This window comes from Mesoplodon mirus, assembly GCF_964341445.2.
Source record: "Mesoplodon mirus genome assembly, chromosome: 3".
Taxonomy (NCBI): Eukaryota; Metazoa; Chordata; class Mammalia; order Artiodactyla; family Ziphiidae; genus Mesoplodon; species Mesoplodon mirus.
In genome coordinates this window covers 18,193,991-18,337,689 of record NC_138978.1, presented here as the reverse complement: position 1 = coordinate 18,337,689, position 143,699 = coordinate 18,193,991, and the positions used below count along the sequence as shown (strand labels likewise).

The window sequence follows — 143,699 nt, the reverse complement described above, 5'->3', positions numbered from 1 at the left end:
GTCTTGTTCAAAGGAGGGTTTGAAAGAGTAACATTAAATCTTTTCTCTTTTTTTAGTTTAATATTTTTTTGAAACAATAAAAACTTTACAAAAAAGTTTGAACGATGCTACAAAGAATGGCATTGCTGATACATGTTCAACAATCAGCTCTCCAGGGTAAAAAAAAAAAAAAAAGACCTGAGTTGTAACATTTACTAATTTCCATGGTGTAAATACTCCCACCACAGCCAATTTCAAGCTACCAACATGATGTTACTGAGTGCAGAGCTGGAAAGATATAAGCATAATGGACTCTAGCATACCACTGACCAAAAAAAAAAAAACATTTTTTCCTGAACCATTTGAGAATAAATTGCCAATCTGATGCATCACCCCCAAATACTATAGTATGTATTTCCCACAAACACAGACATATCCTTATACAACCACATTAAAACTCTAAAAATCAGGAAATGAACACCGTCTAATCCAGAGACCCCATGCAAATGTCACCAATGTCCCAACAACGCCCTTTATACCAAAAAAGATCCAATTCAGAATCACAAGTTGCATTTAGATATCAAGTCTCTTTAGACTCCTTAAATCTGGAACAGTGTCTCAGTTTTTCCTTGACTTTAATGACCTTGACATTTTTAAAGATTACAGGCCATTTAATTTATAGAATGTCCCTCGATATGGATTTGAACTTTATTTCCTCATAATTCTATCTAGGTTTTGCATCATTGGCAGGAATACTAAGGAAGCAGTGCTGAGCTCTCATTGCATCCTATCAGGTGGAGCATCATTTAGTTCTATCCCTTTATTGATGACGTTCACTTTAATCTCTTGATTATGGTGGTATTTGCTAGGCTTTTCCACCATGAGATTATTCTTTTCACTTTTGTAATTGGTAAGTATTGTGTGGAGAGGTACTTTGCAATGATGTCAATATCCTGTTTTTCATGACATCTTCAAGTTATTCCTTTATTGATTTAGATCTATATGGACTCATGGTTTCCTATTTTATTTCATGTGTTTGAATACATTATTATCACTACTTATTTCTATACCAAACTGTCCCTGACTTGGACAATGGGACATTGTTCTTTGAGCACTTCCTTACTTCCTGGCATATGATGTTCCAGGCTCACCTTGTACTGTTCCACCCCAGCCTTGGATTCAGCCATTTCTCCAAGGTGTCCTGTTTCCTTGGACTCCTTAGCAGAGTCCTTAGTGGAAAATGGTATTTAGAAACCAAGATCTGAGTTGGCTAGTTGTGCTCATTGCTATGAGGATGTCACTGCTCCCAGGCCCTTCCAGCAGACAGAGATAAGGGATGCACACACACGCGCATGCACACACACACACACACACTTAAACCTATATTTATTTCTGTATCTAATCATCTATATATACTGAAAGCCATGAGTTCACATGTGACCTCAAATTCCAATTCAAAACCTCAGAGTTTATTCTAATTTTCTCCCTTTCCATACTTGTATCTCCTTCGACAGTGAGAAATTAGGTCCCTTTTTTTTAAAGATATAACTCACATACTATAAAATTCACCAGTTTAAAGTTTACAATTCATTGGTTTTCAGGATATTCACAAGGTTGTGCAACCATCATCATAATCTATACCTACAGTATTTTTGTCACCCCAAAAGAAACTCCAAATCCATTAGCAGTCTCTCCCCAAATCTCTCCTCTCTCTAACCTTTGTCAAACACTAATCTACTGACTCTACATATTTGCTTATTTTGGATCTTATAAATGGAATCAAACAATATGTGACCTTTTCTGTCTGCCTTCTTTAGTTTAGCACAGTGTTTGCAAGGTTTATCCATGTTGCAGCATGTGTCATTACTTCATTTATTGTTATAGCTGAATAATATGTCATTGTATGGATATTCCACATTTTGTCTATCTATTCATCAGTTAATGGACAATTGGGCTGTTTTCACTTTTTTGGCTATTGTGAATAAAATGTTTCATTTACAAGTTTTTAGGTGAACATGTTTTTGTGCAGTTGCTGAGTCATGTGGTAATTCTATGTTTTATTTTTTGAGGAACTGCCAAAATGTTTTCCAAAGTGTCTGCATAATTTTACTTTCTCACCAGCAATGTAGGAGGGTTCCAATTTCTCCACATCTTCCCCCAAACAATTATTGTCTGCTTTTTTAAAAATTATAGTCATTCTAGTGGGTGTTAAGTAATATCTCATTGTCGGTTTGGTTTGCATTTTGCTAATAACTAATGATATTGAACATCTTTTCATGTGCGTATGTATATGTCTTCTTTGGAGAAATATCTATTCAAATTCTTTGCCCATTTTTGACTGTGTTATTTGTCTTTTTACTGTTGCATTATGAGTCTTATATGTTATATGTTCTAAATACTAGACCCTTATCAGATATAGAATTTGCAGATTATTTTCTCAATCTGTGGGTCGTTTTTTCACTTTTGTGATCATGTCTTTGATGCACAGAAGTTTTTCATTTTGATGATTTAATCATCTGTAGATGATTTAATCTATCTTTTTTTCTTTGCTTGCTTGTGCTTTGTGTGTCACATCTAGGAAATTATTGTCCAATCCAAGTTCATGAAGATTTGCATCTATGTGTTCTTCTAAGAGTGTTATAATTTTAGCTTTTACATTTAGGTCTTTGATCCATTTTGAGTTAAGTTTTGTATATGATGTTCAACTTCATTTTTTGCATGTGAATATCCAGTTGCTCCTGCACCATTTGTTGAAAAGACTATTCTTTCCCCATTTAACTGTTTAACACCCTAGTAGAAAATTAAATTATCATAAATGTATGACTCTCAATTCTATTCAGTAGATCTATATGTCTTTCCTCGTGTTAGTACCACATAGTCTTGCTTACTGTAGAATTGTATTTAGTTTTGACATCAGGATGTGTGAGTCTTCCAACTTCATTTTTATTTTCTTAGTGGTTGCCCTAGGAATTACAATTAACATTTTAACTTATCATTATCTAGTTCAGGTAAATGCTAACTTAATTTAAATAATATACAAAAACTTTGCTCTTGTATAGTTCCATTTCCTTCCCTTCCTTTTGTACTGTTGGTGCCATACAAATTATGATTTTTTATGTCCAACATGTATTTATAATTATTTTCATGTAGTTGTCTTTTAAATCAGATTTAAAAAGAGTTACAAACAAATAATACACTTTGTCTCTTATATTTCCCTATGTAATTACCTTTATTGGTGCTCTTTATTTCTTCATGTGGATTTGAGTTACTGTCTAGTAACCTATGTCACTAGACACTAGACAGTGTTTAGTGTCTAGTGTACTTTGATTTCAGCCTAAAGTACTCTCTTTAGTGTTTCTTGTAGGTCTACCAGTGAGGAGTTCTCAGGATTTATTTTTTAATCTGAGACTGTCTTAATTTATTCTTCAGTTTTGAAGGATACTTTCACTGAGTATAGAATTCTTGGTTGACAAATGTTTTTCTTCCATCACTTTGAATGAATATGCCATTCCATTGCCCTCTGGGCACTATGGTTTCTGATGAGAAACCAGCTGGACAGACAGAAGTAAGAGCTTAGGGTCTTCCCAGATTTTTCCTGAGCACGTGCATAACCCTTCACATGCTCACAGCCTTCACATGCATGTGGTTTTCTAGATTCCCAGAAATATGCCAGAGCTTTTTATAGACCCTATGAATATCTCATTCCCTAATTTTTCCTTTCAAGCTTTTTGGTTAGCCTATTGTTTACCCCAACTGTTATTCACTACCTCAGGCAGTCACAATTCACCCTAAATGTTTCTGACAAATACCTTTGGAAAAAAGGCTTTTCAAACTGGATGAGCTGCAAGTTAGGTCAAGTAAAGACAGCCTTGCAAGTGGCGTCTTTCAGTTAACCACCAGACAAGTCAAATAATGACAAGTCTCTGAGAGTAATACTTTGAAGGCTCTCAAACCCTATTGTAACTTCTCCATTGGCTGCCTGGTTGCTGGTTTTCACTGAGACTGTAGGCTGTTAATTTTCATGGCTACCACAGAGCTAGAGAGACTAATGGGGATAGCATACATTAAAATACCATAGGGAATTCTCTGGTGGTCCAGAGGTTAGGATGTGGACTTTCACTGCCATGGGGCTGGGTTCAATCCCTGGTCAGAGAACTAAGATCCCACAAGCCACACAGCAAGTCCAAAAAACTATATATATATACCATAGAGCTTATTATTCTTACCAAGAGTTAGCCATTTTTCTTGAATAAATGCTCCCTGCCCTGCTGCAAGCCTTTGGTTCATTTCTAGAGTTCTGAAAAAATTATTTCTGACAATTTTTGCATATTTCCTTTTTTCCTTTATAAAGGAAAGAAATTTCAGAGGTCTTTACTCTGACATTTTCACTGACGTCACCTTGATCTCATAATTTTTAATATATTTACTTATTTGGGCAATCTTCATTTGTCACAAATCTCCCAAGCATACCAACACCTCAACCTGTGCAGATGTCTCCCTCACCCCACTAGGCTCTGATATCCTATGCTAGAATATCTTACTCACCCTGCTTGGGCTCTGACAACACACACCAGGTCATACCTCACACAAATAGTCTCTTCTCCTTACTGACCTCTGACTCTTTGTACCAGGCTGCATCTGTGTGTGATCACCCTCCCTACCCTACTCCAGGTCATTGCAGCTTCCCATCTCATCTCCTACCAGTGCAGACACCTACCTTGCTCTGCCCTACATAATGATTTTAGAACTAAATTGTTCAGGAAAAGAAGGTGAATGGGGAATTTTTCTTTCTAAAAAAAGAAAACAAGGAATTGGAACAGCTGAGTGACTCGCTCAAGGACACAAAGCAAGTGAGGGCCAGGAACAGACCCAGGTCAAATTACTCTTGGTGACTCAGTTCTTTTTCCATTATAATACCTAAAAACAATGGCTATTATTAGACTGAACACTTTCAAGTTATTCAGATCTCAGCATAATTGTCACTTCCTGACCACCCAATCTAAATAGCCACCCAGTCACTTATGACCATGTCACCCTTTTAATTCTCCTTATTTCCCTCACCACTAATATTTTTCTTTATTTGTTGGCTCCAAGAACAAGGACTGTGTTTTTCTTGTTCACCACTGTGTCCTTAATACCTAACCTGTTGGCTGTTTCGTAGTTGGTGCTCAATATATATTTGCTGGACAAATGAATAAACAATGTGTCTGACACAGAGTAGTTTCTCTTAGAGTTGTCAGAAGAGAGGCTCAAAGAGGTTAAGTAATTTTCTTAAGGTTACATGCAAGTAAAGGCCTTATGAGTTAAATTAGGTTTCTATCAGTGACAGTAGTAAAACTGAAATTTTAACTGGGCCCAAAAAGGCATCTTATACAAAGACACATTCTCCACCCTCTTTCATAGGTAGGTGTGGCCATGTGAGTAAACTCTGGCCAATACAATGTAAGTGGCATTGGTCTGTGCAACTTCTGGGAAGTGTTCTTAGTGGTGGGACCAGTGCTCTCTGCCCTCCCTTTCCTCCTTTCTTCAGGCTGGAATGCAGACCTGAACAGTCATCTTGGAGTACGAGGTGAACTTGGGGATGGGGGCCACTAAAGGTAGAGAAAGATGATAGACATCCTTGACATTGTGAAGCACCACACCAGTCCCAGATCACCAATGAAGGCTTCATGGGGTAGAAAAATAAATTTCTGTTATGAACTAAATTATGTCCCTCACCTCCAAATTCATATGTTGAAGCTGTAATCCCCAATATGAATGTATTTGGAGATAGGGCTTTTAAAGAGGTAATAAGGTTAAATGAGGTCAAAGTGGTGGATCCCTAATCAAACACGATTGGTATCTTTATAAGAAAAAGAAGAGACACCACAGCCCTCTCTCCTTGCATATGCACAGAAGAAAAGCCATCTACAAGCCAGGAAGAGAGGCCTCACCAGAAACCAATTTTGATGACACCTTGATCCTAGCCTTCTAGACTCCAGAATTCTGAGAAAATTAATTTCTGCTGTTTAAGCCACTCTGTCTGTGGTATTCTATATATTATGGCAGTCCTAGCAGATTAATCCAACTTCCATCTTGTTTAATCCCTTGTAATTTAGCATTTTGCAGGCAAGCAAAAAAGACAAGGAGGGTAATGGCTGTTCGACAACCAAGAAAAACATGGTCTGCCACAGAGACACACAGAGCTACAGCTACATGCTCATCAACAAATATTAAGTGCCTACTATGGGCCCAACTCTGTTCTAGGGATTTAGGATACTTGAGCGAACCGAAGAGACAAAGATACCTGCCCTCTGGGAAAGCTGCAGGTAGATTGGGTTCTGTGGCTGGAGTTGAGGAACAGGAGTTTAGTTTTGGACATACTGAGTTTGAGATGCCAATCAGACATTCAAGTAGAATGAGGAATAGACAAACAATAAACATAAATTATATAGTATGTTAAAAAGCGATAACTATGAAACAGGGGTACCTAGAGCAGGATAAATGGAAAAAGGAGTCTGAGGTGGAGGAAAGAGTTTGTTGTAATAAATAGGATAGTTAGGGTAGACTTCATTGAACAGATGACTTTTCAACAAAGACTTGAAAGGCAAGTCAATATCTAGGGGAAGACAAGTCCAGACAGAGGGAACAGGTAAAGCAAAGGCCCTCAATTTGAATTGGGAGTCAGTGTGCAAAGTGTGGTGAGAAGGAAGAGAGCAGTAAGAGAAAGTCAGAGAGATAACAGGGCCACTCATGGAGAGCCTTGTGGGCTATTGTAAGGACTTTGGGGTTTTTTTTTCAGTGTGAGCTGGAAGTCCCTGCGAGGTTTTGAGTAGAGGAGGGACATGAGATTACAATCTTTTTTTTTTTTTTTTTTTTTTTTTGGCTGGGTTGGGTCTTCATTGCTGCGGGCAGGCTTTCTCTAGTTGTGGAGAGCAGGTGCTACTCTTTGTTGCGGTGCACGGGCTTCTCATTGCGGTGCATGGGCTTCTCATTGCTGTGGCTTCTCTTGTTGCAGAGCACAGGCCCTAGGCTCGTGGGCTTCAGTAGTTGCAGCACGCAGGCTCAGTAGTTGTGGCTCACGGGCTCTAGAGCACAGGCTCAGTAGTTGTGGTGCAGGGGCTTAGTTGCTCCGCGGCATGTGGGATCTTCCCAGACCAGGGCTCAAACCCGGGTCCCCTGCATTGGCAGGCAGATTCTCAACGACTGCACCACCAGGGAAGCCTGACAATCATTTTTAAAGGATAACTATGGCGCAGTGGTTAAGAATCCACCTGCCAATGCAGGGGATACAGGTGTGAGCCCTGGTCCAGGAAGATCCCACGTGCCACGGAGCAACTAAGCCAGCAAGCCACAACTACTGAGCCCACGAGCCACAATTACTGAGCCCACAAGCCACAACTACTGAGCCCACGCACCTAGAGCCCATGCTCTGCAACAGAGAAGCCACTGCAATGAGAAGCCCGAGCACCACAACAAAGAGTAGCCCTGCTCACTACAACTAGAGAAAGCCCGTGCACAGCAACGAAGACCTGACGCAGCTAAAAATAAAATATAAGTAAATAAATAAATTTATACATAAAAAAAGATAACTGTGGCTCTTGTGTTAAGAATGTGCAAGGGAGATCAGTTCGGTGCTTTGTGACCACCTAGAAGGGTGGGATAGGGAGGGTGGGAGGGAGGGAGACACAAGAGGGAAGAGATATGGGGATATATGTATATGTATAGCTGATTCACTTTGTTATAAAGCAGAAACTAACACACCATTGTAAAGCAATTATATTCCAATAAAGATGTTAAAAAAAAAAAAAAGAATGTGCAGAACACGGGTGGGAAGAGGAGGACCTATCAGGAAGCTATTGCCAGGAGTCCAGGCAAGAGACAATGGCGGCTCAGACAAGGGGGTGGCAGTGGCAATGGTGAGAAGTGGTTGGATTTAGGATATAGTTTGAAGATGGAGTAAATTAGATTTCTGACCAATTGGCTGTAAGTATGAAAGAAACAAGAACATCAAGGACAGCTCCAAGGTTGGGTTTTTTGTTTGTTTGTTTGTTTTTTGTCTGTGCCATGCAGCATGTGGGATCTTACTTCCCCACCAGGGATCGAACCAGTGGCCCCTGCAGTGAAGGGCGGCGTCTCAACCACTGGACGGCCAGGGAAGTCCCAACTCCAAGGTTTTTTTATCTGAGCATCTTGAATGGAGTTGCCATCAACTGGAAAAAACGTTGAACTGGAGGAAGGTTGCAGGTAGATTGGGTATTTTGGGAGTAGAGGGAGAACAGGAGTTTAGTTTAGGACATGTTGAGTTTGAAATATCAGACATCCAAAGAGAGACATAGGCAATTGGATATGCAAATGTAGAGTTCAAGAGTGAGTTTCAAGGCTGGAGACATAAATTTGGGGGTTGTCAGCATCTAGGTGATATATAAACCATGAAATGAATGAGATTCCCAAGTAAGTGAGTGTAGGTAGAGAAGGGAAGAGAACCAAATCCTCTTGATAAGGAAGATAACAAAGAAGGCTGAGAAGTGATTGGTGAGATAAGAGAAAAAGGTAGGTACTGAGAGCCAAGTAGAGACACGAGGGAGTAATCAACTTGTGTTAGGTAAGTAAATTAAGGACTAAGGATTGCCCATTGGATTTAGAAATATGGAGGTGATTGGTGGGATGGTGGAGATGAAAGTCAGATTCAAGCAGCTTTAAAGGAGTATAGAGCTAAAATATGTGCATTTCATTATATGCAAATTATTTCACAAAAGAAAAAATCTGTAAACAAACATGTCTTAGGTAGTAATATGCATACTAAAGTATTTAGAGGGAAGTATACTTATATCTGCAATTTAGTTTGAAGTGCATAAAAAAAATCAAACGGATTGATGGATGGATAGAGGAATGGATGGATGGTTAGATATATAATAAAGTGAGTACAATAGAATATTGATGGTAGAATCTAGGTGGTGGATATATAGGTGTTCACTGTAAACTTCTTCAACTGTACAGTATTTTTTTTTCATAATAAAATATTGGGGGAAAAGAACAAGGGACAGATACTACAGATGACTTTTTCAGGGAATTGTTCAAAGGAAAACAAAGAAGTAAGATGGCAGCTGACTAGGGAAGTGAAGTCAATATAAGTTTGATTCTTTTTTTTTAAGATGAAAAAAAGAATAGATGTTATTCTGTCACTAGGAATGATCCAGAAAAGAGCAAAAGAAGTGATGTTGTAGAAAAGAGAGGAGTGAATTTCCTATGCAGTGTCCTTGACCAGACCCAAAGGGATGGAATCTCACAAGTGGCGGGACCAGCTTTAGCCAGAGCACAGTAGTTCACGACAGGAGGGGAGGGAAAAATGTGGGGGGGGCAGATCCTGGTGGGTGGGCAGAGGAGGAGAGGGAAACTAGGGAAGTTCTCTTCTGATTGCTTCAGTACCTCAATAATGGGCCACAAGGTCAACAGTTGAGAGTAAGGATGGGGGAGGAGGCGGGGGTTTCAGCAGAAGATGTGAACTAGCCATCCTGGAGAGGGGAGAATGAATGGACCAAGGACATAGCAGGTCCTTGCCTGGAAGCATTAAAGCCCCATTGTAAGATCATGGTCAGCATGGCTGTGCATTTGTCTTCAGCCTTGTTTACCTTCACTGAGACAGGCACAGAACAGGTGAAGAATTGGATTTTATCAAGGAGTCAAGTGATTATAATAACTGACCATGGAATTGGAGCTGGGGAAGGAGAGGGCAAGGACATTAAGAGATGAGGGGCCATGAAATACTGATAAGACCACTGGAGGGTCCAATGTCCAAGGATTGTCAGAGTTTGGATACTAAAGGGAGAGAGCTAGAAAGACAGGAAGTGGTAGGTAGAGAACTGGATGCATGAAATTGAAATTGTGACTTATTGGTAAAAACAAAATATGATCAGGGGAGTGAGAGGCTGAGATTGCATGGAAGTCAAGATCATGGAAGGAGAGGTTGTCGAGGAACCGAGAGGCCTGGGGTTTGGAATGATCATCTACACGTACATTGCCACCATAAGAATTCAGTCTGAGTCAGGGGAACAAGCAACAGTGAGCCAGGAGCCCAGATCGCTGGGAAATGAGGGGCAGTAGAATGGAGAATCTGATGATGTGAGGTCCAAAGTGAAGGAGTTTTAGGATGAGGGGCGGGAGAAGAGTCTGTACATGACAGTCAGGAACAGGAGGACAGCTGCCCACCTCCACACCCAGCGGCACAAGGGCAATGGGAGGAAAAACTGCCACAGCTCCAGAGACAGCAGGGTCCTGAGGGGGAGCCAGGGTCCTGTTAGAGCACATGAGTGATGGGAACTTCCAAGGAAGAAGTCAGGATACGGCAACTTTTGCTGATAACCAACTGTGGACTCCAGAGAGCACAGTGGGAGGTTTTGGGGAGTCGGGGAGGGGCAGAGAGGGGACAGAATAGGGCATGATAGAGCCTTTTGGAAATTAGCAAGCCCAAGATGGGGGGTGACCTGGGAGTCTGGAGTCCCAGTGGTTGTTGATAAACACCAGGATAAAGGGCCACATGAGACAAGTCCGGGGGCTCAAGGCAGATCTCGGAGGCCAGGTGAGAGTGTCAGAAGAGGGGAGGGCTGGGTGTTTGGGACTTCCTCTCTACATGAGGGTGCAGATGTTCAGTCTCATGCTCTGCCAGCAAAAGAGAAATCTAGCTCAGCATGGTGTAATGGGGTAGAGTCAGACTTCCTTGACTGCATTCTGGCTGCCACTTGCCAGCCATGTAATGCCACTTCACCACTCTGTGACCTAGTTTTCCCACCCACAATGTAGAAATAATATTTCTGTCCTACATGCGTTGTGAGTAATAAATAACTAATCCGTGCAAGCCTTCAGCAAATGGTAGCTCTTGTGAGAGCCACACGGTCTAACTCACCTAAAGCCAGACCACCTCTGGACTTCTCAGTCACATGAGCCAAGATATGCCCTTTCTTTGTGGACTATGCTAGCTTGAGTTGAGTTTTTTGACTCTTATGACCAAAAGATATCTGGTGCAGACACTATTTTTGTAACAGGGATGAACAAATCTGACTCCATATTGGATTTGTTTCTTTTACTTTACAAGTTAATCACTAAAGGCTTGTTGCCTATAAGCTTAAATTATACATAATGGTCCATCTCTGGGAACCCTGCTTCCCATGTAATGAGTGTTAAGCTAAAATACCTTTGTTTGGCTCACAGTAAACATCTTGACCACACCTACATGTGAATGGCTGCAGGAAGGAAGAAATTAACACATCCCCTCCAGAGTCTGACCAGAAACAGGAAATGTTTGACTTTACCCTCTTCCCTTTTAATATAAAAGAAGCCTGAATTCTAATTCAGGGAAGATGGTTCTTTGGGACACTAGTCCACCACCTTCTTGGTCTGCTGGCTTTCTGAATAAAGTCCTTGCCCCAACAACTCGTCTCTCAATTTATTGGCCTGTTGTGCTGTGAGCAGTACAAGCTTGGACTCGGTAACATTTGGATCTCCATTAGGCAGATGAGGAAACTAAGAATCAGAGAGGTTAAGTTGGTTGCTCAGAGACACACAGCTAAGATTTGAACACAGGTCCATCTGACCTGCCAGTCTGCTCAAAAACAGCCATACTACCACCAACTCAAAGTCCAAGTGCCCAGGATCCTTTCTTATTTCTAGTCAAGTGTCTTCCTCCCAGGGGAACTCTGCAAAGGCCAGGACTGGACATTTTGAGAAAAAAGGGGAGCTGGTTTGACAGCTTCCCAACCTTGGGCAGGTCACCCTGGAGGGTAGTTTAATGAGTCACAGGCCATGCTTGTGAGGATTAATTTTCACATAGTTCAGTGGTACAGATCGCAGGTCCACACTTCTGTGGCGAGCAGAGGACAAGTGGAGAGGTATTCTGATAGGTACACATCGTATCCAGGACAGCATGAGTCAAAGGAGGCAAGAGCCCAAGGGTTTAATCTCAAGAAAGGGATGCCAGGTTACACACCCACACTCTCCCTGCCACCTCCACCTCCCACCTTATACAGGCATACCTTATTTTATTGCATTTTATTGTACTTCACAGATAATTCATTTCTTACAAAATTGAAGGTTTGGGGGCTTCCCTGGTGGCACAGTGGTTAAGAATCCGCCTGCCAATGCAGGCGACATGGGTTCGTGCCCTGGTCCAGGAAGATCCCACATGCTGTGGAGCAACTAAGCCCGTGCACCACAGCTACTGAGCCTGCACTCTAGAGCCAGTGAGCCACAACTACCGAGCCCATGTGCCACAACTACTGAAGCCCGCGTACGTAGAGCCCGTGCTCCGCAACAAGAGAAGCCACTGCAATGAGAAGCCCGCGCACCGCAACAAAGAGTAGCCCCCACTCGCCGCAACTAGAGAAAGCCCGCGCAGCAATGACGACACAACGCAGCCCAAAATAAATATATAAGTTAAATAATTTTTTTAATTGAACGTTTGTGGCAACCCTGTGTCGAGCAAATCTATCAGCACCGTTTTTCCAACAGTATTATTTTTTTAATTAAGATATGTACATCGTTTTCTTTAGATGTATGCCATTGCACACTTAATAGACTACAGTATAGTGTAAATGTAACTTTTATATGCACTGGGAAACCAAAAAGTTCATGTGACTTGCTTTATTGCCATATTTGTCTTATTGCAGTAATCTAGAACTGAACCCTCAATATCTCCAAGGTCTGCCTGTATTTTCCAATTCTTCCTTATTATTCTATCATCATTTCTTTTCTTCTTCTTTTCCTACCTCTCCTCTTTCCACAAACATTTTCGAATCATTAGAAAAAATATATAAAAGTGAAATCTAAATACAAAGATAAAGCATCAGACTTCAGGACTAGGTAAACCATTAACTAGACTTAGGGAATGGGAATGGACTCTAGCACCACATGCCAAATGTGATATTCCAGAGTTGCTATGGTTGAGCTTCCTGGTGGCCAAAGCAAAATGGGAAACTACAATTATGTAGTTCAGAATAGCTGAACTACAGCTAGTCGTGTGAACAGACACAAACTGCCCTCAGAGGAAACAAAGCTTTTCCTAGCACTTAGCCCAAAAATAAAATTTTCACACATGTATACATATGACATTGAATAGTGTCATGCACAGGTGTCCCTGGCCACATCCCTGAATGCACATGCAGTAATGGGTTTCCTAAGCCTATTTTTTGGAGTATCCTTTGAAGAAGCCAGTGAAACAGCTCTAAAATACAATTCAGTGAGAGCCTTTAGAAAACAGAGTCAAATGCAACTTTCTAATGGCTTAGCTTGATCCAAGAGCATTTCCCAAACTGTGTTCCTCAGAAGCTCAGATTTGCCCACAGCGTTAATAAGTGTTCTGTAAGAAAAGGGTTCCACGGGAAATGAATTGGAGATAAAATCAGGATTAAACAAAATCAAGCAAGTTCTTTAACTGCAGGATTTCTACAAGTGTTTCATACTTGAGTGTCCATGTGAATCTCCAAGGTCAGGTGAAGGATGAATTATTTTCTGTTTTCATGGAACCTTCCTCTCCACCCATCCCCAATTTTTTCAGGAGTTCCTTTTAGAAGCTTACAGAAAGCTAGAGATGCGAGGACCACAATTTGAGAGATGCTGATATGGAGGAATGGATGAGCTAAACTCCTCCAAATCAAATTTCTCTCAGCCAGGCATTTGACAGAGTTAGCCATCTGATGGTTTAAGGCAGGGGTCCCCAACCTCCAGGCCACAGACTGGTACTGGTCCACGGCCTCTTAGGAACTGGGTCGCACAGCAGGAGGTGAGCGGCGGGCAAGTGAGCAAAGCTTCATTTGTATTTACTGCTGCTCCGCATCACTCACATTATCACCTGAGCTCCGCCTCCTGTCAAATTAGCGACGGCATTAGATTCTCATAGGAGCGCGAACCCTACTGTGAACTGCGCATGCGAGGGACCTAGGTTGCGCGCTCCTTATGAGAATCTAATGCCTGATGATCTGAGGTGGAGCTGATGCAGTGATGCTAGCGCTGGGGAGCGGCTGCAAATACAGATTATCGTTAGCAGAGAGGTTTGACTGCACAGAGACCATAATAAATCAGTGGCTTGCAGACTTATATCAAAACCCTATCAGTGGGCTTCCCTGGTGGTGCAGTGGTTGGGAGTCCGTCTGCCGATGCAGGGGACGTGGGTTCGTGCCCCGGTCCGGGAGGATCCCACGTGTCGCGGAGCGGCTGGGCCTGTGGGCTGTGGCCGCTGGGCCTGCGCGTCCGGAGCCTGTGCTCCATGGCGGGAGAGGCCACGGCAGTGGGAGGTCCGCGTACCGCAAAAAAAAAAAAAAACCTATCAGTGAGTGGCGAGTGACAATTAAGCTGCATCTGGTGGCAGGCTTTACAGTGGCAAGTGAGTTGATGTACTTCAGTTGTACAGCTGCAGCTGGTGGCAGGCTTTAAGTCAGAATCCGATACTTATTTGAGTCCACCCATGGCCCACCCATTATTTTATTTACCACTTCCATCCGCGCCTCTTTCCCTCCCTGCGCACTTGTCTCAGTCACAGTTTGGGTAAGCCCACAAGCTAACCTAGCCAAAATGAGTGAAAAAACAAACTTCACTGGAGAACTTCTTTGTAAAGGGGGAAAGACCCAATGATGAAATGGCAGACTCTAAGTCTGCCAGCAAAAAGAAAGCTGCATTTAAAAGAAAATACCGAGTCCTACTTAAATTCCGGATTCATTGCAACAGGTGATTCACATTCTCCAAGCCCGCTTTGTATCATATGAGGCAACTGGCTATCCAAGAAGCCATGAAAACTTCAAACTGCTTTGCCACTTGGAGACCAAGCACCCTGCATTAAAAGACAAGCCTTTGGAGTTTTTCAAAAGAAAAGAAAATGTGAACACAAAGAACAGGAGCCATTATTGAAGGCCACCACTTCATCAAATGTGTCTGCACTAAGAGCTTCATTCTTAGTGGCTTAACTGCATTGCTAAAGCTAAGAAGCCCTTTACTACTGGTGAAGGGTTGGCCCTGCCTGCTGCTAAGGACATCTGTCGTGAACTTTTAGGAGAGGATGCAGCTCAAAATGTGGCACGTGTTCCTCTCTCGGCCGGCACCATAACTAGACGAATTGATGAAAGAGCTGAAGATATTGAGGCACAACTGGTAGAGAAGATTAATGAGTCACCATGGCACGCAATCCGGGTTGACGAGTCTACTGATGTTGACAGCAAGGCAACAATGCTTGTTTTTATATGATCCATTTTTCGGGAGGATGTGCACGAGGCTATGTTATGTGCACTTTTGTTGCCAACCAGCACCACAGCTGCAGAACCATTCAAGTCTTTGAATGATTATGTATCAGGAAAACTGAACGGGCCATTTTGTGTCAGTATATGCATGGACAGAGAGGCTGCCGTGACTGGACGGCTTTCTGGTTTCACTACCCGGTTCAAAGGGGTCGCTTCTGAACGTGAGTCTCTGCACTGTGTCATCCACAGAGAAGTGCTGGCTAGCCGGAAAATGTCACCTGAACTTGACAATGTTTTGCAGGATGTGATTAAAATTATCAGCCACATTAAAGTACATGCCCTTAACTCACGTCTGCTCACGCAGCTCTGTGAGGAGATGGACACAGAACACACACGTCTTCTCTGATACACAGAAGTGAGATGGCTTCTAAAGGGAGATCACTGGCCAGAGTTTTTGAGTTACGAGAGCTGCTCCAGAGATTTCTTTTAGAAAAACAGTCACCCCTGGTTGCATATTTCAGTGACACAGAATGGGGTTGCAAAACTTTCTTACTTGTGTGACATTCAACCTGTTCAACGAACTCAATCTGTCACTTCAGGGGAGAATGACAACTGAGTTCAAGTCGGCAGATAAAGTGGCTGCATTCAAAGCCAAACTGGAATTATGGGGGCGACGAGTGAACATTGGGATTCTTGACATGTTTCAAACATTAGCAGAGATTTTGAAAGAGACTGAGCCAGGGCCCTCTTTCTCCCAGCTGGCGCATGATCACCTATCTCAGCTTTCAAAAGAGTTTGAGCATTACTTCCCAACCACAAAAGACCCCCGAACTGGGAAGGAATGGATCCTCAACCCATTTGTGGATAAGCCAGGTGAATCGACTTTGTCTGTTCTAGAAGAGGATCAACTGCTTGAGATCGCAAATGACGGTGGCCTTAAAAGTATGTTTGAGACAACTTCAGATCTCCATATGTTCTGGATTAAAGTCAAGGCAGAATATCCTGAGATTGCCACAAAAACACTGAAAAGCCTGCTTCCATTTCCAACATCCTATCTTTATGAAGCAGGGTCTTCTGCAGTGACAGCAACCAAAGTGCGATTATGGAGTAGACTGGACATAAGCAACACACATCAGGTGTCACTGTCTCCCACCAACCCCAGATGGGACCATCTAGTTGCAGGAAAAGGAGCTCAGGGCTCCCACTGATTCTGCATCATGGTGAGTTGTATAATTATTTCATTATATATTACACATAATAATAATAGAAATAAAGTGCACAACAAATGTAATACGCTTGAATCATCCCGAAACCATCTCCCACCCACCCTGGTCTGTGGAAAAATTGGCTTCCAGGAAACTGGTCCCTGGTGCCAGAAAAGGTTAGGGAGCACTGGCTTAAGGCAATGGAGTCTGACAGGGGCCAGACTTGAGGTCTCCTGATACTCTCATGGTGAGATAAAAATGCCTCTTCCACCAGCTCCTCTTCCAGGACTCACATGCTTAGTCCAAACAACTAGAGAACGTGCAAAAGAGGTTAAGAGGGTGAGGATGAACATTTCTCACAACCTGTGAGATGCTCTGTCTCCACTAAGGAGGCCAGGTGCGCTCCCTGGGGCCTGGGCCAGCAGCAAAGGTGGGGGGTCCCTATGCTTAGCTGCATGGAATTGAGGGGGCAGTTAAGGGAATGCAGACTCAAAGACATGCCAGATGTTTCCAAGGAGATATTCAGAAGGGGGTCAAGGGAGAATTCCAAGTTGAAGGGCTAACTAGAGCTAGCCAGAGAGAGGGGGAGGGAGGGACAGGAAAGGAAGTTTAGAGGTGGCGGTGAGAAACGGGTCTAGACTGTAGAATCATTCCAAATTCGAAGGAAATGTGCTCTTAGGGGCTCACTATCTGATTTCTGTAATCCAGGCGCAGACGCATTTTGATAATTCTGAGTCAGGCGGAAGTGGTCTTACCTATGGCTCATCAGCTGAAAGTTCCAACCTTCATGGCTTAAATCAGCTTCATAAACAACTCAGCATAGATCCAAGTTTAGGACCTGAACCAGCAGATGCTCCTGGGCCAAAAGGGCAGATCAAGAAGATATCGTACATATTGGCAACTTTGAAAGGGCCAGATATAAAAAAAAAAGATGCTTGTCATAGGACAGTCAATATTGGTGGGAGGGCTTCCCTGGTAGCGCAGTGGTTGAGAGTCCGCCTGCCGATGCAGGGGACACGGGTTCGTGCCCCGGTCCGGGAAGATCCCACATGCCGCGGAGCGGCTGGGCCTGTGAGCCATGGCCGCTGAGCCTGCGCATCCGGAGCCTGTGCTCCGCAACGGGAGAGGCCGCAACAGTGAGAGGCCCGCGTACCGCAAAAAAAAAAAAAAAAATCAGAGGGGGAAAGCGCTATTTCCAACCTCCCGCAGGTGATACCTGAAGCCCTCACTTTCTTGCATGGTCTCTCCCTCTCCATCCTTATCTTCACTATCCTGTTATTGTCATTTTGGTTCCAAATCCTGCCCCTCCATCTCCCCCACCCATCCACCCTCAGACACACTGACGCTTTGAGAGGGGTGGAGGCAAAACCGGCTAGGTTCCAAGGAGCACAGAGGCAGGAATTCTGGAAGAAGAGTGTGAGCTAAGACACCAGCCAGCCTGGGGTGGGGAGGGAGTGGGGCTGATGGGGTGTTTGCTGGGACATGGCTCGCTGGGGCCACTGGAGTGTGGAGCGAGGGTGGGCTGGTCAAGATCAGAGGCCAGGCAAGGATCAGGCAGTGTGACTCATGACAACACCGCTCTCTCGCGCCTTTGCCAGTGAACTTGATACAGGGCCTAAAGCTCACATCAGAAATGTCTTTGTAGGGTGAGGGTCTGTGACTACCTGCAAAGTGGGGTTTCCAAGGTGGTCCATCAGGAGACCTGAGTCTGGTTTCCCCACTCACAGGAGGCTATGAAATTCTAACCTCACTGAGGCTGTGCTTCTCAGATTCCTTACAACCCAGGGGCTGTGTGAAGCCACAGGATGGAAGAAACTGCATTTCAAAGGGGAAAAAAAGAAGTTTTACTGAGAATTAGTGAATTCACATTTGTATAGCAATTTAAAAATTATGTTTTATTTGAAGATTTGGAAGGACTCAATTTTCTAATTGTAATATTACTGCAAGCACACATGTAACACGAAGTAGAATAAAAAACCTAGATGAATTGAACATTCTGAAGCCTCCAGAGACATTTTTTCCTTCCCCTGGGATAGATCTGCTTCAGATCCTGCCCACTTTTACTTCTCTTTAAGAAGCACTGGCTGGGAACTTCCCTGGTGACGCAGTGGTTAAGAATCCGCCTGCCAATGCAGGGAACACAGGTTTGATCCCTGGTCCGGGGAGATCCCACACGCCGCAGAGCAACTAAGCCAGTACGCCACAGCTACTGAAGCCTGTGTGCCACAACTACTGAAGCCCGTGCGCCTAGAGCCCGTGCTCCGCGACAAGAGAAGCCACCGCAATGAGAAGCCCGCACACTGCAACGAAGAGTAGCCCCAGCTCACCGCAACCAGAGAAAGCCCGCACGCAGCGAAGAAGACCCAACACAGTCAAAAATAAATAAAATTAAATTAATTAATTTTAAAAAAAGAAGAAGAAGCACCGGCTAAACAGATCACCAAAGTGTCTTACCTCTGTGTCCCTGGGTGCGGTCAATTACACTGAAGTCAGTTAGATGGCAAGGTGTATAAAATTACTGTCTCCCCTGAGCAGGGTTTGATGGAGGCGGGGGGGTGCTTAAGTAATCTCCCACAATTTCCTACAGTGTTACTGTCTCCATTTTATCAAAATGAGAAACTGAGCTTCGGTGAAGTTGAAAAGACTTGCCGAAGGCCACGCAGCTAGCAAAGTGACAGAGCTGGCTGTCTAACTATGAAGCCCACGCAAATGATGGTTAAGCCAAGGCACCTTTGAGAAACAAAGTAGCTCCCAAGCCAAGATGGTAGGATGGGGGCAATGTGAAGGAACATGCTATTAAATGCCATCATTTCTCAGAAAATAGAAGTTTTTCAAAGGACCTTTCACGTTCTCCTTTATTTATTTCTGTAATATTTGGGTTGTTATAACCAATATGTTTTCTTCATGGTGGTTGCCCAACAACATCAAAAGGTTATTTAGACACTAACCCCAAATAACGTCCCTTGGTCTGATTACAACCTCAGCCAGCTACCTTCCTAATTATTTGGCCTCCAGTAGAGCTGGCTAGCAGAGAGGGGGGCAATGGCCAAGCTGACCAAACTGTGTTGCCCACCTGATTTTCTATTTCTCATTATAAATGAATGCAGCTCAACAAATTTTTTCTTCTCCTATCTCAACCCTTCCTAGGGTCTAGCAAACAGAAAGGAGCATTACATAATGCAGGTCAAAGCAGAAAAGAGACACAAAGTCTCTTTCAGCATAGTAACCCACAGGTGTTAGTTCTCTCTTGGCCATGTACAGCTTGATTGTCTTGCATCAGGTAGCGATTAAAGGCTTCTTTTCTTCATCTATTTCTGCATTACTCAGATGTCTTTCCCTTGCAAGGGACAGAAATCCAACTCAAGCTGACTTAAGAATAAAAATCAGAGTGGATCTTACTGGTTATTATAACTAAAAAAAAATCCAAAGAGCTCTGACTTCAGGTATGGCTGGATCAAGGTATTCAATGTCATCGGGCCTTTTTCTGACTCTTTTCTCATCTTTCTTTTGTGTCACACAGTGTGTTCCTGGCGCTTCCAGGATTCCATCCTCTAGCTTGGAAACCCAGCAGTAAGAGAAACTTGTGAGTCGTTCCAACAGAATTCCCAGAATTGAATCTCATTGGTTTGGCTTAGATCACATACCCATGTCTGAACCAATTCTTTTAGCCAGCGGAGTGGAATATGCTGATTGGTCTGCCCTGAATTACATCGCCTCTCTCCTCCCACAGAGCTTCGAACTACACAGAATGACAGTGGAGAGCAGTGGTTGCCCAAAAGGAAAACAGGCCACTGTAGAAGGAGAAAGGATGCTGGGCTTGGGGAGAAAACAGATGCCCAGTGCTAGACCTGAGGCACCTTTCAGCTTGATCTGGGGGAGAACAGAATAGAAAGAAATAAGTGATTGTCAGGCTGATGGCTGAGGAGGAGAAGAGATGTGATGGCGAGGGGAGAGGGTGGAGAATTCGATTTTAGAGACAGGGGACCCAGGGGGAGGGTGGAGCAAGAGAGCAGAGCCTGACCCTTAGGGTGGAGGAAAGCACTGGGTCAGAAGAGCTGGACTCTGTGGACCTCAGCTGGTGACAGAAGCAGCAAAGGATGGTGCAGCTTGTCCTTCTGGATTCGGCGTGGCGTAGGTGAGGCATTACTTTGAGGAGGTGGATTGCACCACCACCCCCTCTGACGTTCAGAGCAAAGTGAGGAAATCGCATTTTCGTTTTAAATTTTAAATTTGTTATTAAAGTATAGTTGATTTACAATGTCTTGTTAGTCTCTGGTGTACAGCAAAGTGATTCAGTTATACACATATATTTTTTTCCTTTTTCATATTCTTTTCCATTATGGGAATCACGTTTTCTTAACTGCCATGCTATGTATGTCTTTCAGTCCCACATGAGTCCTGTTAGCTTGAGGCAGCTGCCTGAAGGCCAACTGCCTCTACACCAAAGGACGAGATTGAGTTCCTGGACCCAAGAGGCTGGGAACCAGACCTTGGACGCTGGTAGATTCCACGGGGTCCTGGCCCCATGAAAGGCCCCTTGACAGAGAGCTGGCAGGCCTGCCCTGACCACACCCTGCCTTTGCTTCCAGACCTCAGCAGCGCCTTCCTTACAGGGCTGTGCCAGGATGCAGGGAGATCGCAGGTGAAGATTCTGTCTCGAGGCTCGGCTCCAAGCAGGCCCAAACTAACAGCAGCTGTTTTTATTACTACTGGCTCTGCAGTGTGCCTGGCACACAACAAATTGTACCTATTATTAGGTGTGTGAAGTGCACAGCTGGATAGAGATGAGATGCTTTGGAGCCAGTAACGGTTAATACAATTATTGTGACTGTAAAGGAACAGACGGCAGTAGCAGGTGATAGATACCTATGGACTGTTTCGGTTTTACTGTTTGGCTGGACTTTTCCCCCCCTGCTATTCAGAATACTTTTCCCAACACTTCTTTCTTCTTCACAGGGCCACCTGCTTGCAAACATTCTCAAAGCACAAATAAACTTTTTCCCGCTGATCCTGACATCCAAAACCTTTTGAGAAACACCCATGGTGGTGCTTCTCAAAGTGGGGTCCCCCTGGTCCAGCTGGGTTAGAATCATCATGATGTTTGTTAACTGAGCAAATTCTAAGATTCCCATCCACACCTTGCTGAATCTCAATCTCTGGGTTTGGGACCTAGAAACCTGCATTTTAAAAGGCTCCTGGGGTGGGGGGCGGTGATTCTAATGTATCCTGAAGCTCACAAGTCATAATCTCGCGGGCACTCATGAGGCACCAGCCACAACAGGAAAATCCTGATTCACGCACTGGCCCTGCCCCCTCGGCCCTTCTATCAGGCAATTCAAAGATTCCAGGCCCTCAAGTTACTGATTAACCCCAGGTTTCAAGGAAAGAAATAATAATAACTGAAGGGACAACGTGAGTCAAGAAACAAGCTGAGCAGCCCTGGGAGAGCGGTGCTAGATGGCTGGTGACCAGAAGGAAATAGAGGCTTGAGAAGCGCAGCCTGAGGTCAGACCACATCCAGGTCCCAGTGACACCGACTGACACTTCCCTGTCGATGCCCAGGTCCTGAGCTGCCACGTCCCAGTGGCTCCTGTGCCCAGAATGGCCTGCACTGAGCTCCTGCAGCAGCCCCAGCTTATGTCCAAAGAAGCCACCGCCTCTAACACCGCGGGCCCTGCTGGGGGTCATCGCGGCTCCACGGATGGCAACCTGGAGTGCCTGGTGTGCCGGGAGCCCTATAGCACTGCCCGGCTGCCCAAGCTGCTGGGCTGCCAGCACACCTTCTGTGCCGTCTGCCTGAAGCTGCTGCTGTGCGTGCAGGACGACACCTGGTCCATCATCTGCCCACTGTGCCGCAGGGTCACTGCCGTCCCCGGGGGCCTCATCTGCAGCCTGCGTGACCAGGAGGCCGTGCTGAGACAGCTGGCCTGGCCGGGCGCGGAGGTGCGGCTCTGTCCTCAGGGGCTGGTGAATCCTGTTACCTTGATAGCAGGGCATCCCAGCTTAGCAGGAGAGGATGAACAGGACATGGAGAGTGCCAACTGCGTGGCAGCCCGGCGCCTGGCGGCACACCTGTTCCTACTGGTCTTGCTCATCGTCCTCATCCTGCCCTTCATCTACCCAGGCATCATCTGGTGGATGCTCAGCTTCATCGTCGCACTGGTCCTGCTGTTGTCCATGCTTTTCTGCTGTCACCGCAGCAGCCAGGGCAGCTGCTGGTCCTCCCCTAGGACTGTCTTCTGCAGAGAGCAGAAACCCAGCGAGATCTCTTCCATTGCCTGAAAGTGATCCGACCAGGCAGTGTCTGGGGACTTCTGTCTCTGCGGTCCGTTTACTGTCACAGTGAACAGGGTAAGGGGCTCTGCATCAGACTGGCTCCCTTGGGAGAGTAAACGCCAGCTGGACCTGCAAGCCAAAGCCAGAATGGCAGTCTTGGGTCAAGAACTGTGTGTTTGGACAATAGACTTACACCTGCTCAGGGAATAGCATAGCTAAACTGTTTGGGAGTGGGGAAGAGGCACAGACTACTTGAATGCTACAGGGGCGGGGCGACCTTCTGTTCCACTTATTCCCATGCTCCCGTTTTTCTTTCTATACCTTGATAAAAGTATTGCAAATATTGACATTATTGCCCAGCAAATAGAACCGGAACTCCTGTTTCTGCAATTTATGTATCTGGCTGTTGCTTGCTTTCTTTTGGTTTGGTTTGGTGTGTTTGGGGTTGTTTGCTTCTATTTCTGGCTGTGACACATTTTCCCTCCGGGGAAGTCAGAGGCCACAGGAAGTCCTCCTGTGCTCCCCCTGATGTTGTCCATCTCGTGCCCATCCCACCTCGCCAAAGGTCCTGGGGGTTCGGGTCTCCCATTGAGCTGCCCCCAGGAATGGAGAGGGAGAACTTGTGCAGAGGAGTGGGTCTTCTGCTGCTGCCAGGGGATGCCCACATTTGGTTGGCAGAGTTGGGGAGGGTTGGAGAGGACACAGGTGGGTCTGGGAATTGCTCTCAGCAGCTCCACCAGGATTTCTCAGCTCCATGTCCTCAGGCCCTAACTTAACAGAGAATCCCAGTGTTACAAGAACTACCCCCATTCCCCCCAGCGGGTCCAGCTGTCCATCGGATGCACATGATCCCACGCTCTAGAACGAGATCTTTATGGGCGTTGTTTCTTTCTTATTGCCTCCCGATGCCCATTTGAGCTTTTGTCATAAAGATAAGAGGCCCCGTAAATGCAAGAGTCCTCTCCAATAACCCCCCATTTCCTGCCTCTCCCTGAGAGCCACAGCCTTTTGAAAGGCTTTTGTGTTTTCTCTCCACCGTTTCTGCTCCATAACAGAGAAGAGACTTCTGCCAGAGTCAGGCATCAGCCAGGGGTGACCCATCAGGGTGCAGGGGAGTAAAAGACAGGAGATGTCACATTATTTCCTTCCAAAGACCCCATAACTGGGAAGCAGACTCGAAACCTCAGAGGGGTTCGCTGAGTACAATCCATTGTCCCTCCTTGCCCGCCTTTCCTCCTGATAGGATGACAGTTGCAGGCTGGACGTGAAGTTCGCGGTGACGGTCCCTTTGTCAGGGAGGGAAGAGAGAACACCGCCACTGCAGCACGTGGAGGGGGCGGGGGCGGGGGGGAGGGCGGGGAGCGGGTTGGCCCCGGCCCAGCGGTTGCGTGTGTGTTGTTGAACAGGGCCTTCTGGCTCTCTGAGCTTCATTTCCCCAAAATAAGCCAGTAGCACTGGATTATTCCTAAGTCCCCTGAAGCCCAGAAGCTGAGGATGCTGCTGGGCTCCCAGATAATGAACGTGGGGTCACATCCCCTGTGGAGTCACACCCAGAAAAGTCAAAGTATAAGTCTGTATGCAATTAGCTGTTCTTGCAATCTGCACATACACAAAAAATCTTCCTTTTTCTTATAAGGTACCTTCAGGGCACACTGTGACACCCGTGCTATTGGTCTTATTAGCTCCTGGTGCTGGGAGAGAGTGTGGGTGAGTGCGTGTGGGTGTACATGTGCCCATGCTTTTAAGTCAAGGCCAAGCGGGCCTAGAGGACACCCTGTCTCCCCAGGATGGATAAATGACAAGAATTGTTTGGCATTTCCAGGGCTGGCCTCGGGTATGTGCAGTTTGGGATGGTTGCCAGTAGGAGAGGGGAAGAACCTTCTTTCCTCACTCACCTCCACTCCCATTCCATCTCATTCTTGGACCCTCCACCAAGAAGAAAACCTCCACCAAGTTTTCAGTTGCTAATGACAACATCATTTCTACCAAAGTAACAGTGGGCTCATGTTTACGGAGTGCTTACTGTGCACCCGGCACTGCATTAACAGCTTTATGTCCATTATCTAGCCGAATCTTCAAAGCAGCTTTATGAAGAAGAGACCATCTTGCCGATGAGGATACTGAGGATCAGAGAGGTCAATTCATCTGCCTGAGATTGCACAGCCAGCCACTGCCAGAGCCCCCTAGGAAATTAACCCATTGTTCTTTCTGCTCCCACATGTTTCCTCCTTTGTGTGCAGTTTCAAAACAACCAGGAAGCTGGTCACTGCTTGTGGGCTTGCTAGGGAGAATAGGAAACTAACCACAGGAGCCTCCAAATTCCAGTAGTCAGGTGCTCAGAGAAGCCCGAGAATTCTGGAATCTATTGTCTATGCTAAAGAGAAAGAAAAGAGAATGATAAAAGTGGGATGGCTTTCCTGACTTTTACCACCCCGTGCCAGCCTCCCCTGAAGGGAGCTGTGTCAGCACATGACCAACGTGCCCTCCGTCCCCATGGGCAAAGATGTCTCGACACTTCTGTCCCATTGTCCTGAAGCCCAGCTGGTCCCCGAGTACTATTGGCCCCTGGCAGTGTTGGGGCAGAGAGCACCAGAGGCTAATTTCAGCCCAGGCTGCCCTGGAGAGGAACAGAGGAAACAGGCAGTGCTGCAAAAGGATGTAAGTGGAAGAAATCGGAGGGGCCGGGCAAGGCTCAAAGGCAGGCTCTGACCCAGTGTGTGGCCAATAGGAATCACAGAACTTCTCTGAGCCATGGTGTGCCCACCTGGAACACAGCAGAGGAAGCCACACGCCTCCCAGGGCCTCCATGGGGATACAAAGTGCTGCCGAACAAGAATCCCGTGTCCTAACAGTCTGCCTTTATCATCAGACATTGACCCCTGGGGGTGAACAGGTTCCACGGGGCCTGTCCGGTATGATACAGCAGGGCGCCAGCCTTGGTGATGGGGTGGAGAAGCCAGTCTGGAGTAGGAGTGCTGTCCAGGACAGGCCGATCTGGTGGAGAACCTTGTGTTTAGGTCCTAAGGATGGAGAGGAATTGCAGGGGGAGGCCACATTTCATCCCCATCAGCCCCATCACCCTATTCTGTGACCTGGAGGTCAGACATACCTGGCTTGAATTCTAGCTTCACCGCTTAGAAGTCACCTTGCCTCTCTGAGTCTCAGATTCCTTATCCATGAAACAGGTTATATGCATATTTCACAGGGTTGTGAGGGAATTAGCAAAATAATCCATGGTTGAGCATTGAGGACTGCAAGGAAGTAAAGAAGGAAGGGAGAAGACAAGGAGAGATGGGCTGAGTTCTAGAAAGCCCCAACAGGAATGATGAGAACAGACTCGTCTTATTTTATTCAGTCTTATTAATAAGGAAATATATTAAAACCCAGGCACTAGAATTTACCTCCCCCATTAACCAGCCTCAACATCAGCAACATCTTCATTAATATAAGAAAACAATCATCGCTAACATGGTTTGAATGAACCATGCAAAGTGTATTACATATGTTATTACATCTGCTAGAATGTAGTTGCTATTATCGATTACCCTCAAATTACCAACAGGGATGCTGAGGCACAGAGAGGTTAAGTAACTTGCTCAAGATCACACAGTGAGGTGATGGTGAGGTCAAGACCAGGTCCAACTCCAGAGTTTAGGCTTTGAGTCACTTTGCTGTATCAGATGAAACATTCCCAGCACACTGTAAGCACTCAAGGTATGTGGGCCCCTGGCCCAAAGGGTGAAAAACTGAGAAGAGACGGCATCCCCTCTTTGGATGGGGGACTCAGGGGTAGAAGTTTGTGGAGGTCACCTGTCCCGTTACCCACAGCCATGTTCTCATCTCACCCTAAAGCACCTGTTCATCATTGGAAGCCCTTTCCAAATGACTGGAGGAAGTCTTGCAGTCTTTGCTGGAACAATGAATTATCTGTGGCAATGGAAAACGTTTCCGAGAATGAAGGACATTCCCACAATCTCTCAGGCTATGGGAACAGCATAGAGCACAGTCAAAGAGAAATGAGATCCAAGCTCTTGAATCTGCCTGGAGCTATTCATATGAACTTTATATTCTTGTCCAAGAACCTCGAAGTTACTTTTTTTAAGGCAGAATATTTCCTGGGGCAGTAGAGAACTCTCCGAAGAATTCAGGACACCATGGAGGCTAAGATCCATCTGTGCATTTATTCAACAAGTATTTATTCAAGGTCTTCTCTGTGCCAGGTACTGAGCAAGATATTTAATCTTATTTGATAAGGAATTTTGATGAAAAAGGAAAATTAATAAGTGCAAAGTTGAATTGTGTCCCCCTCCCCCAAAAATATCTGTTGAAGTCCTAACCCCCACTACCTCAGAATGTGACCTTATTTGGAAATAGGGTTTTTACAGAGATAATCAAGTTAAAATGAGGTCACTGATGGGCTTCCCTGGTGGCACAGTGGTTGAGAGTCTGCCTGCCGATGCAGGGGACACGGGTTCGTGCCCCGGTCTGGGAAGATCCCACATGCCGCGGAGCGGCTGGGCCCGTGAGCCATGGCCACTGAGCCTGCGCATCCGGAGCCTGTGCTCCGCAACGGGAGAGGCCACAACAGTGAGAGGCCCGCGTACCGCAAAAAAAAAAAAAAATGAGGTCACTGGGGTGGGTCCCAATCCAGTATGACTGGTATCCTTTAAAAAGGGGGAAATTGGACATAGAGACAGACATACAAAGAAGAAAGACAATATGAAGATACACAGGAAGAAGATGGCCATGTGAAGGTGAAGGCAGAGACCAGGGTTATGTTTCTATAAGCCAAGGAATGCCAAAGATGACCAGAAAGTGACCAGAAGCCAGGAGAGAGGCCCAGAAGAGATTCTGTCTCAGAGCTCTCATCAGGAACCAATCCTACCGATGCCTTGATCTTGGACTTGTAGCCTGCAGAACTGTGTGAGACAATAAGTTTCTATTGTTTAAGCAACCAGGTATTGTGGCACCTTGGTATGGCAGCCCTAGGAACCAATACAGCATCTATCCTGTGCCTGTGATTGCAACAGGCCCCTTAGCTGGGCTGCTTCAAGTTCAGGTAAATAACTTGCCCAGAGTCTTATGGCACATACATAGAAATGTCAGGCTCAAAATCAAGTCTGATTGATTCCCAAGATTAATTCCTCAGCCCCATTTTGTAGATAGGAAATCGAGACTCAGAGAAGCCCTGTGATTCCCCCCCAGACAGAGCCCAATACGTCAGAGATGGAGCTGGAATCAGAGTCCACAGTTCCTAAGTTATCCTTAATCTTAGCAACAGCCATATGAGAATTACTGAATTATTATCCCCAGTTCACAGATTAAAGAGTTAAAATCCGAGTCATTAAGATACCTGACCTTCAGGTCACAAGCGAGTAAGTGAGATACTAGAACTTGAACCTACTGTTTGACTCTAAAGCTATGTCTGCACTTCCCACTGCCCCACACTGCCTCTTAGCACCCTGTCTGCATTGAGAAGCAGGAAAGCGTATCTTTCAGGATGCTTGAGGAACCCACCATAAGAGCCTGTATGCTCAGAGAGGGCAGGACTAAAGTGGACCTTTGTCTTGTTTCCTTTGACTGTCTTATATTCAGCTGGGCCCCCCTCGTTCCCCCACCTCCCTTACTGAGGAAACTGCCCTGTAGCTCATCTTGTTCAAGGGAGAGTTCCACCAGCAACCACTACACCAGTTGGGGCGCTTGGTCCTTCCTCTACCCACCTCCCTTTTCACCGGAAGCAGTCACGTGATATATGTCATATGATCTTTTCCAGAACTGGAACCTGGAGCTAGTGGTGAAGGAGAGAAGAGTGTTTAAAGTGGCAGCAACATGGGACTTCCCTGGTGGTCTAGTGGCTAAGACTCCGTGCTCCCAATGCAGGGGGCCCAGGTTCGACCCCTGGTCAGGGAACTAGATCCCACATGCCTCAACTAAAAGATCCCGCATGCCACAATGAAGATCCCAGCCTGCATGCTGCAACCAAGAACCGACGCAGCCAAATAAATAAATACATACATATTTTTTACATTTAGAATAAATAAATAAATAAAGTGACAGCAACAGAGCAGGTGGTCCCCATAGCTCTGGTCCTTGAGCCACTGGTTGATTCAGTAAACCCTCAGGTTCCTTCCCCACAATTATTATTTTTTTCTTTAGATAGCCAGAATCAGTTTCTGTTGCTTGCAACCCACATTCGTGACCTAATACAGGAGCTGTCCACGCTCCTGCTTGCTGAAAAATCCCACCATGAACTTCAGCCCCTCCAAAGCCTGGGAAAGGAAAGCTGCAATGCCACAGGCCAGGTAGCGGAAGCCCTCTGGTACCCCCACCCGCAGCCCTCCTGAGAGCCAGCCTGACCTCGTGGCGAGGCTGCCCTGATATCAGGCCCAGGAGAATGGTGCCCAGGTCAGCTCTGCTCAGATGTGGGGTCAGATGGGAAAACACGGCCTTGGATCTCAGGCCAGCCACCTTTGGAGGAGGTTGGTCTCTGGTCTATTGGCCTCAGAATCCCCAGAAGAAACAAGCTCTAGTAGACAGTCAATCAGAGGTCCTTCACTGGAGTCAGTTTGCAAAAGAAAACAGCCTGCAAAGTAGCTGTGGGTGCAGCAGTTCCAAAACAACTGCAGCAATCATCCTGGCTGATGTTTATCAAGGGCTTACTACATTCAGGCTACTGTTCTCAGAGCTTCCTTAACCCTTTTGCTCTTCACAACAACCCTGTTATTCTTTATGCTAGACATTTGACATGTCATCTCAGTGAATTGACACAGAGCTCCTATTTAGGTAGGCAGCTGAGGCAGAGAGAAGGTAAGGAACTCGCAGAAGTAGCAGAGCTCGGGTTTGAAAGCAGGCGGTCTAATCCAGCTCTGCCTTATTCAGTCACTGCATTTACCATCCCCCTCCTGCTCTCACCTCTCTCCCTTGCTTCCTCACCTTCCCCGCCCCAATCAAAACGAACCAAAAGAAAAGAAGGGCCCTCAGTAACAGACACACCTGGGTTCAAAACCAAGCCCCTCCATTTATCCTCTGTGTGAACTTGGGTGTGATACATGCCTTGCCTGAACCTTAGTTTCCTTGTTTGGAAATGCAGGCTAATCAAACCTACCTGAGGGAAGTTCTGTGACAATTCAGTGAGATAATGCGTAAAACACCTGGCACAGTTCCCAGCATAGAGTAGGTGCTCACCCATCCCAGTCAACCTGTCAACAAATGTGTGTGAGCATTTATTACTCACCTGGCAAGTGGGGGAAGCAAAAAAATACAGGGGAAGTGATGGTCCTTACCAGCATCACCCCTGGCAGCCTCTCCCTAGGGAAAGGCTAGGGAACGAAGATATGCACATAGGTGCTAAAATCAGACCCCAGCGTGAGATCTGGACAGTCTAAGACAAAGGGTAGCTCTCGAGGAGGAGGTTCTCCCTGGGAAGAGGCAGCCAGGGGGGCTTCTGGAATGCTGCTCATGTTCTATTTCTTGACTTAGGCGATAGTTACACAGATGAGACTTATTTTCTAATTATTTATAAACAGTGCCTACATCTTGGATGTGCTTTCCTGTACATACTTCATAGTGAAAAAATAAAACTTTAAACCTAACTTAACAATGCTATAGAGTCTAAGCAGCTTGAGGGCAAAGGCTGGGCCTGAGGCTGGTACCCAGTGCTAATCCCGCATTCGGATGCCTGCCCCATCCACAACCAATTCACCCAGGGTTTTAGAGCTTTGTGGGTTGCTCTGTAGATGGTTTGTCTGGTTTGAATCCTGACTCTGCTACTTACTGGCTGTATGAATGAGTCTCTCAAACTCCCTAATCTTTGTTCTCACACCTATAAAATGGGGAAATAATGATGGAGTGATGAGCATCAAACGAGACCACCTATAGAGACCATTTAGCACAGTGTACGGCACACAGGATGTGCCCGAGAAACACTAGCTGCCCAAGTTAGGCAAAAAGACCAATGTATTGGCTCATTTAACCAAATGGTGGCAAAGGCAGTTTCCTGTTGGGTCTTGGCAACGATGAAACTAAGGTATGGGCCTTCATTCAGACTGTTTCTCTCCATTTCCATCTCCTGTTCTCTCTGCATTTGAGTCTTGTTCTCACCGACCAGCTTTGTCCATGAGATTGGAAACTTGGCCAGCTCCTACTCATGTCTTCCTAGCTTCACCTCCAGAAAGAAAGGAGCAGACGTTCTTCCTTTGGTTAAATGATGAAAAATCCCAAGGAAGGAGTCTGATTGGTCATCTTGGGTCACACGCCCCTCCTCTGTGACCAGCAGGGCTGTGACTAGCAGCCCCAAGAGAATCTTGTGATTAGGAAGGAGAAGGACCTCAAACAAAGGAGAATGCTATTTGCAGAAGAACGAGAGGTGTTGAGTAGAGAGAGCAGCAGGTGTGAGTCAGTCCCCACCCCATCACAGCTAATTAGAGATGAACTCCAACTTGATTGGGTCTCTCTTTGAGAGGCCTGCCTCCTCCCCACCCAATCTCAGTCCAAGTGGGTTCTGATAGTAACAATACCATATTCGTCTTTTATGGGTAGAACATGTGTCCCAAACCTGCCAATCAAAGCATCATGTCCCCTGGCCACAAGGTCTGGTTCAAAGCTAAGCCAATGTCAGCTCTACCCAGGAATATTACTGGAGCTACCTGGAGGAAGTATTTTCTCTGCCAGAGTTGCTAGGCTGGTAGAATGTTTGGACTTTCTGGTTACCATCTTGCCCCACCAAGGGAAGGATTTTTCTATGGGTGAAGCCAACCCAGAGCAAAGTTGAGCCCAGTGATAGAGAGAGGTTCCTAACCATATTATTTGAGTATCTAGACCTGGCCACACCTGAAACCTGACTTTCCTCTGAACTTCTCAATAGTTACATGGGTCAGCAAATTCTTTTTCTTTGCTTAAACCCTTTGACCATGTTGTTTTGCTTCCAGGCAAAGGAGCACTGAATCACTCGTGGGTGCTTGAGTTATGAGGTCATATAGAGGGAAAGCTAAGATAGCCAGTCCAGAGCCAGATTTATGTCACAATACAATAGAGAGTTGGATGTGAGTCATGAATGAAGCTGATACAGAGGCAGACAAGAGGGGGCACATGTCCTCTGAGAGGCAAAGAGAAAAGCCTCAGGTCCTGATATCCCAAATCGCCAGTCTCAGTGAGGCCTGGCTATTTGCCAGTCTTGTCCTGCCTGTCCTCAAGACCACCTGTCATATCCTTCAATATCCCTCTTTTAAATAAGCTAGCTAGGGCTTCCCTGATGGCGTCATGGTTAAGAATCCACCTGCCAATGCAGGGTACATGGGTTCAAGCCCTGGTCCAGGAAGATCCCACATGCCATGGAGCAACCAGGCCTGTTCGCCACAACTACTGAGCCTACACTCTAGAGCCCGTGCACCACAACTACTGAGCCCACGTGTCACAGCTACTGAAGCCCGTGCATCTAGAGCCCATGCTCCGCAGCAAGGGAAGCCACCGCAATGAGGAGCCTGCGCACGGCAACGAAGAGTAGGCCCCACTTGCAGCAACTATAGAGAGCCCGTGCACAGCAACAAAGACCCAACGCAGCCAAACATATACAAATAAAATAAATTTTAATAAATAAATAAATAAATAAGATAGCTACCCAGAGGATTCCGGTACCTCCTCATCCCCTCCCCTAAGACCCAGTGCTCTGTGAGGTCTACAACCTCTGTTGAATGTTAAATGGAAGAGTGCCCCAGGGCAGGACATGGCATATGTGAACTCCTAGGGAAGACATAAGGAAGGGGGTTTTGGTGGCCAGGGAAAGCCTCAGGAAGGATGTGGGAACTGGCTGGGTCTTGAAGGAAAGGTTTGATTTGAACAGACAGAAAGAATGGGGTGAATGAGGGTATTGCAGGAAGAGTGTGAATAAAGTATGGAAGTTGGAAAATACAGAGTATATTCAGAGACAGAGAGTGGGCCTGTCTAGGTCAGGAATTTGTCAGGAACAGGGAAGAAAGCTGGGCCTGGCGGCAGAGGGTCCAGAGTACCAGGCTATGGGGTCCAGTACGGCACATGAAAGGCTTAGCATGGAAGTGCTCAGAGTTATCCAGCAGCACTGAAACCTTGAAATAGCAACAGCAGACTCTTGCTGGCAGACCCTGCGGCTGTCCACCGGAGGTGAGCATGGTAGTGAGTCGGGGTGCAGCGGGAACGGTGTCCAGAGTGCTGGGTTTGCTCTGCTACACACCCCAGATAAACTTCCTTGGGACTTGGCCTCCAACAGCATCCATCCCTGTGGGAGGGGATGCAGGACAATTGCAAGTGGTACTAACACAGATATTCATTCATTCACTCACTTATTCAATCAGTAAGCATGTATTAAACACCTACCATACACTAGGCATTAGGTTAGGTCCTAGCGAGATGAGGGTCAATAAAACATAAGACCCCTGGCCCCACTGAGCTCATGCTGGGGCACTAAGGGCCGCCTGCTCAATAGCCATTCCACCTTCTCCTTCAGAGAAACCTGATTTTGTCTGTGCAGCAATGTGCCCCATCAATACCGGCAAGAGCAGTCTCTGCTCTGAGCCCCATCCTTTAGAGGGCCCCCCTCTGGCCTCTTCCATCCTGATGGACAGTGGAGCCTACAAGGCCAAGAGGATGTGCCCACCTAAGCCCACACTCTGGGTAGCTGGTATCCCGATATTCCCTGTCCAAACTGCCCCAAATCCACTTTCAGACTGCAGGAGTGAACCTCTCCCCTGACCCATTCTCCTAAGGGTGCAGCCACTACACACATTCCTAGGTTTGAGGAGTGGCCAAGTGGCAGCTGTTTGCAGGAGGGGTATTCAGAGCTTGGATGCATGGGCTGGAGTGTCCACACACTTGTGTGGGAGACCTCGTGTGGTACGGGATGGAATTGGGGCTGGGAAGAGAAGGAAGATGGGCAGTTATCCAGGAGCCACATCATGGCGTGGAACTCTGAGGGGCTGAAGGATTTCTAAATTCACACCTGATATTCCATGTGGTTTGAAGGTGTGTCTGTCTGGTTGGAAGGTTAGGACATGTTTTTTTTTTATCACTTTGTGTTCTTGCCCTGAGCTCTGCAAAATGTTAGGACTGGCCTGAGTCAATCCCCTTTGCCAGATTCCTTGCTTTCCCAGACTCCCTTGCATCCACAGGTGATCATGTGATCCAGACATGTGATCCCAGCAAAGGGGCTTCTGAGAAATCGTTTCCACCTTGACCATGGGAGAGAAACCATGAGGGAAGGCTCATGAGGAGAGCTCCCTTTTTCTCTTTTCTGCTTTGGAACACAAATGCTTAAAAATGCTTGACACTGAGGGAGCCATTTGGGCCACAGCATGACACAGTGAAGGGCATGAGCCAACATGCTGAGGATGGTGAAAGATGGAAAGAGCTTAGGTCTTTGAGCTTTGGGGCCAACTCTGGAACCATCGACCTCTGGATTTTATGTTCCATAAATCATCAGTGTCATTATGATTTTGGCCACACATTGGGAAGTGTTGGATACAACAGTGGCCAGACATCCTAACGGAAACATGCATTCTTTTTTTTTTTGGCCACTCTGCATGGCTTGCAGGATCTTAGTTCCCCGACCAGGAATCAAACCCAGGCCCCTGGCAGTGGAAGCGCAGAGTCTAACCACTGGCCCACCAGGGAATTCCCAGAAACATACATTCTAATGACTAGTGAGAGAAACCAATCTGGCCATCTTGCCAGCCTATGGGGAGGTTTTTCCCATGGGTGAAGTCAACCCAGAGGAAACTGAGAAATTTTTGCTCCATCTGCATGTTACTTTTACTATTACTGTCTTTTAAAAATAATCTCATTTTGCTTAGTGTTTTAAAATGATGTCTCTATCATAAATAAAAAGCCAAGGTCATTTGCTGTTGCAGAAAGTAATAAAAAGATTTTTGGGGACTTCCCTGGTGGTGCAGTGGTTAAGAAACCGCCCGCCAATGCAGGGAACACAGGTTCGAGCCCTGGTCTGGGAAGATCCCACATGCCGCGGAGCAACTAAGCCCGTGAGCCACAACTACTGAGCCCACGTGCCACAACTACTGAAGCCTGCATGCCTAGAGCCCATGCTACTCAATAGGAGAAGCAATGAGAAGCCCGCACACCACAGCAAAGAGTAGCTCCCGCTCGTCACAACTAGAGAAATCCCACATGCAGCAACAAAGACCCAACGCAGCCAAAAGTAAATTAAATTTTTTAAAAAAGATTTTTTAAGTGAAATCAATGCTGAAAACAAAAAATTTTTTTAAAAAACCACTAAGTGCATTGTGGTATCCCAGATGGGATTCTGGGACTGTAAAAGGACACTAGTAGAAAAACCAATGAATAAAGTCTATACTTTAGTTAACAGTAATGTACCAATGTTGTTACCAAGTCCAAGTTCATCCTGCTCACAGCACAACAGGCCAATAAATTGAGAGACAAGTTGTTGGGGCAGGGAATAGTGACCTTATTTGGAAAGCCAGCAAACCGAGAAGATGGTGGACTCGTGTCCCAAAGAACCATTTACCGGAGGTAGAATTCAGGCTTTTTTATACTAAAAGGGTAGGGGGTGTGTCTGGTTGCTGCAAACTTCTTGGTGTCAGAATCCTTTATTCTTGCAGCTGTCCACATAGGATAGATCACCATGTTTCTGTAAACCTCCAACAAGGCAAATGTTATTCTCTGCTCTGCAACTTTTCATCTCTATATGAATGGAAAAGCATTAGACCTTTAACGGTCAGAGCCTCCAGAATGGGCTATCCTGTGTATTTCAAGCTATAGGCAACATTCTTAACTTGTAGCAAAAGCAATAGAATATGAAGCTTAAAGTAAAAGAAACAGATCCAATACAGAGTCAGATTTGTTCTTCCCTATTACAACATTGGTTTCTCAGTCTTGAAACATGTACCATGGTTATGTAAGATGTTAACATTGGGGAAACAAGGTGAAGCATTATATGATTCTTAGGTAAGAATTCTGTACTGTCACCTACCTAAGGAGACAAAAGACCTGTATGCAGAAAATTATAAGACACTGATGAAAGAAATTAAAGGTGATACTAATAGATGGAGAGATATACCATGCTCCTGGATTAGAAGAATCAATATTGTGAAAATGACTCTACTACCAAAAGCAATCTACAGATTCAATGCAATCCCTATCAAACTACCACTGGCATTTTTCACAGAACTAGAACAAAAAATTTCAAAATTTGTTTGGGAAAACAGAAGACCCCGAATAGCCAAAGCAATCTTGAGAACGAAAAATGGAGCTGGAGGAATCAGGCTCCCTGACTTCAGACTATACTACAAAGCTACAGTCATCAAGACAGTGTGGTACTGGCACAAAAACAGAAAGATAGATCGATGGAACAGGATAGAAAGCCCAGAGATAAACCCACGCACATATGGTCAACTTATCTTTGATAAAGGAGGCAGGAATGTACAGTGGAGAAAGGACAGCCTCTTCAATAAGTGGTGCTGGGAAAACTGGACAGGGACATGTAAAAGTATGAAATTAGATCATTCCCTAACACCATACACAAAAATAAGCTCAAAATGGATTAAAGACCTAAATGTGAGGCCAGAAACTATCAAACTCTTAGAGGAAAACATAGGCAGAACACTCTATGACATAAATCACAGCAAGATCCTTCTTGACCCACCTCCTAGAGAAATGGAATTAAAAACAAAAATAAACAAATGGGACCTAATGAAACTTCAAAGCTTTTGCACAGCAAAGGAAACCACAAACAAGACCAAAAGAAAACCCTCAGAATGGGAGAAAATATTTGCAAATGAAGCAACTGACAAAGGATTAATCTCCAAAATTTATAAACAGCTCATGCAGCTCAATAGCAAAAAAACAAACAACCCAATCCAAAAATGGGCAGAAGACTTAAATAGGCATTTCTCCAAAGAAGATATACAGACTGCCAACAAACACATGAAAGAATGCTCAACATCATTAATCATTAGAGAAATGCAAATCAAAACTATAATGAGATGTCATCTCACACCAGTCAGAATGGCCATCATCAAGAAATCTAGAAACAGTAAATGCTGGAGAGGGTGTGGAGAAAAGGGAACACTCTTGCACTGCTTGCTGGTGGGAATGTGAATTGGTACAGCCACTATGGAGAACAGTATGGAGGTTCCTTAAAAAACTAAAAATAGAACTACCATATGACCCAGCAATCCCACTACTAGGCATATACCCTGAGAAAACCATAATTCAAAAAGAGACATGTACCAAAATGTTCATTGCAGCTCTATTCACAATAGCCCAGAGCTGGAAACAACCTAAGTGTCTATCATCAGATGAATGGATAAAGAAGATGTGGCACATATATACAATGGAATATTACTCAGCCATAAAAAGAAACGAAACTGAGCTATTTGTAATGAGGTGGATAGACCTAGAGTCTGTCATACAGAGTGAAGTAAGTCAGAAAGAGAAAGACAAATACCGTATGCTAACACATATATATGGAATTAAAAAAAAATGTCATGAAGAACCTAGGGGTAAAACAGGAATAAAGACACAGACCTACTTGAGAATGGACTTGAGGATATGGGGAGGGGGAAGGGTAAACTGTGACAAAGCGAAAGAGAGGCATGGACATATATACACTACCAAACGTAAGGAAGTTAGATAGTGGGAAGCAGCCGCAGAGCACAGGGAGATCAGCTCGGTGCTTTGTGACCGCCTGGAGGGGTGGGATGGGGAGGGTGGGAGGGAGGGAGATGCATGAGGGAAGGGATATGGGAACAGATGTATATGTATGACTGATTCACTTTGTTATAAAGCAGAAACTAATAAATAAATAAATAAATAAAAAGAATCCTGTACTGTCTTTGGAACTTTTCTGTCAATCTAAAATTCTTCCAAAATAAAAAGGTTATTAAATAAATAAATAACACGATGTTTAAATCTTAACTCAATATTTTGGAGAGTCGAAGACTCTGAGCTGAGGCCCATTCTCCCTTCGTTAAAAAGGAAGATTAGCAAATGTTATAGGAGTACAATGGCATACTATTCAGCCTTTAAAAAAGAAGGAAATTGCCTCACTTGCAACAACGTGGATGAACCTGGAGGACCTTGTGCTCAGTGAAATACGCCAGACACAGAAAGACAAATACTGTATGATCTCACTTATGTGTGTAATCTAAAACAGTCAAACTCATAGAGGCAGAGCGTAGAATGGTAGTTGCCAGGGTTTGGGTGGAGGGAGAAGGGTGATATGAGGACATGTTGGTTAAAGGGTACAAAGTCTCAGTTATACAAGATGAATGATTATGAGTTCTGGAAATCTGATATACAGCATGGTGACCATAGGTAACAATACTATATTGTATACTTGAAATTCGCTAAGAGGATAGATCTTAAAGCAAATCTCAACACATGCACGCGTGCATGCACACACACACACACACACAAATGGTAACTACGTACACGTGATGGATTAAGTTATTTAGCTTGACTGGAATGATCTTTTACAAGGTATACATATACTATCAAAAGTTCAAATTGTATACCTCAAATATATATAATTTTGTAAGTCAAAGATATCTCAATAAAGTTGTTTTTTAAAAAAGAAATATATATACTTTTTGTGTGTTTGTGGACCTGTAAGTCACAAAGAAAAATGGTGTAAATATGAGTTTAATTAATGACCTTGATTATTAGTTTATCAGAAACAAATAAAAATTGTACCGTAACAACAAAAAAAAGATTCCAAAGCATCAAACTGTGTCCTCAATAGAATAGGATTAAAGGGAATAACTTTCTCATGCATGATTCAAGGTGATTTAATGCAAGTTCATGTACCAGCTGAAGATATCTTGTGTACCACCAGTGATATGGGTCTCATGCACTGAGATCCATATCAGTGCAGATCAGATCAGGGGTAAGTGCAAAGCATTCTTAGATGAGAAGCAGGTAGAGGGTCATCACTCAAACTTCTGTGTAAGAGATAAGGCAGAAGACTACAAAATTATTACTTAACAGACAAGAACAATGGGGGAAAATACCAACCCAAGTGTCTTTGACCCTAAATGGCTGCCACTTAGATTGGCCAGTTCTAGTTGATAGTCCCATTAACAGACAGATGTTTAGTTCTTTGGGTCAAAGACACCTTAGAACAAACAAGAAACTGCTCAGCAATGTAACAATATCCATAGTAACCAGAAACCATCCACAGAGCCCTCCACCCTGACCTTCCTCTGTGGTTGTGTCCAGTCCCTCCCCATGGTAACCCTGTTTATTTGAGTGTCATTAGGAAAGAAGTGACCATAAACGATCTTCTGTGTCATTCAGTCTCAAGTTCAGCACAACGGCATCATAAGGATATTCTACGGGAAGGGATGTGGGGTTGCTTTCAGTGACGTCACCCCCAGAATTCAGTACCATTCAACAAAGACTCAGGCCAGGCCAGCCCCCACTCACATCCTGGAAGGACAGACATCAATGGAGCATAGCAAAGGAGCCTCCGTCTTTCGGGAAGCCATCATCCAAAACTCATCTAAGTATCTTTGAACCTGTACTGATGTTTGAGCCTATGGGATGGCAGGATAGCAGAATCAACCAGATCTGGGATTAAATCCTGGCTCTGCCATCTTGCAGCTCGGTGACCCTGCCCAAGTTATTTAACCCCGCTGAGCCTCAGTTGTTTCCTCTGTGAAGTGGGGCTAATAATAGCACAAACTGCATAGGATTAAATGATATAAAGTATGTATGGGACATGAAGAACCAGCCACAAGGATAATGGTCCCTGAACAATATTCATGGTTATTTCTGTAATTTCTGGGAGAATCAAATCCAATCAATTGGTTGTTCTAAACCTGACTGAACACCAGAATCACCAGGGGAACTTGTTAAAAATATAAACTTCTAGGCTTCCACACCCCTGAGAAATTCTAAACTGGGTTGGTGAGGGGCAGGACCCAGGAACTTATGCCTCCATGATATACTTTTATTGTGCCTAGCCCATAGTAGGCACTCAACAAATACAGGCCCCTTCCCCGACCTGGACCGTTGAAACAGCTTCCGAAGCAGTCACCCGTGCCCACTCTTATCCATTAGACCACCACCAGGAGCCAGTGAGATCCTTTGAAAAGGTGAAAATATGTCACATTGCTGCCCCAAACCCTATACAACTCTCCATTTCATACAGAATAAAATCCATAAACAAGGCCCTACATCAGTGGCTCCTGGGCACACGTTAGAAATACCTGGTGAGCTTGTGAACAATAACTAGGCCTGGCCTGACCCCAGACCAACAGAATCAGAATCTCCAGGGGTGGGGCCCAAGTAGGGTTGCCAGATAAAACAGAGGACACCCAGTTACATTGAAATTTCAGATACCCAATGCATAACTTTTTAGTATAAGTATGTCCTGGGAAATAGTGGGACATACTTGTACTAAATAAGTATTTATTTCTTGTGTATCTGAAATTCCAATGTCACTGGGTATCCTGTATTTTCATTTGCTAAGCCTCGCAACCCTAGGCCCAAGCCTCAGCCTTTTTATAAAGCTCACAGTGACATGGCCCTCATTGCCTCTCTAAGCTCATCTATTCCTCTCCCCCAGCTCTCTCCACTCCAGCCTTTTCCTTGAAGGGGTCAACCACCTTCCTTCTCTCCAAAGCTTTGCAGGTGCTGGCTGCCTGTGAGACAGGCTGGGAACTGGGACCCTTTGCTGCAGTGCCTGCACCTGGACAAACAGTCTCCTCAAGGAACAAAAATACAAAGAAACTACAAGGGACTAAAAATAACTGCATGCATGTGCAGTTGGGGCAAATTCTGGACAACAAGATACAAAAAGACCAAAAAGCCTAACCGCCACTTCTGAAGAGCTGGGAGCAAAAGCAGGGTACTGTGCATGCCCCACCCTGAATACAACACCACCAAAGGGGGTGGGCAGACCACCTAAGCCACCCATCTGGCCTGACCCCTGGACCCGCCCCTACATTTACCCCACGAAAGGAACCAGCTTGCCCCCCCTCAGGGATCGAGCAAGGGAACCTGTTGCTTGTTCTTGCTCCCCCCTGTTGCAGCAGGGACCCCAGTAAAGCCTTGCCTGAATTTCTTGTCTGGCCTCTTATCAATTTCTATTGATTAAGGAGGCTGAGAACCCTGGTCTACTGAACACCTGGGATGCTCTGTCTATGCCAGATACCAGCAAGCCTCCCTGACCACTGCACCCTCTCCCCCAGGTTCCCCTCACCTTGCTTTACTTTGTCTTTATAACACTTACACTGATGGATTATCTATCTGTCTGGTTATTGTCCATCTCCCCTCCCTCACAAACTAGACTGCAAGCTCCGTGACTTTGCTGGAAACACTTTGGTTCTTTCCTTGCTGTATTTGCAATGCCTAGAACCTCACCAGCTACTCAGTAAATTCTGGTTGAATTCGTTAATGGTGATGAAAAGGCTTTTCCTTCCAGCACAAACCCCTAACCATTCCTTCCGGAGGAGCTGATAGAAGACCTCTTAGCAGAAGTATCTTTTACCAAGAATGAGAGCAGCTAATTTTTACTGAGCGTGTCCTGTGTGCCAGACACCATTCAAAGCACTTTACCTGCATGTCCCCATTCCATCCTCAAGACAGCACTTGAAGGGGTCATAATTATCCTCATTTTACAGAGGAGGAGAGTAAATTCTTCAGTGTCCAACACCAAACCTCAAAAATCTCAAAGGCATACACTAGAGAGGTAAATGTACTTTCTCCACCTTTCCTTCCTGTAGCCTTGATTCTGGATTAGCTCCCGTGTGCTGTTCAGTGGCAGGGACTGGGGTGAGGGATGGGCACTGGGCAGGGCTGTAACAGATCCAAAGTCTGGAGTCAAGAGTGTTTAACACAGGACTTCTCTCGAACTAGAGACGGGGCAAGGCTGTTGTGCAAAGTGGTGCCTGGTCCCACAAAGCCAATCTGGCTAGAAGGGGCCACCAGACACTGAGCGAAGGAGGGATGGCTGGAGGTTTTCTGCTGGCGTCCACTTCCATGTGGTTATTAATACTGCAATTGATAAGGCCCATGTGCTCAGATATACCGCCTATGCCCCTGAAGGGTGCACGCTATTAACCCATTTGACCCTCACAATGGCCTTGTAGGTAGGTAGAGCTGCTGTTCTTGGTCCTGAGTGGCCAGTGGAGAGACGAGGAGACAGAGGCCTAGAGCATTCCACAAGAAGCATGAGTCACAGATTTTGCATTGGAAGCTGGTCTCTGACCCTGGCCAGTACCTTTTCTGTTTACGGTACTGGGCTGTCTTCACCTGGAGAAAGAGTAACAACCTGTAGCCACAATGATTCACACTCCAGCTCTGGCACTCATCATTAGTTCTGTGGCTTCTGCACAGCCTCGACCTGAGCCTCGGTTTCCTTTCATGTAGAACAGGTGTGATGAGATTCACAGGATTGCTAGAGGAATGAGATCCATTCATGCATTCATTATATGATTCTGAGCACCTATCAAGTGCCAGGCACAGTCCCTGGGGCTGGGCACACAGCAGAGGACTCTCCAGGCTTTTAAATTCTAGTGGGGATGGCAGGCAATAAACTGCCAACAGGAAGATAAACCAAACAATTCTACAGAGTGAGAAGTACTGCGATTGACACAGAACAGGACTGGGAGCCTGGAGTGGGATTCCCCAGAACTTAGAACAGTACCTGGCACATAGTAGGTGCTCAGGAAGTATTTGTTCTCTGGCTAAACGTGCTGGGTGGTCAGGGAAGACTCATAGATGCCACCCTGAGTGGACACCGGAGTAGAGAGCTGGGGCCACAGGGCTAGGCACGGCAACCTCAAACGCAAAGGCCCTGAGACCAGACCAAACTTGGCGTTAAAGAAACTGCAAGAAAACTCAGGGAGCGCATGGATATCTCATCACTCAGTAAACTTCCAAGTGCTGTATACACATGTGGGAAGACTGTTTCTGTGCCTGGTTCTTTGATTGCACCTGATTTACTTTTGACGACCGAGCCCCTGGCAAGCAGCTTCCGCAGAGCCGAACCCCACGGCCCTGTGGCTTCCCCGAAGGCGAACAGACCCACAAACCGAGTTTCGCGCCGGGCTGGCCCGTCATTTCCTGAAGCCGGCACCCTCTGACGGGGTGGCGGCGGGGCGAGCGGCTTGGGACACGCATTTCGGAGCCCGGAGCCCGGAAGGACCGGGCGCGCACGGGGCGGGCGGCGCGGCGGCAGGACCAGTCGGGACCCGCGCGGGGGGAGGGAGGGAGGAAGGGAAGGAGGGGCGGGGCCGGGGCAGCCGGGCCGCCTTCGCCGTCGCCTTCGCCGCCACCTCCAGGTAAGAGGCCCGCTCCCCGCCGCCACCACGCCGGATCCGCGCGGGGAGCCCCTGTCCCGGCTGGCTCGGCCCGTGGACTCTTTGCCCCCGCCCCGCCCCGCCCTGCCCTCCGCGCCGACCTCCCCGGAGTCAAGGCCTCCGTGTGGTTGCTTGTTTTCCTTCCGAGCCGGAAGTGCACGTAGGAACCACACGCCTGGGCAGCAGATGGGGAAACTGAGGCCGGGGACAGCACTCAGGCGTCCCCTGCCTCCCTTGATAAATGAGGACGCTGGTCCGGGCCAGGGAGGGGAAGGGACTTGCCCAAGATCACCCGGGGTCACTGGGCTTCCACTTGGCTCACGCGGCCCCTCCAGCGCCCCTCACCCCCCTCTCCTTGCCCCTCCAGACCTCTGAGCTCACAGGACACACCTAAACTGAGAATTCCCCGGGGGGCGGGGGAGGGGGAGGTTGGGAATAACCTCTGCAGAAAAGCCCCGGCCCCAGTGTCACAGGGAGCCCAGGTCGCCTCATCCTGACCCCTACTGTTAGAGGAGGGTGAATTACTGCTACTAACTTTGGAGCGGATTTTACACCTGGGTGAGCTGAGGCTCAGAGAGTTGAAGGAATGTCCCCAAGACCGCGCCGCTGGGAAGGAGGCCACGATACGAACCTGGGTTCCCCGACTCCACAGCCTAACCCAGTGCCTGGCACAGAGGAGGCCAGCACAGTGCCCCGTCTCTGCCCTGCTCGGCCTGGCACAGGGAGTCGGGACCACAGCTGGGCTAGACTGGGGGCCTTGGTCTAGACACTACTGCCTAACATGGAGTAGGAGTCAGCAGTTAGTTCTCTTTTCCCCTAACTCGGTGTTCATTTCAGGGCAGAAACATGAAGCCTTCTAAGCTTTGGGGGCGTCCAGCAAATATTTATTGAACACCTGCTGTGTGCCAGTGTGTGCACTGTTTGTTTGTTTTTTAACGTGTTTATTGGAGTATAATTGCTTTACAATGGTGTGTTAGTTTCTGCTTTATAACAAAGTGAATCAGCTATACATATACATATGTCCCCATATCTCTTCCATCTTGCGTCTCCCTCCCTCCCACCCTCCCTGTCCCACCCCTCTAGGTGGTCACGCACTGAGGAAACAGCAGTCAACAAGACAAGTGGTGCCCTGGGGTGGGGGGGTGGGGGGGTACATTCCAGAGGGTGGAATAAAACATGGCCCTTCAGCCTGAGGGGCAGGCGGGGAAGGGCTGAACCGAGAGGAGGGACCCTTGGAATCTTCTCTACCATGAAGTCTGAGAAGAGGGCGGAGAGAGATCAAACCTCACAGCCTCAAGCCCTCTGAGCTGTCCAGCCCCCCCCCCCCCGGGCCTGGTTTGAGATGCTCTGTCAGCCTGAGCTACCCCGACCCACCGCCCAGGGATTTGGGGGAGAGGGCCTAGGTGGGTAGAGAGTGGGCCAAAGGGAGCCCTAAACTGATCTCAGAGCCTGGAAACCTAGCTGTGTGATCTTGGATATGTCATTCTACCTCTCTGGGCCTGTTTTCTTATCATAGAATGGGGGTCATAATACTTCATAGCATTGATCATGCTATGCCAAAATGCTTCAGAAATGGTAAAGCAGGGTCCAGAGTGTGGCCCATATCAGAGGCCTTGCCAAATCAGGCATAAGCAAGGAGGTAGTATTTATTTAGAGCATATTTATTTAGAGACCCTAGTGACCCTGTTGATAACCTGTGAGCGCTCTCAGTAAAGAAATACATGAGGCAGAGGGAGGGTGGCTGAGTTCAAGGGGAGGAGCTTGAGGCTCCCTGCTCGGCTCTCTCCGGAAATAGAATGCTTACGTCACTGTCAGCATTTCAACTTTTTATTTTTTTATTTTTTTAACATCTTTATTGGAGTATAATTGCTTTACAATGGTGTGTTAGTTTCTGCTTTATAACAAAGTGAATCAGTTATACATATACATATGTTTCCATATCTCTTCCCTCTTGCATCTCCCTCCCTCCCACCCTCCCTATCCCACCCCTCTAGGTGGTCACAAAGCACTGAGCTGATCTCCCGGTGCTATGCGGCTACTTCCCACTAGCTATCTATTTTACATTTGGTAGTGTATATATGTCTATGCCTCTCTCTCGCTTTGTCACAGCTTACCCTTCCCCCTCCCCACATCCTCAAGTCCATTCTCTAGTAGGTCTACGTCTCCATTCCCGTCTTACCCCAAGGTTCTTCATGACCTTTTTTTTTTTTCTTAGATTCCATATATATGTGTTAGCATACGCTATTTGTTTTTCTCTTTCTGACTTACTTCACTCTGTATCACAGACTCTAGGTCCATCCACCTCACTACAAATAACTCAATTTCGTCTCTTTTTATGGCTGAGTGAGTAATATTCCATTGTATATATGCGCCACATCTTCTTTATCCATTCATCCGATGATGGACACTTACGTTGCTTCCATCTCCTGGCTATTGTAAATAAAGCTGCAATGAACATTTTGGTACATGACTCTTTTTGAATTATGGTTTTCTCAGGGTGTATGCCCAGTAGTGGGATTGCTGGGTCGTATGGTAGTTCTATTTGTAGAACTTCATACTGTTCTCCATAGTGGCTGTATCAATTTACATTCCCACCAGCAGTGCAAGAGTGTTCCCTTTTCTCCACACCCTCTCCAGCATTTATTGTTTCTAGATTTTTGTGTGTGTGTGTGTGGTACGTGGGCCTCTCACTGTGTGGCCTCTCCCGTTGCGGAGCACAGGCTCCGGACGCGCAGACTCAGTGGCCATGGCTCATGGGCCCAGCTGCCCTGCGGCATGTGAGATCCTCCCGGACCAGGGCACGAACCCGCGTCCCCTGCATCGGCAGGCGGACTCTCAACCACTGCGCCACCAGGGAAGCCCTGTTCTAGATTTTTTGATGATGGCCATTCTGACCGGTGTGAGATGATATCTCATTTGTAGTTTTGATTTGCATTTCTCTAATGATTAATGATGTTGAGCATTCTTTCATGTGTTTGTTGACAATCTGTATATCTTCTTTGGAGAAATGTCTATTTAGGTCTTCTGCCCAGTTTTATAGTGTCTGGCCTTAAATTTAGGTCTTTAATCCATTTTGAGCTTATTTTTGTGTATGGTGTTAGGGAGTGTTCTAATCTCATACTTTTACATGTACCTGTCCAGTTTTCCCAGCACCACTTATTGAAGAGGCTGTCTTTTCTCCACTGTATATTCTTGCCTCCTTTATCAAAGATAAGGTGACCATATGTGCGTGGGTTTATCTCTGGGCTTTCTATCCTGTTCCCTTGATCTATCTTTCTGTTTTTGTGCCAGTACCATACTGTCTTGATTACTGTAGCTTTGTAGTATAGTCTGAAGTCAGGGAGCCTGATTCCTCCAGCTCCATTTTTCATTCTCAAGATTGCTTTGGCTATTTGGGGTCTTTTGTGTTTCCATACAAATTGTGAAATTTTTTGTTCGAGAAGAGCTAACACCTATCCTTCTCAAACTCTTCCAAAATATAGCAGAGGGAGGAACACTCCCAAACTCATTCTACGAGGCCACCATCACCCTGATACCAGAACCAGACAAAGATGTCACAAAGAAAGAAAACTACAGGCCAATATCACTGACAAACATAGATGCAAAAATCCTCAACAAAATACTAGCAAACAGAATCCAACAGCACATTAAAAGGATCATACACCATGATCAAGTGGGGTTTATTCCAGGAATGCAAGGATTCTTCAATATACACAAATCAATCAACATGATACACCATATTAACAAATTGAAGAAGAAAAACCATATGATCATCTCAATAGATGCAGAGAAAGCTTTCGACAAAATTCAACACCGATTTATGATAAAAACCCTGCAGAAAGTAGGCATAGAGGGAACTTTCCTCAACATAATAAAGGCCATATATGACAAACCCACAGCCAACATTGTCCTCAATGGTGAAAAGCTGAAACCATTTCCACTAAGATCAGGAACAAGACAAGGTTGCCCACTCTCACCACTCTTATTCAACATAGTTTTGGAAGTTTTAGCCACAGCAATCAGAGAAGAAAAAGAAATAAAAAGAATCCAAATCGGAAAAGAAGAAGTAAAGCTGTCACTGTTTGCAGATGACATGATACTATACATAGAGAATCCTAAAGATGCTACCAGAAAACTACTAGGGCTAATCAGTGAGTTTGGTAGAGTAGCAGGATACAAAATTAATGCACAGAAATCTCTGGCATTCCTGTACACTAATGATGAAAAATCTGAAAGTGAAATTAAGAAAACACTCCCATTTACCATTGCAACAAAAAGAATAAAATATCTAGGAATAAACCTACCTAAGGAGACAAAAGACCTGTATGCAGAAAATTATAAGACACTGATGAAAGAAATTAAAGATGATACAAATAGATGGAGAGATATACCATGTTCTTGGATTGGAAGAATCAACATTGTGAAAATGACTCTACTACCCAAAGCAATCTACAGATTCAATGCAATCCCTATCAAACTACCACTGGCATTTTTCACAGAGCTAGAACATTTCAACTTTTAGAACCCTTGCCATCACATGTACTGCATCAGACAAATGTGGCTAACTTTGCAGCTTCCTGAGTCATCTTGAACAAGCTAAGTGGCCTGTGCCTCAGTTTCCTCATCTGTAAAATACCTGTCCCCAAGGTTGTCATGTGGATGAAAGAGGCCAAAGCCACAAACAGCCCTGTGTAGAGCTGCCACTCTGGGAGCCTTTTCAGTTTTTAAGCCCAAGGCCTAGGAGTGGTTGGATGGGCACAGTTGACTGCATAGGTTGCCATAGCTCAGCATGTACCAGCATGAGCACTGTTTAGATGCTGGAGGTACAAGCGGTCAACAAGACAAGCGTTGGCCTTGTTGGGGTGATGGGGAGGTACATCAGGGTCAGAGCCTGGAGAATTTCTCATGAGCCTGAAACCATCTCTCCCTGCACTGGTACCACGAGGCTACAAGTGGCTGGATCAAGCTCCTGGGCCCACACATGTGGGACCTGAAAAATGTCATTAGGTGGTTTATCATCACTCTGTCCTTTATGATCTGAAGGTTTTGTAAACATTGCCATACATTTTAAACTGGGACTACAGATGAAACAGGGGCCTCGCTGCCATGTGTTACAATGGGCAGAAGGGGACTGGGGAGAGGATACTATCCACTTGCCACTCAGCTGCCCTCCACTTGGCAGCCAGACCCATCTTTGGTACCACCATCTGCTCAAAATCCTTCTGTGGCTTCCCACTTTCTTAGCATAAAGAACAAAAACCTTAACACGGCCCATAAGGCCCTGCAGTCTGGGCCCCACCTACACCTGGCCTCCTCCTCCAGCTGCATCTCTGATCACTTTATCAGCAGCCCTCTGTGCTCAGGCATGCTGCTCCCTCCAGCCTCAGGGCCTTTGCACGTGCTCTTCTAGACCGTTCCTCCTCCTTCATCTCCCTATTCCCAGGTTAACACCTCCTCATCCATCAGATCTGAGCCCAACCTAGACTTGCATTCCAAGTTCCTCAGGCCACAGGACATCCCCAGGTATGTGGGAGGTTTAGCTCAAGGTGGAATTATACACTGTATATTGCTGGGATTAATTTCAGCCTGTACCCTGTCACCCACCCACCCCACCCCCCTCCACACACACACCTTGCAGCTGTAACCCTCATGACTTCCAGGACTGGTCTGAGTTTGCTCAGAGGTGCTCAGTAATGAAGTCTACCTTTGGGAGTAGCTCTTGAGTAAATATGGGGACCTTGCTTTGTATAAAACTATATTGTCCTTCATCAAAAAAAAAACAAAAACGCTGAAGTCACTTCTTAGTTTTGGGGGTAGGTGTTTGTTCATTCATCCTTTCACTTACTCTGTCAGGCACTGTTCTAGGAGCCATCAGAGAATGTGCCACAAAAGCCACTGCCCTCAAGGAGCTTTCTCTAGTGGGGGTGACAGACCACAAACAAATAGACCTGTAACCCATTGTCAGGTGGTGGCAAATTTGATAAAAGTCACGCAGGGTCTGGTGGGAGTAGGCAGTGGTGACACCTGCTGTCTTAGACCTGGATGAATAAGGAGGGAACTCGGCTGGGGAGGTGGGGAAGCACAGATGTCCTGAGTGGCATCCAGTCCCACCCTGAGCCTCCTTGTCGGGGAGACAGGCACAGGGGCAATCAGCCGTTATACCTGAGAGGAGGTGAGGCAGCCCAGAGAAAGCCTGGTGGGAGGTTGGGAGTGGCTTCAGAGGTGGCAGGCTGGACAAATCCAGGAAGCCTCATGGCAGCTCCTGAGACCCTTTACTAAAGTGGAGAAGAACTTGGGTTTGAAGTCACACATGCCTGTGGAGGGTATGTCCTACCTGGTCCTGCCATTTGCCAGCTGTGTGGCCCTCACCTCTGTGAGCCTCAGTTTTCTCATCTGTAAGATGGGGACAGTATTAGTCTCTTCCTTGTAAGGTTGTTGTGAGGCTGAAATGGGATCAGGATGCTTTTGAAGAAGGGCACCATTTGGACATGAGGACCCACATCGAGAAAAAAGCAGCATGAGGTGAAGCCCTAGATGAGAAACCCGGCATGGGCTGGAAGCAGCAGATGGTTCAGTTTGGGGCAAGGCTGGCTGGAAGAAGGGAAGGGAAGTGGAAGAAAACAAAGTTGAAAAGTAGGGTTGTTACTGAACCAAGCTCAGCTCCGCTTACCCACACGTAGTAAAGCCAATCTACTGACACCGGGTTGTGGTGAAGGAAAGCTCAGCATTTATTGTAAGGCTCCAGACAAGGAGTCTGGGGAAGTCAATGCTCAGAAAAACCCAAATTTCCCGTTGGGTTTCAGGGAAACTTTTTTTTTTTTTGATATATAGTTGATTTACAATGTTGTTAGTTTCTGGTGTATAGCAAAGTGATTCAGTTATATATATATATATATATATATATTCTTTTTCATATTTTTTTCCATTATGGTTTATTATAGGATATTGAATATAGTTCCCTGTTATAGTAGTACCTTGTTGTTTATCTATTTTATATATAGTAGTTTGTATCTGCTAATCCCAAACACCTAATTTATCCCTCTCCCATGCCCATTCCCCTTTGGTAACCTTAAGTTTGCTTTCTATGTCTGTGAGTCTGTTTCTGTGTCGTAAATAAGTTCATTTTAATCATATTTTAGATTCCATGTATAAGTGATACCATGTGGTATTTGGCTTTCTCTGTCTGATTTATTTCACTTAGTATGATAATCTCTAGACTATCCATGTTGCTGCAAATGTCATTATTTCATTTTTTATGGCTGAGTAGTATTCCAATGTGTAGATATATCACATCTTCTTTATCCATTCATCTGTCGATGGACATTTAGGTTGCTTCTATGTCTTGGCTATTGTAAATAATGCTGCTATGAACATTGGAGTGCATGTGTCCTTTTTAATTATAGTTTTCTCCAGATATATGCCCATGAATGAGTTTGCTGGATCATATGGCTACTCTGTTTTTAGGTGTTTTTTTTTTTTTTTTTGGCCACACCATGCAGCATGTGGGATCTTAGTTCCCTGACCAGGGATCAAAGCCACACCCCCTACAGTGGGAGTGTGTAGTCTTAACCACTGGACCACCGGAGAGTCCTATTTTTAGTTTTTTAAGGAACCTCCATACTGTGTTCCATAGTGGCTGCATCAATTTACAGAGAACGATTTTTGAAGGCAAGATGAGGAAGGGGAGTCACAGGGTGTGTTATCAGCTCGTGCACAATTCTCTGATTGGTTGATGGTGAGGTAACGGGGTGTCACAGGTGTTAATGTTATCAATCCTCAGGCTCCAGTGGGTCTGGGGGGCTACATGCTCATGGTCATCAAGTAGTTAACTTCTTCCATTTGGTGGGGGTTTTAGCATATGTAAAACAACTCAGGAAACGTGCATCAGATACTGTTATCTAGGTACTTCAGAGAGGAACTAAAGATTCTGTGACTGGGGCTTCCCTGGTGGCGCAGTGGTTGAGAGTCCGCCTGCCGATGCAGGGGACACGGGTTCGTGCCCCGGTCCGGGAAGATCCCACATGCCGCGGAGCGGCTGGGCCCGTGGGCCATGGCCGCTGAGCCTGCGCGTCCGGAGCCTGTGCTCCGCAACGGGAGAGGCCACAGCAGTGAAAGACCCGCGTACTGCAAAAAAAAAAAAAGATTCTGTGACTGCCCTATGGCTGATTTACTGTTTAAATTATTACCAGTTCTCCTGGCACAACTGCTACATTTGTCACTACACAATCCTTTCAATCATTAATTCTTTTTTTTTTTTTTTTTTAATTAATTTTTTTGCAGTACGCGGGCCTCTCACTGTTGTGGCCTCTCCCGTTGCGGAGCACAGGCTCCGGACGTGCAGGCTCAGCAGCCATGGCTCACGGGCCCAGCCGCTCCGCGGCATGTGGGATCTTCCCGGACTGGGGCACGAACCCGTGTCCCCTGCATCGACAGGCGCACTCTCAACCATTGCACCACCAGGGAAGCCCTCAATCATTACTTCTTGAGCCAGGCTTTTGAGACTCAGGGGAGGCCTGGGAGACTACCGCTTTTCCATAAACAAGAGGCAGGCAGAGAACATGGGGGAAGGCGTCTGTCGCAGAAAAGCCCCAGGTGTCCTGGTCGGTTCAGGGTGTTAACCTGTGGACAGATGGAGCTACTGAGATTCTAATTCGGAGGTTTTCAGATTGTGTTTGACATCTTTTGGGCCACCTCAATGTATAAACTAGACCAAAGAGGAGCAGTGTAGCATCGTAGTTAAGATGGCTGCCCTTGGGCTAAGACCCAGGTACAAGTTTAAATCCCACATCACTTATCCAGTGACCTTGACATTCATTTCTCAGGGCCTCTTTCTCCATCTGTAAAACAGAGATAATAGCACCTACCTAGCAGGATTATTGGGAGGAAATGAGATGATGCATGGAAAGGGGTGGCATTTACTAACATTGACCAAGTATTGACTGGTACGATTTTTTTAATGAAAACTTTTTTTAATGGTGATGAAATAGACATAACATAAAATTTGCCATCTTAACCATTTTGAAGCATGCAGTTCGGAAGTGTTAGGTATAATCACATTGTTTTGCAGTCGATCTCCAGACCATTTCAACCTGCAAATCTGAAATTCTGTACCCACTAAACAACAACTCCCCATTCCCCCTCCCCCAGCCCCTGGCAGCCCCCACTTTACTTTCTGTCTCTATGATGTTGCTTACTGAGTACCTCAGATAAGTGGAGTCCTACAGTGTTTGTCTTTCCGGGACTGGTTGATTTCACTTAGCATCATGTCCTCCAGGTTCAGCCATGTTGCATGTGTTAGAATTTCCTTCCTTTTTTAAGGCTGAATAACGTTCCATTGTATATATATCACATTTTGTTTATCCAGCCATCCATGGATGGACACTTGGGTTGCCTCCACCTTTTAGCTATTATGAATAATGCCGCTATGAATATGGGTATACAAATATCTTTTTGAGACCCTGCTTTCAGTGCTTTTGGGTGTTTAGCCAGAAGTGGCATTGCTGGGGCATTCACTGTTGAAATTTGGAGGTGGGCATGGATGGCTCCCCACTGTGTCTCCTCTTGTCCGTCAGAGTAAGAGAGGTCCCCGGGGCCCTGTGGAGCAGTTTGAAAACCAGTAGGTCCAATGAACCATTAGAGGTTTTGCCATTTCTCCCCCTTCCTTCCCAGGAAGACTTCCCTCTTGAATTGTTTTTAATTATCCCTAGTGGAAACCACCCTTCATTCAGCAAATGTTTATGAGTGCCTGCTATGCTTCCACGTGGGCAGAGGGAGAGAGAAACAATAAGCAATACACCTAAACAAGGAAAGGATATAGTGTGTCAGACAATGATGCGTGCTCTGGACCAAGCAGAGCAGCCAGTTAAAAGCGATTGGAATGAGAGGCTGGGGGCAGTGTGGCTTCCCTGAGCTGTGAGATTTGAGCAAAGACTGGAAGGAGATAAGGGAGTTGGCCATGTGGTTATCGGGGGAAGAGCACTTCCGGCAGAGGGAACAGCCAGTGCAAAGACCTTGAGGTGGGAGCATGCACGGTGGGGCCCAGGAGCAGCATGGAGGATGGTGTGTCTGGAGCAGAATGAGTGGAGGGGAGGAGACAGGTGCGCTACCTATGGCCCGGGTGCCTTGATGATGACTGTGGGTGAGAAGGGAGTCACTGAAGGTTTGGAGCAGGGAAGGCACATGATCTGATTCTAGTTTGAGGTGGAACTTTCTGGATGCTGTGGGGTGGATAGTGAGGGGTGAGGGCAGAAAGAGGCGGGAGACTGGTGAGGAGGCTCCTGCCAGAGAGATGATGGCAGCTTGTACGAGGATGGGAGTCAGGGAGGAAGGGTGCGATGATAAATGTGGACAAAACATCCTGCAGCCTGGGTGTCCACCCCGATAGCACGCTGTTACCCTCCCTGCGCCAGCACCCCGCCCTTCCTCCAGGCTGCCGAAGTGAGGTTGGGATGGGAACTTGCCCTCCATGCCAACGTCCCTTTTTTTTCTTCTGGTCTGTAGTGGGATTGTCCAAAACCATCCTCTGGGGTCTTCTATGTTGGAGCTTTTGCCATGGAGACCTCCTGAGATGCTGCAGTTACCACCGACCTCCAGTTTAACTTCCAGATAGAGGTATAGAACGCATGGGTTTGTCTCCTAAAATGCTGAGAGTGGGGAGTAAATTGGGCCTGCGTCGAATCTCCACTTCTAGGACCATGTCAAGACTGTCTTGCTGCGTGTGTGTGTGTGTGTGTGTGTGTGTGTGTTTTAACTTTGGACTACAATCTTCAGAGTTTCTGGCTTAAGAACAGTGCTGTAGCTGTATTTGTTATAAAGGATTTCTTCAGCCAGATGCTTTTCCTTCTCCTTGGCTCCAGAATAATTAGTCCTCAGCCTTCCTGTGACACTGTAGCTCTCTCTCTGGTAATGATTATCTTACTGTACTGCAGACTCATTAAAAAATGCAGCTGTGGCCAGTTAACTCAGAAAAAGAGAAAGAGAGAGAGAAAAAGAACATCACCCCTGACCCCCACTGGGCTCCCCTCCCCTCTCCAACACACACACACACACACACACACACACACACACACACACACATCAAATTTGACCTTGGCCTTTACTGACTGCTCCAAGTTAAAAAAAAAAAAAAGCCACAGCTGACTCACGTGTAAGAAAAACAAAAGAAGCTCATTCTTTTTTTTTTTTTTTTTTTTTTGCTGTACGCGGGCCTCTCACTGTTGTGGCCTCTCCCGTTGCGGAGCACAGGCTCCAGACGCGCAGGCTCAGCGGCCACGGCTCACGGGCCCAGCCGCTCTGCGGCATGTGAGATCTTCCCGGACCGGGGCACGAACCCGTGTCCACTGCATCAGGAGGCGGACCCCCAACCACTGCGCCACCAGAGAAGCCCAAGAAGTTCATTCTTGCATGAGATCTTCTAAAGACCCAGGTCCCGGAGTTTTAAGGATGATTTAAAGGATTTTCAAGGACGATACTGACCACATTTGATTTTCTCCTTGGTGCTGACTTTGGAATTTTTTCTTGTTCCAAGAAGAAATCCCACTGCATCGTTTATGGTGTCCGTCAACAAATGTGGGTTGAGCATCTCCTGTGGGTGCCTGCAGAACCCAGGTCAGATGTTTGGGAATGACCGTCTACCTCCACTACTGACAGAAATAACCCAGTCCGTGTTTTCTTTGGTGACAGATAACGTGACTGGTGAGAGAAAAATCATGATTGTGGTGCATCAAAACGTGGTCCCACTCCAGACTAACCGCTTCCGTCCCACTTCTGGGCCTTGCAGCCTAGCCGTCGACCAGTGTCCTCCCTGGGGTCCTCACCATGTACATGTTGTTTCCCTGAGAGTTGGGGCTCTCCTGGGTCAGGTGTGGACCTTTCTCAGGGTTCCTTCGTGTCTTCACGGCACCTCGGCAGAGACAAGACCCCCAGGAGACCCCAGGGAGTTGGGACTTACTCCATCCATTAGGGATGTCCTGAGCCCAGGGTGCTGCTGGACTGGCCCTGTGCACGTGAGGTGGCCCCAGGCACACAAAGACACTGCTAGCCCTGACCAGCGGGGTCTTTTTCTCACCACAGGAACCCAGCTCACTCTCTCAGAATCAGTCCAGCTTCTCAGACATATTTGAGAATATCAGTTCAGCTTCAGACTGGATCCTGATCCCTAACCAGAGCAAGGGGTGGAGGCCCCTGAGGACCAGCATACACAGTTTAGGTGGCACCCCACACACGGCTGCCACCACACTCCCTCAGCTGGGAGAGTTTGGGGCCCACCCCTTCCGCCTGGACAGTCCATGGCGTTGGAACCCTGGACTCCTCCATCCCACCGTCACGGATGGCTGAGAATTGCCCTTGTCCATCTTGTTGATGACAAGACCTGTTGGTCAGAGGAATGGAACTTAACTGTGACCTCAGCCCCACTGGCTTGGCTGGGCCACATGGGGCCAGGGCTTTCTGAGACTAAGCACTCCCCTCCTAGGGATCAAGAACACAACTGTTTTTAATTCTTCTAAAAAAATGTTTTTATTATAAAGGCTCTAATAAGCTCACGACAGAAAATGTTAAAAATTCAGAAAAATAGAAAGAATAAAAATCGATTACTTCTAGGCCCACAGCCCCACCACCAAGAGACAAGGATGATTAACATTTTGATGTACTGCCTTGTGATCTTTTTGCTCTGTGAAACATTTTTTAAAAACATAACTGGAGGGCTTCCCTGGTGGCGCAGTGGTTAAGAATCCGCCTGCCAGTGCAGGGGACACGGGTTGGAGCCCTGGTCCGGGAAGATCCCACACGCCGCGGAGCAACTAGGCCCGTGTGCCACAGCTACTGAGCCTGCGCTCTAGAGCCCGCGAGCCACAACTACTGAGCCCGCGCGCCACAATACTGAAGCCCATGGGCCTAGAGCCCATGCTCTGCAACAAGAGAAGCCACCGCAAAGAGAAGCCCACGCACCACAACAAAGAGTAGCCCCCACTCGCCGCAACTAGAGAAAGCCCGCGCGCAGCAATGAAGACCCAACACAGCCAAAAATAAAAAATAAAATAAAACATAACTGGAATCGTACCGTATATCCAGTGGTGTACTGTTAACCACCTCCCTGGAAAATAGAATCCCTTCGTTTGTAGCACTTTCCATTTCTGTGGTGGAAATACTCCCTCTGTGGCCCATTTCAGGCTCCCAGCATCACTGAACACAGAGCTGGGAAGAGATGCCAGTATGAACCGGCATCAGTACACCATATTATAATTTAAAATCATATCTATTTGTTCCGATCTTGTAATCAATACACAGTCATTATTGAAAATTCATAAAACTTGAACATATAAAGAAAAAATTAAAAATCATCCAGAATTGGACAACCACCGCTCCACCCCCTCGGCTTAGAGACAGTCACTGTCACCATCCCAGTGTAAGTCCAGCAGTCCCCTCTGTACAGATGGAGATATAAACAAAATAACTGTCTTCAGAGTTGAAAAGCAATACATATCTGTGACAGAATATTGGGGAAATCCAGAAAAGTCTCTGGTATCTCACCTTTCAGAGATCACCATAGAGGCTATTCTTCTCGACATTTTTCTTCTCTGTGTCTTTTTAATATGGGTGGACTTGTGGCTTGAATCTCCTGGTTTGTAGGCATAGTATATATACATTCTCGTGCGTCATAAGAAGGTAACATCCAGGGGAAGGGTGTTATCACTGCTAATTGATTAAAAACCCTACGGAAGCTTGAGAGGCAGAAAATGTTCTGGTTCCTTGAACATGGCAAATGGCCCATTAGGATAAAGCTCAGGTTATTTTGAAGTTTGAGGTAGTCCCTGAGCATCTCTCTGGCTCTTCAGAAGCATCTTCTCTCTTCTCCTGCTGGGCTCTGGGACATCCCTGGGTAATTCCAGATGCTTGGCCCTTGTTGCATTCTCCCTTCCTCATCTGATGCTTGACGGGAGGGTAAGAATAGTAGTGGCTTTCTGGAGGGAATAACCAGGAAAATCTAGCTCTTTCTTAAGCCTGAACGCTAGTTCATTCGTTCTTGTCACAGGCAATTTCTGAGCACTCACCCTGTGGCAGGTAAGAGGTTGGGCACCAGAATACTGATATGAAGTAGATCCGGTGCCTGCCCTCTACTGCCAGGCTAACCAAGGAGCCAGTGCAGCGCCCACGGCTCAGGGTACAAGGACTTAGAACCGACAATCCATGCACAGCGCCAGGGCTGTGCCCAGTGAATGGTAGCTGCCTGCAAACCTGTGGGGGCAAAGGCCCAGAAGAGTGGTAGTGGTGGTAGTGGGGTTAGCCCTGAGCCCCGGGCTCACCGATCCCTCTTTCCCACAGGCCTACTCCAGATCCCACACCCTGTGGACCCATGGGCTTGTTTTTCTGGTTTGCTCCTCCAGGGAAATTTGCATATTTCTCCAAAGAACCTTCAAGAAGCTGGACAGCCTGTTTTCAGACTTAGAGGGGAAGCCCACGGTTGTTTCTTGAAATCTGGGTAAGTATTATTTAAGGTTTCTTTCTCTTCAGAACCCTTGTCATTATTTTAAATGATCTTAATTTAAATGTCGTGAGTTTACATGTTGTCTGTCTCCCCGACTAGAACGTATCTCTATGGTGGAAGGTGGTTGTCTGTTTGTCTTAGTCACCGCTGTGTCCCCAGCATGTAAGACAGCACCTGGTACATATTTATTGTACGTATCTGGTACATATTTGTTTCTTTATTTATGTATTGGTTTTTATGGGGTTTTTTAGCTGTGCTGTGTGGCATGTGGGATCTTAGTTCCCCGACCAGGGATCGAACCTGTGCCCTGGAAGTAGTGGAAGCGTGGAGTCCTAACCACTGGAACGCCAGGGAATTCCCTGGTAGATGTTTATTAAATTAACTGATTGATTTGAGTGGAGGCGAATATCTATTTTGGGTTTACTTAGAACTTAAGGTTTTCATATTCTCTAGTGACATCCCACCTTTCCTTTTTAAATAATTATAGATTCACAGGCAGTTGCAGAAGTCATACCAACGGGTCCCGTGTACCCCCACTTAGCTCCCCGCATGGCCATTGCCTTTGAGGTTAAGTCGGACTCCTTAGCTGGGAGGACTTGGTCCTGCAGGGTGTAGCCCCTGGCAGCTTCCCCTCCAACCTCATTTCTTCCCTCCCAACCTCTACACCCACCCATTGTCCAAGCCCTGGCTACGCTGAGCATCCTTTTGGGTCTTCAAAAGCATCCTCTCTCTTCTCCCTCCGAGACTTGACAGATGCTATCCCCTCTGCCGAGAACATTCTCTTCCCACTGACTCCACCCCTGTCTGATGTCACCTTCTCTGGGAAGCCAGTTCTGGGTTCCCCTCTTTGTATACCTCTATCTGTTTTCTCCAGCACAGCATTTATCCCGCTGGGTTATCATCGTCTGTTTACTTGTCCATCTAGCTCTACCACTGTCCTGTTTCTTCTACGGGAATACCCTGTCCCATCCATCTGCAGGGCTGTCCCCCTTTCTTCCTGCAGGGCCTCTGCTGGAATGGCACCTTCCATCCGATACTGTTGTCACCCCCCGCCGTCCTGATCGCTGCATATCCCCCTCTCCCTAACTGTTCACTGCCCAACTGAAGGTTTACATGTTTATTTATTTACTTACTTATTTAGTGACTGTTACATCCAGATCCTCTGAGTGCGAGTCTGAGTTCCACTTAATAGCTATGTGATCGTGGGCAAGTACTTAAATGATTACGATCATGATGTATTAGTGTATTATTGCCTGTCTCCCACCAGAAGGTAAGCCCCTTGAGAGCAGGGAATTTGTCAGTTTTGCCCCCTGATTTGCCTCAAGGCCCTCTTCATTCATCCAGCAAGTAGTTATTGAATGCCTGCAATACTCCAGGGCCTGTTCAGAAAGCTAGGGTTACAGCAGTGAAAAAACAACCAGGAGCTGCCTCGAGAAGTTTATGTTCTACTTGTTTACACAAGTAAACAATATAATTTTAAAATATATTATTTAAGGGCTTCCCTGGTGGTGTGGTGGTTGAGAGTCCGCCTGCCGATGCAGGGGACACGGGTTCACGCCCCGGTCCGGGAAGATCCCACATGCCGCGGAGCGGCTGGGCCCGTGAGCCACGGCCACTGAGCCTGCATGTCCGGAGCCTGTGCTCCGCAATGGGAGAGGCCACAACAGTGAGAGGCCCGTGTACTGCAAAAAAATTTAAAAAATTAAATAAAAAAAAAAATATATATATATATATATTATTTAAGACAGGAGTAACTCTTATAGAAATAGAACAGGGTGCTAGGATAGAGAGGCAGAGTAGCGTGGCCTGGGGAATCAGGGAAGGCCTCTCAGAGGAGGTGACATTCAGGCTAAGGCCAGAATGATGTGAAGGTCAAATGTAAAGTGTCCCAGGCTGGGGGGAATGGCAGGTGCATAGGCCCAGAGGGAGGACCAGCTTGCGTATTTGAGGAGCAGAAAGACAGCCAGCGTGGCTATAGTGTCGTGAACAAGGCGGGTGTTGGGGGCATGAGCTGGAGTTTAGAGGCAGGCAGGGGCCAGATCAGGACTCTGTAGACTATCATGAAAGGATGGGTATTCATCCTGGGGTGATGGGAGGCCTTTGGAGGCCTTTAAGCAAGTGAGTGACATGACTGGTATATAGGACAGCAAGGCCACTCAGGCTGCTGTGTAGAGAGTGGATTATAGGGCATCAGGAGAGTATTTTGTTGAATGAATGAATGAATGAATTTGGCCTAAGCTGAGCTCTTCGTGCACTCAGCACAACCCCCTCTCCCCTGTGGTTAGAGACAGGCTAGCTCATGCTTCTCTGATTAGAAGGCTGTTTCTTCTTGAGCTGAGAACTAACATGGGGCTCCCCAAACACCAGCCCAATAAAATACCATCTTGGGTTCTTCTGGGTAATAGGGACAGTTACCCCAGCTGCCAAGCGGCACATGAAGTTGTTTAAAGGTAGTAGAAATTGCTAAGCCTGCTGACATCAAGGCCAGGCGCTGCCCCCTGTGATGTCCTTAGTTCTTGGCTTGTTGCTGTCCTCTTTGTCCATCGACATGGTCTGCGCTGATTATCTGAGCCAGGGAAATCTGCTACAAACAGATCTCAAACTTGGGTTCCTGGAGCAACCATTGGAGGCCAGTCTTGCTGGGTGACATTGGGCATGGTCTTAACCTCTCTGGGCCTCAATTTCTCCATCTGAAACAAGGGAAGGAGAATCCCTGTGTGGGTGTAGAGGAGAGAACATGGGGTTTAGAACCAAAGTCTGCTTTGACTTTCATCATATACTTACTGTGTAACTGTGGGGAAATCGCTTGGCCTCTCGGAAGCTTACAGTTAAAGGAGAGAATCATAACGCCTCACGTCCTACTTAACCTTACATGGTAGTTGTAAGAATTAAATGGATTTAAAGTGCTCTGTGAACTGTTATGTGCTGTCCAGATGTTGGTTTGTGGCTTTTAACTATCTCAGAGTTATTTTGAAAACCTGATGCAATATTAGTTGGGGACAGATTTTTAAATAATCCCTCCATGGAGGTGATACTTTGAGAACAAAAGATTTTATTGCTCAGCTGGATGAGAACAAATTTGTGGGCCAAAGTCAGTGTGGAGTATGGGTATTAGACTAGAAATCTCTTGGCGATAAGACGAATGTTCGAAATGGAGATGGTGGCCAAGAGCTCTGGCTTTGGGCTCTGGTCTGCCATTTACTGGCATGTGACCCGGGCCCAGTTCTTCTCTGAGCCTGCTCCCTCCCTGATTTGAAAACTGGATGCTATGGTATCAATAGTACCTGGCTCGTAGAGTTGGCTGGGACCGTGGATGTTAAAAACTGTAGCCCCAGGGCCTGGCATCCAGCAGTGGCTCAATAATGTTGCCTCTTACTATTATTTATACACCTTTGCTGTGTGCCAGGCACTGTGCTGAGCATCTTATTTGTTTGTTTGTTGATTCTTTTTATGCATTTATTTCTTCATGGCCATGTCATTTATTGCTTACACAGCTCTTCCAGACACGTACTGTTATAGTCCATTTTTAGGCAAAAGAATCTCAGTGCAGAGAGGTTGAGTTGCCCAAGGTCCCACATCTATGAGTTGGAGGCACTTAGATCCACACCCTGTCTGTCTGGTCCTGAGCCTGCATTCATATCCACAGTGCCCTGTGGTCACGGCTGGTACCCTTCCCAGGACCCGCTCCCAGGGCCCTTGGATGCCTGACTTGGCTTGGTTTGTCCCTTCCCCAATCCTCCCCACCCATCCCTTCCCTTATTCCCCTTCTGCCCCTGGGAAGGAAAGAGAATAAAGGGAGGGACAGAGGAAGGGGAAGGAGACCTTGCTCCCTCCCTTCCTTCCTTTCACTGAAGTATAACATACATAGAGTACACAAAGCGTAAGTGTACAGCTCAGTGAATTTTTAAAATATATTTATGCCCATGTAATCACCACCTGGGTCAAGATATAGAACATTTCCATCACCCAGAAGCCTTGCTGTCCCCCTTCTAAGCCAATATTCCCTCCCACTGGCAACCTCTCTTCTGACACTTCTCACTATAGATTGGTTTGACCTATTCTTCAAGTTCATATAAACGTAATCCTACAGTATATATTCTCTGGTGAATGACCATCTGCTTACCACTGAGATTCACTCATGTTGTGGTGAGCCAAACTTCATTCTCTTCATTGCTGTGTAATATTCCATGGTATAAATCTGCATAGGTTGTCCATTCTGCTGTGGGTGAACGTGTGGGTTGTTTCCTTTGGGACTATTATGAGTGAAGCTCCTATGAGCATTCATGTCTTTTGGGAGACATAAACCTTCATTTCTCAGGAGTGGAGTTGCTGGGGTGCAGGGAAGACACATGTTTAAGTTTAGTGGATAAAGTCAAACCATTTCTCACATGGTTGTACCAGTTTACACTCCCACCAGCAGTGTATGGAAGTTCTATTTGCTCCTTATTCTCTTCGTATTGTAGGTCTTCTTAATTTTAACCTTTCTGATAGGTGAATGGTAGTATCCCATTGGAGTTTTAACTTCCACGTCTCAGATGGCTAATTTATACTCCCACCAGCAGTGTATGGAAGTTCTATTTGTCCCTTATCTTCGTCAGCACTTGGTATTGTCAGTCTTTTAATTTTAGCCATTCTGATGGGTGAGTAGCCGTGTCTCATTGGGGTTTTAATTTCTGTTTCTCTGATGCCCAGTGATGTTGAACACCTCTGCGTGTGCTTATTGGCCATTGGATATCTTTTGTGAAGTACCTATTCAAGTCTTTTGCCCATCTTAAATTTGCCTTGTTTCTTTTTCTTAGTAACTGGTAGGAGTTGTTTTTACACTATGGATACAAATCCTTTGTGATATACACATTGAAAATATCTCCCCCAGCCCCAGTGTCTTAAAGATGATGAATAGGGCTTCCCTGGTGGCACAGTGGTTGAGAGTCCGCCTGCCGATGTAGGGGACACGGGTTCGTGCCCCGGTGCGGGAAGATCCCACATGCCACGGAGCGGCTGGGCCCGTGAGCCATGGCCGCTGAGCCTGCGCGTCCGGAGCCTGTGCTCCGCAACGGGAGAGGCCACAACAGTGAGAGGCCCGCGTACCGCAAAAAAAAAAAAAAAAAAAAAAGATGATGAATAGAAGTTTTTAATTTGAATGAGGGCTAATTTATCCACCTTTTCTTTTATGATGTGGTAGTTTTTGTCTCCCGTTTAAGGAAGCTTTGCCTACCTGCTGAAAGCATTTTTCACTGGGATTTCTCCCTGCAGGGCTGGAAATGGCCACAGGGGACAGGTCGAGCCGGAGGCTGCCCCAGGCGGCCGAGCCAGATGTGGAAGGGGAGCCGCATCTGCCCACAGGCCGGGAGCTGACCGAGACCAACCGTTTTGCCTATGCCGCCCTCTGTGGTGTCTCCCTGTCCCAGCTCTTTCCAGAACCTGAGCAAAGGTGAGTGCTTTTATCTCACAGAGGGATGGTCATGCTTCTTCAGGGAGATGATTCTTGGCAGCCAAGCAGCCTGCCAGGTGTTACTGGACACTACAAAGAGGAGAAAGCCGTTGTCCTTGCCTTCAAGGAGCTCACAGCGTGGTAGGGGGCTAGGGCATCCCTCATTCAGTACCCACTTATTTATACCTTCATCAAGCATTTAAGGAGCACCTACAAGCATTTCACTAGGCACCGTTTGAAGTACATGGAAAGTGGACATGAGTAAGACAAACAAGGCTGGGGCTTCCCTGGTGGCACAGTGGTTGAGAATCTGCCTGCTAATGCAGGGGACACGGGTTCGAGCCCTGCTCGTGGAAGATCCCACATGCCGTGGAGCAACTAGGCCCGTGAGCCACAACTACAGAGCCTGCGCGTCTGGAGCCTGTGTTCCGCAACAAGAGAGGCCACGATAGTGAGAGGCCCGCGCACCGCGCTGAAGAGTGGCCCCCGCTTGCCACAATTAGAGAAAGCCCTCGCACAGAAACAAAGACCCAACACAGCAAAAATAAATTAATTAATTAATAAACTCCTACCCCCAACATAAAAAAAAAAAAAAAGACAAACAAGGCCGACACTATCCCTGCCCTCAAGTAGGACACACCCTAATAGGGGGATAAGATATCTACATTCAGTGAGCATCTACTATGTGCTGAGTGTAGTACAAGGCCCTGTGGAGAAAACAAGGAAAAGCAAGGCCTGGCTTCTGCCCTCCTGAGGTTTACAATCTGGTGGGGGGGGCACCCAAATGAGTGATTTTAACAGTGGACAAGTGGGCTAAGTGCCACGATGCATATCAGGTTCAGTGATATTCAGTATATGGAGTCGGAATAGTAGAGTGGCTAAGAGCTTGGACGTGGCCTTCAAACCCTTCAAGGATTTTGCGGGGAGAGAGTTTGGAGACCGGAGGAGGGAGTTGTTTGGAGAAACCAGGACAGTGACCCAGAGATGGAGGGACACAGGTGAGATGGAGGGACACACGCAGTTTTTCTCAGGGAGAATGCAGTTGACTTGGGGACAGCTTGGGTGCTGTGGATGGGGCAGAGGGAGGAGCTAAGTTTGGCCCCAAAGGTCTAGGTGGGGAGGGGTCCTGGGAGGACAGAGGTATCATTCCTGAGTCAGGGAGTGATGGGTTGGGGGCAGGACATGGCAAGAAGGTTTTGCATCTGCAGTGTTTTCAAGAACCGTGGCCCCCAACCCCAGCCATGGTCCTCATGAGTAAACTTCCCCATGCCTTGGGTCTTAGCTGGGGTTTTGTTTGTTTTGCTTTTTTTTCTTTGTCCCTCCCACTGGCATTTTCATCTCCTTGGGGGTCACTTCCAGGAAGCCTTCCCAGACCCTCCTCACCCCCCCAGACAGAAAGCTTCTCCACCTGTCTGTCCAGTGACCTGTCACCACAGCCACCATGCTGCACTGTAACTCTTCCCTAGAGGGCAGGAGCTGCCTCGTTCATCTCTGAGTACCCAGTGCCTGGCACACAGCTTGGTGTAACACATACCCACGGTAAAGGTCTGTGAAAAGAAGGGATGGATAAATACTGACTTCCTTAGCACAGGAGACATTCCATGGGATTTGGGCTTAGATCTGGGTTCAAGTCCTACCCCTGCCACTTTCCAGTTACATGTGGCCTTAGGCAGTTTATTTAACTTCCCTATGCATCAGTGTCTTCATCTGTAGAATAGGGCTAGTAATACCCACCTGCTGAGTGATTACAAGAATCAAATGAGATAATATAGTTAAAGCACATAGCATAGTGTTTGGCCCACAGTAGGTGCTCAATTAATGGCGGTGCTTGCTGAGTCTGTGACTTACTTTATTTGTTCAATTTCCTCATCTGTAAAATGAAGACAATCCTGGAACTTACCCCTACCAGTCAGGGTACTTTGGGCTGCAAGTAACAGTACACTGTACTAAAAGAGATTTAAATAATAAAAGTTAGAATGACCATCATCAAAAAATCTAGAAACAATAAATGCTGGAGAGGGTGTGGAGAAAAAGGAACCCTCCTGCACTGTTGGTGGGAATGTAAATTGATACAGCCACTATGGAGAACAGCATGGAGGGTCCTTAAAAAACTAAAAATAGAACTGCCATATGACCCAGCAATCCCACTACTGGGCATATACCCTGAGAAAACCATATCTCAAAAAGATACATGTAGGGACTTTCCTGGTGGTGCAGTGGTTAAGAATCCGACTGCCAATGCAGGGGACAACGGGTTCAAGCCCTGGTCCAGGAGGATCCCACATTCTGCGGAGCAACTAAGCCCATGCACCACAACTACTGAGCCTGTGCTCTAGAGCCCGCGAGCCACAACTACTGAAACCAGCGCGCCTAGGGCCTGTGCTCCACAACAAAGACAAGCTACCACGATGAGAAGCCCGTGCACCACAATGAAAAGTAGCCCCCACTCGCTGCAGCTAGAGAAAGCCTGTGTGCAGCAATGCAGACCCAACACAGCCAAAAATAAAGAAACTTATTTTTAAAAAAAGATACATGTACCACAATATTCATTGCAGCACTATTTACAATAGCCAGGACATGGAAGCAACCTAAATGTCCATCAACAGAGGAATGGATAAAGAAGATGTGGCACATATACACGATGGACTATTACTCAGCCATAAAAAGGAATGAAATTGAGTTATTTGTAGTGAGGTGGATGGACCTAGAATCTGTCACACAGAATAAAGTAAGTCAGAAAGAGAAAAACAAATACCGTATGCTAACGCATATATATGGGATTTTAAAAAGCGGTACTGATGAACCTAGTAGCAGGGCAGGAATAAAGAGGCAGACGTAGAGAACAGACTAGAGGGCACAGGGTGGGAAGGAGAAGCTGGGATGAAGTGAGAGAGTAGCATTGACATATATACACGACCAAATGTATAATGGATGGCTAGCGGGAAGCTGCTGCATAGCACAAGGAGATCAACACAAAGCTTTGTGACGACCTAGAGGGATGGGATAGGGAGGGTGGGAAGGAGGCTCAAGAGGGAAGGGATATGGGGATATATGTATACATATAGCTGATTCACTTTGTTGTACAGTAGAAATTAACAACATTGTAAAGCATTTATATTCCAATAAAGATGTGAAACAAATTTTAAAATTTAAAAATAATAATAAATAAATAAACAATAAGAGATTTGTTTTTCTCACTTAACAAGAAATCAAAAGGAAGAGAGTTCTAGCATTGATACAGCACCTCAGAAAGCCTTTGGGTTGGCTTTTCTGCAGTTCTCTTAGCCTCCCCCTCCTGATCATAAAATGGCTGCTGCAGTGCCATACATCACACCATCAGAGAACAAGACCCAAGGCAAGGAAGAGGAGGACAGGGATTCTCTTCAAGTCTCTCATCAGGGAGGAACTCTTTCCCGGGATACCCTGAGAAGGCTTCCCCTTTTGTGTCATTGGCTAGGTCTAGTCAAATGCCCTCGCCTCACCTGCAAGGGAGGCAGGGAAAAAATAAAGGCACTTGACATTCTGTGTCTCCGTCATGGGAGGGGGCTTCTATTGGTCAGGAAGAAGGGGCTAGGGAATCACTGCTGCTGAGAAACAACCATCCATCAGAGAGGGTGGTCCTGAGGAAGGAGCGTGTTGATGGCCCCTGCAGAGCCTGGCACAGAGCTACTGCCAGACAAATGCTGGATGTTCTCATTATTAATAATGAAACCACATTCTCTATCTAGAGGTTAGAATATATCTCGTTGGATGTTCTGTTCCCAAGCAAGCCAGGGTCCCATCTCCTGCAAGGGTCCAACTCTCTCCCTGCTCTAGCCCATACCTGTGCCATGCATGGGAAGCTCTATCTTTCCAGAAGCTTCTCAGATCTGATAAATCCCTACCTGATAAGCTGGTAGATAGGCGGGGGAAGAGTTTTGCATACTTTGTTCACATAAACAAACATTTATGAACCTGAACTGTGTGCCAGGACTGTGCTGGGCACCGCCTGGGAGGGCACGTGGAGAAGTTATTGTTCTGTGTCCCCCACAAAAATCCAAGTATGGTCTTAAGCACATGTGGCTGAGCCGGAAGCATCTGCCTTGGGGGCAGTTTCCTTCCTGAAAGTTACAATGCAGTATGCCACCTCTTTCCACGTGGTTGGTCTCAGTCTTCTTAAGGCCCAAAACACATTTTAAAACCAACCTCAATCTGGGTTGTAAATCCCAGATATGCTGTAATCTTTAGAAAACAGTAATCTTTAGAAAACATTCTGTGTTAATTTATGTCCACATGGGGCATAAAAGCAAGCCTTTAAAATATTTATCTCTCTTCCGTGCTGTAAGCATCACAGACGCTGTTCCTTACAATGAACTCTGTTTATTAAACATGGAGATTTAATGGTGTAGAGCAGGGGTCAGTAAGCTTTGTCCGTGAAGGTCTAGATATTTTAGGCTTGCAAACCCTGTGGTCTCTGTTGCAGTCACCCAGCTTTGCTGTTGCATGTAGGCTAAAAGCAGCTGGGAGACCGCATGTAAAGGAATGGGCGTGCTGTGTTCCAATAAAACTTAGTTTCAAAACAAAAAGGGGGCTGCAGCCCCCTGGTGTAGTTTTCCAGCCCCTAGTGAATAGGAGGAGCTTTGGACTAGGAGTCGGGAACCTGGATTCCAGGTGAGGCTTTGCCCTTCCCCAGCCAGGAGACCCTTGATACGGTGTTTAACCTCCACAGCCCAGGGGCTCCATCTCAAGCCATGGCAAGGATGAGAGGGGAGATGGATGCACCAGCCTAGCCGGTGCCCAGCACTCGGTGGGTGCCAAGCATGTGATTGCTGGAGAGGGACGATCTCTGTAGTGGTTAAGCATGGCCTCTGGAGTCAGAGAGAACCCTGGGCCCTGGAGCTGTCACTTCACCTCTCTGGGGAATTCCCTGGCTGTCCAGTGGTTAGGACTCCGCGATCTCACTGCTGAGTGACCTAAGATCCCACAAGCCATGTGGCACGGCCAAAAAAAACAAAACAAACTAACAAAAAAAACACCTTTCTGGTTCTGGGTGTCTTTATCTCTAGAATGGGGGTAAAAATAGTACCTCCCTCCCTCATGGGGCTGTAATGAGAAGTAAATGAGTCCGTATGTATGAAGCACTAAGTACAGGCAGGGACTGATGGATAGTTGCTCTGTGATCACCATTTATTATCATTATTGCTATTGATTTTTATGTGCTTCAAATAGATCACCAGTCACGTTAGAAGCATTTACCAAGGCCCGGCCATTCTACAATGCTATTTCTTATTTAATAGATTGCTGTACCGGCACTTTACATATATATTTATTAATCCATTTGTTCCTTTAAAGAAACACCTATATCGGGCTTTATATGTGCCAGGTTTTGCTCTAAGCACATGACAAATGTTAACTTAGCTTTCAACAACCCTATGAAATAGGTTTCATCGTTAGCGCCACTGTTTTACAGATAAAGAGACAGAGGCACAGAGAGGCTAAGTAACTTGTCCAAGATCACACAGCTTGTGGCACAGCTGGGATTTGAACTGGAGTTCGTGCTCTTTACCCCTCCACGCTTGTTATGAGATGCTTCTCTACACCCAGGACTTCCTTCGTGGACACGGGGCCAGGCCGTGCTGCTGCCCTCGGCACTGCGTATATGTTTCACCCAGAAGTAATGCTCAGTTCACTTAGTCATCCCTCCCCGCATATACACTCACACATCATCCCAGGGTAATCCCAGTAGTTGTAGCGGGGTAAGATACAATAACTATTACAGCAGTAGCTAACATTTATTGAGGGTTATCGTGTGCCAGGCACTATTATCATGTCATTTAATCTTTCCAGCCAGTCTATGAGACAGGCCCTATTATCATCCTCATTTTACAACAGAGGAGAATAAAACTAAGAGAGGTGAAGTAGGGCACGAAGCCAGTCACCGAGGGAGCCAGGACTCCCCCCAGGGGTCAGACATTAGAGCCCGACTCAACCCTCTTCTCCACTGCCTCTCTCGGTCACCTTGTAAATAAACTAGTGACGCTAACTAACCTCAGTTGAGTATCTACTGCATGCCAAGCCCTGCTCGGGGTGCTTTGTATGTATCATCTCATTTAATCCTCAGACAAGTTTATGAAGTTGGTTTCTTAGACCCATTTGCAGATATGGAAACTGAGGCACAGAGAGGTCAAGTTACTCGCTCAGGTGTCCTTCAGGAGTGGAGGACTTTCCTGGGACTTCCCTGGCGGTCCAGTGTTTAAGACTCCATGCTTCCACGGCAGGGGGCGCAGGTTTGATCCCTGGTCAGGGAACTAAGATCCCTCATGCCCCGTGGCATGGCCAAAAAAAAAAAAAAGGAGTGAAGGACTTTCCCCCAGCTCCTGAGAGGGCTTTGCAGCACAGCCTGGGCCTGCCTCAGCTGAAGAGAGCCGCTTCACCCAAGGCTCTGCCGCCTTCCTGGGGCAGCCTTTATGCGATGACTGTCTGAAATAAGGGTATAAAGGCCCAGCCCTGTTGCCCTACTGGGGGCAGTTCTCAAGGGTCACCCCATCTTCAGATCTCCCCACGGGGTCAGCTGAGGCTTCTCCTGAGACTGGATCTCCCTGCCCATTCACAGACGTTGACCCCAACAGCATCCCCAATAATGATTTCAGAGCTGCTTCCCGGGGACATGGACCAAAACAGTGGTAGGGCCAGGATTTGAACCCGAGTCCTGCACTGCTCCTGTCACAGGCCCGGCCTGCAGAGATCTCTCTACTTAGGCTTTGGCAGCAGCAACTCTAAAGAATGGGTTGGGTGGGCTGCCTGGGATCCACGGGAACCGGAGCCGGGTGGTGCAAGCGGGGAGCTTCCTGAGGTCACCCTCTCTACCAGGGAGCTCTGCTTGTCTCTGGGAAGCCTTTTCTCTGCACTGGTCTAATCCCCTCTGATCTGATTCCCCTGTTCCGCATCCCAGTGGTGGCTTGGAGTCAAAGCCTTATGTGGACTCTTCTGGGGTCCCCAGAAGAGATGCCATGTGTTTCCTGCAGCTCCTGGGGTCCCTTCTCTCCTGGAGCACCCCATCCATCTCCCACCCAGGGACCCCTGTGGGACTCAAATGACTGCTGTGGGCAGAGCCCCCATGGTGACGGTGGGCACGGCTGGAGGACAGACTTCTCTGCACTTTAACCACTTCTACAGCAGCCAGTGTGCCTCCAGAAAGCATGTCCGTGGCCATTTCCAACAGCAGCCAATCTCCATGTGTGGGAACCTTTTCTGGTCACTGCCTCTCACCTCACAGGTGGATTTGGGGCTCCCTCTCTGGACTCTCTGGACTCATCGGGACTTGATTCCTGCCTCTGTCCTAGCATATCCCACGGCACTGGATCAGTTAGTTCCGTCCAAGTCTCCACCCCGCTGTGAGCTTCTCCTCCAAGGCCCATCTTGCTCATTTTTGATTCCACAGCCCCCAGGGCAGGCCGGCCTCAGGGCGTATGGTCAGGAACTGCTCGTTACCCTCCTTCCTGTGGTTTATCAGCCCTGTGGTCAAAGTTTTGGTGGAGGAAGAAGCTCAAGTCCACACACCTGAAATCAGGTTTTGGCTCTCTTCCATATTCCATGGGCCACAGTCGCCATGGTTTTTTATAAGTGCCAGGTCTTTACATCCCTGCACACACCTCATATCGTGAGATGCACGGTCCAGGATCTCAGCTGTGTCTGTCTTTCAGATCCTTCTGCACAGACTTTGTGACCGGCCTGGTGAAGTGGCTGGACTTGTCCGAAGCTGTCTTGCCAACCATGACTGCTTTTGCCAGCGGCCTGGGAGGCGAAGGAGCAGACACGTTTGCTCAGATTTTATTGAAGGACCCCATCTTGAAGGATGACCCCCTGATGATCACTCAGGTACACCCACCACCCAGGGGGTGGCTGCCAGGGAAAGTAGAACAGATAATTTCCTCTCACAGTCAGCCTGAATATCGCTTCTAGTGGCCTGGGGGGAATTGAAAGATTAAATATTGCATCATAATTTCATATGATGATGACGATCATAGCTAATGTTGAATTATCATTACTGAATATTTACTATCGATTTATTACTTAAACAGTACTTACTATATGCTAATCCCTTACTAATATGAACTCATTTAATTCTCAAAGCAATTTTATTAGGTAGGTAGGATGATAAATGGAGGCACAGAGACGTTAGGTAACTTGTTCAAGGTCACACAGCTGATTTGAACCTTGGCAGTCTTACTCCAGAGCCCGTGCTCCTGACTGCTAAGCTGTGGTGCCTCCTTTTGGAAGCAGCAGCTTTGCTGTGTGCCCTTGGGCATGTCACTCACCTGCTCTGTGTGCATTTGAAGCAGGCAGAAGCTTGACACAGGCTATCGGTGGGTCAAGAGAGCAGATTTAAAACAGCCCTTCCCCTCCTTCATCTGACTCCCTGAAATTCTCACGCATTTATTCAGTTATCTGCTTCCTTGTTGGTCTGGCTTGCCCCTCGAAGGTAGGGCAGAGGTATTTTGTCTGCCTTGTTCTCCCACTTATTAAGGGTCAATGAACATTTGTCAAATGAGCAGGCTGGTTACATATCAACCTATTGCTAATTCCTGTTACTCTTCCCTCAGGACCTTCTGAGCTTCTCACTCAAGGATGGTGAGTTGATTTCATAAGTTGTGGGGCACGTATCTGCACCTCAGCCAGTGAAGCCAGTGGTAGGTGTTGCCCCTGCGGTCCCGTCCCCAGTGGCCTTTGTGGTGCAAGAAAGGAAAGGGGGGCTTCCCTGGTGGCGCCGTGGTTGAGAGTCCGCCTGCCGATGCAGGGGACAAGGGTTCGTGCCCCGGTCCGGGAAGATCCCACATGCCGCGGAGCAGCTGGGCCCGTGAGCCATGGCCGCTGAGCCTGCACGTCCGGAGCCTGTGCTCCGCAGTGGGAGAGGCCGCAACAGTGAGAGGCCCGCATACCGCAAAAAAAAAAAAAAAAAAAAAAAGAAAGGAAAGGGAAGCCAGTAGAGCTGGGGAGCCGGAAGCTCTCCATGCATGCCAAGCGCCGGGTGGTGCTTCTGAGCAGTTTTATTGATTCCGCACAGTGCCCTGTGGTTCCACCTTCTGAGTGGCTCTGGAGTCTGGCTCCTGCCCTCTGAGGTCTGTTCTGCTGGCATACAGAAGGAGCACGGAATTGAAAATGAAATCCCAACCACCTCTACACTGTGTAGGAAGGGAAGTCCCACCCACTCCCCACCGGAATCCTGGCTTACGGAGGACTGGAGGGGTAAGAAGAGGAGGAAGAACAGAATGTCAGGAGCAGAACCAGCGGGTGCAGGAGCACTGGCTGGAAAGGACACTCAGAGGAGGGTCACGGGGGCCGGAGCCTAGCGGGCTGTCCACCTACACAGGATCCCAGGCTGTTCCCGTGGAGTTTACAGTCTGAGAAGTGCAGCTCTAAGGCTCAAACCCCAATATATATTTTTGGCCCTAGTCTAGCCGCACAGAATGCTTTCACTCCATATTTCAGAGCCAAATGGAAGCCCAAGGGTGATCTGGCCCAGTCCCTGCTTTCAGGCAGGCACGACCTGAAGTAACACTTCTCTTTAGCCCGTGAGGCCACGTGGCTGAGTTGTGGTCTGAGGATGTGGTGCAGTTGGTCTGAAAATCCTCAGCTGTATCACTTGTGTTTTTTCCAAACAGAAGTAAGGGAAGAGTAACAATATCCGATCGTCCTGGACGCTGTCGGAGTGAGGGGTGGGTTTGCGCGGAGGTCTGAGGCTCAGGAGAGCAAGGCAGCCCATCAGCACACACACGCTCACGTGATAATCACGGTAACAGCAAAGCACCAGTTCTTGAGCGCTTGCTGGGTGCCCAGCCTGCTGCCAAGGGCTGTACAGGCACGGAGCCCTCTCGGCCCCCTGAGGGGTGCTGGAGGTCGTTGTTCCCATTGTGCAGGTCAAGGTCATCTTGGATGAGACGCCCATATTTCCAGGTGGAGAGGTTGAGGCCAGAGAGGGGAAGGGGCTTTCCCGGAAGCACACGGTGGCAGAGGTGGCCTGGTGGTCAGAACCATGTCTCTGGCCTCCAGGGCCAGCGCTCTGCCCCACGGCCTTGTCACGGGGGAGAAGAAGCTGCCCCAGCACTCCTGTGTCAGCCTCACTCTCTCCCTTTCCTCACCCAGCGAGCCACGTTCATCCTAGCCTGCTTCCTGCCCCCGCCTGCCAATCACAAGCCCTCCTGAGCTCCCAGGAGCACCCAGGACACTTTAACTTACCCCCTTTGCTGTGGGTGACCTTGGCCTGGCTCTCACAGAATAATCGGCGTGGGTTTGAAACAGCCTGTCTAATGTCATCACCTGGTGCTTCATTCCCTCCCAGGGGTGCCCTCATAGGCAGCCTCTAAACCGGCATTGCCTTTGAAATGTCTCTTGAGAATAACCACCACTTATGAAGCACCTGTTAAAGCTGGTCATGGTACCTGACCCTTGTCAAGCATTGTTTCCACATCATCCTCATAGCCATCCTTTCATGTAGACACTCCCACTTTCCAGATGAGCAAACTGAGGCTCAGAGAGGTGACGTAACTGGCCTAAGCTGGTACGTGGCAGAGCTGGACATTCTAAAACAAGTGCTATTAACAAAAACCTTAGCAGATTTTACCCACGGGGGTTGAGGAATGTGGCAGCTTCCCCACGGGAATATAGTAATACCTCGTATCTGAAGGGTACCAGTCTCTGACAACATCTGAGGGGTGCCTTTGGTTTATCTCAAAGCCCCACCAGATGCCGGCATCTACAAAGAGGAGCAGCTTCACTGGCACACCGGGACCCCAATGGGAGTGGGTGCTAGGGCTCAAAATTTCCCCAGAGGTCAGAGGTAGGTGGCCCCTCAAACCATCTAGACGACCCTCTCATCAGACACAGGCAGACCTCGGAGATATTGCGGGTTCCGTTCCAGACCACCGCAGTAAAGCAAGTCACGTGAATATTTTTGGTTTCTCAGTGCATATAAAAGTTATATTTACACTATACTGTAGTCTATTAAGTGTACAGTAACGCTGCGTCTAAAAAAACAATGGACATACCTTAATTTAAAAATGCTGTTGGGGCTTCCCTGGTGGCACAGTGGTTGAGAGTCCACCTGCCGATGCAGGGGACACGGGTTCGTGCCCCGGTCCGGGAAGATCCCACATGCCACGGAGCAGCTGGGCCCGTGAGCCATGGCCGCTGAGCCTGCACATCCGGAGACTGTGCTCCGCAATGGGAGAGGCCACAACAGTGAGAGGCCCGCGTACCGCAAAAAAAAAAATTGCTGTTGGAAAAATGGCACTGGTAGGCTTGCTGGATGCAGGGTTGCCACAGACCTTCAATTTGTTAAAAAATAAAAAAAAAAACGCGATATCTGCGAAGCACAATCAAGGCAAAGAGCAGTAAAACGAGGTCTGCCTGTAGATGAGAAAAGGAGGCCCAGAGTGGGAGTGGCTACAGTTGTCATGTCCAACTCTAGCCTTATTAATGAAGAACCAGGGACCAAGAACTGGGTGCATCTGGGGATCAGGCTGCCTGGTGTTAAGATTCAAGCTCTACTTTGGCAAGGTCCTGAATGTCTCTGTGCCTCGGTTTTCTAAGGTGTTAAATGGGAACAAACAGTACTTTTTACCTTATAGGGCAGTGGTGAGGATTAAATGAAATAACCCAGGTAAAGTGCTCAGAACAGAGCTGGCATGCAGGAAGCAGGCCATGAGTGCCACTGGGGCATGGTGGTGGTGGTGAAATGGGAAAACCCTGGGAACCAGAAAACCTGGACTCTCATCCTGTCTCTCAGACTCTCATTGTGTGACCTTGATCAAGTCACTTAACTTCTCTGAACTTCAAGTTCAAATACAAATGAGAGGCAAGAGCCAGATGTTACTTCAGAGCAAAACAAAACTGTCTTTGGTCCTAAGAACACAGTCAAGGATCTTGTAAGGAAAAGGTCAGTGTCATAGCTGGGCCAGTTGTTCCAAGACCTTTCCCATAAGCTCCATGAGAGTGGGGCCCTTGTCTGGCTTGTTCACCATCATATCCCTTTGTCTGCAACACTGATGGACACGTGGTGGGCATTTAGTACTTGTTGGGTGGATGGATGGTTGGATGAAGGGATGGAGGGACCGATGGATAAATGGATAGAGGTTTGGATGGATAGAAAGAAGGATGGATGTCCTTTCCTTAGAGCACAAGCTTAGATACTAGCAAGGTGGTTTGTCTGAACTTGAGGGTTAAAACATCTTTTTTCTACAGAGACTGATGGGGTAGGACACACAGCACAGAAGAAGGCTCTCTGTGCTACTGCATTTCTCTATGGGTGTGAGACAGGGTGATTAATCATGGAATCAGCCCAAGAAATCAACACAGAAAGCCACCCATCTCTGAACTTCCTGGAAGGTTGACCCTTACTGACAATGTTGGGATCTTAGTCACAGAGCGATGTCATCTTGGCAGCTGGGTGGAATTGTTTATGCACGCTAATCATTTTCTTTTCCTCATCCAGTAACAACCCATGAAGCTTCTTGCCCACACAACTGGAAAAAATAAGCCTTTTATATGTTGAAGGTTAAACTAAATCTGAGCCAACTCTAGACTGGGTTTCACAACTGTGGCACTGTTGACATTTGGGACTGGATAATTCTTTGTTGTGGGACCACCCTGTGCCATGTAGGAGAGTTAGCCGAATCCCTGGCCTCTACTCACTAGATGCCAGTAGCACTTCCTGAGTTGTGATAACCAGAAATGTCTCCGTACTTTGCCAGATATCCTCGGGGAGCAAAAACATCCCTGGTTGAGAACCATGGGTTCAGGACCCCAAATGTGGCCATCTTAGGTGGGGCTGGTTTATTTGTAGTTGGTTATCTTTATAAGTTCCCTAGTTGCTCTCCTAAGTCCTGTACACAGATGGTGAATTATTGCATCGTATATAATCCTCAAATCAACCGCTAGAGTAGATACTGTTATCCCCACTGATAGGAAATTAGGCTCAGGAGGTTAAGTAACCTGAGGTGGCATTTCAAAGTAAGTTTCAAATTCCACTTAGGGCAGTGAGTCTCATGGTGAACGTGCGCAGGAGACTTAAGCTGAAGCATGGTTCTTGCCCTTTGTACTCTGAATCCAAAGATAACATTGACTCCAGGCCATGGAACCCCACGACCTGCAGCCGCGTGAGATATAACAACCTTCACCGCAAACTTGGCTCTACTTTCTGACCTGGTCTTTATTACTGAGTTGCAAACCCTACCTCCCCAATGAATCAGAAAGGTTTGAGAGGTTGGTCGTTGGTCGTGGTGGAACGCGTTGTCAGCTGCTGGCTAGGTTCTTCATCAGGATCCTCAAGATTCATAAAGCTTGCTATCAGTATTGAAACTGGCTGGTTCATCCATTCAGCAAATGAGAACGGAGCCCCCACTGTGTGTGCCAGGCCGTCTGCTAGGTGCTGGGAGTAGTTCTAACCAGGGCTGATGCCCATTGAGTGCCTACTGTGTGCAGGCCCTGAGAAAAATGCTTTACAATTTGTTTAAACCCCTCAACAGCCCTGGGAGGTAGATGCTTTTCCTGTCCCTCATTTTACAAAAGAGGCAGCTGCGGCCCAGAAAGTGAAATCACCTGCCCGAGGTCACACAGCAAGGATTCGAACCCAGGCAGTGTGGTTCCAGAGTCCATGCTTAACTGCTGTTCTGCTTCCTACATGGAGATAAAATGATAAAATCCGCATCCTTACAGCTGACTTTAAGGGGTTTGATGAGGCCAGAATGAAGGGTGGGCGCCCCACGTGGTAGAGGCCGGAGGAGCAGCCAATCTTGATGGCAGCTGAGAGGGTGGAGCTGGACGAGGGCCTCGGATGGGCCCCCTTTGCTCCCATGACCACCAGCCTTGAAGTAAGCTTGTTGCCACGTTGAACGCCCTTAATTGTCCCCCCAAAATGAGCCGTGAAGAGAAAAGGCAGGAGTCATACCCGAAACCATCTGAGTTCAAGTCCTGCCCTGAGACAGGGTGCATCTTAGAAGTCCTGTCCCTTGGGACTTCCCTGGTGGAGCGGTGGTTAAGAATCCAACTGCCATTGCAGGGGACACGGGTTTGATCCCTGGTCCGGGAAGATCCCACAAGCCGCAGAGCGACTAAGCCCGTGCACTACAACTACTGAGCCTGTGCTGTAGAGCCCGCGAGCCACAACTACTGAGCCCACGTGCACAACTACTGAAGCCCGCACGCCTAGAGCCCGTACTCCGAAACAAGAGAAGCCACCGCAATGAGAAGTATGCACATTGCAACAAAGAGTAGCCCCCGCTCACCACAACTAGAGAAAGCCGTGCGCAGCAACGAAGACCCAATGCAGCCAAAATTAATTAATTAATTAAATTTAAAAAGAAAAAGAAAAGTCCCGTGCCTCCAGCCACACTCTGCCCACCAAAGTGAAGACCCTGGGCAGACTTGTAAGTCAGCCCAGTGCCCGGGGGGGAGGGGCGTGGGACTAGAGTAAGGTGTGGTTTCCTTTATATGAAAAAAAAAATTCATTGAGGGCGAAATTGGGTATAAATATTCTAAATGTTACATAAAATGTACAATTAGAAAAGTTGGGGGAATTCCCTTGTTGTTCAGTGGTTAGGACTCGGTGCTTTCGCTGCCAGGTCCCAGGTTCAGTCCCTGGTCGGGGAACTAAAATCCCACAAGGCACGCAGCACGGCCAAAAAAAAAAGTTGGTCCGTCGAGGGATGGCAGTGCAGTAGGCTGGGTAATCAGTTGAATGAATATGGCCTGAGGGTGCCCTCGGACTGCAGGGAAAGGCAAGACGAAGGTTCCCCGTGCTGACACAGCAGCAGCAGCTCACAGCCTCACCCCAGCAGCCCTGGCTTCTTAGCATCTAAGGATAGAGGAAATTTGACAATTTACCATAAAAAGAGTACTATTAGCCACCCCTTCTTGATCACTTACTGCATCCCAGGTGCTGGCCAGTCTCATCACATGCATCTTCTCACTGTATCTCAACAAACGCCAGATTAAAAGGGTATTCTTGCCCCCATTGTACAGATGAGAAAACTGAGGCTCAGAGAGGTCAAGAAACTTGCCTGAAGCCATTTCAGCTAGTAGGTAGTCAGATGAAAATTCAAACCCCAGTCTGTGTCGCAACAAAGGCTGAAGTTTCTGCCTCTGAATTCCTTTCCTTTGGTCTGGAGGGCAGTCCCCAAAGGGAAGGGATTGGCCGTGATCTCTTCCCAAAGGTCTGGGATTCTGCTGCTTTCCGAGGAGAGGCAAGCTCAATCCCAGGCAGGTCATTCTGGCTCCCGAACTCAGATCCATACTGAGAACAGAGGCTGGTTCCGTGCCTGGCAATGGAGGTTGTACTGCTCCCTGAGGAGGTGCATTTGGAAATGTAGGGCAGGTGGTGGTTGTTGTCACAGCGCCTGGGGTGCATCTGGCGTTTAGTGTCAAGCTGCAAGGGCGCTGTTCATCCTTTAACGCACAGCACAGTGTTGGATGGTGAAGTGCAAAGTGCATCAACTTCTCTATTGAGATGCTGGTGAGAAAAGGAGCCCAGAAGTGTTTGTTCTGCCCTCGGGTCTGTCCAAACACACTGGGTGACTTTGGACATGTCCCTTGCTCTTCCTAGGCCAGAAGGACCAGTTGGGCTCCAAGGGTGGAGTCTGGGTGGGTGCTGGGGCTGCCCAGCAGTTGGAGGCTGGCATACTCCTGCCCACTGGGGGCGGAGCCAATATCCCTGAGTCCGCCCCCCACCAAGATTTTCCAAAGAACAGGCTGCCGGGTGATGGGTCCTGTGTGTGCACCTTTGGCCCATGGCCTAGGGCTATGCCTGGGATTGTGGGTGCACCCCACATATCCCATGCACCCAGAAGGTAGGATTCACAGCTGACCACGTGGGATTGACCTGGAATCCCAAAACTTCACTCGAGTAGATTTGCCTTATTCTATTTTTTTTTTTTCTTTCGGCTGCACCGCTCAGCTTGTGGGATTTTAGTTCCCCGACCAGTGATCGAACCTGGGCCCTCCACAATGAGAGCTCGGAGTCCTAACCACTGGACCGCCAGGGAATTCCCTCAAGTAGATTTGCCTTTAAAAGGCAGCCACAGTGAAATGAACAGAAACTTTGGCATCCTGGGTTTTAAGCCAGATTCCATGGCTCTCTCAGCTGTGTGATTTAGGGCAGCAGTCCCCAACCTTTTTGGCACCAGGGACCTGTTTCGTGGAAGACAGTTTTTCCGCAGACTCGGGTTGGGGAGATGGTTCAGGCGGTGATGCTAGCGACGGGGAGCGACGGGGAGCGGCCGATGAAGCTTCGCCCCTCGCCCACCGCTCACCTCCCTGTGCGGCCCGGTTCCTAACAGGCCTCAGACCAGTACCGGTCTGTGGACTGGGGGCTGGGGACCCCTGATTTAGGAAGTTTCTTAGCCTTTCTGCACCGTTCTTCCCTCTTGTGCAAAATGAGGCATCATAATACCAGCTTCCCAGGACCACTGGGAAGATTAGCAATCAGGAATGCAGGCTTCTTGAGTGGTGCCCAGCATTTGTTAGGAGCACCGTGGATACTGGTTTCCTTCCCTGCAGAGGTAGCAGGAGGAGGAGTCATCTTGATGACACCACCTCCTCCAGGCATGAATGCACCCAGACCTTCTCAGATCGGGAGCTTGCTAGTTAGAACAAGTGCAAAGGCCCTGGGGCAGGAATGAGCTTGGCTTCTTGGTGGGACAAATACTGGTGGAAACAGGGACCAGTAGAAAATGAGGTGGTAGAGAGTGGCAGGAAGGGGTTAGAAAATGTATGGTCTTGCAGACCGTGGGAAGAAACGTGGATGTTATTCTAAGTGCATTGGGGAGTTTTAAGTTGGGGAAGAGAACCCCAATCAGATTTATGACTTCATCCTTCAAGCTGCTGTGTGGCAAATAGAGTGTGGGGCAAGAGGAACCAGGGCAATGGCTGGTCCTTGAAGAGCGGTGGCAGTCACAGTGGCCGTGCAGCAGAGATGGGGAGCCGTGGTCAGACTCAGGGTACATTTTGGAGGTGCAGCTGTCAACATTAGCGGGTAGATTGGGTGTCTGAGGAGGGGCAACAAGAAAAATCAAGAACGATGCCCAGGCTTTTGGCCTGAACCCCAAGTTGGGCTTCTTATTGAGACAGGATGGATTGGCCCTTGAGGAGTGAGTTGGCTACCTGGCGAGTTGTCCTGGGTAGCCCAGTACTCCTGCCCCTCCTCCACCACTCACCATCTGCCTTAAATAGAACCTCAGCTCCAAGTCCAGCAGCCTGGCTGTCAAGGTCCTTGAAATGACCCTTACACGAGGCTGACATTCCAGAGTCCCGTGCCCGAGAATACCTTGGGAGGTTTTAATCACCTGTGCGCCTGGCAGTCTATATTCCAGAAACTGAATCACAGCAGCTTTGACCAATGGAGTATGAATTAGTGGCTGATAATAACTGTCATCAGTTAATCACCATGGCCAAGGCTTGTTAATTGCTACAGGTCGATTATGGCCTACGTGCAATAGTCTGTGATCCTAGGAGGGAGGAGGGAGCTCCTTTATGCGTGGAACTTTAGCTGATCAATAACCCCAAGACATGGCCTGTGGTGTCTATTTCCCGACACACAGACAGGTCCTCATCCAGGGAGACGGCCGAGGGCAGCTGGGCAAGTGCTGCCAGACCACGGCTCGCTCTAAGGACCCTAGTTTGAGGAAGGAACTGGTTTATTTTGCAGAAGCTGAGGTCATCGTAGCTACGACGACCTCAGTATAAAATTGCCGTGCAGCATTGCAGACACCCAGCAGAGGAGGCCAGTTCTGCATCATTCATGAAGGACCCGTCATGGACCCAGAGTCCTCTCCTCAAAACTTTGTGAGATGACTGTTTCTATTTCCAGTTCCACCTGAGCGAGGATGAGCTTTGCCCAAGGTTAGACACACAAATAGTATCCATACCCAGGTCTGTCAGGTCATTAATTGAACATTTATTCTGTGCCGAGTGCTCTCCTAAGGACTGGAGATAAAGCAGTGTAGAGTTTATACTTATAAAGTTTATAGTTCAGGGGGAGAGACAAACGAAAGTAAACCGGTATGATGTCAGAGCAGGGCAAGCTCTGTGTGGAATAAAATGCAGGATAAAGGGGTAGGGTAATGGGGACCGGGGGTCAGGAAGGCCTCTCTGAGCAGGAGGCGTCTGAACAGAGACTTGAATGAGGAGGAGGAGCCTCACAAGAAGATCTGGGGAATGAGCCTTCCCGGTGGTGGAAACAGCACAAGTGCAAAGGTTCCGCAGCAGGAACATTCTAGAAGGTGAGGTCATGGAGTTGGCCAGGGGCCTTGTAGGTCATGATGGAGTTGGATTTGCTTCTGATCGTGATACCACGTCCTTAACAGCTTTGGGATGTGAAAATTTGATCTTTGCTAATTTGGTGAAAAACGCCACCTTTCTTCTGATCCATAGGGGTAATAGTTGCACCCTGTTCCGCCCCAGAAGCTGTTTTCTAGTTCAGCTGACTGGTTCTTGGGGCTGTGCACTTAGGATGTATCTGGGGTTTGGGTTTCATCCGTTGCGCTGCTGTTAACATCTCTGTGCTTAGAAGCTGAACTGACCCCGTGCTCTTTCTCTCTTTCCAGGGCGCTATGATGCTCGGGCCCGAGTCCTCATTTGCCACATGACCTCCCTCCTCCAAGTGCCCTTGGAGGAGCTGGACCTCCTCGAAGAGACGTTCCTCGAGAGCCTGAAGGAAACCAAAGAGGAGGAATCTGAGTAAGTGTGCCCTGCGACCCTGACCACCCTGTAGGAATCAAGGACTTCCACCCTTCAGATAACAGCATCCTGTGTGTCCCCTCCCCCCATTAAGAGATGGTGCACTGAGGTGGGAAGAGCACTGGACAGAGAGTCCCAGTGCAGCCCTGACTCGCTGTGTGGCCTTATCAAGTCACTTCCCCTCTCTGGGCCTCCATCCTCATTTGTAGGAAGGGGGGATTGAATGGATGAATGCTAAGGGCCATGAGTTTGTGACTTTTAACATTCTGTGGTCCCAACACCCCACTCCCCCTCAGTTCTTGTGACACCTTGTCTGTGGGCCAGAGTGGCCTGGATTCAAATCCCACCTCTGACACCTATTTGCTTTTTGACCTTGGGCGGGTGCCCCCCGCCCTGTTCTCTAAAGCCATAATATTCTTATCTGTAAAATAGGAATAAGAATAGCATCCTCCTAGGGTCGTTGTGGAAAACAAATGCAACTGTATTATCAAGTGCTTGGCCCAGGGCTGGCATGTAGCAAGGGCTCAGTAAGTATGAGTCCTTCCCTTCCCCCACATGCCCCCATACCTGCCAACTGTCGAGAGGCTTTGCTATCTGTGTACGGTCAGGTGTGTGTTGAGGGAAATTTTCCTGGTAACTTGGCCAGAGCTCAGCTCTTTGAAGAACACCTTACACAGGATCTAATCCCAGGGTAATAAATCAATCCCAGTCACAGCCTAATTGCGGGCTCCTTGCACCAGGCACATCTCCCAGCCTTGGGTTTTGTTCGGCCATGAAGGCTTTCTTTGAGCAGCCAGGCTGTGCCAGTTCAGCCCACCTGGGAATTTAGCTTTGAAGCCAAGTTCAGAACTGGAGCCGCCCTCCCGCCAGGGTTTATAGGGCAAAGGGAGGGGGTTGTTTCCTTGAGAAAGGAGGAAACTTGGTCTGTTGAAATAACCTGAAAATAGACTTGTTTTGACTCCCAGAGCTGTGTCAATAAAGAAACCCCTGGATCCAGGCCAACACCTGGATCCCTCAAGTATTCCTTGAAATGAAGGAAGCTCTTAAGTATTGTCTGGAAATCTATTGTCAGAAAGAAACACATTACCCAGAGGGTCTGTTCTGATAATACCAGTAATGCCAGATGAGGGAATGTGTAAAACAGAGCCCAGCTCTGCCACTTACCAGCCGTGTGATCCTGGGCAAGTTGTTTAACTTCTCTGGGCCTCAGTTTCCCCAGCTGCAAGTGGGGATAATAGCAGCACCCTCTTCATAGGGTTCTTGTGGGGCTCGAATGAGTTCGTACACGTGAAGCGCTTCGAGCAGGACTTGCCCAGGGTTACTAGTTGTTAAGTGTCAACATGTGCCATAGTGTTGACATCATTGCTGTTATTACTGCGTGGGCCATTTCCTCAGAAAAATACTCCACAGGTGTCATTGTTTAACTCAATTTTAGGGACTTTGGCAACCTCTCAGATTCTATCTGTGGTCTCCGGAAAGGTCTGAGACGCAGGGAAAGCATAGGGACTGGTCAGCCAAGGGACCTGGTTCTCTGTTTGATTCTGCCGCTAAGTCCCTGTGTGGCCCTGGGCACGTTGCTTTCCCTCTCCGGGCACCAGCACCAGTGTTTTCACCTGTACAAGTAGAGTATCCAGTTGTATGGAGGTTTCTTTTAACTCTAAGGTTTTGTGTTTCTGCAAGGTGAGCTGCTCACTCAGCACCCCAAGGCGATCCTTTGCAGCTGGAGTCCAGGGTGTGATGTACCACCTTTCTGTTCTTGGGTCCCCATCTGAGCCCTGAGGCCATCCAAGCTTCCCCTACGTGTTTGGTGACTTCACTTCTCTGTGCCTCAGTTTCTTCATCTCTAGCACAGGGACAGTGGTAGTATCTCCATCATAGGGCTGTCGAGAGGGTTAAATTAATTAATACATATCAAAAGCTTGGAACAGCACCTGACACGTAGTATGCGATGCTGGAGGTTGATACTGATCCCACCATAATAGCACGGTCAACATCTAACCTTTATTGAGTGCTCTCTAGATGCAGGTACAAGATACCATCTCATTGGGTTCTCATTACAATCCCCTGAGGCTTTTGCAGAGGAAGAAACAGAATGTCAGAAGGGTGACGTAACTCACCCAAGGCCACCCAGCTGGTCAGTGGCACCATCTGAGTCAACCTCCTTATCCAGTCTGAACATCTGCTTACTGCATCCTTCAAGGCATGGTTGAGAATCCGAGGTTTCATCCTTAATTCTGATGAAGGCAGTGAAGATAATTCTTTTATGGGGCTTACTGAGCTTTTACTAGGAATGTGCCTCTAGACTCCCCAGAGATAAGCACTCCCTCTCTATCTACTGGAGAAGGTGATTTAAAAGAAAAGGATGGTGGTGAGGGCAGTAAAGGTAAGGAGCACCCTCTCATGGGAGATAAGGTGGCAGTGAGGGAAATTTCTTTGTGGACCCATGAGATAAGCAGTGCGGGTGTCTTTGCTGTTGTAAGGTATCTGTGACTTCAGCCTGGGATTTGGCCCAAATCTGCATTTTGGCTTCAGCCTCTGTCTTTGGGAAGCTGACATGGAATGTCAGCTCAAGGTCACTTCTGACATCCCAGGTCATGAGTGTGGCCAGAGGCTATGTGATGACATAGATTGCCATGGTGCCTAGCCAGCAGGCAAAGTCAGTAATAGGAACAGGGCTTCATTTGGATTTAGTGTCGTGCTCTGAATTCTCACTTCCCAATATAGGAAGCATCATAGATGTAACTCAGAGCCAGCCTCTCCTCTTGTGCCTTAGAGGTTGAAATTCAGTCAGACAACCGAAGTCATTGCAGGAGTGAAATGCTGTGATAATTAATGATTAACGGGAAAGCTATTCATTTTATGTACAAAACAGTTACTAAGAGCATTCAAGTACTTAAATAAGGAAATCGATTGGCAGTTCAGGTGTACATTAAGAGAGAGTGCCTTAGCTAAATAACTTTTAGGAAAAATATTATATTCTTTTTGATTCAGCAAGGGTTTATGAACATTCAAGTAATAATACAAAGCAGGGACTTCCTTGGTGGTGCAGTGGTTAAGAATCCGCCTGCCAATGCAGGGGACGTGGGTTCGAGCCCTGGTCCAGGAAGATCCCACATGCTGCAGATCAACTAAGCCCGTGCGCCACAACTACTGAGCCTGTGCTCTAGAGCCCGCGAGCCACAACTACTGAGCCCATGTGCCACAGCTACTGAAGCCCGCGCGCCTAGACCCTGTGCTCCACAACAAGAGAAGCCACCGCAATGAGAAGCCCCCGCTCCGCAACAAAGAGTAGCCCCTGCTCACCACAACTAGAGAAAGCCCGCGTGCAGCAACAAAGACCCAACACAGCCAAAAAAAAATTTTTTTATAATAATAATAATAATACAAAGCAGAATACTAGAGACTAGAGTATATCATCAATCCAATCTTTATAAAATTGATCTGCTATACTAGCATTTATACGTTTAAATAAAACAGCTTCAAGAACGATATTTACTCTTTAGTTATTTTATTCCCTTTAGGCTATGAGTTCCCCCCTCCATAAACTCAGCTAAAAGTGATGACTGTCTAGTATCCCAGATGTGCAGGTGTCACTGCAGGAACAATCTAGAAGCAGACTGTGCTAAGAAATGTCAAGGGCACCCACTCAAGAATTTGACTATGTTCTTAATAATAAATCTGTACTACTCATGAAAATGTTGTAATATCCTAGATTTGTTCTACTATCCCAGAAATTTCATTCTTGATGGTGATTGGCCTACACTCTGGCTAAATATTTTATTTAGCCAAAATGTATGTGCCCTCTGGTTTTCATAGAAGTGGACAGTGAGTGGGAGAAAAGATCACTGCAGCAAGATGTTCACGTCCAATTCTTGCTGGAATGAGTCGGTTCTTTTCAAAAAACATCTTCTGAGCCCCATCCAGGTGCCAATCCCAGGGCCAGCTGCTGAGGGTGGAACGCAGGAAAGGCTTTATCTGTGTCCCGAAGGTTCAGCCCTGCGATTCTCAAACTGGAGATAATTGGAGAGCTTGTTACAGGTGGTTTCCTCACCCAGGAAGTAGTGCTTTTAACAGCTACCCCCTGGGGATTCTGATGCAGTTGATCCAAAGCCCACCCTTTGAAAATCAATGGTCTAGAATTCCAGGCTAATACAGTACAGAGGGTTAGGGAGGTCTGGAGTCGGAGCATGTAGGCAACCTTGAGGCTCAGGCAGGCGAGGAGGTGACTCTGGAACGATGAGTCATGTTTAGCCCGACAAAGGAAGGTGAGAAGGTCCTTGGCAGCCGAGGGCCAGCAGGAACACAGGACTGAGGCGTGGGCAGTGTGCCTGCAGGCAGTTCAGTGTTTCTGGAGGGTAGAGTGTAAGTTAGGAATTGATGAATGATGAGGCTGTGAATAAGGCAGGGACCAGGTCACGGCAGGGAGCCTGAGTGTCCTGCTGGAGAGGTGACTCTATCCTCAAGGCAGAGGGAGGACCGGGATGGAGGGAGAGGCGGGGGCAGACAGTTGTGACTGTACTTTCCTGCTTGACACCGGTCATGTGGTGGTGCTCTCATCATCCTCCCATCTCCAGTCCCTAAGTGAGAAAATTGAGGCTCAGAAAAATCAGGGGAGCCAGCGAGATCATGGCAGAGCTGGCCTCAAAGACCTCACCCCAGATTTGCAGACTATTTCCCAGGCAGTGTTTGTTGAACAAGATGCTGCTGGTTCATGGAGCCAGCTGCTCGTAGCCCCTGTGTGTTCCTCTTGTACGCCCTCAGCAGCTGGAATTTCTCCTCAGGCCTTGAACTCTGCCGAAAGCAACTAATTTCCAGCCTTCCTGTTTGCCCCGATTGTTACTAGCAATTAAGGGCCAAAGTATATGTCCAGCCTGTGGAGGAAATTGTCATAACCATGAAAGGAATCATGATAGCAGTAAACATATTGGACAATTCCAGTACGCCAGTCGCCGTAGGTTTAGCCCTCCTAACACCCCTGGAAACTCAGCGCTATTATTATGCCCACTTCATGGATGAGGAAACTCAGGACAAGTAATTTGTACATAGTCCCAAGGTTAGTAAGTGGCTCTGTCCAGCAGGATAGCCTAGGTTTTGCTGCGGTAACAAATGACCTCCACATCTCGATGGCTTACAGCAACAAAAGTGCATTTCTTGCAAGTTGGCTGTGGCTTTAGTCCACACTTTCTTGGTTCTGGGTCCCAGTTGACAGGGTGACCTCTACTGGGAGTGTTGCTGGTCTCGGGGCAGAGCAAAAGGAGACTTAGCAGGCGCTGCACTGACTCATAAAGATTTTGCCAGAAGTGACTCATATCCCTTCCAGCTACTGGCTAAAGCGGGTCATGGAACCACTCAGCTCAACAGGGCAGAGATGTGTAATTGTTCCATAGGGAGGACCAGTGCAGGAGGGATAACTGAACACCTGGAGGATTGTCATGCGCCACCACAGCAGAGGGAGGATTCAAGCCTCGTTTACAGGATTTGAAACCTGACACCAGAACCCATGCCCTTCATCGCCATCCTGCCTTCCGCTTTGCTAAATGCATGTGGTTTGGCCTCTTCCCGCACATGTGAGGGCGTGAATTTCAATCATGAAAAACCAGCACTTGTGATCACGGAGAATTGGTTTCCGCTCAGTAGTGAAGCAACTGAGAAGTGCTGTGCTGTACCCCCAGGAGGTGCTTAGGGGAAAGTTGGTTGAGGTGAGCGGGCAGACAACCAAAAAGCACAGCGGGTCTCCGAAAGCCCATCTCAAATCCAACTTCTTTTCACTGACCGGAGGATGAACTGTTTCTCGCTATCACGTATGGTTCAGGAGGCAAGAGATGGGAAGGAAACAGTTCCGGCTGGGTACTGCGTTGTTCTGCTCACCGACACACAGAAGTTCCAGACTGCTGTCCATTCTCTGTAAAAGTTTGTTGATCGAAGGGATGAAGAAGGAATTCATTTAAGTTTTACAAACCAACAGCCTTATGAGGGAGATGTTATCATCCCCATTTTTACAAAAGGGGGAACTGAGTTTCAGGGAGATGGAGTTTCATGGCAACAGCCACTGTGTCGGTCCCCGCTCGCAGGGCCAGCTGTCAAGCTCTGCGCTTGACAGACATTGTTTTTGCTGATCCCCACGGCCGCTCAGGAGGAGGGTACTCTTATCTGTGACCTCCTCTGTGATATGCAGACAATAATAAAACTGCTTCTAGGATAAGATAAACCATTCGAAGTGCAAAGCACAGTGGCAGGCATGTTGGAAGTCCTCAATAAATATTAACCCTTCTTTTATCATCATCGTCATCTGCCATCAGCTCTATACGTTGAGTTGTTGTCCAAACTCCAAGTTCAGTTCAGAGTTCCCACTGGTAGTGACCGCACTGCCCCACCCTTGTCTCCCATCCTTCTCATTATTGCCCCAAAGCACCGGGGGCCAGATGTTGGACGGGAAAGTTGCGTTTAGTGACTCTCCTGGGCCATTCTCAGGATTCACCTGACCCCAGTTTACTCTAAATGCTTCCCTTCTGCTACATTTTGTCACTTTCAAATTTCAAGTCTGAACGGTTCTAGCTATTGCCCCAAGGCCAAGGTCTCCAGTATAGACATTTCTCTAACCCCTCTTTGAAAAGATAAATCTGAAGGAAATTGGTTTCCGAATTCCTTCCAGAGGGAGGTGGGCTCAGATGGCGGAGTGGGGGGAGGGGAAGGAAGGAGTGAGGTGATGATGTCTGTGACTCTATCTGGTACTCGTTCTGGGTCCATCTGTATAAAGATATTTTTGTGCTTCTTTTGCCATTATTATTATTATTATTTTGTCTTTTCATTATTCAAATTGCAACCCTGTTAGGATGGATCCGTTGGGTAAGTAGCACATCCCACGTACTAGGATTCCCCAGCTGGGTTTTAGAATGTTTTCAGCTTTTTAAAACCATCGATGGGTCCAAGGTAACCTCGCTGTGCATGACAGAGCACACGGCACTGATCCCAGTTTGGGGGTTGGTGAGGCGGGGAGGTGTCAAGGGATCCCAGACACAGCCAGTCCTAGAGAGCATCCTCTTCCCGCCGCCAGAACGGCCGAGGCATCCCGGAAGAAGAAAGAAAACCGGAGGAAGTGGAAGCGCTATCTCCTGATAGGCCTGGCGACGCTGGGAGGCGGGACAGTGATCGGTAAGATGAGATGGTGGCACTGGCCAGGGCAGCACGGAGTGAGGGATGATGCCAGGCTGGGAGCAAGAGTGGGGAGTGCAGGGGGATCAGCTGGGAGCCCACCCCTCCCCGCGTGCACGTAGTAGGTGTGTTCACTAGCATTGTCCATGAGAGGCAGTGGGAGGCCGGTGGAGGAGGAACGCAGCAGGCCCCGTCCTCACTCCCACCTCTACCCACCACGGGCCACTTTCCTCGCAGGCGTGACTGGGGGTCTGGCTGCCCCCCTTGTTGCTGCCGGAGCCGCGACGATCATTGGCAGTGCCGGGGCAGCGGCTCTGGGCTCAGCGGCCGGCATAGCTGTCATGACCTCGCTGTTCGGTGCAGCTGGAGCTGGCCTGACAGGTAAGGTCCCAAAGGAATGGTGGCCCACCCGCGAGGGCCCCCTGGGAGACGGAGGAAGAGGTCATGGCTTTTCCCGCTCTGAGTCCTAGCGCTGCCAGAACTTACAGCGAGCTTCGCAGAGAACTGGGTGGATGGCTTGGCATGGCTCGGGAGAAGGCTGAGTTTGAGAAACCGCACCTGGTGTAGACTTCTTAGAAAGGGTCTGATTGGACCTGTTTGTCACCACCTAAGAAGTTTCCAGGCAGGCTGCCTCAGAGACGGTTGAGCTTCCTCTTGTAAGAGAACACGTGGCTACCCCTCATTTACCAGCATCCTTTGGGGGAGTGTTTCCAAATCATATGTGTCAGTAGTTCCCCAGTCACACACACAGTTTCCTGTTAAGTGGCATGTTGCTTCCCACACTGAGAATCTTGGTCAGCTCAAACCACTTTCACTGAGAGGAATGTGTTACACTCCTAAGTTCGTGGGCGGGAGAAAGATGTAGTACCCACTGAATCAGGCCAGAGCGGCGGTTATGAACTTGGGCTCTGAGTTTCAACCCCAGCTTTGCCAGCTGGGGGCTAGCCAGCCTTTGGAAACCTGTTACCTTCATCTGTAGTCAGGACGATAAGGGCACCGACCTTCATGAGTTCAAAAACGAGACATTTGTTGAGGGACAGGGCACACGGTTGGCAGTCACTGTGAGTGTGTGAGTACACAGAGCCACTCTAACATTCCCCAGGGTCCCCAGTGACCCCCATTCTCACTTTTGTATCTGGGTCTTTAGGATACAAGATGAAGAAGCGTGTCGGGGCCATTGAAGAGTTCACATTTCTGCCTCTGACAGAAGGCAGGCAGCTACACATCACCATCGCCATCACGGGATGGCTGGCATCTGGCAAATATCGTGAGGACCAGGGGCAGAAAAGGATGCAGAAGGGGGTGGATGTTGGCTGAGCTGGGTCTGTTGCTGTGGGCCAGACCCTGGCCTAGGCTCTTGTCTGTGTATGTCTTTAGGGGGTGGGAAGGGAGGACCTATTTTTCAGAGGAGGAAACAGACTCGGAGAGGTGAGATGACTTTATCCCACATCTGTCTTCCCATCCATCATCTGTTCATCCATCCATCCAACTATCCATCCATGTACCATCTATCCATTATCCATCCATCCATTCACGCATGCATCCACCTATCTATCCATCCATCCATCCATCCATCCATGCACCCGTTTAACCACCCACCTACCCACCCATCAATCCATCCTTTCCACGGAGTTTATAGAGCATGTGCCAGACACTGAGCCAGGTCCTAGGAATTCATCAGTGAGCAGCACAGTCATGGCCTCTGCTCCCATGGAACCTACGGTCCAGGGCAGAAGACAGATCATTGAGCAAGTAACTACAGGGAAGCTTTATGGATGGCACGATAGGGGAAGCACAGAGTGCTTCTGGGGAGTGAGGGAAAAGTTATTGGAGGAAGTGACATTTAGGCTAAGGACTGGCTGGGAAGTCGCCAGAGAAGGAAGGAGAAAGAAGTGAATACCAAGCAAAAGGGCAGCATGTAGAAAGGCCTTGTGGTGCAAGAGAAGCACAGGATGGCTTGAGCAAGGAGCTAGAAGACAGGAGTGTGTGGATGAGGCCAGATCACACAGGAGCATGTGAGCTGTGGCAAGGAGTTTGAATTTATCCTCAGAGCAAGTGGAAGATGGCAAAGGAGTGTCAACACATAAGTGAGAAATCAGTACATCTTGAGGCTGTGGGACCTCAAGCAATTTACTTCACCTCTCTGTGCCTTGGCTGCTTCATTTGTAACGTAGAAGAAATCATCCTTGCCTTTCAGGGCACTTACAAAGAGTAAATTAAACAAGGTAACGTGTGGAAAGCACCTGGTTTTTAGTGACATTCCACAAACGTTATTTCCCTTGACGGCTCTAATTTGAACGTGTGTGTTTTGGGGGGATTCTAACCAGGGTGGCACAGAGGAATAAGGCCGTGGTCCGCTTGTTGTTGGCCCACTTGTGCAAGTGCCCAGTGTGAGGCTCAGCAAGCAGGTCGTCCATCAGAGAGAGAGCAGGGTGGGCCAGGGAGTCTGGAGCGTCCTGACCAAATACACAAGCTCACAGCCTCCTGGGTTCCCAAATTGCTGGGATCCGAGGGCAGAAGCCACAGCTCTTCTAAACAGCACAGGAGGAAGCAGGTGAGAAAATGCCCAGGCTCTGTTGAGAGGCATTACTGGGCGCCAGAGTCTTATTGGTACGTGCGCACCAGGGCCAGGCCCCAAAGGGGACTCTCGAACGGTGACTGAGTACCTAGCACCATGTGTCAGGCATGTCACCCACACGCTGGGAGCTTGATGCACGTTTCCTCGAGTGACCCTCACATCCATGCTCTGAGGTGAGGGCTGCTCTTGTCCTGATCTGGACGAAGAGGAAACCTAGAGGGATCACATGGCAGACAGGTGGCACGTGCAGGATTCGAACCCAGGTCCCCTGACCCAGAGTTCACGGGCTTCTCTTCATTTGTTTCATGATACCATCCATGCCACAGAGAGACTGAGACAGGAAGGAAGGAGCAAGAGTCTAAGTGAAGGAATTTGACCGGTATGGAAAGCAAAGCCCTTATGGTTGTTCTACCCACCCCCTTGCTGGGTTGGCCCCAGGGCAAAACCAAGTTCATTTGCGGCGGTGGGCGGTGGGGGGGGGTGTATTATCGTGCAGTATGCTCCCTAGGCAGAGGCGGTGGTTACAAGAAATGTAACCAAGCCAGGTGAATGCAGTTCAGGAGGGAAATGAGTCACCTCGTCCTGCCTCCTTGATGGCCAGGAAAAAAGTCTCGTGTCATCACAGGCTTGCTTCTGTGTGTGATGGGAATAAATGGGCTTTCTTGGGTCCGCCCCTTTATTAAATAGGATTGTTTGTAATCATGATTATGGCTTTGTAGCTCACCACTAAGCCAGGCATTTTGCATGCATTGGCTCACTTAGTCCCTCACTTCAAGCCACGGACATGGGCATCATTATCACCCCCATTTTACAGATGAGGAAACCGAGGCTGATAAGGGCTGCCCAGGGTCGCCTCACTAGTCAGGAACTGGGGCACGACTCACCCCCATTCTGTCTGGCTCTGTAGCCCATGTTCTTGGCCACAGGGTGATAGAATGCAGTACTGCACTTTACAGTTTACATAATGCTTTCGTGCAGCCTCTCCCATGATCCCCACAACACCTGTGAGTCAGATGTCATCATTCCATTTTAACAGGTGTAGAAACTGAGGCTCAGAAGGGCAGTGTGCCTTGCTTGTCCAGAGCCCACCACCCACACACACACCCACACACACACACACACACACACACACACAATCTGTGCCCGCATCCTGTCTCGGGCTGGCCGTCTCCTCCTCCATAACTAGAGACAGTTAATCCCTGAGCTGCTGCAGAGCTGTGACAGGCTCTCTGCAGAGCGGGGAACAGCCCCTCAGTGGTCTGTATGTCAGCAGATCACCCTCGGGTAGGGACGAGGCCTTTGAGTCGGACAGGTTGAGGCATGTGGCTGAGCCAGAACCCGAAGGCTCTGGGAAGCTGGCTCCACTGTTCATTCATTCATCCTGTTTTCATGAGGCTTTGGGAATTGAGTGCTTGGCAGACGGACTGCAGGACAGACATGCACTAAACAGATGACACAAAAATAAATGGATAATTGCAGACTGTGATGAGAACTCAGGACGAAAAAGTGCAAGGTGCATTAGATCCCCCTTGTCAAAGGGGCCGGGAAGCTTCCCCGGGGATAAGGCGAGTGAGCTGGAAGCTCAGAGACAAATAAGGGTGGAAGGTCACTCGGGCCATGGGCAGAAATGCACGGGGCCCCTCGGTGCTCCCACGGCCCAGAAATGAGTGACTGCATGATGTTTGCATGGCCCTCTCCCTCCCCAGGCTGAGAGCTCTTTATCTGGATGGCTCAGTCTCCTCAGCTATAAAATGGGGCTAATTATGGGACCCCATTTCAGAGGCTGTGTTGAGGTAAATCAGAGAGTCCATGGGAAACCCCTCAGCGCAGAGCTGCCCAGCACTTAGTAGTTGCTCACTAAACATTTCCTACGATGATGGGTGTCTATATCCTCAGGGTCAAGCGCCTGGCCTGGCATAGTCTAGGTACTCAGTTAAGGTTTGTGGTATGAATGAATGAATGAACGAATGAACAAACAAAATCAAAAGCATATGTTTCTGGAGGGTAACCTGATGGATGCTGAGGCTGTGAGGGAGGCAGGGGCCAGGTCACGGGGGGGCCTGAATGTCCTGCTGGGGAGGTGACAACATCCTCAAGGCAGAGGGAGGACCAGGAGGGAGGGGGGCAGACAGTCATGGTTATATTTTCCTGCTTGACGTTGGTCACGTGGTCGGTACTGTCATCATCATCCCATTTCCAGTCCCTAAGTGAGAAAATTGAGCCTCAGAAAAATCGGGTGAGCCAGCGAGATCATGGCAGAGCTGGGCTCAAACACCTCTGCTCCAGATTTGCAGACTATTTCCCAGGCAGTGTTTGTTGAATGAGATGCAGCCGGTTCAGGGAGCCAGCTGCTCGTGGCCCCGTGTGTTCCTCTTGTGTGCTCTTAGCATCCGCAATGCCAGAATTACCGCAGAGTGAGAGAAAATAACACTTTACACACACAGTAATTGGAATACTTAATTCTTATAACTACTCTATGAAAAGAGATCAATACTAGTCTCCCGACTTGACAGCTAAGCAAAGTGAGGCTTAGCGTGGGATAGTGACCCAGGGTGCCCAGGGTCGCCCAGCTGCTAATGAATGCAGGAGCTGGGTCTCGAACCCCAGCCTGCTGTCCCACAGCGCAGCCCTGTGCTCTGTCTGGGAACGTGTCTGCTCTGCTATCAGCTGCCGTTCAGTGGCGGGGGTGGGCCTCTTGTCTCCCCGCAAGGGTGAGTGGGCCCCTTTCGCCGACTGTCTGGGAAAGGGTGAGAGGCCTCCTCTATCACAGGAGAGACCCCACCTACCTGTGCTCTCCCCAGGCACCTTCAGCGCCCCATGGGCTGCCCTGGCCCACAGCCGCGAGCAGTACTGTCTGGCTTGGGAGGCCAACTACCTGATGGAGCTTGGCAACGCCCTGGAGACCATCCTCAGTGGTCTTGCCAACATGGTGGCCCAGGAGGCCCTAAAATACACAGTGTTGTCTGGTAAGCCTCCCCTCTCCCCCACCAGCAGCATTCCCACCCCTCCCAAGCCACACTGGTTCTGTACCTTTGCATGCCTGAGGCCCCCAGTGAGCCAGGCACAGTGCTGGTCTCCAAAAACACAGAGGGGCAAAGTTTATGGTCTTCATAGGGAGAAGACAGATAAACAGCCCATCACATTATCACATAGTATGTCAGTTAGCAATTGCTGCATAACAAACAACCCCATAACCCAGTGACTTAAAATAACAACCATTTATCACAGTAGCTCAGAAGTGTTGAGGCTTCATGTGGCTGATCTTTGCTGGGCCTGCTCATGCATCTGTGGGTCAGCTGACTGTCCACTGATCTAGGCCAGCCTTGCCTGGGGCAACCAGGGCAACTCGGCTCTGCTGCATTTGTCTCTCCTCCCCGTCCTGGGATCGCAGGCTAGCCCACACCCACAACAGAAGTGCACCAGAGGCACAAGTCCATTTCAAGCCTCTCATCCAGTAACATCTCATTGGCCAAAGCAAGTCACATGATAGAGCCTAGAGGGGATGGGCAGGGCAGGAGCAGGGGGCACTGCAGAGTTATGAGGCCAAGTGGGAGGATACAGGGTGGAGTGACAAATTGGGGCCATCTCTGGAATCTCACACGTGGCAGATACTTCAACATAAGGGATCTAGGCCATGTATCAGAAATGTGTGAGCTTCAGTTTTCTTCTGTACTACTTAACAGTTTGACCACACGTGGAAAACTTACAGATTCCAAGTTAGAGACTGGATGCATTCACTCAGGCATCCATTAGCCAGCCAATCACTTCCCTAGAAGGACCGCCCCCCCCACCCCCCGGCCCTGCCACCACGGCCTTCATCACCGATATCCCTCCTCCCCAGGCCTCGTGGCTGCCCTGACCTGGCCAGCCTCACTCCTCAGTATTGCCAGTGTCATCGACAACCCCTGGGGTGTGTGTCTCCATCGATCAGCAGAGGTTGGCAAGCACCTGGCCCACATTCTGCTCTCCCGGCAGCAGGTACCTGGGAATAGCTGGGGTGGGGGGAGCGGGCAGGGTGCGAGGAAGCAGGGACGCATGGGGGCTGACTTGTGCACAGACGTCATACCTAAGACAAGCCCACGTGGGGGTAGCCCCGTGGCTTTGGGGGGGTGGGGGGTGGTCGTCATTGCTCCTCCAGTTCAAGTTATAAAAGCACCCTAGGGGGACTTCCCTGGCGGTCCAGTGGTTAAGACTCCGTGCTTCTACTGCAGGGGCCACGGGTTCGATCCCTGGTCAGGGAACTAAGGTCCCGCAAGCAGCACAGCGTGGCCAAAAAGATTTAAAAAGTGTTCTGGGATGGACCACTAAGAATTACAGACTGTGCATCTCTAGCAAGCAATCAGGTGAGAACTAACAGGCCTCTGCAGGTGTGGACAAGGCCAGCTCTTCCTTTCCAGAAGTCTAGAGCTACCCTCTGAGCAGATCTCCAGTGGCCCAAATACCACGTAAAACAGTTAGGGTTCCATCCACATTCCAGACAGTCCGAGGCAGGAAAGTAGAAGTGAAGGGCCTTTCACATCCCTTGGCCAGGACTCAGCCCTGCGGCTATCCCTGGCTACAGGGCAGTTGGAGAAACTTCATTTTTGGCTGGGTAGCTGTGGGCTCAGAAAAACTCAGGAGTTCTGTTACCAAGGACAGAGGGAGAATGGGTGTAGGGTGATGACTGGTAGCCTTTGCCACAGAGTTCCCGCAGAATTGGAATACTGTTTAATGGAGGGTCTTCCATGGCAGTAAATGGAGGTGGGGGGGAGGGTGGGGGAGGGTGGGTACATATACCGGCCCAAAAGCAAGGGAAAGGAATGGGTACTGAGACCAGCTGGACCTTTGAACTGATCTGCTCCCGCCCTCTCCCTCCATGTAGAAGTTGTACCCAAATACCTCTCATGACTTTCTTTTTCAAGTTGCCTTTCCTACAAGTTCTTGAGTCAGAAAATTCCTCTTCGCATCTAACTTACAACCTCCTCTTATAGCACAAGGCCAATATTTCATGTCCCCACTTCCTATCTAGGAACAGAACAGTTGTGTCCCCCCACCATGTGACTCTTTGCCTTTTTCCCCATCACACCCGGGGTACCTCCCGCCTCCTCTCTCGGCTCCAGAAGGGCCCCGCTTCACTGCAGTCATTTGCCACAGGTAGATGGGGAAGGAGCGACGGCCACTGGGTAATGGTTTGAGATAAAACCAGGGAATTGGGCTTCCCTGGTGGCGCAGTGGTTGAGAGTCCGCCTACCGATGCAGGGGACACGGGTTCGTGCCCCGGTCAGGGAAGATCCCACATGCCGCAGAGCGGCTGGGCCCATGAGCCATGGCCGCTGGGCCTGTATGTCCGGAGCCTGTGCTCCACAACGGGAGAGGCCACAACAGTGAGAGGCCCGCGTACTGAAAAAAAAAAAAAAAAAAAAAAAACAGGTAATTAACCCAGCCAGATGCTACCTGTCAACCTGGGAAGAAGCTGGTTCCTGAGCAGGTGCCCTCCTGCATAAATGAGGGCCCAGACTCTCCTGATGGAGACATCAGAGCCTGGGGCCGGGAATAGCACAGGCGTGATTCATTAAGCGGGAGGCAGGTGCTGAGAAGTGTGCAAGGGCCACCGTCATCAGGGCTGATGTTTTTCTAGAACTGGCTGTGCACCATGCCCCCAACACCTGTGTCCTTTCTCCCCCAGGGCCAGCGGCCTGTCACCTTGATTGGCTTCAGCCTGGGAGCCAGAGTCATCTACTTCTGTCTGCGAGAGATGGCTCAGGAGAAAGGTAAGGCTGGCCCATTGTCACAGGTGAAAACACTTCCGGAGGCCATCCCCCAGGCCAGAGGTTTTGCACTAGAGGTCGCGAGTCTTGTGACTGTGTTCCCAGATCTTAGAGTTTAAAACAGCTCGAAAAAGAAAAAAACAGTCATTTGGGAAATTGTTTATTTCTTCCGTACGTAAATTAGAGTGGGTGTGAGACAGTCTTATAAAAATGGGCTTTGCGTTCTGATGCGGGTTCTTGAGTGGGAGGGGAGTGAAGAGTCCGGAATCAGGGTGTTGGCAGGGCCGCGTTCCCTCTGAAGGCTCTAGCGGGGAGCCGCGCCTCTTCTAGCTTCTGGTGGCGGCCGCAGTCCTAGGCTTGCAGACGCGACATTCCATCCTGCCTCGTCTTCGCATCACCTTCTCCTTTGTGTCATCTCTTCTCGCCTAAGGACAGTGTCAGTGGCTTTAGGGCCCGCTCAAATCCAGGATGACCTCATCTCAGGATCCCTCATTAATTACATTTGTGTGATTTAATCACATCTGCAAAGACACCTTTTCCAGCACCTGTTACCAAGGACAGAGGGAGAATGGGTGTAGGGTGATGACTGGTAGCCTTTGCCACAGAGTTCCTGCAGAAGTGGAATACTGTTCCATGGAGGGTCTTTTCCAAGTCAGGTCTCACTCACAGGTTCTGAATGGACACATCTTTTGAGGGGGCCACCATTCAACCCACTATGGACACCTTTGGGAGTGTGTCATGCCATCCGAACACATATTTTCAGTGTTGATGCAGCGGAAAGCTTGAAGGCCCCTACCCTGGTCTCGGGTCGGTGAGGCCTCCAGGACTGAATGCCGGTTTGGGGCAGATCTGTCACCAGGGGCTGCCATAGCAAGGGGTTAGGGGGGTGAGGTGCAGAGCTCAGGGCACTTGGGGTGGTCCGCCGTGCGTGGGACCCGGGCTAACCTCTCTCCTGGTGTAGCACAGCAGCAGCAGGAAGAATTCCTTCTCTGGATGGGGGGGAGTAGCAAAGAATTTTCGGCAGTCTTTAACGCACATTTTGTTAGTCAAAGCAAGTGACAGCCAAGCCCTAGGTCAGTGGGGTGGGGCAGTCCCCGCAGCCCCTTACACTCCTTCTGTCCACAGCGGAGGACGAGGGGAGCAAATGTTTGCCAAACGGCGATCCTGACGCTGACTCGGGGATAAAGCAGGGCATGGGCTTTGCAGGCAGCTGAGACCTGGGTCTGAGTCCTACCTCTGCTCAGCTGGGGAGCCTGGGTTGGGTAAGGACTCAGCCTCCATGGCCTTCGGTCTCTCCATTTGCAGCAGGAGGTTCTTGTCACCTCTGGGCAGTGTCAAAGGCCAGAGAGCATGGAGGTGAGGCAGCCGGCCCAGTGCTGGGTCCTGGTCAACACATCCTGTAGCGGCTTTTAGGCTGAAGTGTCTCTGCTGGTATTGGGGGTGGCTGCACTCGCCCCCTGCTCTCTAAAGCTGTTGCCCCCAGGGAGGCCCCTGGAAAGTTGTCATCCTCTGTGCTGTCATCGTTTTGCTCCTTTCCTGGTCATCCTTCCCCCCATCCATGCAGCAGACCCATCTGCCAGGCTCCTCATCACCTGGATGACGTGGTCTAGAGGAGAAAGGCATGTCTTTGGCTCCAGTTAGCATAAATTACATGTTAACTTCAGATCATTAATACAAGCCAAGTCTCCAATTCCCCTCCTGAACGAATTGAATTAATTACCATTGATCATTTGGACACGGCCATTGGAATTGAGGTCGCCCATCAGCTGCCTCCAGCAAGTGAGGCTGGAAACTGATGGGAGGGAGATGTTCCTGCCCTCGGCCTTTGGCGGGGTGGTTCTCAAAGCAGCTTCCTTCCCGCCTCTTTCCTGGCCACTGCTCCCTCCCCTGGCTCTTCATAGCCCACCACTGAGAACTGGGGCTTTGGTATCAGGCAGACCTGGATCTGGGTCCCAGCTTCATCACTGACGAGCTGTGGCACCTTGAGCAAGTCACTTAACCTCTCTGAGCCTCAGCTTCCTCATCTGAACGTGGGGCTTAGTACACTTACCTCGAAGGCTCTTCAAGAGAGTAAAATGAGACGATGAATGTGAAAGTACCTGCTGCAATTTGGGTTGACTCAGTAAATGCTTCTTCCTCTAATCTGAGGACCTGCTATGCACAGGGAACTATGGTGAGTGTAGATGGAGGCGCTTGTCATTTTGTGCCTACTTTCTGGCACACACGTTAGATGGTGAATTCCAGGTAGGTGGGATCTGCCTGTGCCCCACCATCTCTCTGGCACACGGCACATTCTGAGAGCTCGGGAAGGTGGGTGGACTTGACTTTGGGCTGACAGGCTCAAGAGCCTGGTGCAGACTCCCCATGTGCTGGGCCGTGCACTATGCAGGATCTCCGTCTCCCGGCAACCCCCCTGGGAAGTTGTTATTCTCCCTGCTTCCGGGATGAGAAACTGAATGAGGCTGCGAGGGAAAGCCAGGCGGATCCTAACAGCCAGAGCCAGGATTTGACCCCAGGGTGTCTGGCTCCAGGGCCCTGGCTCATAACAACTGTGCTATACTTTGCAGAGGACCCAGACCTTGAACGTGGGTGGGGCTCCTCCAGAGGATCTAGAGGGAGGGGAATTCCAGAGGGTCCGGCCAGCAGGGAAGAGGAAGGGCTCTCAGAGTGTCTGAAAACGTTGAGTCTAGTTTTTCTGCAGCCTGTGAGAGGGGACCAAGGTGGAATGTGGGAAATGGTTAGGACAGGAGCCTGGCACAGGTCTCGAATGCCGGGTTAAGGTGTTGGAATCGACTGGTTAGACACTCGGCCTCTGAACTGTGGGACGAATGAACAGCTGAGCATAGTCCAGCAGAGGGAGGCGCTGGGAGCAGGGAGTGGTCAGTGCTGGGCAGCTTGTGGTTGGCCCCCCTCCACCCGTGCACACATTCTGTCTCTCACGCGCGCGCGTGCGCGCGCACACACACACACACACACACACACACACACACACGGCAGCAACTCAGCCGACCCCAAGGGCCTCTGCTGAATGGATGGGAAGCTTCCCAAATAACAAGAATTTGGTAGGAATCTGAATAGAAGCCCAGCGGCCAAAAGTGCAGCTGGTTTTCTCCCCATCCGGTCACCTTCCGAAGGAGGAACTCATGGCCAGAAGACTCTGAACAAGAGTCTTTATTCTTGATCAGCCTGATAGTTTCCCCTACTTAATAACACCCCATCCCACCCTGTGTCTGGACAGGAGGTAATAAAGGACCCTGGTAACCCTTTGCCTTGACCTTGGTCAAGAACACTCCAAGAAGGGGTCTGCCCCTTAGTTGGCTGAGGCTTATTCCAAATGTAAACAGCAGCTGCTCTCACGTGGGGGGAGCTGGGGCCCACTTGCTCTCTGGGGCAGAAGAAGGCTCCCCGTGCCATGGGCACAGGCACCCTGTCTAACCCTGCCTGCCCTGCCGGCCTTCTCAGCTCCTCCAGGTGGACGGCGAGCCCCTGATGCCAGGCCTCAGAGCCGTTTATTTCCCGTTTCCCTCTTCCTTTCTGGAGATTATGTAAGGTAACTCCTGGTGGCTTATAGAAATGGGAAGTTGGAAACAAAACACACCCACCTGCAGAGGGGAACTGAGGGGTCCTGAACCCGGAGAGCTGGGCGCTTGTGCGTGGCCTCCCTGATGGCCCCCCTGGGGGGCCCGGGCCCAAGGACACCCAGACCACGAAGTAAAATGAATAAAAACATGGACATACACACACTCATAAAAGTAGGCTCACATTCCTGCGTGTTGAGCGTGGCCCTCATCTTCCTGTGTTCTCTTTCTCTGTCATCCGCCGTGTCCTCTTGCCAGCCATCCAGGGAGCCTCTGGCCTTCAGGGCTTTACCACTTACCACCCGGTCCCCACCCATCAACAGACAGGGGCCAGACACAGCGGGAAGGATGGCACAGATGCAGGCCTTTGCGTCTTTAGGTGACGGGGCCACACAGCTCTTCCCCACCAAGAAGATCCCAGCTCAGGTGCTGCAAATATGTGGGCTGTGGAGCCAGGGCATCTGGTCTGAATCCCACATGCACTGCTAGGTTCACCTACCCGCTCTGAACTCCAGGTGACTCGTGTGAAACACAGGGAATGATAATAGTATTGCCATCAAGGTTGTAAGGATTAAATGCAATAGTGCATATAAATGCTGGCATATAAGAGCCTGGTAATTCTTACTGAGCATTTATATTATGCTAAAATCTGTCTTAAGCTTTATAAAAGGGAGCTGGCTTGGAATTCCCTGGCGGTCCAGTGGTTAGGACTCCACGCTTTCACTGCCGAGCACCTGGGTTTGATCCCTGGTTGAGAACTAAGATCCCACAAGCCATTCACGGCACGGCCAGAAAAAAAAAGGGCGGGGAGCTGGCATCTAGGATTAGAGCACCACACACACATAGGTGACCTTGACCCTGGATCTTGTTGAGGGAAAATCAGCCTCCCACCAGAGTGGGGGCCCACAGTTTCTGTTCCTACACCCGCCTTCCCCCCTCTTCCTAGACAACCCCCTCCCAAGTCCTGGCCTTGTGTTACTGATGGGGCACCTTCAAGTCTCCAGCTGGCTGGCTGTGGTTGTGAATGAATTATTCACCCTTTGCCCGGAGCTGCTGTTTCACATCTAATTCATTCCAGCTCAGCCGTCTGGTTTCAGGCAGCCCTGCTTGTTTAACACCCAATTAATCTGCACACGAAGGAGACCCTCTCCTAATTGCAGGAAAGCTGTCATTATCTGAGTTAGGGGAATGTAAAAGAGGAATTACTCTAATGCAGTTGAATCCACTAATTGTTTTCTGGGTTCCCTTGAGACCAAGTAATGAAATGTAGCAATAAAGCCTAGAGTCACACAGAGTACAGAATCCTTCAGCTAGCCTACCCCCACCCCCTGCCCCCTCCTAGCTGCAGCCCATCCTTTTTTCCCCTCCCCCAAGAAAAGCTGCCTGTAGCATTAACTATCTCACAGCTTCATTTCCTTTTGGGGCCATGTTGCAAACAGCAGGGGGTTACTGCTTAGGGGATATGCAACCATTCACAAGGTGTCCCTCACCCGGGCCTGCCCCTCCCTCAAGTTCAGTGTGGGCAGCTTCCTTACAAATGGGTGTCTAGACTCCAAGCCCCTTGAGGGCAGGGATTGTGACTGACCAACCTCTGTGCCTCCTGTACCTGGGATAAAGCCACCAGAGAGTGCTCTATAAGTGAATTGTCTAACGTTATAAACATTCACATTGTATCAGTCAGGATAGGTGAGGTTATGCTGCAGTAACAAACATCCCCCACATCTTAGCAGTGTAACACAGCAAAGGTTCATTTCTCGCTTGTGCCATCTGTCCACTGTGGGTGAGCAGGGGGTTCTGATCTTTGTAGTCACTCAGAGATCCAGGCCAATGGAACCTCCTTCAGTAGGAGACAGAGATTGTGGTGAGTTTCACACTGGCTCTTAAAACACTTCCACCTGGAAGTAACACATCACTTTCACTCATGTTTCATTGGCCAGAGCAAGGCACGTGGACATTTCTAATATCCAGGAAGGGCCAGTGAATGTATTCCCACCATGTGCTCCAGCCAGAACACCTTACTTGGATTCTGGCCTCTGTAATTAATTCTCAGCTGAAGCCTCAGGTTCTTTGTCTACAAAATAGGGACTTTTCTCTCTTCCTCCACCTTGCCTCACAGCTTGCAGGATAGACGCACACCTTGATGGAAAGCCAGAGTGTGGCAGAGGATGCTTGGGTGAGAGCCCCAGCGATTGATGGTACCCAGGAGCCCAGGAGCTCGGCCAAGGGGCCCCCACCCAGACAGAAGCAGCAAAGATTGCCCAGCACGTTACCCACCAGAGGACCAGAGCTGGGTCCAGTCTGACTGGGAGCAGGCTCCAGGCGGACAAAGCTCTGAGCTGTGTTGATGGTGATTGGCTCCAGACCATGCCCAGGGCCCAGAGAGTCAAGGGAGATGACCTGGTGAAAAGGCCTTGAAAAGGTAGAGCTGCCCACAAATGGGAATGACTGTCATAGCAATAGTAATAGCAACGGCTGCCACTTACGAAGGCCCAGCTCTCTGCCTGGTTCTTGCTCACGGAGTTATGTACATTCTTGTCAACGCTCACAACAACCCCATAAGATAAGTAATCCTGCCCCGTTTTTCAGATGAGAACAGTGAGATTTGGAGAAAGGTGGAGTAGCTTGCCCTAGAACTAAGATTTTGATACCTTTCTCTGACTCCAGAGCTCCTATTCATATTGTTATTTTGAGCCCTTCTGGCTGGATGTTTTCACTCAAAGCAGTATCTCAGATCAGACCTTCCCAGCGGAGAACTAGTCACAATCAAATTCACTCCATTAACTCATATTCATGAAGCACCTACTGTGTGCCAGGCAACATGCTGCGCTTTGGGGAGATGACAACAAACTAGCCAGTGCAGCCCCCGTCCTCATGGAGCTGACAGTCCAGTCTGTTACATAGTCTGCCCTCCCTGAGACATGAGTTGGGGTCTTGCAGAATGGCTGTGGGGGTGGGCAGTGATGGATGTCAGTCATCTGAAAAGCACTTGGCATGTAGTAGGTGCTCAGTAAAGGGAGCCTTACTGTACTGCCATACCAAGTTCCAGGGTAGCCACCTGGTTGGGGCTGACACCCTTAATGTGAACCTCCTGCCCTTAGGTGGAGACATCTGCCTCTACCACTTAAAGCCCGTAAGTACTTGGCTTAGGAAATAGAGTCACAAGAAGCCAGCCCCCCAGGACACAGTCAGATGCTCAGCAAGGCTTCCAGGCCTGCTGTGCTCCTCCCACAGCCCAGGTAGGTGGTTTGGGTTTGCAGGGGTACCTCGGGGGCTGGACGCATCTGCCAAGCTTCCTCCACCAGTTAATCGGATTCTCAGAGCAGTCTTGCCACGTACTCAGACGTGGGTGGTGGGAAGGACTGACTCCCAGTGGGAATCCCTTATCTTCTGGACGAGTATTTGAATGCTTTGTGTGGCTGAGGAATCTTCTCCATGCAGAAATAGACAGACCCAGGTTCAATGGGAGTTTACCGAGACCCCGCCTACCTGCTTCCATGATTGATTCATTCTAATCATCATCATCATCTCAACAGCTAACAATTATTGGGCACTTGCTATGTATCAGGCACAGCTAAACACTTTGCATGCCTTATTTTATTTACTCCTCCCAATAATCCTATGAGGTTTTAATTAGCCCCATTTTACAGATGAGGAAACTGAGGCCTGCTTACAGAGGGGAAGTAATTAGCTCATGCTTACAGGATTAATAATGATGAAACTGGAATTTGAGTCCACAATGGCTAAGCCATGCCTTTTCCATGACATGTTCTCTAATTCTTACAGTAACCCAAGGTCAAGATAATTATCTCCATTTTACAGCTAAGGCTCAGTGTGAAGCAAAGCAATGTGCCCAAGTGGGTCCATTAGGATTTTTTGGTTGCAGGTCCTGAGATTTCCATCAACTGCCCTTACTTCAGCCACACCCAGAGCTCTTCTCTCCCCAAGAATGAAAAAAGGGGGTTCAGGGTGACTCCTGTCTGCTAAGGTCCAGGCATCCCTTGCCTTCACACATGTTCTTGTGCCTTTACACTTGTTCTCGCTATCCAGAATGCTCTCCCCTCCCCTGACCCCAGGCATGGAGCCAGTTCAGACACATCCTTCAAAATGTGGCTCGCAAGTTCCCTCCTCCATACTCCATGTGGAAGGAAGACTCAGACTCGGAAGCATTTAGGAAAGAGAAGTAGTTTTTGCAAAAAGGTGTAAACTAATTAGACTTTGGAAGGTCTGGTTTGCCAAATTACACACACGCACACACGCACACAGCAGGTTCTTAAAGGAAAACACACACCTCACAATCACCAGGGTTGCCAAGTTTTCATCAGTTTGTTCTTGATGGAAAAGCAGGCATTTCTCCTAATGTTATTCTTTCTCATGAAGCTGCAGGGACACCCAGAATCTTCAGACATCAGCATTCCAAACACTGGGGACAGGATTCTCATTAGGGAGTCAGCAACTTATGCGAAACGCTCCTTCATTTGGGAACTCGCACTGGACGAGGTGCCCCATTTATTCTTGCTTTATCTCAGAGGGTCAAGTGTGGGTTTGGTTTTGGTGTCGGTCGCCACAGATGGGACGTCTGTGCTGAAGCCTGACGGTGACAGTTTTATTAACTCTGATCCTCACAACATCCTCATGGGGCAGGCATTTGATTCATCACATTTTACAGAGAGCGGACAAGGACACTGAGACTCAGAGAGTCAAAGGGATTTGCCCAGAGTCAGAGCTGGAGGTGGCAGGGATGGAAGGTGGCAGAGCTGGGAGCTGCACCCAGCGCCCGGCCCATAAATCTGGGTCACTCTTCTTCGTGCAGCCACCTCCCTGCGCCCTCCCTCACCCTTACTCAGCTGTCTGTCTCCACACTCACAGCTCTGGGTCAGGCGTTGTCTGTTGTACTCACCTCTGTATCACCAGCTCCTGGCCTAGGCTTGGCACATACAGGGAACCCAGTACATGTCAGTAGTTGATGCATTAACGAGGGATGTGAAACCCATGACGTTTGCCGTGAGTGCTGCCTGCAGAGAACGGTGCTGAGGCCTTTGGGTGGTGAAGGGCTCAAACTGCCTCATCACAGTGGACCCCACCAACTCCGAGACCCCGGCCAGCTGATCGGCGTGTCGCCCAAGCCTCCTAGTGACCCAGGGCCACTCCACTCTCCAACTTCCCGGCAGGCATAATCAGCCAGCATGTTCACGGCCCGTGTAGGACTCCTGCCCACCCAGAACCAAGACAAAACGTGCACCTGCCAAACGTGATGCTTTTAGGCAGGAAATGAACATAGCCAGAATTCCCAGAGATGAACAGTCCACTTCTGACAATGGTCCATCTGCCAGCCGACAGGATGAATTTGCTTCGAGAGTGACTGATCCTCTGACCAAGAGTATTTTTGGCCCCAGCAGGTGGCCAGAGTGGTGGGCAGTGCCTGATGCCAAGAACAGCCACAGTCCAAGTACTCGCCAAGAGACTCTGGGCCCCAGATCAGGGGATTGTTCATCTTGCTATGTATTTACTTTCAAAGTTCTCAAAAATTGAGTAGTTGGAAAGAGAGCTCAATTCAGACGGACTCGTGGTAGCTGAGCCAGGAAATGGCCACATGAACCAAGAAATCAGTTCTGCTTCAGCTGTTTATGCATCGATTCTCCCCTTCATTCCCAAAAGATGTGAAGGGAATGAATAAGTGACATTACATGTCGTCTCTAGCTGGTGGCCCTGTCCATGCAGTTGGCAAGACATCATGAGACAAGCCAGCTCGCCTGTGCATGTTTTCACTCATCCAATGAAAGCCTGCGGGGCCTGCTGCACTCGGGGCACCGGAGCCCATTCATTACATCAGTCCTGGCTCCGCCGTCCCTCCTTCATCTGTAAGCTGGCTCCGTTCGATTACTTCTCCTTGTGTCTTCAGGATGCAAGGGACTGTGACCTGAGTTCAGATCCAGCCCCTGCTAGCTACTGTCTAGGTGCCCTTAGGCAAATCACTTCACCTCTGAGCTTCAGGTTGATGAGTAAAATGGGACACTGAGGCCTTTTGGGCTTGCTCTGGACTTAATAACTACTGTTTACTGAACATACTGTGTACCAGGCACTCTGCTAAGTGCTTTGCATATTTTCTCTCCTTTAATGTACAAACAACCCTAAGATGCAGGTATGGATATTCCTTTTGCTAATGAAGAGGCTGAGGGCAGGGACTGTGTCCGTTTCCTTGGCCCCTGCGTCCCCAGCACCTGGTATGGGATTTAACATAGAGAAGAGGTACAATAATGTACGTATGGAGGGCCTGGCACCCAACTTGAGCCAGTCTGATGACACAGCTGGCCTTGCGGTATGGTAGATGTGACCACACAGTGCTTGGTGTGTGGCCAACCCTCAGTATATTAGAGTCCCTTTCTCCCACTCTCCATTAGTTTATCCAGATGGATTTTCCAGGGCTGTGGCTATCACTGCCTCTGAGCTCACTAAGACAGTAACTTCTTCAGTCTGGCAGCTCCTGGGAGGGAATGGAGCAAAATGTGGGATTCACTGGCTGCTTTTTTTTTTTTTTTTTTTGGCTGCTCCGTGGGGTTTGCGGGATACTAGCTCCCCGACCAGGAATCAAACCCGGGCCCCTGGCAGTGAGAGTGCCAAGTTCTAACCGCTGGACTGCCAGGGAACTCCCTCATTTGCTGCTTTAATCTAAACTAATGGGGTCTTTCTGACAGGCCTGTAGCTGCAGACCATGCCAACCCCCTTTGAAAGGCATCTGCATCCTCTTGGTGATGCAGATATCCTTGACCTTAGCAGTCACACCTGCTGAAATGCATTTGCTCACACATGGAACCTGGGGCGTCTCGGCTGTGTAAAGGCGAGGATTCAGGAGCTTGCTCTGGCCTCTCGGGGGCCCGGCCTCACTGCTCCACCATAAACCCTCAGGGCTCAGCCACCGGTTGACCCATACCCTCCTCCCGCAGGTTGGCCGTTGACCCCCGTGCCTACTAGATAAATCCACTCAGCTTCCAGGGGCCCCAGGTCTGAGCTGGAAGAGCCTCCAGAAATGGCTTTGTGTAACATCTTCATCTTACAGGCAAGGAAAAGGAGACCGGGAAAGCACGTGGTCTGAAGGCAGTGATGACCGGTGTTTGTGTTGGGAGTTTGATGTTGTTATGATAGAGGAACCCAGAAGTGCCCAGATCCTAGCCCTGGAAAAGATCCCGTCTCTGGGCTTCCCTGGTGGCGCAGTGGTTGAGAATCTGCCTGCTAATGCAGGGGACACGGGTTCGAGCCCTGGTCTGGGAGGATCCCACATGCCGCGGAGCAACTAGGCCCATGAGCCACAACTACTGAGCCTGCGCATCTGGAGCCTGTGCTCCGCAACAAGAGAGGCCGCAATAGTGAGAGGCCCGTGCACCGCGATGAAGAGTGGCCCCCGCTTGCCACAACTGGAGAAAGCCCTCGCACAGAAACGAAGACCCAACACAGCAAAAATAAATTAACTAATTAAGAACATTTCGTAAAATCTTTAAAAAAAAAAAAGGATCTGTTGATAGTAAAATGCGTATTACAACCCCTCCTATAAAAAAAAAAAAAAAAAAAAAAAAGATCCCGTCTCCCCACAGGATTCCCAACAGTGATGAGCACGTAGACTCTAGCTAAACTTGGCCAGGGTACCTACCACTGACCACCACCTAGGCTGGCACCAGAAACCCCTGGGGAAGAACTTGGCCGAAGCTGTGCTGGGTCACACCACAGGCCCAGCCCCCAAGAGCTCCACTCCTGATCCAGGGACCTACCTCATCCTGGCCGGCGGCATGGAGGAAGGGAGTCAAAGGAGAGAGGGGGACAAAGTGGGCACCGTCCCCACCAAAAGGGATGGAGACGGGGCCACAGAGAGAAAATGTGGTCCGGGTCCTCCTCGGGGGACTCAGCTTGGAGAGGGAACAGAGCTGCAGTCTGACTTCCCGGTGCCCCGTGACCTGCCCCCAAGTATATCAGTGTCCTTGCACTTGACCAGTCAGACCAGCACCCCCTCTTCCCTTGGGGGCAGTAGTGGGAGGCCTGGGAAGAAGGTGGGCAAAGATGTGCTGGTATAAAAGGAGGAGAGGCTGTGAATTTCACTGCTCCTGCAGGTGAGACAGACAGAGCCCAGGCCCTTCACTCCAAGGCCAGAGCCTGTGCCCTCTGTCCAGCCATCTCAGGACCATCAGCATCCTCTGGACCTGTTGTGCTGAAGCTCCCCTGGGGTTCTCTATTCCAAGACCTGTCTCCCTAGCCTGCCTTTCCTACCACCTGTCTAGCCATCTATAGACGCACTTCTTACTCCTAATTCAAATGTATACGGGGCATGAGGAGTGGGTTAACCCCTCATTAGGAAAGTCATAGAAAAGTCTGCTAACAATTACCCAGAAGGCCACAATTCCCCATGCCACAAGGGTCAGAAAGGCCTGGTTCAAATCTCAGTTCCACCATTTATGAGCTCTACGACCCTGTGCAAATTATATAAGTTCGTCAAGCCTTCCTCATAGTAAAGATAGATCTAATGACACCCACCCATCAAGATACTGTAAGGACAGACAAAATAGCACGTGTGAGGCACCTAACACAGGGCCTGGCTCACAGTAAATGCTTGGTAATTGGCTAAGATCGCTGCACAGCAGGTGGTTTGCAGTCTTGAAAGCATTAGAACACTGTAAAGGGCACTTAGCACTCAGTGTAAAAACAGTTTGATGATCCAGAGGCACTTCAAGAGCATCACCTTGGGGTCAGTCAATACGATGGGCCTCGGTTCATCCTTTTATCCCATGGACATCAGAAATTATGGAGTCTTAGACTCAGGGTTCCAATGGACATTTGGAATCATCTGGTTCAGACCCCTACACATACAGGATCCCCTTAACATCATCCATCAGACGTCTCTACTAGTGTCTGCTTACTTGCTTCCAGTGACAGAAAGCTTAGACTCTGCCCAGGGTAGTTAGGGACTTAAGAACAGATCGATTTAATCTGAGAGTCAGTGGCCTATGGGCTGTGCAACATCAGGCCCTGCTCAGAGAGTCTGTTAAGGTGGCTCGTGTCCAGCTATTTCCAAGGAGGCCTCTGGCACCGCAACAGAGACCCAAGTTCTTCAGTGCCTGCTCAGCCAGCATGTCCTCAGATCTGGTGTAGGCTTTTCAGAAACATGTTTTTATCCATTTTGGACTCAGAGCTGATCAGAGTCCCATTAAGTTCACAAGAGACAGTGTTGAGAACTGAATGCTGATTCATTTCAGTCCACCATAATTGTCACTTCCAAGCAGATGGAGCAGATGTCTGTGTTCACTGTCCGAGCTCCTGGGGAAACAGATTACCTGCCAAAGCTTCTCTCCACAGGGAGAGGAAGGGAATTCTTTTCCTGGCCATGGTGAGCCCTGATGACCATACCACTCTCGTGGACAGATCCTTCCTCCAGTGACCATTCTCAGTTTCCTTCCCTCCTGGGCCTCCCCCTTGCTCAGAATTTTGCATAAACAGGTCCCTTGCATGAGTCCCAATTGATAGTAACTGAAGAATCCAGACCCTCTGCAGTGAAGGAGCATCCCTCTGGGGCTTTGAGGATTCCAGGAGGGGAAGAAATCATAAGTCTCCTTAATTTACATATTACTGAAGCATCTCAGTTCACAGCATTCTGTAATGGAAACTGTTGGGGTTTGTTTCCTTGTATCTGAGATGTCCGTGACCATCGAGCCTGCTTAGCCAATATCACCAAAACGGTTGTCTTTTAGAAAATTGCCAGGCCTGTTTTGCAGGACAGAAGATTAGAACATTCCTGCCTCTGGGTGGTATGTTCCCTATACTTTGTGTTTTAATGACAGGGTCTGAGTTTGGGGGCCTGCATCCCTGCCACCCCAGCACAGACGTCCCTGTGTGAAATCTGACCTTTCAGGTCTCTACTATGTTCTTCTATATTCTTTGTGTCTTCCATCTTTGGTTCACTCATTTACTCAGACATCCATTTCTTTATTTATGCAAAGCCCATCTCCTGGATTTGCAGAACTTCTCAGGAAATACGGATAAATATAAAACATCAGGACCAAAAAAACACAGATGTGAACAGGAGGCATGAGCCAGTTGGGAAGCCCAACTACAGCAGAGTGGACCCTGCAGCCAGGCCTGGACCTGAATCCCAGCTCCGCCACTTACTAGCTGAGCCCATGTACCCAGTCACTGTGCCTCAGTCTCCTTGCCTGTGAAATGGGTCTCGTAATACCTTCTTCAGAGCTTGATTGAAAAGATTAAGTGGGATAATATATGTAATGCATTTAGCAGAATGGCTGGCAAGTAGCAGGCATTCAGTAACCACTATCTTTGTCCCTGTTACTGTCATTACATATTCTCTTGTTATTACCCAGTTGCTATAACTGAGCTGTGACTTTAGCTACTCATTTCCTAGCAATCAAAGCAAAAGCAGAAAGCATTGACTGCCTGTTTCTCACTTCTGCGAGGGGATGTGGAGATGCCAGCTCCAGGGGTAACAAGACCTTCCATTTCAACCTGACTCACTCTGTCTGAGTGTTGCACCCTCTCCTTTTAGGAGCTACGTGCCCAGGTTCAGGCTTAATTAGCCGTTAGAGCTTCAAACAGCTCTGCCTTTGGCTAGCTAGAAAGGTTACAAACCCAGAACCATGAGGATGACGCCATGGCTGGGAATGACCTTTCCAAGGTGCTGCCTAATTGTCAGGAGGGTGGTAACAGGGGCGTCTGCAGAAACTCAGACAGGAGATGATGATGTCTTCAGCTTTGAGCACCTGGGTACTTGGAAGAATGTTAAATAGGCGACAAGTCCCAAGTTGGAGTCTCATTTGGGTAATTTCACATTTTGTAATTTAGCAATTGCTGGAGATTGAGGCTTCAGGGGACTGTTGCCGAACCTGGCTCACAGCTTAGAGAGCAAGGTTTTTATTCTTCCCGCCACATTTCTCTGCAGAAGTTTGATGGAGAACAGCTGCTCATCTTCATAACGAGAAGCCATCGTTCCAAGATGGGGCGGGGGGAAGGGAGCTGATGCTTATTGAGCACCTACTGTTTGCCAGGTAGGAACAGAATCCATCTTGATCTTCTTCTCAGTCACCTTGGGAGGTGTGAGCATTACTACACCTGGATGCAGGTGTTACGTTTTCCATTTTTACGAATGAGGAATCAGATGCCCAGGGAGGTTTGTGACTTGTCCAAAGGCACACAGCCAGTAATGAGCAAATCTGGGATTCTAACCCAGATGCGTCTGACTCTAAACCACTTCCTATTGACCCTTCTTTTCTGCTGACTCTTATGATAAGCTTGCTACACTCAAATTGCCTGTAATCTAGGTAAGAGAGTGGCATCCAGCCTTAAAAAAGGTAGATATCGGTACCACATGCTTCACTGCAAGGGCCTAGACGTTGAGCAGTTCAGAAGAGGGAGGCTTCTCCTTCCAGGTGTCAGGGAAGGCTTCAGGGAGGAGGTGGCAGGCCTTGAGGAACAGGTAAGCCTTGAGAGGCTGTGAGGGAGACAGGAGGCCTTAGAGCCAGAGACTGGCAACAGCAAAGATCCAGAGAGAGGAAGTGAACGGTCTGGGGAGGGCAGGTGACCTGAGCCAAGGTTGCTGATGGGAAGTTGGGAGAAGTAAGGTGGCAGAGATGAACAGGGTCCAGAATTCCAGGGCTCGACTGTTGAGCGGACGCAGGCTCTGACTTGAGTCTTTCATATCAGCACTTTCTCTTAATGTATTTATCCATCAATCAGCAGACATCTTTTGAGGGCCTGCCAAGTGCCAGGACCTGTGCAGGGCACAGAGGGGACAGAGATCAGCCAGACCCCATCCCCACCTGCTGAGAATTCGGGTGGGGAGGGACTCCCTTCTGAGCATGCTCCCCACTCCATCCCCAGCCATCCTGCCTGCAGCTGCGCAAACCCGCCCATCTGCTGGTCCCGGAGGCCTCTCTTCTCTCTCATTCTGCCTCCTGAGGCCAGGATCTCCAGCCCCCGGCTCGGCCCAGCCTTAGATGCCCCTTAAGAGGATTTGTTGAACTGCACCAAATGAAGGCAGTTGATTGAGTGCCCTGCCTGTCAGGCCCTTCCCATGAAGAGTCTCTTTCATGGTCACAGCCAACCTGGGTAGGCCCTAGGCCTGCCTGACTCCCCCAGCAGGACTCTCTCCACTGCCCCATGGGGACCGTGGACTTGTCCCTTTCATTGTACAGCTGAGTGTTTACCCAGCTTGTCCAGGCTGCACAGCTAATGAAAGGCAGGGCCAGGGAAAAAAAAAAAAAAAGGCAGAGTCAGGTCTGGAGCGGGCTCCTCTCAGGGACCCCGGGGAGCGGCGGGCGCTCTAGGCTGTGGTCAGCCCACCCCTTGGCAGGTGGCCTTCCAGAAAGGTCCTGGAGGAGTGCCAGGCCCAGGAGGCACCTGGAGCATTTGTGGTTGCCACAGCACCACCTTGTGGTCGCTCTTGGGGCGTGCACTTCACAAGCCCAGCGTGGAGTGGGTTTCCAGCAAGAGCTCGCTGGGAAGTGTCTACCGGCTGCCTTCCACGGAGGGCTTGTGAAGAACTGAGCAGCTGCTCCTGCTTTCTGAGAATTTCCATGTCACCAGCTGCTTTCTCCTTGTTTGCATTTATTAGGCATCAAAGATACAAAGTGGGGGGTAGGGGAGTTCCCTGGCAGTCCAGTGGTTAGGATTCAGCACTTTCACTGCCAGGGACCTGGGTACGATCCCTGGTGCAGGAACTAAGATCCCACAAGCTGCACGTCATGACCCCAAAAAAGAAAAACAAGATACAAAAAGGAGGAGGAACTAATATTTACCAAAGTACCTGCTGTCACTTCCCAACAGCCCTGCAAGTTAGCAATTCCTGGGCCAGTTTCCAGATGAGGAAATGGAGAGGCATGGTCTGGCCCAGCCCAGGCAGTGCAGGGCCCATCAGACCCCTGCTCACACGTTATCAGAGCAGAAGTTCTTCCCGCCTAAGTATGGCTGGACCTTTCTGGCAGCAGCTGCCCAAAGTGTGCTGTTATTTCAATGAACTTTTTTATTCCCAGATGAAAATCAGGAGGAAATGATCTGAAAAAGAATTTCTTATAAGAAAAGAAAGAAAAATCAGATCCCATTAGTGATGTCATCTTTTTTTTTAAATGACCAAAACTATACAAGATCACGGTCCTGTGGCACTTTTTTTTTTTAAGATGGAAGGGAACTCAGATGGGGTTGTTTCTGAGAATTCCACAGCATCCCAGACATCACTGGGGGGCCCCTGCCATGTGGCAGACCTATGTGGAGAAAGTCATTGGCAGAGAAGAGGAAGAGCAATGACCAAGGGCAATGGGTATCTCCCATTACCCATCCGGGGACCTGGGCTCAGGCTAAGGAGGTCCATGGACACACACTCATGCTCACAAGGACATTCAAAGATGCAGGCTGCTGCCAGATCTGAGCCGCTTAGCGATCTGGGGCTCCACGGTTTGGCAGAGCTATTCATGCGAGGAGATGGCGGAGTTTGTGAGAAAGACATTACTACCAGCAGCCTTATCAGTGATCTCTGCCCTGACTGTTCCTTACCAGCAGTCACTGTGCCATCTGTTTCAGAAACGGAATAAAGAGTTGTAAAGCTTGGGAGGGGGTAAGAGGAAGCAACCATGGGGAAATCTTATTTTGTACCTGGATCCAGTCACATTAAGTAAATTACCCAGTTGACACATGACCACCTTTTAAAATAACTGCCGTCAGAAAGTGAACCTGACACTGTAGCCCAGAGAACATCAAAAGTTAAGTGGACTCAGACTTGCTAAACTATAGCCAATGCTGTGGACACCAGGTTGTAACCGCTAGCAGAATGATAAACCACTGTGGATTCACAACCAGGTTCCCAACCACAGGCATTGTCAAACAGGATCATGATTTGTGTTATTTCTATTTAGCATGGATGTTCCAATTTAATATTTTTATATCAATTCATAATCTTTACCTAAATGTATTTATTTTGTAAGGAACCATTACCTCAGCTGGAAACCGAGTATTATCATACATGTAAAGAATCATTAAAAAATTAAAACATTAAAAATAAAACAATGATACTAAGATCTAGCATGATGTTGTCACCTGCCAAAGGCCCTGAGCCTGAGACCTATCCTTTTTCTTTTAAAGAGGAGATGATTAACATACAGTGGAGAAATATTACAGCTATATTAGCAATTTCTGGAGTGGCAATAGTGTGAACTAATCAGCCTGAAGATTCTCTCACTACCAATACTTCAGAAAAGCTAGATGAACTATAGCAAATACCTCTTTAAATGCTTAGCTGGGCTCCCCAAAAGTAAAGGAAATCACCAGAGGTGAGGAACAAGGAGGGAGCAGAAAACCAGAGTAATAAGCATGTTGCCCTGACTGGGGGGAAAAAATGTCTCCTTGGGGAATTCAGAGACACAGGGCCATGCCTCACTCGGGTTTAGGGTTCACATTTATACCACCTGCATGATCCAGGAGTTCCCTAAGTCAAAAAATTGACACCAGACTAGTCTGGGGAAAAATAGGTCCTCAATCCAAACTACACAGATTCCCATGTAAGAGCAGCTTTAAAGATGAGCTTGGGCTTCCCTGGTGGCGCAGTGGTTGAGAGTTTGCCTGCCGATGCAAGGGACACGGGTTCGTGCCCCGGTCCGGGAGGATCCCACATGCTATGGAGCGGCTGGGCCCGTGGGCCATGGCCGCTGAGCCTGCGCGTCCGGAGCCTGTGCTCCGCAACAGGAGAGGCCACAACAGTGAGAGGCCCACGTACCGCAAGAAAAATAAAATAAAATTTAAAAAAAATAAAGATGAGCTCGTATTCCAGATTTTAAAAACACATAGGGGAAAATAAAAAAACCACCATGTGGGAAAGTCACAAACAAACAAACATCAGGATTAGATGCTCAGTCTAATAGAACAGCCTGAAAGAGCTCCCCCTCAAAAAATAAGCAGGTTTACAATTATTAAAGATATAAATTAAAACATTGAAAAATAAGTGGAAAGAGTAAGACATTGAAAAAAGAACAGGGAGATTTTAAAATAAATCAAATGGAACTTTTAGAAATGAAAATACAGTCATTGAAATTAAAACTTTGGTGGATGAATTAAACAACAGATTAGACAAATCTAAAGAGAGAAATAATGAACTGGAAGATTGATTTGAAGAAATTACAATGCATCACAGAGAGATAAAGAGATAGAAGATAGGAAAGAGAAGTTACGTTCAACATTTGCCTAATACCAACTCCAAAATCAAGAGAGTAGGAGAGAGATACAGTTTATTGGCTGAGAGTTTTCCAGACTTGATTCCTGAGGTTCGAGGAACATGAGTCTTGAGAAGGATAAATATTTTACACCTACGCACATCATAGTGAAATTGCAGAACTCCAAAGATAAAGAGAAATTATTTAAATGATTACTTTAAAAATGATTTTTTTAAATGATTCTTACAAAGAAAGCTCAACTAGACTGATGAGACTTCTCAAAACAATAGAAGCCAGAAAAGAAAGAAAAAGAACTGTCCATCTAAAATTCTATATCCAGCTAAACTATCATTCAAAATGGAAGCCAAACGGTATTTTCAAAGACTGAGCAAGTTTACCTTTAAGAGACCCTTGCTGCAATACCTACTCAAAGATCTACTTCAAAAAACAATGACTATTACTGTGATAACACAAAGAGAATAGCACTGTTCCCAGAATCCAGGGCCATGCTGGTAAACACTAGCTGCCTTTATCATAATTGAATAAGAGCCTCCAGACCCTGCTCTGCAGCTGTGACCTCTGGCCCTCTGAATCTGGTGTTTGTGCTTGATCCTGAACTTGATCAAGATCAGTACTTGAACACCCCACCTTGATCTTGCCTAAAGGATTCTGCCTTGGCCTACTTTTCCAGTTCTCTAGGTGGATCCTGCCTTCACTCAGGATCCCCAAACCACATCCCTGAAAACAGCCACTTGGAAACAGCCTGGCTGGGCCACCCCAGCACCCTGGCATCATTCCCACCCAGTGTTCTTCCCACTCCTTCCCCTTCTCACTAAGTGAGAATTCAAAGAAACATTCATCTAGTACTGGTATCATCAGGGATTTTTAACCCCTTGCTTATTGCACATGACCTATCTGTACTTTGCAGTGTATATCTGTGGTAGACTGATGGCAAAAAATGGCCCTACTTCTCCACCCCTCCCTGTATCCACATCCTTTCCAATATGACCCTGAAGCTCTTCCCATCAAGAAGTGGAGTCAGTTTCTTCACCCCTTGAATCTGGGCTGGCCTTGTGACTTGCATTCATTAAAAAAGGTAGAGGAAATGACATCATGTCAGTTTCAAGACTAGGCCTCAGAAGACCTTGCACATGGATTCCACCCTCCTAGAACCTTGCTATTGTCTTAAGAACAAGTCAAGGCTAGCCCACTGGAGGATGGCAGATAACATGGGGCAAAGCCAAGTTATCTTAGCCAGCCCCCAGCCTACCTACCAGCTGGTTGTAGACACATGAGTGAGCCCAGTGGGATCAAGCGTGCCTGGATAATCTCAGCAGAACTGCCTAGCCCACTGGTAGGATCATGAGAAATAACAAACGGTTACTTTAAGCCACTGAGTTTGGGGATGATTTGTTACACAACAATAGCTAGCTGATAGAACTTATATGACATTTTATTTATGTATATGCATATATATAATGAAATTGCTTGTTTTATACTGGCTCACAGCCTACAGTTTACCAGGAGCTGTATTTCCAAGTCATGTCGTCTGAGTCAGTTTGACCTTTCTGATGGGGAATTGAGTTTGGGTGTTAGGGTGTAGGCGGATTGCCATAACTCTCCATCAAAAAACAGAAAGTGTGTCATCTTTCATGTGGACCCCTTTTTCTTTTTCTTTGCATTATCTTTTCGCCCACTTGGTTTGGCAGATGTTCCCGAGATTCCCAAAGCAGAAGGTCATGTGCCTTTGGTGTGGTGCCCACATCAGGATGTTAACCTTCTAGCAAAGTCTAGCCTGCTAGTGCGTCTCTTGACTCAGCCAAGTTGGAACTGTTCATCTTGGCAGGGCGTGTTGTTCTGTTTTTAATATACAATTGTAGAAGATGTCACAGTTATCAAGAGACATATGTTTTAAGTCAAGAGTGTGTTTCATAGCAAAAGGAAGTAGGGCAGGAGAGTAGGAGAGAAAATGTAGGAATAACTGAATTCCACTCTGCCACTTACTGTGTGACCTTGGGCAAGTTGCTTAGTGTCTCTGAGGCAAGCTTTTCCCGTCATAAAATGGGAGTAGTACTGCTTAACTCCTAGGATCATTATGAGAAGTAGATGAAATAATATATGTATAAAGCACTTAGCCTATCCCGAGGTAAGCTGTGATGATGGTGATGATGAAGATAAAGAAAAGAACGAGGGGGATTAAGAAACAGAATACCAGAACTTTGTTTTTAAAAAAAAAAAAAACTTTGCAGCAAGATCTCTCTCTCCAGTTTCATTCCCAGTCCCTAAGAAGTTAGACCAACATTACTGTCCATGATGTTTGAAGGACAAAGCCAAGGCAAAAGAGTTTGTCACTGAGCTCAGATACATTTAAACATTCTGAGCCTTGAATTCCTAAACTCCCACTTAGCGGAAAACTATTTCTGGGCTGTCACTAGATAGCAGCTGAAATGCAGAACAGACTGTCATTCAGTCAGCTGGCTCTTTCATCTCCATGATGGCAGACATCGCATTTGATGGGGTTTCTTTCCCTTCCATGGAATTGCATCTATCAGTTGCTTTGTCCTCAGACAGACCCGGCTTTAGCCCACCGCTCCCCTCCCCCACCTCCAGGGGAGGGTGGTGGAGAACGCAGAGAGGTCAAGCATGCAGATTAATTTTTTGGGTCCCAGGATGCTAGTAACAGCCTTACCACTTTGCCAAATGAAAGAGATGGAAATCAAAAGGGAGAGATGAAGGCTTACTTCTTCCATAAAGAATTCACCCCAAATCCTTATAATATATCCAAACGGGCTCCCTTAAACGATTCTTTCCAGTGTAAATCTCATTCCACTGGGGGGGTCCAGGGGTGGGGGACAGTCAAAGCCTCCCTTCATCTCCCTTTATGCCTGGCTCCTGCCCTCCCCCTCTCCCTTTGGCCACGTCTGTGTGTTTATCATGCACACGTATGTGTATCTTTGGAATGGATTTCGTTTGTGTTAGATGCAGTTCATATCATTTATTTCAAGGTCTGTTTTCTGGACTCGCAGTCGGGAGATCATTTCCTCCTTCGTCTCCCACCTTATCACTCACTGCACACATGACCCCCTGCCAGGAGGGAGAAAATCCTTCTTTTTTGCTTCTCAAACTTTGGTCTTTGCAGCCCAGGAGAATCTCATTATTGACAGCGTGATAGGCCTGTGGCAGTTTGTGATGTTGCCTTTCTGGCCGTTTGATGAGATTTCTGTGTAACTCCTAGAGGAGGGTGTTTGGAAAGACCTGGAAAGCGCTGCCTGGGCTGCCTCACTTTCAGACAGCCCGCTGTATGGAAAGGACAAGATGACAGAGGGGGAGCTGGGACTGATTGTTCCCAGTGACAGTTGTTCCTCCCTCATGTACAAAAGGATTCTCTGTGGGCCTCCTTGAAAGAGCTGGCCCTACTTGGTACATTTTAAGAATGTTTAGTTTAACAAAAACTCAGTTTATATATGATTTTCAAGGCCAAGGTTCTAGTGTAAAGGGACACTTGCCGTTGTGAAGAACAGCCTATTCTCAACTCTTGGGTTTTCTTTTGAAAAGCTAAGACAATCGCCAGACCGCCAGGAGCGCCAGGTGGTAAAAGTGTCATATCAGGAACCTGGCGTGAACTACTGAAGGAGGGATTAGAGCAGTTGACAAGATAGAAACTGATTTCTCTAAATTCTGAGTGATAAAAGCAAGTGAGGATGGTTGCACAACCATGTGACTAGACTTAATGCTACTGAACTGTACACTGAAAAATGGTTAAGATGGAAAATCTTATGTTAGGTGTGTTTCACCACAGTTTTTTTTTTGTTTTTTTTTTTTTTTTAGTTTTGGGAATTCCCTGGCGGTGCAGTGGTTAGGACTCTGAGCTTTCACTCCCGAGGGTGTGGGTTCAATCCCTGGTTGGGGAACTAAGATCCCTCAAGCCGTGTGGCTCAGCCCAAAAAAAAAAAAAATTAAAGTAAATGAGGAAGCGTTTAACCATTGTTTACAGCTCTTCAGCTGCTTCTCTCTAGAGGCTGTGCTCTGAAGGAGACCGATGCTCCTGTCCACTGCTACCAGATGCCTGGCATCACCGCTTCCCACAACTAACTCCTAAAATAGTACCTGCAATTAGCGGCTGGCTAGAAATAGGCATGGTGACTATAATGGCTGAGCCATCTCCAAAGACAATGCCTCATGCCCACCATTTCTACCTAGTTGCCAAATTGATCATCTGCACGGGAATAACAGTGGACACCACTGACCAAGCCATGTGCCAGACACCGCCCTGAACATATAACCTCATGCCAGCCCTGGGAAATCAGTATTATTATATTATCTCCATTTTAAAGATGAGGAAGCTGAGGCTCCAAGTTATTAAATAACTGACTTCAGTTCACGTAAAACCAATATTTGAACACAGATTTCTCTTGTGCCAAAGTTCAAGCCACTTCCCCTGGACTGGTGATTCCCAACCTTTTTGAACCTGAGCCCTTTCTAATGGCAAACACTTCACAGCCCTGCATATGGCAGTCCACATTTTCAGCATCTCCTGGTGGAAAAAGTATGTAATGACCAAAAACTACCTGAATCCAGGGATTCTATGAGTTGCAACAGCATCTGATACAGTCTTAAAATCATGACACCTGCTGTGTGAGACAGGAGACATTTAATTGGCCGACAGCAGTTTGTAATTGTGCAGTTTCTTAGGCCCTCGAAGTTGCGCTGGATCTTTGCCCCCAAAGATGGGGCACCCTGAGCTGTACCATGAATCATCTGAAGGGTCTGGAGACCCTGAGCCTTCTTATTATGTAGGCCAAGCCCAAGGGATTTTTGTTAATACAGGTGATGTCGGGTGCTTCTTGGGAGGGTCACCATGAGCCTCTGGGTCACATTGTCGGAAGCCAGGAGAGGAGACTGAGGCAGAGGCAGCTTTGGAAGGACCGGTCATTATTCTTGCCCACTGCAGACCGCAGTCAGTCACAGTAGCATCCGTTCCCCTGGAGCAGAGCTCTGGAAACCAGCAATTGAAGAGCTGAGAACCCTGGTTAAATACTCTTCCATTTACTTGCAGCTAAGTCAGCACTCTTCATTTGCTTTTATCCAGTCTACGGAGATCCTCAACTAGAGCCTCTTGGAAGAAGTTATACCGGGAGGAAAATTTAAAAAATAAACTTTTTGCATGGATTCTCAACATGAAGGGTTGCTGGGTCCCACAGCTTGCTTTCATTCCTCCTACAAATACTTACTGAGCAGAGCATCTGTGCCAGTTGCTGTTCTAGGCACTAGGGATTCCCTGGGGAACACAAAAAAGAACAGTCTCAACCCTTGAGGAGCTCATGTGTAGTAGGAGACAGGTCATAGGAGAGATTGTAAAAGTAAAATAGGTAGTAAGTCAGATGGTCTCAAGTGCTATGGAGAAAAATAAATCAGAGAAGGGAGATGGGGCACCTGGTAGGGGTGGGAGGTTGCATCTTCCTCCCTTTGGAGGGTGGCAGTTCAACAAAGAGGTGAAGGAGCAGGTCGGGGGTTGAGGCTTGTGGATGTTGGAGGGAAGCGTATCAGGAGGAGAGATCAGCAAGGGAAAGGCCTGGCATGTTCTGGAACAGCAAGGCCAGTGTGGCTGGAAGAGAGTGAGCAAGGGGAAAGCGTGGGGAAGGTCACGCAGGGCTTCGAAGGCTGTTGAAATGACTTTAACTCTGACTCCACGAGAGATGGATCCCACAGGAGTGAAATGATCTGACTTTCCTGCAGTGTCACTTACATATTACACAGTCCCCCCATTTTAAGTGTACAATTCAGTGATTTTTAGCAAATGTGCAGAGTTGTACAAACCATCACCACAACCCAGCTGTAGAACATTTCCATCACCCCCAAAAGGTACCTCATGCCTATGACTCAAATTTTAAAGGGATCTCCTTGGGTCCTGTGTTAAGAATAAAAAAAAGAGGAACTTCCCTGGCAGTCCAGTGGTTAGGACTTGGCACTTTCACTGCCGTGGTCCCAGGTTCAATCCCTGGTCGGGAACTAAGATCCCACAAGCCATGGGGTGTGGCCAAAAAAAAAAGGAATGAAAATAAGAGGTAAAAGCAAAGACAGTTGGCTTCCCTGGTGGCGCAGTGGTTGAGAGTCTGCCTGCCGATGCAGGGTACACGGGTTCGTGCCCCGGTCTGGGAAGATCCCACATGCCGCAGAGCGGCTGGGCCCATGAGCCATGGCCGCTGAGCCTGTGCGTCTGGAGCCTGTGCTCCGCAACAGGAGAGGCCACAACAGTGAGAGGCCCGCGTACCGAAAAAAAAAAAAAAAAAAAAAACAAAGACAGTGTGGGAAGGTAATGTTTCTCACCATACATGAGTGACAGAAAGGACTGAAAGTGGAGGGATAAAGACAGGACTAATAAAGCTTTTCGTTTTAATTGCCCCAGGGATGGAGCCTCCTTAATGCCAAAGGCATAAGAATGAAAGGCCTCCAGCTTCAACAGTAAAAGTACTATATTAATAACATACACAAGACTGTTTAAAAAATGAGCAATCCAAGCCCAAAAGCTGAACCTGAACTTGAGTCCTGAACTTGAAGGTGACTGATGCACCTTGGATCCCTGACTATTTATAAAACTATGGAACTATATCTTAACACCTTAAAAATTCACAAGAAGAAAAGTTGGTGGTAGCAATATAGGAATAAATCCCAACATGTTTCAGCAAACATTCGTGGTCCCTGCAGGAAAAAGACAGTGAGGTCATCTTATGTTCATTATTATTAAAATGTTAAACGCCAGTTTCTTGTGTTGGTCTTGAAAAGCGGGGGTATTCTGTGCTGAACTCATGTCATCTTGTGACGGATCATCTGTGCCCATGAAAGGGGACTGCTTGACACTAAAAGTGGTGCCTGAGTGAGGATTTTCTGTATTTTACCTGGAAGGCTGAAATCTTCTGGGATTATAAGGTTTGGGGCCAAACAGTGAATTTTGACATTTTTTCTCCAGCATCTACTTCAGCAGCCAGTTTTCCTAACTCAGGTTTCCCCTCCTGGACCATCTCATTCCAGGAACAGTACAGGATTCTCCCTTGGGTGGGTCTAAAATGATTCTCACCGACTTTCTTTAAGCTAACACCTGTGTATTACCAAGAGCCTGCCACGTGGCTTATCTCTAGGTATGCAACCTCCTAGAGAGCAAATCATCTTTTAAAACATAAGACAGGCACATCTGACTGTGGTAGCAGTCTGAGGATAAAGGGGAAGAGGTCTAGAAAGGCAGTTTAAAGCCAGGCTTCAGAGATAGGTAAATGTGTTTCCAGCTCGCCGCCTACCCTGACTTGATTTGACTATGCTCTGGACTGTTTTGTGAGATTCAGCTACTAGTCTCAGCTCAGCAAAAGGCACCTACCTTTGTTTGCTTTTCATAACACCTGTCCGATCGCTAGTCACAGGATCCTGACCGTTGCTCAGGGTAACCTGATAGGGAATGCTGCAGTTCCCCTGCTGGCCACAAGGAGGTCCCAGCCCTCCAGGCGTCGGCACCCAACGCTGCAAAGCTGTCCCAGCTCCTCAGATGGAGAGATTCTGAGGGACAGGGCAGGTGCCCTGAGTGGCCGGCGTCCAGAGAGAGCTGCTAAGCTCAGTCGTTGACCCTGGGCCCACAGCCGTTTAGCACCGTGGGAGCAATGATAACCCACCTGCCATCGCTGTGCTTTGAGTTGTTACCCGTAAACAGCAGAGAGAATGGCCCGAGGCCCCGACAGCTCCCCGTGCCAGGTTCTGGGCCCAGCTGTATTCTCACTCCCTGTGTGACCGTGGGCATGCCCCATCCGCTCTGAGACTCCGTGTTTCCTCATCTGCCGAGAGAAGGGGTCAGAATCAAAGCTACAGCCTTGCCAACAGCATAAGCACCTGAAATAGCCCTTACATCAAACAGTATCTGAATCATCCTCGCAATTCAACACAAACTACCAGCTTCCTGAAGTTTTCCATCCTTCTGCCAGATTATCCTATCCCTGGAAGCAGAGGAGTGAAATCAGAATTCTGTGCCCTGGAATCTTATAACTCAGAGCCAGAAAGAGCACAGGGGTCCTCAAACTCCTGTTAGCCTGGAACCCTTTACTCAGACAAACTCTGACACAACAGCCCAAGCGGAAAACAGTTACACGCACTCTGGTTAGAAACCGGAGCCCAGAGAGAGGAAGCCACCTGTCCTGTGCCCCTCAGCGAGAGAGAGTGGTGGGACTGGCTGAGCTGTCCCTCCGGGGCCCACTCCCCAGGAATGACACAAATCGTCCTGCTCCCCAAACCTGGGGGGGCTCAGAACCTGCGGAGAGGCAGGGGCACAGGACAGGGGACGGGGCGGGGAGACACTGACTTCCACTGTGTGTTCACTACGCTGGGATTTTCCCCACCATGACTTCATCCCCATAAAGACCACCAAGGCAGTACCATAGCCACCTGTAGGCTCAGAGAAGTTAAGTGACTTGGCTCAGAAGTCACTGAGTCGGGATTTGAACCCAGGGCTTTGCAACGGCAAAGCACATATCCTGGCTGTCCCAGGGGATGGCAGTGTATTTACTCACTCATTCATTCACACCTTTACTGAGCCCCAAGTATAGACTAGGCACCGTCCTATACAGCTGTGACCAAGGCAGCCGGAGCCCCGCCCTCCCTGAACCCAGGTATTAGAGGACGAGACAGATGTAAACAAGTGAGGTGTGACAAGAAGAAAACTAGAGCCGGGCCAGGGGGTGACGGGGGCTGGAGGTGCACGTGCGCCCCCATGGGTCTAGAGCAGTGCTTCTCAAAGTGCAGTCTGCACTCCCACGTGTGAGCTGTTGGTTTCCAGTCTGCAAGGAGATCAAAGAAACGCTGCTTTGCTGATCTCTACTTACAAGACAGACGGCCCACGGGCCAGCCCTCATCCACGAGCTGCGCTCAGAGGAGCCCTGGCCTAAAATACTCTGAACCACTAGGTCACTGCAGCTGCTGCGTGTACTCCGTGTCCCAGCATCCTGAGCCCCCCTCTCCTCTCCACTCCCACCTTCCCGCCAGGCTGTACAGACCCCCGAGAACCTACTACAGAGGAAGACTGTGGTGTCTCCTGCCTGGCACGTGCCATGTGTTAGGGGCCATCAGTCCCTTCTAAAGAGAGACACCCCATCTGAGGCCACGGCCAGTTGTGAGCTTCATGGAGGGTGGAAATAGACCTGGGTCCCAATCTGGGCCATGCCACTTACTGGCCATGTGATCTTGAAAATGCCTTTGGTTTTCCTTAACTCTAACATGGGGATGATGATGCTTTGCAGGAATAGATCGGGCACTGGAGGGCCTGGAACTCAGTAAATGGAAGCCACCGTACTGTGTGGGCATGTGTGTGTTTGTGTGCACGAATGTGTTTGCGCAGGTGCCTGAGCATACGTGTGCATGTCTGCATGAGTGCAGGTGTGCATATGCACGTGTGTGCGCGTGTACGTGACATCTGTTTCCTCCACCACTATTGGAGAGTTGCTCTCAGGACCCGCTGTGGCCAGGGGTGCTGACAGTGTTTTCCGGGGTCTCTCTCCAGATTGCCAAGGGATCATCGAGGATGTTGTCCTGCTGGGCGCGCCCGTGGAAGGAGAAGCCAAGCACTGGGAGCCTTTCCGGAAGGTGGTATCTGGGAGGATCATCAATGGCTATTGCAGGTCTGTCCAAACCTTGTGCCTGTGAGGAGGTGACAGTGCTTACTGAGCACCTAGTGTGCCCAGGCCCTGTGCCCAGGACACAGATGTTGGAGGCCAGGCCCTTGTCCTGGAGGATCCCAGGGACCGGTAGGACACCAGCCCTACTAGAAGCAAGGCCCGGGCCAGGTGTTCTGACCTGGGCAGCATCCATCCCCATAGGATGATGGACAGCAGGGACCGATCCTAAGAAAGATTTCCCTGTGTCGGGCCTGAGACCAGTTTACAGTATGACACGAGAGGCCAGGCTGGTCCCCATGATCTGGGGGAAGAGGGTGAGTGGGATGAGACCGAAAAGCAAAGATTGGGCCCTAAATGGGGGGTCTTTGGATGCCGACTGAGGAGCTCGTGTGTGGGTTATCTGGCAGCGCAGGAAGGGAGTGGGGAGTGTCCAGGCTGAGCTTTCAGAGCAGTGTCTTGGGGCAGGGCTGACAGCCATGGGGGAGCCAGCACCTACACCACACGACAGACCCTCCTGCGAGAGAGGGGGGCTGTGAAGACTGACAGCTGTGGGGCTGGAAAGGAGGCATCCCTGGGCTTGGCTTTGAGAAGGACTTGAGAGGTTTCAGCCAAAGCCATGCCCTCGACTCTGGGGAAGAAGAGATGAAGGCCACCGCTGAGACCTCAGGAGATTGGCCTGAGAAGCTGCCTGGGCCCTTCAGCCTCCAAGTGAGGCAAAGGAGGGAGGTGACAGTGTAAACACGAGAATTGGGATTTGGAATCACACAGACCTGGGTCTGAACATTGGCCTCAGTTTCTCCATCAGTGAAGGGGGGGATAATAGTAGTGACTCCCCCCAGGGTTACGATGATAGTCCAGCAATTTACAGAGTTGCCCACGGTGGGTGCCTGCTCCGTGAGTGACAGGTGGTGTTACCGTTTATCAGCATCAGCATCAAAGCACCAACCTCAGGCTTCCCTGGTGGCGCAGTGGTTGAGAGTCCACCTGCCGATGCAGGGGACACAGGTTCGTGCCCCGGTCCGGGAAGATCCCACATGCCGTGGAGCGGCTGGGCCCGTGAGCCATGGCCGCTGAGCCTGCGAGTCCGGAGCCTGTGCTCCGCAATGGGAGAGGCCGCAACAGTGAGAGGCCCGCATACCGCAAAAAAAAAAGAAAAAAGCGCCAACCTCGTGCCAGGCACTAGCTCGAACCTCAACGGGAACAAGCCCCCACCTAGCCCTGTGCAGCCTCGCACTCAGCAGCGCAAATAGGCAGGAAACAAGCAGCTCCAGGCAGGCATACGGAAGCTTGTCTGCGACACCAGAATCCAGAAGCTCTGAGACCAAAGGCTTTTCTCCAAGTGTGGTGCACACTCATTTAGCGACAGGAGGTGAGACTTGGGGAAGCGGCTGACTCACGGGGCTGTGAACATGAAGTGTCCAGCAGGGCAGCTGGAGATGCAGCACTGGAACTGAGAGAGATGAGAACTGGAGCGAGGGCCAGTGGGATGTCAGCTTCAGCTGAAGCCAGAAGGACAGGTGAGATCATTTGAAAGGCAAAACCTAGAGGAAGAGGAAAGTGCTGGGCTCCTGATTCTAAGGAATATATGTCAGGGTGGGAGGAGGGAGAGGCTCCAGCCTGAGGTTAAGGGCGCCTCAGAATCATCCAACATACACGCCCAAGACCTCCTGCTGGACGTGGGACTACAAAGATGAACAAGACAAGAGGAGTTCATGTCTAGCAGAAAAGACACATATGGAAACAGACAATTATTCCAAAAAAACATGAAAAATGTAATAATGCAGTGATGGGGGAGTGGATATGACAAGATTAGACTCTTACCGCCTGCCAGATCCTGTCGCTGTTGTCATTTTCTCCATTAATCGTGCCCCAAACCCTAAGGGGTTTGTATTATTAATCCCATCTTACAAGTGAGGAAACTGAGGCCCAGAGAAGTTAAGTCACAAGGCCAGTTAACTTTACTTTTGATCTAAGCCCAACCATCCCAAGTAGAACCTGCAACTGAATAGAAGAGATTTGGAAAGTCTTTATGATTTTAATAATTTAGCCCATGTCTAGTTCAGAGCTAAAGATAAAGATCGTCCTTAGCCATGGATAGAGGGCGTTAACTGGGACACGGGAGTTCAGCCAATCAATATGGCTTTATCACTCATAGTCTAAGCTGAGTTCTTAGAATCAGGATATGGTAGAAAGAACAAAGAAACAAAGACAAAGAGCTCATGCAAATCAATAAAAAAAAAATCTAATAAGAAAAATGGCCAGAGGGACTTCCCTGGTGGTCAAGCAGTTAGGACTCCCGAGCTCCCAATGCAGGGGGCCCGGGTTCAATCCCTGGCCAGGGAGCTAGATCCCACATGCATGCTGCAACTAAGAAGTCTGCATGCCACAACTCAAGATTCCACATGCTGCAACGAAGACCTGGCACAGCCAAAAATAAATAAATAAACAAAAATTAGAAAATGGCCAGGGACTTCCCTGGCAGTCCAGTGGTTAAGAGTCCATGTTCTCAATGCAGGTTTGAACCCTGGTCAGGGAACTAAGATCCCACGTGCCTCATGGTGCAGCCTAAAAAACAAAAAAATAAAGAAATGGCCAAAGGATATCTACACATAAACATGGAATAAATATAGTCAATAAACTTTTGAAAATGTACCCAACCTCATTATTAGTGAAATAAATGCAAACTAAAATCAGCAAAATACTATTTATCATCCGTCAGATTATCGAACATCTGAAACATGAATAACATTCAGTGTTGGTGAAGATGTGGAGAAATGGGCACGGTCATACACTGTTGGTGGCAGTTGAATTCAGTGGAGGGTAATTGGCGATACCTATCCAAATTTTTAATGTGCCAATCTTCTGATCCCACAGATTCTGACTTCTGTGATCCTGCTGTACTAGATACATGCACAGAGATGGATGCACAAAGGGGATCCCTTGCAACTTCATTTATAATTAAAAATTTAAAACAACCTGAATGACCGCAAAGAGGGGAACAGTTCAGGGGGACAAAAGCAAGTGCAACAATACGTACTATGATCCCATTTACGAAGCAAAACGTTTCTGCATGTGCATATATGTACCTGTATGTCTGAAAATGGACAGGCAGGTCCAGAGGGACCATGAGAAACTAATAACAGTGGTCACCCCTGAAGAGTGGACAGGGATTGGAGGTAGGGCTTAAAAGAGACTTTTTTAAAATTGATATGTAGTTGATTTACAACATTGCATTAGTTTCAGGTATACAGCAAAGTGATTCAGTTATATATGTGTGTGTGTGTGTGTGTGTGTGTGTGTGTGTATTTATTTATTTATTAATAAAAGAGACTCTAATTTTTTAAGTAAGAACAGTTTAAAAAATAAGAGGGCTTCCCTGGTGGCACAGTGGTTGAGAGTCCGCCCGCCAATGCGGGGGACACGGGTTCGTGCCCCGGTCCAGGAAGATCCCACATGCCGCGGAGCGGCTGGGCCCGTGAGCCATGGCCGCTGGGCCTGCGCATCCAGAGCCTGTGCTCTGCAACGGGAGAGGCCACGACAGTGAGAGGCCTGTGTACCGCAAAAAAATAATAATAATAATAAATTTAAAAAATAAGAAAAGAGCATCCTAATGTCCATAGCAGCACTATTTACAGTAGCCAGGACATGGAAGCAACCTAAGTGTCCATCAGCAGAAGAACGGATAAAGAAGACGTGGCACATATATACAATGGAGTATTACTCAGCCATCAAAAAGAGTGAAGTAATGCCATTGGCAGCAACATGGATGGACCTAGAGATTGTCATACTGAGTGAAGATATTGCTTATATGTGGAATCTAAAAAAGGGGTACAAATGAATTTATCTACAAAACAGAAATAGAGTTACAGATGTAGAAAATAAACTTACGGTTACCAGCGGGTAAGGGGTGGGGGGAGGGATAAATTGGGAGATTGGGATTGACATATACACACTACTCTAGATAAAATAGGCAACTAATAAGGACCTACTACATAGCACAGGGAACTCTACTCAATACTCTGTAATGGCCTGTATGGGAGAAGAATCTAAAAAAGAGTGGATATATGTATATGTGTAACTGATTCACTTTGCCCTACAGCAGAAACTAACACAAATTGTAAATCAACTCTGCTCCAATAAAAATCTTTTAAAATAAATTAGTTAATTAATTAAAAACAAGAAAAGAGAAGGAATGGCCACTACATTGATGTCAGACAGTCCTCAGTTAAAATCTTGGCTCCACCATTTACCACTCAGGTGGCTTTGGAAAAACAAATCTGAAGCTCAGTATTCCTACCTATAAGATGGGAATAACAGTCCCTCCTGCACAGGGGTTCTGGGGAGATTAAATGAGATTATAGGGGCTTCCCTGTTGGCACAGTGGTTGAGAGTCCGCCTGCCGATGCAGGGGACACGGGTTCGTGCCCCGGTCCGGGCAGATCCCACATACCGCGGAGCGGCTGGGCCTGCAATGGGAGAGGCCACAACAGTGAGAGGCCCGCGTACCGCAAAAAAAAAAAAAAAAAAGAGAGATTATGTAAGATGAAGGCTGGTACTTTATACGTGCCCAATAAGCTATAGCGGTTATAATTATTACTGGGCCTGTTCACAGCACACGATTTTTTTGATGCTTTCATAAACAGCAAAGGGAAAGAATTAAAATTGCATGTGTGCAGTATGAAAGCAGCAAAATCTTATTAAACCCATCTGTTCTGTTGAGAACCTGAGGCTAATAAGTTTGGTTTTCTATTATTTTGTGAGATCCTGAGCCATCTCTCCAGAGAGAAAAAGGAGGAGGGGGAGAGGAGGAGGAAGGAGAGAAGAGGGAAGGAATGCACAGACCAAAACAATAACTGTAATTTCTTGATTAAATTAAGCACCGACCAGGAATTCATATTCTTGGCCCCCAAGGGTGTTTTAGTTGCTGTAAACCTACTTAAAGACTGGGAGTGGAATGAGGGGCTTGGGGGAGCTTCAGGCCAACACTCCCAAACTATATACGTTTATAAATTTATAATGTACATTAATAAAGCTGTTTGCAAGTTTGTTAACTTGCTTGGGCTTTCACGAACCCCCTGGAAGCCAGCCGGGCGAGTGGTGCTGCTCCCTATTATACTGTGAGGAAACTGAAGCTCAGAGAGGGTCAAGTGCCTCACCAAGGTCACACAGCAGAGCCAGGATGTGAACTCAGGTGAGACTGTCTCCCTGATAGTTGGGATATCTGCAATGAAAGGGTTTTGTTCTGAGCCCCCGGGGGACTCCCTGTGTGGTCTCTGCTCCAGTACCGTGTGGGGCGGGGATAATGGTAGAAGGAGCAGAGAAGGCCCCTACCCACAAGTGGTCCCAGGCCTGTGAGCAGCCACAGCACACCCTTCAACAGGTCATGCAGTGTGAATCAAGGTTCAGTTGTATGCATCCGCCTGGCCTGGAGGGCCATCGACGCCTGGCTTGCTGGGCACTGCACCCACCTCCCACCCCCAAGGGAGTTCCTGATTCTGCTCAGGATACAGGATGCAGCACTAAGGTACAGTCCTGCCCTCAACAAGCTCTCTGCCCAGAAAAAGAGGAGACCCAGGAGCGGACACACGGAGGACATGTAACAAAGGTCACAAAAGGAGCATGCACCAGTCACATGAGGGACAAAGGATGAATACTATCAAGTGGAAGGCCTCAGGGGCACTCCCTGGAGAGGTGACATGCAAGCTGAATTTTGAAAAGATGGATAGGAGCCCATCAGAGCCTGGAAGAGTAGGCCTAGCAAGAGAGAGGCCACACTGCCCACGGAGGCCCAGAGCGGGAGGTATTATCGAACCCAGTGCCTCCTGAGCGCTCACGTGTGTGAGCGCTGGATACACGATGTGCCATCTCTGTGCATGCTCCTGCCTGCCCTGAAAGGTAAGTTACAGCAAGGAGACTGAGGCTCAGAGGGGTCAAGCAACTTGCCCAAGGTCACACAGCTGGTAACTGACAGGGTGGGACTGGCTCTGTGTGGTCCCGAGGGTGGGCTCGTGGCCCACCCCAGGCAAAAGAGGCAGATGCTGGGTGCAGAGGGTCTGGGATGCCAGCAAAGGCCCTGTGGTTTGCTTAGCACAGTTTTGAATATGTGGAACCTTCTAACACGTGTTCCTGTCCTGCCCCTACATGTGTATGAATAAGTGCATTTAACATTGTAAGTAACGTGTTGTCATGGTTAAGATGGATCGTTGGGAGGGAACAATCCTGACTTTGCTCCTTTGCTTTCTATGTCAGGACCGTACAGGGGCCTCCCTCACACCCCGTATTAGATGCATGTAAGCCTCACCATTCGTTAGTAAAACCACTTGAGTCAGTCTCCTTTCTTCTCCCCTTAGCTGTCATTCTGAGGGACAGTGTTTCTTGGGCCTTCAATATTAGGATAACCATTGCAACGTGCAAACATTGCTCTCTGGCAGTTAGGGAATTTTCTAGAAGAGAAGGCCCGTGGGTAGTGGAGAGTCAACGTTGGCTTCTGAGAGGAGAGGGCCATGGTCAGATGAGAGTTGAAAGAAGACCCCAGTGGCTCGAGAGAGGTGAGGCCAGGAGTGAGGAGGCCGTTCCTTTTGTCCGTGGGGGGCTGGGCGGGGAGTTGCCTGATCTCAGGGCTGCAGCAGAAGGGGTGGGCTTTAGGGGAGTCGGGAGTAGGGGCAGTTAGTACAAATCTGCAGGATTCCGTGATAAGTTGGCCATGGCGGGAAGGGAGGCCTAGGACATGGCTTTGCTGGCTTCTGCTCGAGGGACCTGGTGGATGATTCAGAGAAGGAGTCACAGACTGATGAGCTCAGGGTGGGGCACAGCAGGAAGGTCTGTTGAGAGCCCCTCAACTCTGGACCCCAGCCTTCTAGAGGCTTCCAGGGTGGTAACCACACAGGCACCCATGTGGCCAGAGATCCCAGAGGGTCAGGCCTGGAGAGCCCACGACACCCTGGGTCCCAGAGAGCTTTGGGGCCTCGCCTGTGGGCACAGAGGGTCACGTGGGCAGGCTGGGGACTCCTGACCCTCAGCCCATTCCCCGCACACGGCGGGGAGGGAGGGCCCTTCTTTCACACAAGCGCACAAAACGATGGGCTCCAATGGCCCTGCAACCGGAGTTGGACTCAGTCTAAACAAAAGACGCCCAGTGTGCTAAGTGGGGTCTGAGCCCTGGAGGCAGAGGGGGAACAGAGGCATCCACATGCATGGACTTGCTGAGGGAGGAGCCCAGCTTCACCCCGGACAGGGCACAGGGGTTCGAGGGGCAAGGCTGTCCCGTGGACCCCGCAGACCACATCTCCCGTGGACGGTGCTCGGGGTACCTGAAGAATCGGGCCACAGAGTGTCCGGGGTTATCTTCTTGCCAGAGTGTAGGGTTTATGTCTGGATGGGGGGCAGGGGGCAGGGCGTGGTGTTCACAGCAGCCATTAGAGTGGAGGAGCGTTCCAGGGCTGTGACCTGCCCCGGGGGGCTGTGCTCCCCTCCTAGGTGGCCGAGGGCAGGGAGAGCTGCAGGCTGGGCCAGGCCTGTCTCAGAAGGCACAGCTGGTCCCTCCGGCTCAAAGACAGATGGGGGCCCAGACCCAGAGTTCCAAGCCACGGAGCATGGTGGCCCCAGCTCCCCGTGGTCCTCTCCCCCAGGCAGATGCCCTGCTGCCTTTCTTTCGTCTCCCAGGGAGCCCTGGACCAGCCTCCACCCCCCACCCTGGGAACTGGAAACCCTCCGCAGCTGAGAGCAGCTCACCCAGCCACATGCAGCCTGTGGAGAACTGCATCCAGCTTCCTCATTCACTCACTCAACAGATTTTGGTCTATTGCCCGCCAGGCCAGCTGCTGTTCTCTGCTCTGGGGGCCCAGCAGGAAACAAAGCAGCCTCCCTGGAGCTGCCATGCCCTGGGCAACACTCCCGAAATGCCAGTGGCTGCAGCTCCCACCATCATACACGGGTGCAGCGGGGCCCTGGTTTCCCACAGAAGCTCCCATCCCACCAGGCTCCCCTGGGGCCAGGCAGGGCCCTCCTGAGGCTGACGTCCGCCCCTTCTCTCTCGTCCTCTCTGCCCACAGTGGGGACTGGCTCTTGAGCTTCGTGTACCGCACGTCCTCCGTGAAGCTTCGAGTGGCCGGCCTACAGCCCGTGCTGCTGCAGGACAAGAGGGTGGAGAACGTGGACCTGTCCTCCATGGTGAGTATCACCTGTCCCTCCTGGGGCTGGAGGGGTGGGCACTTCGTTACTCCAGCCCAGCAACCGAGGTCCCAGGGACACTGGCCCGGGCTCAGTCCACCCCAGAGGAGGGAGATCATGAGAATTCACTTGGGAAGAGGTAACTCCTGTTCACGGCACCATCCTTGTGCTGGGGCATTGTCCCCAGGCCTCTGGGGTGGGCACTATTATCCCCATTTCACAGATTAGGAAACTGAGACTTAGAAAAGTTCCCATCACACAACTAGCAACTAATAGCCTGGATTTGAACCTCCAGAGCCCATGCTCTTGCTCCTGTGTTACTGCCCTCCCACTACGCCTCCCCCACTCCTCCTCCCACTGCCCCTGCTCGCTCCCCCAGCCGACATGACTAGTCAGGACAGTCTATTTCTCCTGGAAGTAACCAAAACAACCAGAGGACACAAGTGGAGGCATTCTGGCTGGACCAGAGCAGAAGCACCCAATTTCCAGGCTGTGAAACCGTGGAATACAGAGCAGGGAAAGTGTGTTCGAAGGTCCCCCACCTTGGAATCATCTGGAGAGTTTATTGAAAATGCAGATCCCAGAGCCGCACTGCCCAGACCTCCTAAATCAGTCTCTAGGAAGTGGAGCCTGAAAGTCTGCATTTTAAACATACTCCACAAGGATTCTTACACATCTCAGACTAGGCAGGGCAGAAAATGAAAAGAATTCTTGCTGGGAATGGAATGAGAGGGAGCCCACCCCAGCAGCTACACAAACCTAATTTGAGTTTCTAGAGCCATCTTTTGGGCTTGAAGGAACCTCGTCCACCCACCACATGTCTGTCATAGGGAGTTAATAATAGCTTCATGTGTGGACACTCACTTGATGCCCAGCTCTGCCCTAAACCTTTTGCAGTATCCGTATCCCCACTGTACAGATGAGGACACTGAGGCTTTGAGAGGCTAAGGGACTTGCCCAGGGTCACAGAGCAGGAACGTGGCTGAGCAGGACTCAAGCCCAGCAGGACTGAAGCCAGTGGGCATCGCCCCCGGTTGGGTAGATGTGAGAACCAGTGGGAGAGGTGCCAGCTGCCAGGGGGGTGAGGATAGTGAGCTGCAGTTATGTCCCCAAGCAAACTCAGCCCATGAAAGTTCCCGTGTTGCAAGAGTCACGAGAACAGAAACTTTGTTTTCCAATTATTACATTGCCAGCTGCCATTTATCAAGTACCAAGCATTTCCTGAGCGTAACCCAGTTTCCCCAGGTACCACATAAGTAATTTGAGCCAGCCGCACCATCCTGCCTGAAAGCAGACAGTCCAGGCCCCTCCCTGGGCATCTGAAAACTCCCCTGGGGAGGGGCACCCCGGAGGACCCTGGCTTCTCCCTTCAGCTTCAACAGCAGCCTGGCCCAATGACACACACACACGCACGCGTGCACACACACACACTGCACCTCGTGGTAGGGGAAGCCGGGCACCCTGACCCCCCCCCCACCAGCACAGCTGATGCTGGGTGGCATGCTTATTGAAAGTTGACTGAGGGTTGAAGAGAGCACAGGGGGATCCTAGCACAAAACTTACAACCAGAACGTCATCAGGCACTGCTGCCACTGAAGCTCGTGGGCCATGACCTTGCCCCGAGGTCCCCTGGGCCTCCCACCCAGCCTGCCACCATGTCACTGGGGCCAACTTGTCCTGGCTTATATCTTCACTCCCCCAGACTCCCAGGGCCCTAGCTCACAAGTCATGACCCACCAGACCACACGAGTGAAGCAATCCCGTGCCATCCTGACCGGCAGCTTTGGGGGCTGGTATTGGTCCAAGAATAAGAAGAGTTTCTAGACTCATCCACCCATGAAACTTATCACTCCTAATTCAAGAGGCAGTCTTCCCAGGACAGACATGAACTTCAACCCCTAGAGCCATCTCTTTAGATCATCTTTATCCCTGATAGACTTGAGGCTGAGGCTTGAGAGAATAGATTCAGTGTAGCCAGAGAGTCATAGATCTGGTCTCTGAAACCAGGTCCAGAGCCTGTGCTGTACACCTCCCTGTGGGAGTGAGGAAAGCTGGGTAGCAAGACCAGGAAACAGCAGGACTCAGTGATGCCTCCTGGCCCATGTCCAGGGGTCTCTGTCCTGTTTGAGGGTCCCTGTACCCTGATGGGGTGAAGGGGAGAAGTGACCTGATGCCTCACCACTCCAGGGGTCTTCCTCTGCCACAAGAATCAAATGTGAAAAGGAATGGCTGAACGTTCCTTTCAAATGAAAATTTCCTTTAAATGCTACAAAGCCCCTGAAAGATAGTTTCTGCCCTGGGAAGCCCCTGAATGGGATACAGTGGGAAGAGCACAGCCTTTGGTGCCGGAGAGGCCTGGCTTAGAATCCGGGCTCTGCCACTGGTATACTGGCTGTGTGACCTTAGGCCAGTGACTGAACCTCTCTGTGCCTCGGTTTCCTCATCCTAGAAACGAGATATCGCCTATCTTCCAGGGCACATGCGAGATGGTTGGTGCACAGTAGGCCCTCGTTTAATGCTGGTTCCCGCGTCTCCTGCCCCTGTGTCCACCTTCAGTTCTACCTCTGGGACCACAGCTTCAGAGACTCCTCTCCCCCCTCAGACTGCCTTCATGGCAGCTTCCCAGCTCGGGCCTAACAATAGCTCTTTATCGCATTAGGAGCACATCACAAAAAGCAGTGCTTTCCTCTTCTGGGTAATTAGAGGTAATTAGCATTGCCCTCCTCTTTTCCTTGAAAATTCTTGCTGGAAAAGAGGTTGCTGGCAAAAGAGTCCTCATGACTGCTGTTGCAAAGCACTGGCTGCCCTGTGCTCAGAGCAGAAACCTATAGGACCTTCTACAGGAGAATTTCCTTCTCCCTGCCGGGCTGACGTGGGCAGAGCCCTCTGAGCCTCATGCCAGCATCAGCCACCGGACACAGACGTGGTCTGCAGTGGCTCCTGATCTCAGGACAAGCCTAAGCAGGAGTGAGCCAGGGGCAGGCCCTGTCGCAGGCAGAGGGCATCTCTGGTGAATGGAGCAGACAAAGGCCAGGCTGCCTGCCTGCCTTTCAGGCTCTCCTGTGTGGGGACTGGGTTGCAGCGGGTGGGGGTTTCTGCCACCCCGGGGGGCCATGTCACAAGGTTTCTTGTGGGGGCAGAGACCCAGCCCAGGGTCTCTGGAGTCTTGGTGTCCCAAAAGAACGCCAGCTGGCTTCTAGAGCTTAGCACAGGGCTTGGCACACAATAGACATTCAGTAATAGTAACATTAATAACAACAAGAGCCAGCGTGCCAGACACTGCTCTGCATGGTTTACAGACCTTATGTCACTTGATCCCCATAGCTGTCCCATGAAGTAGGGATAATAACCCCACTGTACAGGTACAGAAACTGAGGCCGCAGGAAGGGACACTGCATGTGAGTGGCAGAGCCAGATGAACTAGGGAACCTACCTCAGAGCCTGGGCTCTTAACCAGTGCATTCACACTGTCTGCATTCACGCATCTCTGTGGCTTCCAGTCAGTGACCTCCAACTCTAGGCCAGTAAGCCTGTGGCGTGTATTATCTCGTTGAATCCTCACAACCAGCCCACATGGTGTATGGTGTACGTATCTTTATTAGCCCCATTTTACAGAGGAGGAAACTGAGGCCCAAGAGGTAAAGGAACCCCAGGGGACCTGATAGGCTTGGAAATTGTTGACCAGGCAGAGACAGCTGGCAGCAGCTTTGGTTTGGGTAAGTCAAGGTGTCTCGCAAGGCAGGAAACCAGAAGCACTGAGGCCCATTCATCCTGTGTGGATCTGGTTACCCTGAGCACCCACGGTGCACAGGGCTGTATGTGGGGAGTAGAGGTGAGTTAGAGGGGTGCACTTCCTCAGCTCACACGGTCTATCAGAACACAGACAGATGCAAGCAGATGAAGACGATGGTGTGTAGTGAGTGCTGTTGCAGGGGAGCCCCAGGAAGGGTCCGTAACCAGCATGGAAAGGTCAGGGAGGCTTCTAGGCTTCTCGGCACCAGGGACATCCAGCATATCCGGACAGGTGGCAGATTTCAATCTAGACAGCCAGGAGATGGTCTTGGGCTGAAATCTTTATCCAACTTCAGCCACGCCAGAATGTTCCACTGCTCAGAAGGGATTCTTTTCCCATCCACCTCACTCCTGCTCTCCCATCCCTCTGGCTACCTGTAAAATTGGAACTCTGCCAGCCAGTTCTGCCTCTGGGTCTTTGCAGAATGGCAGATCAGGGACTAGGGTTGGCTGAGACCTGGACCAACTTGTAGCCAAGAAGGTCCAGAGCTGTGCATTCTAGGGCAGCTGCACAGTGGAATTTCCATCTGGAATCAGCTATAGCCAGTAGCCATAAACACCTCCCTCCCTTCCTATTTTGCCTGCCTCCACCCAGCCCTAGTACCAGCCCTTCACCAACATTAAAAAGGTATAGGGAGGCCATCCTTGTTTGTCCCTGTGGGTCTAGGTTTCTGCTGGCCCGAAATTAAGATGTGATGGCTAGAGCTTCAGCAGCCATTTTGGGCTCCCAAATGGATCTGCCTAGCTCACTCCCTACCTTCTATCCCTCCTTCCAAGAAAATTAAATTAAAAGGAGCTCATTTATGGAGCACCTACTGTGTACCAGGTGCTGTGCCTTGTGGTTTGTATTATTTCTTCCCACCAACCCCATGCTATGGGTATCACTAACCCTAATTGTGTAATGTCCCTATAAAAGTGTTTGGGGTCATATGTGGAACAGAATAGTTCCCACAAAGTCCCAGGCCCTTGGAGCTCTCAGAGCAGACATTCAAGGTATGACATGTCATGATCCTCATTTTACAGATGGGAAGCTGGGTTTCAGGACATTGTACAGACTCACCCAGTTACTAGAGAGAGACACAGCCAAGTCTGGAAGCCCCACGTCTCTGATTCCAAACTTAGGTTCTTTCTAGCGCCATGCAGCCACTAATGTCCACCCGCTATGGAAAGATGCTGCCCTACCTTGACCTCCACCCTGAGCCCAGGGATCTGAAAAGCCTCTTCTGTGTGTATACATGTGTGTGTTTTCACTGAACACTCTTTAAAAGTGGTTGTAAAGAAAAGAACAAGAAGTAAGCAGGTTATGAGAAAATAACAAAACTGTACAGGGAATTGTCTTTTGTGTTCTTGCAAAGTCATTGGAATAACCCCGTGTGATTTGTGATTCGGATGGAAATGCAGGTGTTACCAGCCGAGCCTTTGTGTTGCTTCCTAAGCTCCCCAGCACAAGCCTCCCCAGTGCTTTCCTCTCTCCTTTTTAGACAAAAACCTTCCTCTTCAGCCTTGAAGGACTGTTCTGTCTTGTGCTTGCCTTTGGCACTAAAGCAGGCACCCTAGGCTGGCTGGGGAGAACGCAAGGCCCCATCTCAGGGAGGAGATTTGAGCGAAGCAGCCTCTGCTCTCAGCATCTCAAGCACAGCACATGGCTGTGCTTTTCACGTGCTGTGTGTCGTTAAGCAAACCACCACCCCTCTCTGGGTTTCTCTTTTTCATCTGTAAAATGAAAATGATTTTTAAAGTCTTCCCCACCACACACCTGATTTTCTATGAAGTGAACAGGCCTGGATTCAGACCCCAGCTCTGACACCTGGCTGACCTTGAGCAGGTCACTTTACCTCTCTGCCTCAATTTCTTCATCTCCAATTAGCAGCCAGTACCTGTCAAAGGAGTATATTCAGTAAACTCATTTCCTACAATGTATTAAGGACCTACTGTGTGTCGACCATTGTCCATTTTCACAGTTAGGCATCGGGCACTCCAATCACACCCCTATTTTTCAGTCACTGATATATGCCAACACAAAAATAGGGGAGTCTCTCTTCTCTCAAGAAGCGGGTAGGCACTTCTGAGTTCTTGACCCTTGTTAGTGAAGATTCCGTCCATAATAAAGGCCCAGATGAAGCAGCTTAAACACACAAGAGGTGATGCTGTCCCATAGGCAAAGGCCAGAAGAGGCAGTTCAGGGCTGGTGGCTCCATAGCCTTCAGGGGCTAAAATTCCCTGTCTTGCTACTCTGCCATCCTTAGTGAGCCAACTCATGGCTCATGGTGGCTGCCACAGCTCTGGCCATCCTGTCTGAATTCCAGCCAGCAAGAAAGAGGAAATGGGAAAGGCGAAGCACTCCCCCTTTTAAAGAGAATTCCAAGGAGCGCCGCATAACACTGCTGCTTCATCTCATCGTCCAGAACTCATCACCATAGTGCACTTAGCAACAGAGAGGCTGGAGAATGTACCCAGCTATAAATTGGAGTTCCTGTGACTAAGGGAAAGGGGGAGAGTGAATCGTAGAAAGTACCTGGCAATCTTTCTAGCCATAGTTCTAGTTTAGATTTGGGGGCTTTTTCCTGGAGGAACCCTCACAGCAACCCTCTGATGTAACTACTTTTACTGTCCCCATTTTACAGCTGAGGCAAATGGAGGTCAGAGGCATACAGGGGCTTGTCCGAGGTCCCACAGCTGGTGATCCACAGAGCCCTTCCACTGTAACCTAAAGCAGCAGGCAGAGAACGGGAACTTCCACTCCAACTGTATCAGGAGGATCTTTCCTGCCCCCAGAGGACCCAGATTCTGTAGAGAAGCTTCCTTCGTCTTTATTTAATAAATTTCAGAGCAGCCTTGAACCCAGAGGCTTCCCACCCACTCTGGACTTGAGAATCATTGAGGGTTGGAGTCATGGCATTGGTGACTGGTTGGTGAAGATGCCGAGGGAGAGGCCCAGGAGCCCTGGGGAGGACTGGGCTCTGCCCACCACCCGTGGTCCTCACTCACTGTCCTCCTGCAGGTCAGCGGCCACTTGGACTACGCCAGGCAGATGGACATCATCCTGAAGGCCGTGGGCATCCACACCAAGCCAACCTGGGATGAGAAGGGGCTCTTGCTGGCCCCAGGCAGCCTGCCCCGAGAGGAGCCTCGCCAGGCAGCAGCCCCCTCCTCATCAGATAAGACCACCAACCAGGATGGGCAAACCCAAGGTCCCACATCCCCCTTGGGAGACACCCCCAAAGCAGCCACATCTCTTGACCCCAGCCAAGCCCAAGTGCCAGTGGGACTGGACCAGTCTGAAGGGGCCTCTCTTCCTGCTGCTGCCAGCCCTGCTGAGAGCCCCCCTGTCTGCAGCCATGGCATGGGCCCCAACCCACTGGGCTGCCCCGACTGTGCCAGCGAGACACAGGGGTCCTGCCCAGGGCTGGACTGACCCCGGAAGAGTCATTCTCCCAGATTTCTATATGCAGTGCTCTCTTACCCCACTCCACCGGGTCCCTCACATGAGCTCTGGAGATGCAGAATTTCTACCACTGTCTTTCCTAAATTGAAGACATTGGTACTGGAAGGAGGAGGATTGTAAGAAGACACCGTCCCCTCCCCAAGGAAGCAAGCCTAGAGCTCTGCAGAGTCAACCAAGCACAGTATAGAGCCCCAGGACTAGACCAGCCATGGGCTTCCTGTGCTTCGGGTCAGAGCTGTAGGGTCTGGTTGCCCATCAGGTGGCTCAGGAGCTCTGTGGAGCCTGAGGCTCCCACCCAGCCACGCTCCCCAGCCTCAAAAGGCTGCTGTCTGCCAACCCATTCTCCAGGGCTGCCTGCCAGCCCATGGGCACCACTGCCACACCTACAGAGCAGGTACAAGTGGGGCAGGCAGCTTATTCTCTCTGCTCTTGGGAGATCCGATGAGATCTGCCACATGCAGCTGTACAGGCTGTACACCACACAACTACAGGGACAGCATCAGAAAGACGTGATGTGAAGGGTGCCCCAAAGGTAGGCCACGTAGTGGCCCCAGATATAACTGTTACAGAACAATTACAGAACGTGGTGAAAAAGTGTTATAGAACGCGGTGAGAAAATGCTGGATCAGCAGGCAGTGTGGCCTGGGACTGGGCATGGGACGAGAATGAATTAGATGGGGAAAGGGTTTCCTATAGCAGAAACAGAGGTGTGATGATTCTAATAATAAACAATAACAACAGCTACCATTTATTAGGTATTTCCTGTGTCCAGGGTGCTTACATGGATTGTCTCAGTTGACGCTCACAACAGCCCTATGAGGTAGGTACTATTATTATCTTCCTTTTCACTTGCAGGCCCAGAGAGGTTAGGTAAGCTGCCCAAGATCACACAGATGGTCCGTCTCAAACTCCAGTCAGTCGGCCTCTAGAGCCCAAGCTCTTAGCCACTGTATCTGCATCCCTGGAACCATCCCCTTTGGTCCTCCCACTGTCTCTGAATGAGCAGGCCAGAGATAATCCCCCCCTGCATCGTGCAGATGGGGAAACCAAAGCCCAGGCAGAGAAAATATTGACAAGCTCAGGGTAGGCAGCGAGGAGTGGGGAGAGGCAGGGGAATTAGCGTGTTGGAGCCAAATTGGTCCTCAGGGGTACGTGTATTTCTTTCAAAAAATATTTACAGAACTCCTACTGCTGTTAATCCAAACAGCTCATGTCACCCATGGAAAACTGAGGCCCCGAGAGAGGAAATGACGTTGCTGAGGTCCCAAAGCAAATTCAGGGCAGAGTCTGGACCAAACCCCAGGACACCTGCACCCAGAGTCTCTTCCCACTTCACCAGCTGCTTCTCCAGCCCGAGTGGCCCCTCAAGCGAATTCAGTTCACACCATGGTCACCGCCTCAGCTTAGTGTTTATTGAGAGTCCACTGGGGCAGGCCTGGGGGTAGAGGGGGAGCCCCAATAAGCACCATGGCCCCTCTACAGCCAGCGGCATGGCCAGGATTGAGTCTACTCAGCACCAAGAAGAGCTCCAGGCCGCCCGTGGAGGCCCCCGGGAGTTTGGGTTGATGGAACTTGGAGGTGGGAAGCAGGGTAAGAAAAACCTCTGACTTAAAAGAAACCTAAAGCAGGTAAACTTTGAGAACCAAGAGTTCCCCCCTCAGAAAAAAGCAGGCCCCTGTGCCAGGGTCCACCTGCCTGCCCGAGGGCACCAGCCCACACCAGGGACAGCTCTACACCTCTGCTGACCCAATGGCCACCACTCCCACTTCCCTCACTGACCCCAGGGAAGGCCAGAAGGAGGTGGGCAAGGGCTTGTCCTGTCCCCATCAGCTGATTCCCTTCTAGGCCCAAGGAAGTCCAGGGTAGAGGAACACCATTCCTGGTGCTGAGCGGAAGCCACCAGCTATCCCTTTGGCTCCAGGAGACGCAGTGCAGCCGCCTGGGAGCTGGGGTGGGAGCCCTACCCAGCATCCAGAGCCAGGAGTTGGGGAACCAAAGTCAGGCTGTGGGATCTGGGCCAGGGCTGAAGAGGAGGAGGACGCTGTCAGAACAGTGGGAACAAATAGCCCTTGCCTTCAGCCAGAGGCCAGGGGGCTGGATGGCCAGGAGCTATAACAGCAGGGACCACCAACCGACCACCTGCCGAGTGCTGGGCATTCTGTGTACATTATCCTAACACACAAGACACCCTATGAAGCAGGCATCATTACTCCCACTTTCCATGTGGAATAATAGGCTCAGAGAGGTGAAGTAACTTGTACAAGGACTGGTAAGTGGTGAAGCAGGGGTTCAAATTTATGCCTGCCTGACTCCCAGGCTCGGATGCTTTGTGTGCAGGCAGATGTATCCTGAGAACCTGACTGGTCCAAAAACTGTCTAGCAAACCATTCTCAGGGTTAAAGATCCCCTGAACCAGCACATCTCAAACCATAATGTGTGCAGGATCCACCTGGTGATCACCAGGTCAGGGTGGGGCAGAGGCGTGCATTTTTAACAGGCTCCCGGGAGCTGGTGCGGTGGCCCATGGACCACACTTTGAGGACCAAGGCATTTGGCCCAGCGCCAAGCTGCCTCTGCAGACAGAGGTGTCTCTCCCACGTAGTCTGATAGAAACGTGCAAAGGAGATGGTTGTCTTCATCCTAATCTGGACCAAGAGGTCCTTACCCCACTCCCTGGAGTCCCCTAGCCTTGCTCTACACACATCCACAAGTTACACTCAATAGTGGGGCATCCTGGAGAAAACTGTACCGAGCCAGCAACTAGCCCTCCAGGTAGGAGGCCTGGAGTGGGCACGGGGAGCTGGCTCCGTGCA

At 48.7% G+C, this 143,699-nt stretch overlaps 2 protein-coding genes across 21 annotated transcripts; both read left to right on the top strand.

Moving 5' to 3' along the window:
- Positions 1-21,985: 21,985 nt before the first annotated feature.
- Positions 21,986-22,666, top strand: RNF186 (ring finger protein 186; the record flags this gene model as incomplete). The annotated part of the gene is made up of 1 exon (XM_082615211.1): positions 21,986-22,666. The coding sequence occupies one exon, from the start codon at positions 21,986-21,988 to the stop codon at positions 22,664-22,666; it is 681 nt and encodes a 226-aa protein (XP_082471337.1).
- Positions 22,667-42,894: 20,228 nt separating this feature from the next.
- Positions 42,895-141,622, top strand: TMCO4 (transmembrane and coiled-coil domains 4). 20 transcript variants are annotated; one of them, XM_082614826.1, is made up of 16 exons: positions 42,906-42,951; positions 53,470-53,580; positions 57,354-57,448; positions 62,708-62,885; positions 70,568-70,742; positions 71,468-71,495; positions 81,461-81,593; positions 88,648-88,745; positions 88,983-89,126; positions 89,893-90,012; positions 94,125-94,289; positions 95,165-95,301; positions 96,989-97,073; positions 125,366-125,483; positions 133,532-133,649; positions 140,443-141,622. In XM_082614826.1, exons 4-16 carry the CDS (start codon positions 62,716-62,718, stop codon positions 140,854-140,856), a joined length of 1,905 nt encoding a protein of 634 aa, XP_082470952.1. In that variant the 5' UTR covers positions 42,906-42,951; positions 53,470-53,580; positions 57,354-57,448; positions 62,708-62,715; the 3' UTR covers positions 140,857-141,622. The 20 variants fall into 20 exon arrangements, 19 of the variants coding, with proteins under 19 accessions (XP_082470955.1, XP_082470954.1, XP_082470957.1 ...); XM_082614816.1 differs by having other exon boundaries at positions 57,292-57,448; XM_082614834.1 differs by having other exon boundaries at positions 57,292-57,448; positions 125,366-125,448; positions 140,443-140,659.
- The last annotated feature ends 2,077 nt before the right edge of the window (positions 141,623-143,699 follow it).

What these genes read in the sequence shown, in the direction of transcription:
- TMCO4 (XM_082614829.1), top strand. Translation starts at nt 62,716, where the DNA reads ATGGCCACAGGGGACAGGTCGAGCCGGAGGCTGCCCCAGGCGGCCGAG. An exon ending in TTTCCAGAACCTGAGCAAAG is followed by an intron (nt 62,886 to 70,567) that starts GTGAGTGCTTTT and finishes TCTGTCTTTCAG; the next exon opens with ATCCTTCTGCACAGACTTTG. An exon ending in AGAGATGGCTCAGGAGAAAG is followed by an intron (nt 97,074 to 125,365) that starts GTAAGGCTGGCC and finishes GTCTCTCTCCAG; the next exon opens with ATTGCCAAGGGATCATCGAG.